Genomic DNA, 144,179 nt, shown 5'->3' with positions numbered 1-144,179 from the left:
AACCACTAAGTGAAAGTCAAAAACATCTCTAGAACCTATGGGGATTTTTGCAAAAATGGCACCCTTAAGTCAATGCAGAGCTTGGTACAAAAATGAAATTAGTACGTCATAATTTTATTTGCCTATTTTATGAAGACAGGGACAAGTAACAATCAATCTCCCCTGTTCTTTTCTTTCCTAAAGACTAAGTAAATGTGGAGTGTATCACATAATCTATGTAAAAGAAAATCCATCATTTTGAGATGTAGTAATTAGGACGCTGAGTTGTCGATCAGAAGGTCGGCAGTTTGGCGGGTCAAATCCCGAGTGTCGCGTAGCAGAGTGAGCACCTGTTACTCGTCCCAGCTTCTGCCAACCTAGCAGTTCGAAAGCACGTAAAAGTGCAAGTAGAAAAATAGGGACCACTACGGTGGGAAGGTAACAGCGTTCAGTGCGCCTCTGGCATCTAGTCATGCCGGCCACATGACCACGGAGACGTCCTCGGAGAAGCGCTGGCTCTTCGGCTTTGAAACGGAGATGAGCACTGGCCCCTAGAGTCGGAAATGACTAGCACGCATGTGCGGGGGAACCTTCACCTTCATCAGCTGCATTTATTCTTAGCCAAGAAAACCATAAAGCATCTTCTACAGTTTTCTAAGATCAATCAGTGTTAAAGTCAGTGAGTAAGAACAAGTTCTAACTTCCTTGAAAAACCTCTGAAGACGGTTACCTTCAGTGACTGATGTAAAGGAAGAACGGGTGATAAATTTTGCAAAACAGAGCTTGCTCCTTCTTTCCAATAGACACTTCCATGTTGCTGTTAAGTTAGGAAAAATAGAGAAAGAGGGTTTATTTTTTTTTATTTATTTTTTTTATTTTAATTCCATTTATATCCCGCCCTTCTCCGAAGACTCAGGGCGGCTTACAAACTTAGCAGTAGCCTTCATTCTATGTATATGCCTCCTTATTAGGGCTTTCACACACACACCCCAAGCGGCATTATTACAAAGTCAGCTTAATTGCCCCCAACAATCTGGGTCCTCATTTTACCTACCTCGGAAGGATGGAAGGCTGAGATTCCCATTAAATGTTAATAAATGTGCATACCACCAGCACTGAATAATGTGAGCAAAGATGAGATTAAAACAAATATTTACTGCTCAAAAAAAAAAGACTTTTTCTAAAATTTTCTTTATGGTTTCCTTCTATAATTGTATACCAGGATCAAAATATATTTTAGAAAATTATAAACCATTTCAATAGACAGACAGACAGACAATAGATAATAGATGGCAGAAAAATGATAGAAAGATACACATACTGGGGTGCACCTGGAATAGTGTGTATGTATGTAGTCACACACACACAAACACAAAAATATTATGTTACATCCACAAACAGAGACATATCAAATATCTCAATTAAAACGAAAACCAAAATTAAAAATAAATTTAAAAAAACAAGTTTTTATTACTTAGAAAACAGAAATAGTAATCATAATCCCAGATTCTAAAATGTACTTTACTCTTCAGAGGTGGGAATTAAATAAATTACAAATTGACTTTACACTTCAAAAGTAGACATGCAACATATTTTTAAAAATCTAATATGCAGAAAGGTCGTTATCGGTACTGGCCAATCAACCACACACGGAACCCTCAAAGCCCCAGGCCTCTGGAAGAAGAAGCAAGGGAAGAAGACATAGACCACCCATAGTGGAGAAGGGAGGGAGGGAGGGAGGGAGGGAGGGAGGGAGGGAGGAAGGAAGGAAGGAAGGAAGGAAGGAAGGAAGGAAGGAAGGAAGGAAGGAAGTCAATAGGAAGTTGATAGGAAGGAAGTTGATAAGAAAGAGGAAGGATTTAAACTGAAACATATAGAGCCCAAAGCATCTGTTTTCCATCATCACCCCCCTCCTTTTAACCAACCTGTCCAGCTCCAGACAAAGCTTTTACAGCGGAAAAATTAAAGCCTGCAGATTTCATCTTTTCCAAAATCAGATCCAGGGCCTAAAAAAAGAGGGGGGGGGGGAAATGGCAGAGTAATTTCAGTATTCTTGGAAATTTGGAAATCTCACATGGCTCAGGAATAAACAGAAAAGAGGTGCCAGGTGCATCCGTGCTTTTAGGGGGAAAAATCAATATGGTGGTCACAAGCCTGCCACTGAAACTCTGCCCCTTTTCCACATGCATATCCCACGTAAGAGCCTGGAAGGAGCATGGCGGTCGTGCAAACTCCTGGGTGACACCTCTGTTCTATGAGTTGTACCGGTTGCCAGCTGACTTCTGAGGACACTTCAAGATCGTCATCAATAATGCCTTTCATGGTTCAGAACCAGGATGCCTATGAAACGGTATCTCTTCCTTTTTGCCTCTTCATGTTATTAGCTCTAGCCGAGCAGATATCCTCCAGGTCCCATCACTGCAGTCACGTTATCATCTGGGACCTTGGACATATGCAGTGATGGTGATGTGCTCTCTGGGCGATAGCATCCACCCACAGTATTTTATTTTATTTTGTTATGTATATGCAGGGGTGTGAGTCTATACATAGGTTGTTTATAGTGTGTTTTAGGTCTGTGTCATGTATGTGTTTGACTTTGAGAGCAGGCAACTAAATTTCATTTTTGATGTGTGCCATTGTGCCCACAGTGAAAAAATGACAACCCTTTTTTCCTTTCCTTTCCTTTCCTTTCCTTCCCTTCCTTCCAAACCTGGCCACTTTAAGACTTGTGGCTTTCAAATGCCAAAGTTCCCCATCTTCCCATTCTTAGACTTAAAGCCTACGAGTCTTAAAGTGGCCAAGGTTTGACATCCCAGGACGACACAGTCCCAAATTTATGGTCAGGCCGAACAACACAGAAGTTCTATTAGCCCCAAGATAGGACACTTTGCAATCCACCCTGATATTGCAATATTGTTCTTAGCGTTGTCTTCCCTAATACAGCAATACATCTTGGGGGTTTTCTTGTTCTTGGACACATTTTGTCTCCTGTTGGCTCTATTAGTGCATAATCACTTGGCCTAAAACAGCTTGTAACTTTAACAAATAAACACTGAAATAAATCAGCCAGAGCTGGGGAGATAGAGAAGGAGCTTTATCCTCAAAGAGCCCCAGGATTATTCTAGGTCAGGAGTAGGCAACCTTGGCTCTTTTATGCAGGGCTTTTTTTCTCATAGAACGCTCAGAACGGAGTTCCGGCACCTTTTTTGGATGGAACCTTGTAGGGTAGGCAAGGCGGGTTGTATGACATGTGTGAGTTCCGGCACCTTTTTATTTTACAAAAAAAAAGCACTGCTTTTATGACTGGTGGACTTCAACTCCCAGAATTCCTGACCTAGCTATGCTAGGTCACCAGTCACCACTATGAAGTCCACCAGTCATAAAAGAACCAAGGTTGCCTACTCCTGTTCTAGGTCAGAGCTTTTCAACCAGTGGTACGCGGACCACCGGTGATACATTGACATCTGGCAGGCGGTACGCAACCATCCTAGAAAAGGTAGCGGGGGAAGGGAATGAGCTGAACCGGTGGCAGCACCGCACAAGTCTGAGCAAGAGACGGCTGGAGCTGCAGGGCTGTCAGGGCTCAACAGAAGCGCCAGGATCAGTGCCAGGCTCCAGCTGGAACTCGGCACTGATCTTGGCGCTTCTGCTGAGCCCAGAAGAAGTGCCAATCAGCTGGAATCTTGCAGCATCTCCAGGGTCTTGTGATTTACATTCAGATGCTTGGCAACTGATTCATATTTATGACGGTCACAGTGTCATGTGAAGCGACCAAAACCTGCTGCAACCACCCAGGAGGGGGGAAATAAAAACCAAACACCCCCCACCCCACCCCCGCTGCCAATCCTCAACAGAAACGCTCACAACAATGAAAAGCTCGGACAGGAGGAAGAGCGCCGCCGGGTGGGCAGGCAGGTGTCTTGCTCGGCTGTGGCTTGGGGGGGCACTTTTTTCAGTGCCATTGTAACTACAAACAGTCACTAAGTGAACTGTTGTAAGTCGAGGACTACCTGTACTTCATCACTTTTTTCCTTTTTTGGGGGTCATCAAGTTTTTGACCCCTTGCTAGGCGACTGGTGGTACTCGGATGTTGCCATATCCTAAAAGTGGTACAATGGGTGAAAAGGTTGAAAAGCCCTGGTCTAGGTTAAGCTAATCTCCTCAGTCAGGCATATTGTTTCACCCAGAAGGGAGAAGAGAAGAGCTTTGGAGGGTGACCCAACCCATTTGCTCTTCTCTTTCTATAAATACAAGTAATCCCTGATTTACAATTGAGCCCAAAGTTTATGTTACATTTATTAAGTGAATGTTGCCCCAATTTATGGCCTTTCTTGTCTCAGTTGTTAAATGAGTCACTGCAGTTGTTAAATGAGTAACATGGTTGTTAAGTGAATCTGGATTCCCCACTAACTGCTTGCCAGGTCACAAAAGGGGATTACATGACTCCGGGATAGAGCAACCCTCATAAATATGAGTCAGTTGTCAAGCATCTGAATCTTGGTCATGTGACCATAGGGATGCCGCAATTGCCATAAGTGTGAAAAATGATCATAAGTCACTTTTTTCAGTGCTGTTGTAACTTTGAATGGTCACTAAGGGAGCCATTGTAAGTTGAGAACTACCTGCATGGGGACCAACTCCAATCCCTCCTTTTCCTTCCCCAGCCTTTGCTCACCTGAAAGCAGAACCAGTTTTCTGGAAGTTTGGATTTGGCTGAGCGAACAGGATACAAACAAATGCAGCAAAATGGCAAAGCTGTGGTTAAATGCCCAGGTAAAACCCGTTCCCACAGCCACACTGTTACGTACTGGGCTCTTGAAGAATACCACATGGGTTGCTGGAGCAGCTAACGGCTCTCCAGCAACCCAGACTACAAGTCTCCTATGCTGCAATTGGCTATCTCCAGGCGGCAATGGTTGATTCAAACCTATTGGCTGCCGCCTAGGGGCTAGACTATATATTGTGGCTAGTTGCAGCCATTTCCCCAGTACAGTTTCTGCACGAAATAAACTATGAGTTACCTTGTAGTCAGCTTTGCATCTTCATTCCTGCGCCAAAGAACCCGCTATTTAACACACACAACCTTTGAAAGACAAGCACTTACAGAGAAAAGTAACCAAGCTGACATCTGCGCCCTCCAGCTGTACAGATTTATAAAGGCCTGTGGCCAGAACTGAACCATCTGCTGGACAACATGGAGTGCAGCCAACATCAAATCAGCAAGATGCATCTGCACCAGTGGAGCCCGTGAAACCAAGGGGTGAACTTACATTTTTATTTATTTTGGGGGGGAAGTGGGTAGAAAAAGGTGTATCTGAAAATGTTCCTCTACCCACCTCCTTTCGTTTCTTCCCCTTGCATTGTACAAATGCTCGCAGCAGTTTATCAATTGTGAGTTTTGCCTTTATTTGAAATATCTTTTTTTTTTTTCAAAGAAAGGGGATAGAAAGCTATTTTAACTTACAAAGGGAACCCAAACTCAGTTCAGGAAATACAGATAGTCCTCGATTTACAATAGTTCATTTACTGACAGAAGTTGCAAGGGTACTTAAATAAGTGACTTATGATCATTTTTCGCACTTATGACCATTGCAGCATCCCCAGGGTCACATGATTTACATTCGGATGCTTGATAACTGTTTCATATTTATGGCGGCTGCAGTGTCCTGGGATTATGTGACCTTCTGGCAAGCAAAGTAACGGGAAAACCAGATTCACTTAACAATGGCATTATTAATTTAACAACTGCAGTGATTCGCTTAACAAATGTGGCAAGAAAAGTCGTAAAATGGAGCAAAACTCACTTCACGAATTTCTCACTTAGCAACATGTTGGGTTCGTTTTTGGTGGTAAGTTACCTGTACAGATGGTCCTCATTTAATGACCACTTGTTCACTGACGGTTCAAACTTATCATGGTGCTGAGCGTAGCACTGGCAGTCATGTGATCACTGTTCAGGTGCAAGGCAACCAGTTTGCACTTTACAACAGTTTGCACTCTACAGTTGTAGAGTCTCACAGTCATTTAATCAACATCTGCAACCATGCCTGCTGGCTTCCCACAAACAAAGTCAATGGGGAATCTGGCAGAGATGGTCACATATTAGTCTACTCTAGCTAGTCCCCACTCCTTCTGTTACTAGTACAGATTGGGCGAAACCTGGCTCAAAAACAGTAACTGTGAGAGGGACCTTGGAGTTCTAGTGGACGATCCCTTTAGACGTGAGCCAGCAGCGTGCGGCAGCAGACAAAAAAGCTAACACAATTCTCAGTTGTATAAACAGAGGCATAGAAGCAAAATTACGTGAAGTATTAGTACCGCTTTATAAAGCCTTGTAGGAAGGCCACACCTGGAATCCTGCATCCAGTTTTGATCACCATATTACAAAAAAACGATGTTGGGACTTTGGGAAAAGTGCAAAGAAGAGCAATTAAGATGATTGAAGGCCTGGAGACTAAAACTTATGAAAAATGGTGGCAGGATTTGGCAAATGTCCAGTCTAGAGAAAAAAAAGGAATAGGGGGGACCTGATAGCAGTCTTCCAGTATTTGAGGGGCTGCCACAAAGAAAAGAGGGTAAATTTATTTTCTCAAGCACCAGAAGGCCGGACAAGAAACAATGGATGGAAACTAATCAAGGAGAGAAGCAACCTGGGATTAAGGAGAAACTTCCTAACAGTGAGGACAATCAACCAGTGGAACACCTTGCCTTCAGATGTTGTAGATCAGACATGTCAAACACAAGGCCCGGGGGCCGGATCCGGCCCGCGAAGTGGTTTCATGTGGCCCGCGAAGCCATCCTGGAAACAGGGAGGGAACGGCCCCCACTGCCTTGGCCCTGGCCCAGAGACCCTCCTTCTGCCAGAGACCCTCAGATCTGTCCCACTCCTGCCCAGGCCCCCATAGGCACCCTTGATGCGAACCATGTAGAGCTGGCCACGCCCACCCAGTAGGCCACACCCACTCTAGCCATGCCCATCCAGTAGGCCGCGCCCACCCAGGCCACACCCACCCGGCCCCCTGAGGGCAACCGCAATGCTGATGTGGCCCTCAATGAAATTGAGTTTGACACCCCTGTTGTAGATGCTCCATCACTGGAGGTTTTTAAGAAGAGACTGGACAGTCACTTGTCTAAAATGGTATAGGATCTCCTGCTTAAGCAGGGGGTTGGACTAGAAGACCTCCAAGGTCCCTTCCAGCTCTGTTCTGATTCTGGTTCTGTTGGCCTCCCTGTCCTCACACTACATTGTGCCAGCATCCTCCTTTCTGTACTGCCCCCCCAAGCCTCCATTCTCCCCCCAAGCACCCCGAGCTCCTTGCCTTGGGACTTCCAATGCAGGTAGTCTTTGATTTACGACCACAATTGAGCCCAAAATTTCTCTTGCTAAGAAGACAGTTGTTAAGTGAATTTTGCCCCACTTACTACATTTCTTGCCGCAGTTGTTAAGTGAATCACTGCAGCTGTTAAGTCAGTAACATGGTTGTTAAGTGAATCTGGCTTCCTCATTTGACTTTGTTTGCCAGTTCACAAAAGGGGATCACATAACCCCCAGGACACTGCAACCGTCATAAATATGAGCCAGTTGCCAAGCGTCCAAATTTTAATCCCCCAACCAGGGGGTGCTGCAATAGTTAAAAAAAAAAACATAATCCAGACAAAATGGAAACCAGAATGGTTTAACTTCCATTAAAAAAAGTGTTCATGATTAAAACTTGGAAAAGACCAATAAAGCTTTGATAAGAATTAAATGGGGAAGAGGATGTAATTATGTGAAAACTGCATTTCAATCAGGGCAAAATGTTCACATCATTTCTGAATGATCACATCTGCTAGGCTAAATAATGGTATAAAATGCAACTATTTAAAGAAGTAGGGAAAAACTGCATCACCAAAGGAAATCTCAAGAACATTGAGAGATAGTAAACAGAGAAATTATAGATTGTCTGGCAAACATACTAGTGCCTTGCATAGCCGTTTTAATAATGCTGAACGAAGTAGCTGAATCATCTAATGACACAGATAGTGCAAAGCAGCCAATTACAGAAATCTATGGCAGGTCTTATTAAGAAGAAAAATGCCATTCCTCTAGACACATGGTGTGTGTGTGTGTGTGTGTGTGTGTGTGTGTGTGTGTGTAAATATCTGCCTTCCCGTGAGCTTACAAGGAAAATTCCCATGGCAAGCAGGGGCCACCTCTGCATTCAGAGGTGGAGAATATCTCTATGCACTGGACTTCTCTTCTATTGGCAACAGTCTCTGGCCCAGGCCTATCAAAGTATTCACTCACCAGGACAAACAAAAAACCGTGTGTTTGTCCAGATCATCTGGTTAAGGTAGATCTCCAAAGGCAGGAAAACCAGAAGCTTCAGTTCACTAAGGGATGAGCTATCTTGTTTACACAAATACCATCTTACTACCAGTATCTCTAGTGCAGGAAGAAAAATGCAGATAGTCCTCGACTTAAAATTGAGACTAAAAGTTCTGTTGCTAAGTGAAATGGTTGTTAAGTTTGGCCCCATTTTACGACCTTTCTTGACACAGATGTTAAGTGAATCACTGCGGCTGTTAAGTTAGCAACACGGTTGTTAAGTGAATCTGGCTTCCCCCCAGTGACTTTGCTCGTCAGAAGGTCACAAAACATGCTCACACGACCCCGGGACACTGCAACCGTCATAAATATGAGTCAGTTGCCCAGGGTCTGAATTTTGATCACGTAACCATAGGGATGCTGCAAAGGTTGTAAGTGTGAAGTCCCTTTTTCAGTGCCATAGTAACTTCAAATGGTCACTAAGTGAACTTTGAGTTGACTATCTGTACTACAGTATCCCACACGTAGCGAGGTGTGGGAAGTCACCCCCCCCCAGAGAAGGAAATATTAAAAGGGCAGAAAAATATATTTCCTCAAAGGATCCTAAAGAGGCAGAAACGCATGCCCAGTTTTCTTAATAGCCCCAAGTTTCCCTCCCTCAAGCAGAAACCAGCTCTGTAGAAATGCAGATGTGATAATCCCTTCAGAAGGTTGGAGCCATCCAGCTAGAACAGGGGTCAGCAACCTGAAACAGTGAAAGAGCCACTCGGAACCGGTTCCCTCACAAAAGGAAAAACTGGGAGCCGCAAAAAATGTGTGCGCATGCACTTACATGCGCACATGCGCAGAACAGGGTTCGACTGAAGAGTGGAGACAAGGCAAGATATGCACCTACCCTGCATATTTGAACGTGGCTCAAGATCCAAAACAAAACAAACTCACTTGGAATTCCAGCAACAAAGTTTTTATTTCAAAAGAAGCGTTTGCAAAGGCTTGGTGGACTGAAACACACATAGGAGTTCAGCCACACCTTACAGAGCTGTTTGACACATTTTTATATCCTATCCCCGATGCAGATTCCCCCTCCCCTATCGCACTCAACGCCCCTTCCCTAATCATCCGATAAAACTTTCCAGACCGCCTAAAACCACTGTCCTTCCCATGTTCCAGGAAGCCCCTTTGTCCATATCCTATCTTTCACCATCTAATTTTCTGTTACCACAGTCTGTCTCCTATAGTTGTTTCGATATTTCCTCTTACAATTTGTAACTTCTGCTTTTCACATTTGTACCTGTCAATACTTAGATAAAATTTTATTTCTGATCTTCAGTTGGCTTCTGCTTCAATTTTTAGACTCATTAGAAATTTCTGAATAATACTTTTATTCCTTTCACACCTAAAATCTGCATATCCCACCCAAACTCTAAGACAGGTCATAATAGGATTAACCCACAGATGCCAAAAGGCACACTCAGACTCGGGTCAAAAGTACATGACATGGGAAATACAAAGCCTCAAACAGGAACAGGAAACAACCTCAAGAGCCTCAGAGGGTATAAAAACCCACTCCCTACTACATGTGCTCTCTCTTTTTTCTTCCAGAGCCATCTTTCTGTCTGGCTCTCCACTCCAATAAACTACAACCTTCTTTCTAAAGCAGTCGCCATGTTGTTTATTCCCGGCCTGGACTGAACCATGATGAAGACTTTTCCTTCAACAGAGGTTTACCCATGTTTGGATGAAGACATCAAAACAGCTGATCATGTGTTACTGCACTGTCCTTTTTACAACAGCTGGTACTCCAAGTCAACAACTAAGTCACTTGCTGAGTGTTTAGGTCAGACTGAAGAGGAAGTAGAACCTTTTCTATTACTGGTAATAACTTTACAACCAAAGCCCAAAATTTTCATTGCTAAACAAAACGGTGAGTTGTGCCCCATTTTTGGTCATGGTTGTCAAGAGAATCATTGCAGTTGATGATGATGATAACTTTATTGTCACTTTGAATGTACACCAATCGGCATACATCAAAATGAAATTTCGTTGCATACAGCTCTCAAAGGGTCACCACCCCTGATATATACTCCTTGTTTGGGGCCCGCTCAAATTTCACATTGTCCATTTAAGTCTCTAGGGAGTGAACGATGGCAAACAGGACAGATGGAAATGGGGCTCCATGTGGATAGTTAGCTTGTATTCTGACAACCTCGCCTTCTTTCCTTTTTCTGATCCTGACTCTTCCACCCTTTCCTTAAAGAGGCCTTGCTTCTTTTCGCCCCTGGAGCACGCTGCTGCCGCCGCCACCAACTCCTCCAAAAGCCTCTCTCTCTTCCTCCGGGCCTGCCGACAGCCTCATCCAGTTCCTTCGCTCCATAAGCTCCAGGTCCTCTCCTCCTCTGCCTCCTCTGGAAACAGCCCTGATTTGCAATACAATCCATCACTGGGCCAGCAGTCAGATCATGCTGCTGATAGAACAAATTCAAACAGTGCCAACGACTTTTAATGGTCTCACCAACAGTTCCAAAACAACTAGAAACTCGCCAGGCCAGCAAAGATTGTCGGTCGTATGTTGTATGTTACCTTAGTTCCACCATGTTGCTCAAACACATTAAAATCTTCCTGATCATGTGGCCTATAGCCCTTACTATCCCTCCCAAAACTATTCGCCTTCAAGAGCCAATGCAGCCGCAGCCATTCCAGGCGCCGCCATCTTAGTTGTTAAGTGAATCTGGCCTTCCTGAGACTTTGCTTCTCGGAAGCTGACTCAGAAGGTCACAACTGGCGATCACATGACCCCAGGACAGTCATGTGATCGGTCATAAATATGCACCAATTGTCAAGCACCCAAATTTGATGAGTTCCCCATCTATCCCCTCATCCAAATCGTTGATGAAGATGTTGAAGAGCACTGGGCCCAGAACAGAGCCCTGGGGCACCCCACTACACACTTCCTTCCATGTAGATGCAGTTCCATTGAGGACCACATGCTGAGTACGGCCTGTCAGCCAGCTACGAATCCATCTGGTGGTGATGCTATCTAACCCACATTTTTCTATCTTATCAAGTAGTAGGTTGTGATCTACTTTATCAAATGCCTTACTGAAGTCTAAGTAAATTATATCTACAGCATTCCTCTGGTCCACTAGTTTTGTCACTTGGTCAAAGAATGCAATAAGGTTTGTCTGGCATGATTTGTTTTTGACAAACCCATGTTGGCTTTTAGTGATAACTTTGTTCGCATCAAGGTGTTCGCTGATTTGTTGTTTGATTATCTTTTCCAGAATCTTCCCAGGTATTGAGGTCAGGCTGATAGGTCTGTAGTTTCCTGGATCTATTTTTTTCCCTTTTTTGAAGATGGGAACTACATCAGCTCTTTTCCAATCCTCTGGTAGTTCCCCAGTGCTCCAGGATCCTTGCAAAATATAGTTCAGTGGTTCTGAGATCACGTCTGCCAGTTCCTTGAGAACCTTGGGGTGTAATCCATCTGGTCCTGGTGATTTGAACTCATCTAGGCTGGACAGGTGCTCACACCATTTTCTTGCCTATCTTAACTTGCCTTTCTATTCTGTTTTTTATGGCACTGTTTTTGGTAGGTTGGACTGTTTTTTCCCTTTGTGTAAAGACAGATGCAAAAAATGAGTTACAATAGTTCTGCTTTCTCCCTGTTGCTTGTCACCTTCTTGCCACTTTCCCCCACTAATGGACCAATCATTTCCTTAACTTTTTTCTTGTTTTTTATATGTTGAAAGAAACTTTTTTTTTGTTATTTTTGACTCTGGTCGCAAGCCTTAGTTCATTTTGAGCCTTAGCTTTCCTCACTTCATCTTTGCAGGCACAGGCTGTTTGCTGATATTCTGCCTTAGTTATGTGCCCCTCTTTCCACTTCTTATACTTGTCCTTTTTATCTTTCAGCTTATCAGAGAGTTCTTTATGCAGCCATGCTGGTTTCTTTTGAGAGCTGTTATTTTTCTTCTTTGTTGGTATTGTGCTAGACTGGGCCTTTATTATCTCACTTTTCAAAATTTCCCAAGCTTCTTGAGTTGTTTTCCCCTTTAGGATTCTCATCCATGGAATTCTTCCCAAGGTCTCTCTAAAGTTTATTGAAATTAGCTCTTTTAAAGTCCAAGACTCTCATTTGGCTGTGTTTTATTGCTTGTGCTTCCAGAATGTTGAATTCCAATATTGCATGATCACTTCCCCTCAAGGTTCCTGTGGCTTTGACACTTTCTATCATTTCATCTCTGTTAGTGAGAATTAAATCTAATATGGCTAATCCCCTAGTTCCCTTCTCTACTTTTTGGGAGAGAAAGTTGTCTGCTAGGTTTGTCAGGAATCTGTTTGATCTTCCACTTGGTGCAGAGTTTGTCTCCCAGTTGATATCAGGGTAATTAAAGTCCCCCATTACTATTGTGATGCGCTTCCCACATAACTTAGTTAGCTGACTAGCAAAAAGTTCATCTATTTCCTCTGCTTGGTTGGGCAGCCTATAGTATACACCTATGGCAATGTCATTTTTTCTCCTTTTATATTGACCCAAATGCATTCAAGTTTACAGTTTACATCTTGCTGGAAAAATGTAGTATATGACCAAGTTTCACACTTACAACCGTTGCACTGTCCACACAATCTCATGATCACCATTTGCGACCTTCCCAGTGGGCTTCTGTTGTGCAAAATCAATGGGGAAGCTGACAGAGAAAGTCAAATTCATGGTCATGCCTCACTTAATATCCAGTGATTCACTTAATGGCCACAGCAAGTGTTATAAAATCGAGTGTGGTCATGTAATACTTCACTTAATGATTACACACAATTTAATAATACATTTGTCTGGTTCCTACTGTGGTTCAGGACTATCTATAAGTTGTATCAGAATGATTCAGACTGAAAGTGGGCGTTTAACCAATATCTGAATACAATAGCCATGCCTTCATTTCTACTTTTATAAATCCTGTCTCCAAACATAAAAGCAGGGCTAGGCATACAGTCTTTCTAATTTCTTTCTAATCTTTCTAATTTCTCATGGATTAAACTGTATTCCATAGGAACAATGCCAGGCTCTTTTCTTTAGAGAAAAAAAAATCCAAATTGAAAATCTGGAGTTACATGGGTTTCCCAAATAAAAAGAAATAGCTACATACCACAGTGGGTTTCTCTTCCTCGCCAGCAAAATAAGAGTCTGATAGATTTTTATTGCATAAATCTAAAGCAAATCCACAAAATGGCATGTACAAAAAGCACTGGCAATATGAACAAAAGATTAATTCTTACCTTGATCCACATTAAGACAGGAGAAGAGACTGATAATCTGTCATCATGTATGTAAACACCACCTTGAGTGCTATAGGAAATAAGAATATTAAAAATGAGTAGCATTACAGTAACCTGTTTTTCTGCTCTGGGTCCCCCCAAACACAATTGTCTAGTGATAAGACTTGTGCATAAGAGGGACACAGCTAAACTCATAACTTCCAATTACAGTATTGAAAAAATGTGTACTTTCTCTTCTTGTATTAAAATGCAGCTTTGAGCCGGTAAATAAAACCAAAGGGCTATATTTTTTTTTTGAACTAACACATCTTCCAGTCTCCAGAACGATCAAATAGGTATGCCATTATTTTAAAGCCTCCAAAAGAGGCTAATTAGAGCAACAGTCTTCCATATAATGATGTATGGATATAAGAGATGGACACTAACAATGGCTGATTAAAGAAAAATGGATCCTTTTGAACTAGGGTGCTGGTAGTAAATTATTGGGTGTACCATGGACAGCCAGAGCAAGGAACAGAGAAACGCTGGATTGTATAAAACCAGTCCCTTCAGTACAAGCCAAAATCACAAAACTACACCTGATTTACTTTGGCCATGTCATGCATGCAAATTCATTGGAGAAGTCAATGATGCTAGGAATGGTATAGGGCAGAGGTAGGCAACCTTGGCTCTTTTATGACTGGTGGACTTCAACTCCCAGAATTCCTGAGCCAGCATGGCTCAGCTTGGAAACCTCTCCTTTTCCCCTCAGGATGGCTTGGCTCAGGAATTCTGGGAGTTGAAGTCCACGAGGCATAAAGCAGCCTAGGCCTAGGCCAGGGGTAGGCAACCTTGGCTCTTTTATGACTCGTGGACTTCAACTCCCAGAATTCCTGAGCCAGCATGGCTCAGCTTGGAAACCTCTCCTTTTCCCCTCAGGATGGCTTGGCTCAGGAATTCTGGGAGTTGAAGTCCATGAGGCATAAAGCAGCCTAGGCCTAGGCCAGGGGTAGGCAACCTTGGCTCTTTTATGACTGGTGGACTTCAACTCCCAGAATTCCTGAGCCAGCATGGCTCAGCTTGGAAACCTCTCCCTTTCCCCTCAGCATGGCTGGCTCAGGAATTCTGGGAGTTGAAGTCCACCAGTCATAAAAGAGCCAAGGTTGCCTACCCCTGGGTTAGGGGAACAAGAAGAAAAGGCAAATAAAGAACTTGCTGGTTTGATACCCTGAAAGCTGATACAAAGATGAATATCCAGCAACCGACAGAAGCTGTGCTTGACAGGGTAACATATGCAGCATTTGCCTATAAAGTCATCAAGAGTCAGATACAACTGAACGATTAAAACAACAACAAAAGAGGGATGAAAAACATAGGGGTTTTTTTCACCTGCTCCTAGCACAGAAAAGTGCGAGAACTGAGGAGGACAAAACATTTTACTCAAACAGAGAAGGGTTGTTCCCAAGCACTGTGTGTTATTTCCAATGGACAACAGAAAGGAGTTGTTGATGTTCTTCTTAAGCACTGTACGTATTAGATGTAAGAACCACTTATTCTGTGCTCACTTAGTTCTTACAGTGTAGCTATCAATCAATAATTTGATGATGGTCCTGTCTGGCTTTATCAGAGTCTGGCAAAAGGGACAAGAGAACTTGGCTGGCCTAAGGCCACCCAGCAGGTTTCTAGACTTAAGCGGGGACTAGAACCCAGGTCTTTCTGGCCATTGACTAAGAGGAAGTTACTGGCTCAGAGATACTCAGCTGGCTTTTATGAATTAGACAGGACTAGAACCTAGATCATGAATTAGACTAGGACTAGATCATGGCATCCGGCCCTCTCAATTCCTGGCAAATAGATGGGAAAAAATGGAGGAAGTGACAGATTTTATTTTCCTGGGCTCCAAGATCACCGCTTGCTCCTGGGGAGGAAAGCCATGGCAAATCTAGACAGCACACTAAAAAGCAGAGACATCACCCTGCCAACAAACGTGCATATAGTCAAGGCTATGGTCTTCCCAGTTGCAATGTATGGCTGTAAAAGTTGGACTATAAGAAAGGCTGAGCGCCAAAGAATTGAGGCCTTTGAACTATGGTGCTGGAGAAGACTCCTGTGAGTCCCTTGGACTGCAAGGTGATCAAACCGGTCAGTCCTAGAGGAGATCAACCCTGACTGCTCTTTAGAAGGCCAGATCCTGAAGTTGAAACTCAAATACTTTGGCCACCTAATGAGAAGGAAGGACTCAATGGAGAAGAGCCTAATGCTGGGAAAGGTTGAGGGCAAGAGAAGAAGGGGACGACAGAGAATGAGGTAGCTGGATGGAGTCACTGAAGCAGGAGGCGTGAGCCTAAATGGACTCCAGAAGATGGTAGAGGACAGGAAGGCCTGGAGGAACGTTGTCCATGGAGTCGCGATGGGTCGGACACGACTTCACAACTAACAATAGAACCTTTAGGTATGGATACAGGTTATATGGGAAACTGTCTCGCCCATGCCACCTGCACCATCAGTCAAGGAATTCCAGCTGGGGGGAGGTCCAGAAGAAGAGACTTTTCTGCCATGGTTCCTGGTCTCTGGAACATAGCTCCCCACCCCCACCCCAGGTGAGATCCTCTCCTTCTGAAAGGGCCTGATTCTGTCCAGGCTCTGCCAACTGACCTGCAGCCTAAATAGGAGCATTGACATTCTGGACGTAGTGAATGGCTTGAAATAAGGCCTCCCTTCCTTATCATCTTTGTTAATTTTAAGTCATTTTTAATATTGTATTATTTTAATGCCTTATCTTGTTGCTTTTATTTGGTGGCAAGCCATCCTCAGTCACCTCTTGGTGAGAAGGGTGGCATATAAATTTAATAAGCGAATAAATAAATCCAGCAGCTTCCCCATTTTACCACACTGACTGCATCACTGGAGATTTTTAAGAAGACACTAAAGAGCCATTTGTCTGGAATCGTATAGGATTGGACTAGAAGACCTCCAAGGTCCCTTCCACCTCTGATAATTCTTAGTGAGAAGAACTAACTGGATCGAAGTCCCCCAACGGGCTTCCACGCCTATGGAAAAACTAGAAACTGGGTCTCCTGTTTTTGTTACAGCACACTCACAATGACACAATGCTCTGCAGATGGGCAGAATAAGAAAAAAAGTAATGCTGGGTCTTGAGCAATAGAGAAACATAATTATGCAAAAGGAGAGAGAATGATGAGAAAGATATATCCAATCTGGAAGTATATCCCCTAAGTAATCTCTCATTAAGAAGTAAGAATACAACATTAAGAAGTAAGAATACAACATTCAAATAACAGAAGGGACCTTGGAGGTCATCTAGTCCAACCCCCTGCTCAGGCAGGAAACCCTATACTATTTCAGACAAATGGTTGTCCAATCTCTTCTTGAAAACCTGGGTTGGAACATTCACAACTTCAGGAGGCAAGTTGTTCCGCTGATTAATTGTTTTCACTGTCAGGAAATTTCTCCTTAGTTCCAGGTTGCTTCTCTCCTTGATTAGTTTCCATCCGTTGCTTCTTGTCCTGCCTTCAGGTGCTTTGGAGAATAGGTTGACCCTCCTCTTCTTTGTGGCAGCCCCCTTAAGATATTGGAACACTGCTCTAAATATGAAGTGCATATTTAGGAAAAGGCAACATATAAATGTAGATACAATCCCAGAATTCCAGCCAGCTTAGCCCAATGTTTTTCAACTTTGGCACTTTTAAGTAGTATAGATTTCAACTCTCAAAATTCCCCAGCCAGCTTTCTTGATAATTTTTCTTACAGTTTCAGATGGTTGGTTTAAAAAAAAGGGAAGAAATATTATTCCAAGAAGCTGTAAAAATAATAGTTCTGGGAACCAGCATAGTTCTCTAGCATCACCTGGGAGTTAGTCAGCAGAAAATCTGGTTAATTACCCCAGACAGATGTCATCTTAAGTGCAATGTCATGCTGACCCAAGTTAAGGAAAACAACAGAGATTTGTTCCAGGGATAGGTCATTCATCAAGATTGTTTATGTTCCAAAATAGCATCTAAATCCATAAACAAGGAAATATGCCTAGGAAAACATTGTGTTCCTTCTCAAATTGAATATGAGTTGCCAAGGTTGAGAAACTTTTGAGCTCAATCTTCCAACTGGGAATTCTGGGAGTTGCAATCTTGACACATCTGGAAAATGCATTTTCCAGATGTGTTGGGAATGCAAATCCCAGGATTTTCTTTATCCAAAGAAAACCAACCTAGTTTGTATCAGTTATGTTGGATGAAATGCAAAAGGAAGAAAAACGTACCCAAATTCTGGCAGATCTTTGTCGAAATTAATACTGTCCTCATAGATGACTCTCAACTGTTCATCAACCGCAATTACTTTCAGCTGGAGAAAGAACAAGTTGTTAATTTTGAATTCAGAAGAAGCAATCATTTCTACATGATCAGTCGCTAGAAAGTGATACTTCATGCTGGCTTCCTCCCACGATCATAAAGCATGGATTGTTGATTAATGTCCTATTTCTCGGGTGCAAATTAGAGCCTCACCAAAAAGAGATTGAAATCCTCATGATTGGGTTGGAAAAATATTTCACCATTTCCAATCAGTGTCCCCAGGCTTTATTTCTGCATGATCAAGCTCTTCTTTTACAATTGCTTTTCACAAAACCCAAATTTTAAAACATGAATTTCTGGTAGACAGCTATCCATTTTTTCTTCTGCTCATGTCAAGAGAGGAATAGAAGATGACAATCTTGGATACTGCTGTGATGGAGTTTGGTTTTTTTTTTAACAAAGTAAAGTGAAAATAATTCAACACTTTTTATTTTACCTCTCCCTATCATTGCATACAGGTGGTCCTCGATTGTCCTCAATTTACAACCACAATGGACTCTGGAATTTCAATTTTTGCGATCATAAGTTGAAGCACGTGACTGGATTCAATTTTACAGCTGTATTTACAACAGTTGTAAAGTGAGTCATTAAGGCTGTAAAACGTATCACATGTTCTTTAAGCCAGGGTCTTCAAACTTGACCCTTTTATGACTTGTGGACTTCAACTCCCAGAATTCCTCAGTCAGGCATGCTGGCTGAGGAATTCTGGGAGTTGAAGTCCACAAGTCATAAAAGGGCCAAGTTTGAAGACTCCTGCTTTAAGCAACTCATTAGTGCAAGAAAACCTGGAGCCAGAAGAGATGCAAATTGGTGCTAGATAAAGAGTCAACGGACTTCAAGGGGGGGGCTGGACTTAGGTCACTTTTGGGGGGTGAGGATGTGTTTGACCCTGCCCTCGGGCTCAGCCTACTCATCTTCTACATCACGTTGAGCAAATCTATTCTTCTGAATGGGCAATTTTTGCTGGAAACCATCTCTGCAGACACGTGATTGCAATTCAGGCCTGTGGCAACCAGGTTGCATTTACAACAGGATGCAGCACACTGTGCCCATCCATGTGGTTATGATTTGCAACCTTCTGACAAAAAACATTCATTGGGGAAGCTGGGTTTGTTTAACAACTATGTGATTTGCTTAATAACTGCCATGATTTGCTTTCCAACCATGGTAAATATCGATGTAGAATTGGATCCAATGATGACTCAATTTATAACTGCACTGACGTATGACCAAAATTCCAACCGCAATTGTCAAATAAGTCAAGGACTACCTTAGGGAAATTGAGGCTACACAGAAGAAAATACTCTATTGACCTCATGGAAAGTCTTCCACACAGTGATATTCACCTATCCACACATAAAAAAATAAATCCACAAGACCCAGAAGCCACAAGGCTGATAAGAAAAAGCAATCCTACAATGAAGCAACTGGAGCCCCAACCTTTTTCATCAGGGGTCTTCAAACTTGGCCCTTTTATGACTTGTGGACTTCAACTCCCAGAATTCTTCAGCCAGGCATGCAGGCTGAGGAATTCTGGGAGTTGAAGTCCACAAGTCATAAAAGGGCCAAGTTTGAAGACCCCTGTTTTAGATCTAACCTATTACTCCTAAGGTATCCAGGTGTCACCTATCCCAAGTTTTAATCAGATCTAAACCTGCTTAGCTTTTTTCAAGATTAGTCCAAGAACTCATTCCATTTTCTATCAAAGTTAAACTAGCTGCTTGCAGTAAATATGGTCAGTTCCTAGCCATGAATTTAATATTTTCCCTTACTTTAAATTACAATTCTGGAGGGCTCCTGAGGCCACATATGGCTCAGCCTTCATTGTGTGAAAGTGAGTTAGTTGCTTTGCAGAAGTATTTTTAATTTTTTGTGGCCTTTGCCAGCTGGATATTTTCTTTGAATAAAATAATTGTAGATTCTTTTCACAAGATACAGTCTTTAAAGCATAGGATACACAGAGAGAAGGTAGTTTACATAACCTGCCCTTCAGAGAAGATCCAGAATGTACTGTATGTGCAAGAAGAATTTATAAAGTGACATGCACTTTCTGCCTAATTTTAGTTTGTTTTGGTCTAACGGATATTAACCTATTAAGAAATCTATAGCAGTTAACTGCATAGTTAACCTTTGGTTCCTCATCTGAGTATGTCACAGCTCAGCGAGTTCAAGTTGGGTTTGCTTGTAAACTTCAAGAAGTCTTAAAATGGCTCACTTTTCAGAGTTTGCCTTACTAGAGGATGAAAATTATTTTAAAAGTATGAAGTTCATCCTTTCTGAACAAACAGAGAGTACTTTAAAATACAGATATGAAGGCAAACAGAATCATGTCTTAAGAATTTTTCCAAGCAGTACTATAATGCTCCTTTGGAATTCTCTTTTTCTCTTTGAGAAAAAAAAATCTCCAGTCAAAACCAGAAATACACATTTGCAGATATAGATAGCAGCAGAATTGGCAGCAACGTCTTTTGAAATTTTGGCTGCAGTTTAACCTATCAAAAATAACAGTGGAGTACTAAAAAAGGTAAAGGTAAAGGTTCCCCTGCACATGCATGCTAGTCGTTTCCGACTCTAGGGGCCGGTGCTCATCTCCGTTTCAAAGCCGAAGAGCCAGCGCTTGTCCGAGGACGTCTCCGTGGTCATGTGGCCGGCATGACTAGACGCCAAAGGCGCACGGAACGCTGTTACCTTCCCACCGTAGTGGTCCCTATTTTTCTACTTGCATTTTTACGTGCTTTCGAACTGCTAGGTTGGCAGAAGCTGGGACGAGTAACAGGCGCTCACTCTGTTACGCGGCACTCGGGATTCGACCCGCCAAACTGCCGACCTTCTGATCGACAAGCTCAGCGTCCTAACCCACTGAGCCACCGCGTTAGATTAGTGCTTTTCAAACTTGGCAACTTTTAAGATGTGAGAACTTCAACTCCCAGAATTCCCTAGCCAGGATGCTTGTTGGGGAATTCTGGGAGTTGAAGTCCTCACATCTTAAAAGTTGCCACGTTTAAATAATATTGCTGTACACATGGAAACTGAAACAAAGGATTTTTATCATAAACAGATTCTTACTTGAATCTCACCTCTCAACAATGTTGCAATCCTATGTACTGCAGGGGTGAAACTGGAGCAGAAATCTCAGCAAAAACACCTACAAACTTTCCTCCATTATATTTTGACTCTCTAAACCAAGTTAATCATATATGTCAATTGCTAACTGTTTGGGTTTTTAACTGAAGGACATGGAGAAAATTTAAGATTCCCAGCTAAGTGTACTTATCTGACGGAGCCTGGAATCAGGACCTCAGTGCACTGAACATGTGCAGAGTGCTTGGGGGAAGTGAAGGTCTAGCAACCCAGGGACCCACCCCCCACCCCCGTTGAGGAAGAATGAGAGGGAAAGATTATATTTATTATTCAGTTAATAAATAACGATTATTTATTTAAATATCTTTAAAATTTATCTTTGCCTTTTAAATTTCACGTGCGGTACTATTTTTACGCTTTAATATCAGAGAAGAGGCAGAATGAGAGAGATCTTGCGTCTCATGGGGGGGAGCTTGGCTAAAAAAGTACATTTTCTACCAAAAACTAAAATGAGTTCACATTTTATTTTTAAACCAGCCTTCCCAAGTAAACACCGTCTGGGACGTCAGGCTATATCTCCCATCCCGTGTGCCGGGGAATGATGGGATCTGCACTGCGAGGCGCTGTAGGAGCCGCGCGGTTAGTCTCCCTGCTCCGCGCGCGCTTGGAGAGAAGACAGCTGAGCCCCGCGGCTGCTACCGGAGCAACGGCTCTTTGCAGCCTGCCCAGCTGCTGCCTCCACCGACGCCTCCTGCTCGGTACCTGCTGGGTGCTGAAGTCCCACCCCAAGAAGCAGAGCCCAGGAGACGAGGCCATGACGACTCCGCTTCCTCTTCTCGGTGAGCGCGGTGGGAGGCGCCGCGGGCGACGTGGAAGCAGCTCCGGACGACGACGACGCCTCCTTTGCAGCGCCAAACGCCGCGCTCCCTGCTGGCTGCCTTCTCCGGAGCAGTGGTGCAGGATCCGGATTGCACACCCCTCGGCCGCCCCGCCCACACATCGGTCCGGACTATGCGAGGCTTTCCACGTTCAATTCCCCGGCCACGATGAGAGCGCACGGGTGCCCGAGTGTAAAAGGGAACTGGCGCGCACAACCTGTCTATTTGGAACGATGCTAGAAGCAGAAGTTAAACAAAAATGAAAATTAAATCTGTCTGTCTGTCTATCATGGCCGCCCATTTCACTCTAAGTAGCTTTCAGGGGCATACAGTAGAACCAACAATTAAAACGTTATACAGCAGGGGTGTCCAACTCAATTTCACTGAGGGCCGCATCAGCATTGCGGTTGCCCTCAAGGGGCCGGGTGGGTATGGCCAGGGTGGGCGTGGCCTACTGGATGGGCGTGGCTAGAGTGTGTATGGCCTATTGGGTGGGCGTGGCCAGCTCTACATCCTTCGCATCAAGGGGGCCTATGGGGTCCCGGGCAGGAGTGGGACAGATCTGAGGGTCTCTGGCAGGAGGAGGGTCTCTGGGCCAGGGCCAAGGCGGTGGGGGCCGTTCCCTCACTCTTTCCAGGATGGCTTCGCGGGCCGCATGAAACCACTTCACGGGCTGGATCCGGCCCCGGGGCCTTGTGTTTGACATGTCTGTTATACAGAGACCAAATAAGAAACAAGATTGCAAGAGGGAATGGATCAGAATGTTATTTAGTATTTCTTACCTATGTCCTGACTTTAAAAACATTAGGCAGACATTTGGGATTGAAAAACTATTATTCTTCCTCTTCTTTCTTCCTCCTGTCACATTTTCCCCTGATCGATGTTTCTTTAGACAGCAACTACGCTACTGCTGGCAACAAGAAATAATTCCAACATACAGTAACTTTGAAACACATTTTGTAACTATTTACAGCCAGAATAATAGACCTTTGTTTTCCTTTTGTTGTATTTTTTTCACTTTTTTTTAACTTTATATGTGTGCTTTTCTTTTCTTTGGCAATGCATGCATTTTTATCTTTTGTGTTTCTTTCCATTTCTCAAAAAATTAAAAACATTTTAAAAGATATAAAAAACATTAAGAAAAATCATAGAAATGCATGACGTGGCACAAAACAGTCAAGATGGTGGATAATACTTGACTAAATCCAAAATGTATTTTTTCCAAAAAGGAACTGGATTTTCTTGGAGTTTTGTTTTTTTCTTTGAAAATGTTTTGCTTCTCACCTAAGAAATCTCTTCAGTTCTAACTGAACTGAAGAAACTTGGATTAGAAGCAAAACATTTTCGAGGAAAAAAACCAAGAAAGTCAAGTTGCCTTTTGGAAAAACACTGTGGGAGTACAGCATACACATCCCCCCCGAGAAAGAAATATTTTGGAGAATATTAAAAAGAATATTATATTTTCCCAGAGGAATAATGGAGAAGATCTTAAAAAGGCAGAAACTTCTCCTTCCGTAACCCAGCCAGAAACCCTGGCAGAGGTCAGCTTTGCAGAAATGAAAATTCAGTAATCCTTTCAGGGAGGTTGGAGCCAAGAAGCTAGAAGCTGATGAGATTAGAAAGACAAAGACCCCTAAAATCTACATACCCCACCCAAGCTCTAAAGGCATGACCTTTAGGACAATAGAATTAACCCACCAATACCAAAAAGGACACACTGAACCTCAGGTCAAAGTTCATGCCACAGGAACTCCAAAAACAAAAGCCCAGGAAGGTATAAAAACCCACCACTCACAGCAACATGTGGCCAGCTGTTTCAGAGCATCATGTCTTGTGGTTCTGCTCTTCAATAAACTACAACCTTTCTAAAGCAGTCTCCATTTTATTTATTCCCGGCTTGGACTGGACCTGATGAAGACTTTTCTTTCAACACCTTTGGGATAACCACAAGCTGGATGATTAAGCATCTCCATAGACACGTGATTTTAAGGTTATGCCTGCTGGCCGGAAGGCATGTGGATTAAAAGGAGATCATGTCCTTTGGCCATATATCTTGTAAGCCTACATACACCAGCTTACTACACTTGTGTGCACACACAGACATACACATAACCTTGAAATGGGACTGATTGTGCTATATCCCATCTTTCATCCAAGAGGTCAAGTGGGTGTGTGTAGCACTTTTCTGAATTTTCCCCCAGTTGAAGCTCATGAAAAGGCTTGGGCTGAGTCAAAATGATGGCATTGTTTCAGGCCTTTTATGGTGTTCCATACCAAACGTCTAATTTGGCTTCATTTCACAGTTTAATTTAGTTTGGAAAGTCAATTTTGCTGTTGCTTCAATTAAAGCAGTTGGGAATAATTATTCTACACCTACTTTTTTTTTCATTCAGCAAAGTTGCTGAGCTGTTATGTTTGCATGTGTACTTTAGCATGTAGGCCAGTGGTGGGATTCAAATAGGTGAACGACCGCTTCTCTGTGTGGATGTCACTTTGGGAAGTTCATTCTAGGCTTGGGCAACAAAAAAATTAGCTACCGGTTATGCCGAAGTGGTGCGAACCGGCTGAATCCCACCACTGATGTAGGCCTTCAATAAACTGGTGTTTCAGCCACCAAGATCTGATGATGAGAAAAACTTGCTGGTTGGCAGTCTGGATGAAAATCCTGTCCTGGGAAAACCCAACAGTTTTTGTATGAGGCTATCACAACCACCCTTTGCAGGAGAGCTCTTACACTTTAAGAACTATAAAGAAGTCTATGGAGATTCTCCATCATCCAGGTCTTGGTTGCCCCCAAGGTGCTTTTTCAAGAGGCACCTGGACTTTCTTCTTTGCGGTCTCTTTCTAGGGATGTCACTGTTGTCCTTTCTTTAATTGTGAGGTCAGAGGGGGGGGCTTGTTTTGGGACTGGTGGGGGCTGCTGGTACCTTCATCCTTCATTGTTCTGCCTCTGGTTCTGCCAATTTATTGTTCCGGGTGGCTGACTCTGTGGCTGGGAAAAGGTCTACAATTTGTAATTCTGGTGTTACTGCAAAACAAGAAAGTCCAGACGCCTCTTGAAAAAGCACCTGTGGGATGAGCTATAAGGAAGGGAGAAATTCAACAGGTCATTTTCCTTCACTGCAAAATCTCCAGTCTTTAGGCCCCGAACAATTAACTTTGTTATTCTCAGATGGGAAGAAAATAGCTTGGCAACATCTTTTATGTAATTTAGATAACAATACAGCTATTGCTGGCAATAAAATGACAGCAGACAAAGAGATCTTTTATTATGCAAATGAGCCTTATCAAAGTCCTCTTGAACATCAGCAGTGACACTGATTAGAAACCATCCAATTTAGGCATTTTTTGCTTTGTTTTTTAATTAAGCTGCTAAGCCAGCTGTTTTGTATATCTTTGATTCAAACATTTCAAGAAACCTTATAGAAATTATCATTCTTGGCTCCCTAGCAGCACATTGTATAAATTCCTTTTGTTTCCTTGGAAAGACCAGCAATTACTGCTGGAGAAGTGCATCATCCATTTCACACAGATAGTGTGCAAAATGTTCCAGCACTTAAATGTTCCAAGCTCTAATTGTGCCACGCTGAACTTGCACAGTTCTAGAGTTGGGATGAAAAATCACCACCTCCATCCCCACATTGTTATCATAGCATCTACCTGAACTAATAAGAATATTGTAAAATATACAATAAAATTGTCTAGGTCTGGGGTCCTGTGTGAAGGGCCCTATTTGTTGGGCTAGTAATTAATTTAATTTATTTTAATTCTATTTCTATTTTAACTTTTATATTGTTTTTTTAAACTTTGCCCTGTAAATTGCCCTGAGTCCTTCGGGAATAGGGCGGTATATAAAACTAAATAAATAAATAAATAAATTTCCTGGTTATGTTAACATCTATGGATTGTCATTCTTCTCGGCTGCTGAACATACTTCATTATCTTTCTTATTGTGATTGTCACTTGTTTGAGTCACTTGTTTGAGATGTAAATTGATGCAACATAAATTGAAATAATAATAATAATAATAATAATAATAATAATAATAATAATAATAATAATAATAATAATAATAATATATTTTTAAGAAGAGACTGGACAGCCATTTGCCTGAAATGGTATAGGGTTTCCTGCCTGAGCAGGGGGTTGGACTAGATGACCTCCAAGGTCCCTTCCAACTTATTATTATTGTTATTGTTGTTGTTGTTGTTGTTATTATTATTATTATTATTATTATTATTATTATTATTATTATTGCCATTAATACATGGACAGTCCCAGTGATACGCTACCCAGCTGGAATTATCAACTGGACTTCAGCTGAATTGGAACACCTAGACCGGAAAATGCGTAAACTTTTCAATATGCACCACGCTCTACATCTATGAAGTAACATCGACAGGTTGTACCTGCCAAGAAAAATAGGGGGCAGAGGGCTACTGCCAATCCACCAAACTGTAGAAGAAGCAAAACAAAGTTTGAAAGACTATGTGAATCAAAGTACAGAAAAATTGCTGCAGGCTGTGAAAACAGAGACCATTATAAAAATAACAGAAACAAAGGCAGAATATAAGGAAAAACGGCTGGATGACAGATTAAATAGATGGAAATCCAAAGCTTTGCATGGACAGCATTTGAAAAATATTGATGGAAAATGTGATAACAACTTGACATGGGCATGGCTTAAGATGGGAACCATCGAGAAAGAAACAGAAGGCTTAATACTGGCTGCTCAAGAACAAGCACTACAAACTAATGCCATGAAAGCGAAGATACAAAAATCTACTGACAATCCAAATTGCTGACTTTGCAACAACAAAGTTGAAACTGTTTCACATTTAATATGTGAGTGCAGCAAAATTGTGCAAACTGATTACAAAGCTAGACATGACCAAGTTGCTAAACTAATCCACCAGGCATTGTGTGCTAAACTAATCCACCAGGCATTGTGTAATAAATATGACTTGCCTGTGTCCAAAAACTCGTGGGAACATAGGGTGGAAAAAGTTGTCAAGAATGAGAGGGTGAGGATCTTATGGGACTTCCAAATACAGACAGAACACAACACACCGGATAGCACAGTCGTAGAGAACCGAAGCGTACAGTTGATTGATATCACTGTACCAGGAGATGCCAAAGTTGAAGAAAAAGAACTGGAAAAAAATATGAAATACTGTGACCTGGCCATCAAAACTGCACAATTATGGATGAAACGTGTAACAGTGATACCCCTTGTCATCGAGGCACTGGGAACTATGTCCAAAAACTTTGCAAAATACATCAAGAAATTGTAGATTCCTGCAATAACTCCAGCAAAGCTACAAAAAACTGTGCTACTCAGAACATCTTACATTTTAAGGAGATACCTGGTTGATACCTAGGATGCTGGCAGCAACCCGTATCAACCATTAGTTCCAGTCAATTTGAGTGTTCAGTTGACTGAGGTTCATGTTTAATGAATAAAAGTTTAATAATAATAATAACAACAACAACAACCACCCGTGTCTGGGCCTGGACAGCTATCGGGTGCAGTCCCTATGTTTATGGGATTATCAGTCTTCTGATTGGTAGTGGCTTAGCCACCGTGAACCAACCCAGGCACCTCCCATCACCAATGATGAGAAGAAATAAAAAAAAATCCATACTGGATCGGTCATCACCCAGGTCAACAAGGACCACGTCAGATGCTATGGCTCCTGGACATCTGTCAAAAAATGGGCCACAGGGCTCAGTTGTTACTGTGGGGAACCAGAGTGTACAATTGTAAAGCGAATGCAACAAAAGCGCAAAACCTGGACAACCGAAGAAAATCGAGAAATCATCCAATGCTACTACCAGGCAGAACCAACAGCCAGGGGATTTCAAAAAAGAATGATGCAACTGTGGAAGGAAAAGCATCCGGAAAGTGACGTAACCGAACAACGATTAATGGATCAAAGATGTTTCATCATCCGTAATAAAGTTTTTACAGATGTGGAAATTCAACATCTAGCAACATTGGCTAAAAAGAAAACAACAAGCAATGATGATGAACAGGCTGAAGAAATTGTTCCAATACCTGAACAAACTGACCAACAAACTGACCAACCAGCAGAAGAAGCCACCACACAGGATGAAGATTCCCCAGTGCAACAACTCGAAAGCGTAGAGCTAAGTAATCTAGCAAAAATGCTGAAAGAAAAGATTGAAAACCACATCAAAGAAAACACAGAAAGAAAAAGACTGCCTGCCATCTGTGAAGTGCATAGCAAAGGAGTGAAAGATCTACTAAATGCTGTGAACAACATTTTAACTTCCATCCCATCCACCACACTGTATGAAACAAACCAACTAATGTACAGTACAGCCGCCGTTATAACTGCAGAACTGGGTTATAAAATGACAAAAAAGAAACCCACTGGAACACCAAAGTGGAAAATTCAACTTGAAAATAAAACAAAAAAACTACGAGGAGATGCCAGCAAACTGAAATACTTGAAAGAAGTAAAACTAAAGAACGAAAAGCTGAAAAATAGTTTATACAAAAAATATAACCTGGAGGAAAAAACAATAAAAGAAACCATGGAAAACCTAAAACAGCATGTAATAGTAACAGCAAAGAAAATTGAAAGATATGAAGGACGAATAAAACAATATCGTGAAAACGTCCAGTTCAGAACAAACCAGCACCTCTTCTATCGGTCACTTGATGAAAATAAGTCCAAACTGCTGTTCTACCATGTAAAGAAAAAACCTTAAACTTTTGGAAAGTACTGTGGGAAAACCCAGTGGAACATAATAAAACTGCCTCCTGGATCAAAGATATCCAAAAACAAGCAACACAAAACAAAATGGAGAATATTGTAATAACCACTGATATGGTTTCAAAACAAGTAAAGAAGGTCAAGAACTGGAGTGCACCTGGCCTGGATGAGCTGCATGGATACTGGTTGAAACACCTCACCAGCCACCATCACCACATGGCCATTCAGTTTGTTGAAATGCTTCAAAATGCCACAAGTGAAGAATGGTTAACAGCTGGTCGAACATACTTGATAATGAAAGACCCTAAAAAGACCACAGAACCAAGCAACTACCGCCCAATTACTTGTCTGCCAACAACATTCAAACTTTTTACAAGAATACTGGTAAATTCAGTATTCAATCATCTGATGGAAAACAATTTGTATCCAGCAGAACAAAAAGGAAATTATAAAAAATCAAGAGGAACAAAAGATCAGCTGCTCATTGACAAAATGGTACTTATGTGAGTGCAGCAAAATCGCGCAAACTGATTACAAAGCTAGACATGACCGAGTTGCTAAACTAATCCACTGGGCATTGTGTAAAAAATACGACTTGCCTGTGTCCAAAAAGTCGTGGGAACATAGGGTGGAAAAAGTTGTGGAGAATGAGAGGATGAAGATCTTGTGGGATTTCCGAATACAGACAGATATCACAGTTGTAGAGAACCAAAGCATACAGCTGATTGATATCACTGTACCAGGAGATGCCAGAGTTGAAGAAAAGGAACTGGGAAAAATTATGAAATACCGTGACCTGGCCATCGAAACTGCGCAATTATGGATGAAACGCATAACAGTGATACCCATTGTCATCAGGACACTGGGAACTATGTCCAAAAACTTTGCAAAATACATCAAGAAATTGCAGCTTCCTGCAATAACTCCACCAAAGCTACAAAAAACTGTGCTACTCGGAACATCTTACATTTTAATGAGATACCTGGTTGATAACTAGGACGCTGGCAGAAACCCGTGTCAACCATTAGTGCCAGTCAATCTGAGTGTTCAGTTGACTGAGTTTCATGTTTTATGAATAAAAGTTTCATATAATAATAATAATACCATTTGCCTGCAAGCAAGAATTAATGGGGCTGCAAAAGGTCATGGACAATGAAGAAGCTAAAGTGCTCTGGGATTTTAGATTTAAAACAGATGGACCATCATAATACCCCAGATTTAACAATTGTTGATAAGACAAAAAAGTCTGGATAGTAGATATGACCATACTTGGAGACAGCAGAATAGAAGAAACTGGAGAAAACCCCAAAATATAAAGATCTGCAAATAGAAGATATTTCCAAAGAAAGCAAAAGTAGTACCAATAGTAATAGGCACTTTAAAGTGCCATCCCAAAACATCTGAAGCACTACTTGAACACCATTGGCATCGACAAAATTACCATCAGTTAATTGCAAAAGGCAGTTTTGCTTGGAACAGCTTACATCCTGTGACAAGACTTTTAATATTAGTATCTGGGAAGGACTCGAAAAGGTGACAAAAATGCCTGATCCAATTTAAACATCTGGGTCTCTGTGCAACCAGCCATACTAATACAAAATAGAAATAAATAATTTTAAAAGCCCCATCTATGCAGTCACTAGGAGCTGAAATCAAATTGAGGGCATATAATCAATCACTTAAAGAGATGAAAATGGAAGAAGAAGGAAGGCAGAAAGAATCTCTGTTAAGACTGGGTGTTATGTATGCAGGCACCTGCATAGCAACAGCCACCAGGGGGCGTTGGCCTGGACAGTTTCGGTGGGAAACCTAGGGCCAACCCCATTGGCTGTTAGCTTACCTGGCCAGGTATATAAGGAGGCCAGGTAGCCCTCATTCCCCAGTTCACTTCCCCCTTCCAATAAAGAGCTGAACTCACACACCGGCTGGCGTCTCTTCCTTGCGTCGGACCCACTACACAATACTGGATACTGCCTCTGCATAAACTGCAGTTGTAACGTCAACCAGCATCCCAGCTTTTTGTTCACCTGGCTACGTTAGATGAACTTTTGTGCTACAACCAGCATCCCAGCTTTTTGTTCACCTGGCTACGTTAGATGAACTTTTGTGCTACGTGTACAATTTTGGCACCGTGTCCTAGATTGTCTTAAATCAACAACAGTACAAGCCAAACTATTTTGTCTTTAAAGCTGCAGTCAGGTGCTCAGCAACTTGCTTTACCTGGAGCAAAGCACATACCGCTGCTGAATGAAATCAGTGGTCCTTCAGCCAGATCCCCAGGCACAACGTCTTTCCAATGGTGCCAGGATGAGGGACCTACATTGCTTGTGTCTGATTTTGTCTTTCTTATGGGAACAGATGGTGAAGGCTTATAAATATATGAGTGGTATTTTTCTAGTGAGTCATTCATCGAACCAGCAAGCTACGGACAGTTCCAGGCCACCCAGCCAGATGGATGTAAACCGGCTCCAGGAGCAATATCACTACTTAAAAGAGAAACAAAAGCTGCACACCCACGGCGTTGTGTTTAAAACAGGTACGTTTTAGAGCAACAGTGAGTATGACAACCGGGCATTCCTAAATTCCATGTTGTTCTTCAAGAGGAAGGCATTTACACTGCAAAAGGCAACTTTTCATTAAATTTTGTGGTGACATTTCTTATGCCACCATAAAAATTAGCAGGTGCAGTGGGCCATATCTTATGCATCTGTTAGTCTTTCAGGTGCCACAAGATTCACAATGGTGCCTTTGAGGACAGACAAGGGATCCCTAACTATGTGTGTTTATTCAGAAGCATGTCTTTCAATGTTACTTAGGACTTACTTCCTGCTGCGGGGAGAAGTTTAACATACACATCCCTCTATATTGCTGTCAGCAACAGTTAACAAATGTTTCTTCCCAGTGAGTCCTGTGACATACTTGTTCAATCATGCTTTAATTTACTGATTTGGAGGGGGGGGAGGTTTAAACTCTCCCAAATCCAAGCAGGATACTAAAGAACTCAGCAAAAAGAACAAAATCTGGCATGATGAGAAAAAATACCAAGATTTGCAATTCCAAAAGTGTTCAGTTAAATGGTTCCTAGGAACCCAACTCATTTTGCATAAGAGAAAAGGTGAAGGACAAATAGCTAGAACTTCTCCTCTATGTTTTTAAAATACTAAGTTGACAGAAGTAATCAGAATATACAGGTTGATTCAATTGTCTTATTGAATTACAGTAACGTTCTTTGGAGTAGACATTCAAGGTGATTTTTTTTTAGAAGTTGAGATACTTAAAAAAAATTAAGATCTTATGTTCATTGACTTTTGAACCTAGATAAAAAAAAATTCAAGGGGACGACAGAGAATGAGGTGGCTGGATGGAGTCACTGAAGCAGTAGGCGTGAGCTTAGATGGACTCCAGAAGATGGTAGAGGACAGGAAGGCCTGGAGGAACATTGTCCATGGGGTCGCGATGGGTTGGACACGACTTCGCAACTAACAACAACAAAAAAAAAACTTTGAAGAACAGTCCCAGAAAACCTGAAAAGTAGAAACCTCCGTATACTTAGGACATTAAAAGTTTCTTTTGAGGTAAATTCAGTTTTTGGTGACTTGAGGAATGCAGCCATGGGGTTTTCTAAATAACAGTACAGCTAGTCCTTGACATATAACCATAACTGGGAGCAGAATTTCTGTTGATAAACAAGATAGTTGTTAAGTGAGTTGCACCCAGTTTTGCAACCTTTTTGGCACTATTGTTAAGTGAATCACTGTAGTTGTTATGTTGATCCTGCAGTCATTAAGTGAATCCGGCTTCGCTTATTGAGTTTGCTTCTCAAAAGCTGGCTGCAAAGGCCGCAAATGGCGATCACGTGACCCGTGATCCTGTTACCATCATAAATTGCCAATTGCCAAGCATCCAAATTTTGATCACGGATGCTGTGAAGGTTGTAAATGCAAGGACAGGTCATAATTTTTTCAGTGCTGTTGTAGCTTCACATGGTTGCTAAATGAATGGTTGTACGTCAAGGACTATCTGTACAGAATGGCTTGACAATGCTTTCTCCGGAGGTGGTTTTCAACTTCTTTGACTTAGATTTCTATTCAGAAATCTTATCCTGTCTCCGTGCATCTGTTTATGAAGTGGATTGGGCTGAGGGAGAGAGAGGGGCAGGCCAAAGTTGCCAGCCTGGTTCCATTGCCTAAAGCAGGACTAAAACTCACTGTCTCCTGGACTGTGGTGCAACTCTTTCACCTCTATGCCAAACTGGTTTTCATCATTTCTAAACAATGCCATGGTATGTAAACCTTTGTTTGTTTCAGTTCTGAATTGTTCGTTCCATGGATATTTTCTCATTCACCCCACAGTTGCTTAATGTTCTTTTTTAAATCCTGCCAACAGTTTTGCTCTTGCAGGACCAGGAACACCTAATTTAATAAATAAAGACATTGGATCATTGCAGATTAACTTGTTTGCTCACGTTCCTTACAGCAGAACTCCGAGTTTCGTTTTTTTTAGCAGAACTCGCTAGAGGTAATCCTCAATTTACAACTGCAATTGAGCCCACATTTTTGTTGCTAAGCAAGGCAGTTTTTAAGTGAGTTGTATCTTTTTTGCCACAGCTGTACAGTGAATCACTGCAGTTGCGAATCATGCAGTGCTTAAGCAAAGCTTGCTTCCCCCATCGACTTTGCTTCCCATCTGGGAAGATTGCAGTAGGTGATCACATGACTCTGGGACTGTGTGGAACTTTCATAAATGCATGCCGGTTACCAAGCACGCAAATTCTGATCACGTGGCCATGGGGATGCTGCAACGGTCATAAGTTTGAAAATGGTCATAAGTCACATTTTTCAGTACTGTTGTAACTTTGAATGGTCACTAAACAAATGGCTATAAGACAAGGACTCTTTGTAGTGCTTGAGACATCTTTGCCAATTGAAGTGAACATTTGTAGAGGACAGCAAGGTAGACTAAACTAGGACAATCCAGAGAAATCAGTGTAGATTCCTTTTTTATTATTATTAATGGCAATATTAATGAAACTGGCCAGATTCTAAAATGAGAATCTGTGAAGGTAGCTGTCCATTACTGGGGATGTGGATTATTATAGTACAGAATTAAGTCCATCTTTCAATCATCTTTGGATGTCTTGTATCAATCCAGCTTCTTCCCAGGAAAAGTGAAGTCATGGTCTTTAGCCTGGAAACATTGTTAGGAGACTCAACTGTGCTCTGAGAAAACGAATAAAAAAGAGGGAAGACCAAATGTATTAATTTATTGATGTATTTATATGGGTCACTTGTTAGATTTACATCCTAAATTTTAAGATTCCACAGTTCTTAGTTTGTCATTCTTCAATGTACACCATAGGGCTACATATATGGAGGCTAAAACATATAAGGAATGGTTGCTGGAATTGGGAATGTCTAGAAGGACTCACTGGAGAAGAGCCTAATGCTGGGAAAGGTTGAGGGCAAGAGAAGAAGAAGGGGACGACAGAGAATGAGGTGGCTGGATGGAGTCACTGAAGCAGTAGGCGTGAGCTTAAATGGACTCCAGAAGATGGTAGAGGACAGGAAGGACAGGAAGGCCTGGAGGAACGTTGTCCATAGGGTCGCGATGGGTCGGACACGACTTCGCAACTAACAACAACAAAGTCTAATGAACAGAAGGAGAAGGAGGTGACATGATAGCAGTGTTCCAGTCTAATGAGGACTTCCGGTGGCGGCGCGGCGCCGAAGATAGCCGTTTCGGGCTGTCCGCTTCACAGCTGAGTTTTTCCACCTAAAACAGCGCCGATCAGCTGTTTAGGTCGATTTGAAGCCCCCTCCTCGGGAGAAGAGGAGGGGGTGAGGCCCCAGGTAGGGGTTGAGTTCTCCGGGGCCGCCTGAGCTGAAAGCTTGGGCGGCTGAAGGATTGAACTCCCCCGTAGCCTGGGTTGCTCCCAGCTGTTTAGCGTCTCTGTTCTGGGATTTTTGGAGCGGAGCCAGGCGTTTGCGATCACCCCTGCCAGAAGGAAAGACTTTGGAGTAAAAGGAGCAGGCAGAGCGGTACAGGAGGTTAAGGTGAAGAGGACTTTTATTCTTACTCTCTAGCTTAATGGACTTTATAAACTTAAAGTGAAAGTGCGCAACAAGTGAAAGTGAAGAAAGATGGCGGCTAAATCTTCCTCTAAAGTTCTTTGGAGTGCGGGAACTTCCCCGGTGCAACAGACATCGTTGCAAGCTCTGCTTCCTCCTGCACCTCCTGTGGCATTGACGCTTAAGGACTTACAAGATGCCTTTGCAAAGCAATCCCAGGTAATGTCAGAAATGCTGGATGATAAGATGGTAAAGTTGGAGGAGAAAATGGAGAAATTGGAGGAGAGGATGGAAGAGAAGCTTAACGAGAAGTTTAGTGCAATGAGGGTAGACATCTTGTCTACAGTGGAAAGCGTGGCTGAATGTGTGCAATGTTTGGAAGAAAAAATGGAGGATCTTAGTCAAAAGAACACTATATTAGAAGTAAAGGTACTGGAGAATGAAAATTTAAGGGATAAAATGGACGGAGAATTGAGTCTTGTCCAGTATCATCAGATGCAGTATGCTATTAGAATCAGGGGCTTAAAAGAGAATCCTAAAGAAGACCTAAAGCAGCTGATTTCTGAGGCTTTGGAAGCAGTATTGGGCCAGCCAGCATCTGAAATAGAGGGATGTATGGATAAAGTTTTTCGTGTAAATTCATGGATTGCAAGGCAGAGGAAGTTACCTAGAGATGTGGTGGTCTATTTTACAAAGAGAGCAACTAGAGATGAAGTTATTCAAGCTGCTTATGATACTAAAGTTGTGGTTGCTGAGCAAGAAGTGCTGGTTCTAAAAGAAATTCCTCCAAAGATTTTAAGGAGAAGGAAGGATTTTGCATTTCTCGTACAGGAACTTAAGCAACATGATATTACGTTTAGATGGGAGATTCCAGTTGGATTGGTGGTGATGCACGAAGGTAAAAGATATCGTCTGGTTACTGTGATTCAGGCGCGTGATATCTACAACAATGTTTTAAAAGCAACCCCTCTATCACTCCTGGAAGCTGCAAAGGGATCTGGAGAGGGAAAACCTCAAGAGGCTGAAGGTGGACAGACAGAGGAGAATGGTGCTGGAGGGGATCAAATTACAGCTTCATTGGCGGCTGCTGGAGAGCAGAGGTTGACGCGCGCCGCTGTAAAACGAGCAAGACAAGTACAAGAGCAAGACCAGCAGAAGTTTATGGAACTCTCAAAGCGTACTTATAGTGAAGCTGTGGGAGGAGCGCGGCCCAAAGAAAATATAGGGGCTATTAAAGATGTGCTCCAAAAGCTTCGGGATGCCACGCATGGTGACTAAATTCTTAACCTGGAATGTCAATGGATTAAACTCACCACAGAAGAGAAAGAAAGTTTTTCAATATTTAAAACAATTTAAGATTGATGTTATATGTTTGCAAGAAACGCATATTAGGGTTATGGACCAAAAGTATTTATCGAACTCAAGGTTGGGCACGCAATTTGTTGCTTCTGCGATGAATAAGAAAAATGGAGTGGTTGTCTACGTTAAAAGTACTCTAACAGCGGAATTAATTGAAGTAGATAAGCAAGGAAGATATGTCATGATAGATTTGTTGTTAGAAGGTAAAAAAACGCTTTTAGTTGGACTGTATGCTCCTAATCAACAACAAGCTGATTTTTTTAGTTCACTTCATACAAAGCTTACTCAATTGGATTACAAATTGTTTATTTTTATGGGGGACTGGAATGGTGTATTGGATGTACAGATGGACAAGGCTGGTTCTTTTAAGCGTGCTCCGAGTCATGCCAGATTGCCTAAATCTTTTTTTGAAATGAAGGACGACTTGGAATTGAGAGATATCTGGCGTGACATACACCTACGTGAAAAGGATTATACTTTTTTTTCTGACAGACATCAATCTTTTTCTAGGATTGATTTTATTTTGCTGACTAATGATTTTTTTTCTAGGATTAAGAAGGTAAAGATTTGTGAAAGGACTATTTCGGACCATAGTCCAGTTTGGTTAGAGATCAATAAGGACAATAGGGATAGGCGCTCGTGGCGCGTAAATGAGAATTTGTTTAGAAATCAGAGAAATGTGGAAGAATGTAAACAGCGGATGAAGGATTTTTTTGAAATTAATATGAATAAGGATACTTCTATGGACATGGTTTGGGATGCTAGCAAGGCCTACATGAGAGGGGTGTTGATATATATGAATAATAAATACAGACGTATTTTGGAAGCCAGAAGGAAAGAACTGGAGAATGAAATTAGGGAAAAAGAAAAGGTCTTAATTTTGAACCCATCGGATGTGAAGACTAAGGAGGTTATTAAGCTATTAAGAGGACAATTCGATAAATTGATGGCTGATCAAGTGGCAACCAAGTTGCGGTTTGCTAGGCATAATACTTTTTGCAATGCTAATAAGCCAGGTAGATGGCTAGCTTATAGACTAAGGAAAAAGCAAAGGGCTTCTAATATAGATAAAATTGAACATAAGGGAAAAGTTGTGTTTCAACAGGATCTTATTAAGGAAGCCTTTGTGGATTTTTATTCTAAATTATATGCTAAGGAAAAGATTAATGAAAAAGACATTGATGTATATTTGGAGAATGCTAGCATCCCGGTTCTTACGCAAGCACAAAAAGAGGAGATTAACCAGTTGATAACAGAAGAAGAAATTCTTATAGCAATTAAGGAATTGAAGTTGGATAAAGCGCCAGGTACGGATGGTTTGACTGCGGTTTACTATAAAAATTTACAAATGGAGTTGATAAAGCCGTTAAAGGAACTGTTTCAGACAATTCAGAGAGGGGGAAAGGTGCCTCCGTCTTGGAGAACTGCTTTTATCTCTTTGATTCCGAAGGAAGATCAAGATGCTACTCAAGTTAAAAACTATAGACCGATATCACTTTTAAATACAGATTATAAAATATTTGCTAAGGTGTTGGCTAACAGATTGATGAGGGTTCTGCAACAGGTGATTCATGGGGATCAAACTGGGTTTATTAGTGGTAGGCAAATGAAAAATAATGTGAGGCATATAGTTGATGTGTTAGAGTTTTTGGAAAGGAACAACCAGATCCCTGCGGCGCTAATTTTTTTAGATGCTGAAAAAGCTTTTGATCAATTGAATTGGCAATTTTTGATGAAAGTTTTAGATAAAATGAATTTTGGGGATAAATTTTTGCAACCAATTAGGGCATTATATCAAAAACAAACTGCCCGAATAATAGTTAACAATAGTTTGACTGAAGCATGTAATATTGAGAAGGGCACAAGGCAAGGGTGTCCGTTATCGCCTTTACTATTTGTGTTAACATTGGAGATATTACTAGTAAAAATACGGAGTTCGGAAAGAATTAAGGGTATACAAATTAGAGATCAGGATTATAGATTGAGGGCATTCGCAGACGATCTGGTTGTTACAGTGACCCAGCCAGAAAATTCTGTTGTGGACCTGATGGAGATAATAATGCAATATGGGAGGGTTTCTGGATTTAAAGTTAATGCACAAAAAACTAAAATTCTGGCCAAAAATATGACAGTATCGCAAAAGGCTCTTTTAGAAGGATTAACTGGATTTGAGATTGCTAAAAGGGTCAAATATTTGGGGGTGTTTTTGTCACCCTCTAATACAAAGTTATATAAAAATAACTATGAAAAACTATGGGGTAAAATTCAAAAAGAAATGGAGAGTTGGGAAAAATTGCAATTGTCTTTGTTGGGAAGAATCGCAGCAGTGAAAATGAATGTCCTGCCTAAATTTTTATTCTTATTTCAAATGATACCAGTTCTTAAGAAAGATTCTAATTTGGAAGAATGGCAACGGGGTATCAATAAATTTGTTTGGGCAGGGAAAAGGCCACGAGTTAAACTTAAGATTATGCAGGATACTCGTGAAAGAGGTGGTCTTAAAATGCCCAATCTTAAATTATATTATGAAGCTGCTGCGTTAGCAGGGATAAGTGATTGGATTAATTTGACACAAGAGAGATTATTAAATCTTGAGGGCCACGACTTGTTATTTGGCTGGCATGCATATTTGTTGTATGATAAGAAGGTAGATAATGTGTTTAAAGTGCATATTTTAAGACAGGCATTGTTGAGAGTTTGGAAGAAGTATAGATACAAGTTAGACTGTAAGATACCATTGTGGGCAATTCCAAAACACGCAATAGAAAACATAAATGTTGGTTTCAAACATGACGTGACCACGTATAAGGAGATTTTAAGCTTGGAAAGAAGTGTATGGTGTTTAAAATCGTATAATTTCTTGCGAGATGAGAAGATTGTTCAAACCTGGTTTCAATATACTCAATTACGGGCCAGGTGGAAAGAAGATCAGAAAACTGGTTTTGCAATGACTGATGAAAATTTGATAAAGCAAATTAGAAATCAGGGTCCAGCACATATCAAACGGATATATCTTGCATTGATAGAAATTGATTCAGAAACAGAACTGGTTAAAGACTGTATGATAAAATGTGCCCAGAACATCCAAGAAGTTATTACAATGGATACGTGGGAAAAGATCTGGGTGAGGAACGTAAAATTTACACAAACTCAAAACTTAAGAGAGAACTTTTATAAAATGTTTTATAGATGGCATTTAGATCCTAAAAAGCTTGCAAGTATGTATCCGAACTATCAGCCAAAATGCTGGAGGTGTGGTGGTGAAGATGCAACATATTTTCACATATGGTGGACTTGTAAAAAGGTCAAGGCTTTTTGGATAAAAATTTGGTGGAATATGCAGAAGATCTTCAAGCAAAAGATAAAGTTTTGTCCGCAATTCTTTTTGTTGGGTATAATTACAGATGCTACTGTTGTGGACACTAAGTTGATGTTAAATTTAGTTACAGCAGCAAGACTTTTAATAGGTCAGTATTGGAAGAAGGAGGAACTGCCGACTATAGAAGAATGGACTTTAAAGGTTTCTGACCTGGCAGAAATGGCAAAGATTTCGGCTTATTTGAAAGATCATTCGCAAGAACGTTATATTATGGAGTGGAAAAAATGGATTGAATATATCCAGAAGAAATACGGGACTAAAAAGTTTCACTTAGCATTTGAATAAGTCTTCCTTTCTATTTTCTTTGTTTTCTCTCTATATATGAAATATTAGTATTGTTTGTAGTTATCTTATATGAGCTAGAGAGTGATAGATTTAAGAATTTATTGTTGGTAGCATATGGATGTTTATGATTGTTCTTTGTTTTTATACCCTGTACTTAGCTCTGGGAAGTCGGGGGGGGGGGAGGGGGGAAAGGGGGGGAGGGGTAGGGAGGGATAGGTAGGGGAGGGGGAGGGGGGATTGTTAAAGATAAAATGTATTTTAAAACTTTTCAATAAAAAAAACAACAAAGTCTAATGAACAGAAGGAGAAGGGGGTGACATGATAGCAGTGTTCCAATATCTCAGGGGCTGCCCCAAAGGAGAGGGAGTCAAGCTATTCTCCAAAGCACCTAAAGGCAGGACAAGAAGCAACAGATGGAAACTAATCAAGGAGAGAAGCAACCTAGAACTAAGGAGAAACTTCCTGACAGTTAAAACAATTAACCAGTGGAACAACCTGCCTCCAGAAGTGGTAAATGGTCCAACACTGGAAGTTTTTAAGAAGAGACTGGACAGCCATTTGTCTGAAATGGTATAGGGTTTCCTGCCTGAGCAGGGGGTTGGACTAGATGACCTCCAAGGTCCTTTCCCACTTTATTATTATTATATATAGGTAGTTCTCAACTTACAGCCATTCATTTAGGTACCATTCGAAATTACAGTGGCACTAAGGAAAGTGAATTATCACCCATCCTCACACTGAAGATCATTGCAGCGTCCCTGCAAGTCAAGTGATCCCAAATTGAGCTCTGGCAAACTAGTACGTATTTACAATGGTTACAAAATCCCAGGTCCCTGCGATGGCCATTCCCAAGTTTTCCAGCCACTTTCTGACAAAGTCAATGGGGGAAGGTGGATTGACTTAACAACTGTGTGATTCACTTAACAACTGTGGCAAAGAAGTTCATAAAATCAGGTGCAAATCCCTTAATAACCAGCAACAGAAATTCTGGCCCTAACTGTGATTGAGGATCACCTATAAATGTTTTCAAAGGGTACTGAAGAAAATGGGAAATGCTTCAATGCAGATTCCTAACACTGTCCAGATGTGCCAGGACTCCAATTCCTACAACTCCTTGCCAGCATTATGGGAGATGGATTCCCAAGACATCTAGAGCAGAACAGGTTAGGAGAAGTTGTTGTAATGACTCTCTTTCAGGCTGAAATTCACCTTGAAATGTTCCTAAACGTTGCAGTGAAAAGCAGCCAGGTGGAAACTGAACAAAATAATGCGGATCCTGGATTTTAATATATTTTTATTTTTTTTATTTTTTTAATTCCATTTATATCCCGCCCTTCTCCGAAGACTCAGGGCGGCTTACAAGCTTAGCAGTAGCCTTCATTCTATGTATATGCCTGCTTATTAGGGCTTTCACACACACACACCCCAAGCGGCATTATTACAAAGTCAGCTTAATTGCCCCCAACAATCTGGGTCCTCATTTTACCTACCTCGGGAGGATGGAAGGCTGAGTCAACCTTGAGCCTGGTGGGACTCGAACCTGCGCTAATTGCAGGCAGCTGGTGTTACTTAAGGAGGCATTAGCCCACTGCTCCACCAAGGCTCAAATATTGGTAGAGTAAATTGAAAATGTAGATCTTGAAGGTGGAATATACAGTGTCCTCAGGCTTTGTAACCGCATCTGTGTTTTTACCTTTGAATATTATTAAGTAAATACCTGTAGATGAGCTTGCTTCAAACTTTGCAGTCTGAATTGCTTTTCCTGGTTCATCCAGAAATATCTGTCCTTAATTCAGAACATGCTTGTTAGGGCTTTCACACACACACCCCAAGCGGCATTATTACAAAGTCAGCTTAATTGCCCCCAACAATCTGGGTCCTCATTTTACCTACCTCGGAAGGATGGAAGGCTGAGTCAACCTTGAGCCTGGAAAGGATTGTGTTGCATTTGGATTACTGCTTATCAGCTTATGTCATCATGCACTTTCTCAACTTTCTATTTAGGAATCTGTTGTACTAATGGACAACTCCTATGCTAAAGGAAAAACTGTTGAAAGGAAAGGGAGAATTATCCCTTCCAATGGACACCTTCAAAAAAAAAAACTGTCTTAACTTTGGTTCCTCCCTTTCAGCCTGGCTCAGCATCCACGCATCTTCCACTGTGTTCCCCATTAATGGCCCTTTGTGTTTCTCTGTCTACCTGATTAATGGAAACAGCGTCTCCTTCCTGTCCCATTGTTAATGGGGTACACTGATTCCAAAGCAGGCTTGTTCCAATTTGGCACACTCTTCTGAAATGTTGGGATTGCAACTTTTGGACTTATAGCACATCTGGAGAATGCCAAGTGGGGAGCCCTACTTGTCCTCCTGTTTCTTTGGCCCAGTTTAGATGGGCGAGATCCGATGAAGAGAGTGAGGATAAGGGCCCTTCCACATGCTTAACTGCCCTTGGGTTCCTTCAAGATGGAGGGGAGCTTCCAGAAAACTTGAAAGGCTAATTTGAGTCATTTTGTAGGGACCTTGGTGCTCTCTGAGCTTTGTTGTTTTCTTGCAAACATTTTATTACCCAGCAAAGCAACATCATCAGTTTTAAAAGGGAGTGAGGTTTGCTTTAAAAAGGTAAAGGTTCCCCCCGCACATGTGTGCTAGTTGTTTCTGACTCTAGGGGCCGGTGTTCATCTCCGTTTCAAAGCCAAAGAGCCAGCGCTTGTCTGAGGATGTCTCCGTGGTCATGTGGCCAGCATGACTAAACGCCAAAGGCGCACGGAACGCTGTTACCTTCCCACCGTAGTGGTCCCTATTTTTCTACTTGCATTTTTACATGCTTTCGAACTGCTAGGTTGGCAGAAGCTGGGATGAGTAACAGGCGGTCACTCTGCTACGTGGCACTCGGGATTTGACCCGCCAAACTGCCGACCTTCTGATCGACAAGCTCAGCGTCCTAACCCACTGAGCCACCGCGTCCCTACTGAGGTTTGCTTTATGTACCCCAATTAAGGGGTACCCCAACAGGAACTACCAACTCAGACAAACAGGCTAACAGTAAACAACAACCTAATCAAGGAACATTCCCACCAATCCTGATGTGACAAGCTACTTCTACTGTATATAAACAGAGAGAAAACCTTACTCTCTTCTAGTACTGAAGATGTTACCTAGTTGGTTAATGAAACATCTGCAAAAAGCAGTCAACTTCAGAAAGCACTAAGGATCCTATAGCTCCTCAATCCTGAGCTACAAATATTCTCTTTAATTCATTTTATATAGTATTCCAACCACTCCAGGGGAAATATTGCAGCGCAAAATCTAACTTCAGTCTTCTTAAGGATGCGGGATACTTGACTGCTTTCCCATATTGCTTTGGGGGGGTTAATAAATGGCACTGGGCAGTCAAAAGGGGGCCAATAAATATCTGGGAATCAACAAGTAGTCAATAAATGATAGAAGACCTATCGGGGTGAATTAATCTTTTCAGGTCTCTGTGGAGCTCCCTAGTCCTGGAGTCAAGGTGGACAGTGGCAAGGCAATCCAAGGTTGGATGGTCAGCCTCCACAATTAGTTAAAGTAATAATTATTATACTATTTTTATGTAATATATGTTTGGTGGAGGTTGATGAACAATCTGGAACTTCATGACATGTCAATGAGCTTCAGTGTTTGGGGATCCCCGATTGATACTTCCCTTGCTTCAAAACAGAATGAAAGAAGAAGGCAGAATGCTGACTATGTTGCATTTCGATAGATGGTTCATCTAAATGGACAACTAGCCAAGTCAAGGAAGGAGAAGGAAAGGCTATTTATTTATTTGTAAAATTTATTCAATGCCCCTCTTATCACAGGGTATATATCTGGGCTGTTCTAATCCTATTCAGTGACATAAAATGCTCCTTATATTTGGGGAATGAGGCCAGCAGATAAGTAGAAAGGGGCTGAGTTTAGATTTGAACCCCTGTTCACAATCTACAGAATACAGGAGACAGAATAACAGAGTTGGAAGGGACCTTGGAGGTCTTTTAGTCCAACCTCCTGCTAAGGCAAGAAGCCCTACACCATTTCAGATAAATGGTTGTCCAGTCTCTTCTTAAAAACTTCCAGTGTTGGAGCACCCACAACTTCTGGAGGCAGGTTGTTCCACCCATTAATTGTTCTATCTGTCAGGAAGTTTCTCCTTAGTTCTAGGTTGCTTCTCTCCTTGATTAGTTTCATCCGTTGCTTCTTGTCTTGCCTTCAGGTGCTTTGGAGGATAGCTTGACTCCCTCTTCTTTGTGGCAGCCCCTGAGATGCTGGAACATTGCTATCCTGTTACCCCTTGCCCTTCTCTTCATTAAACTAGACGTACGCAATTCCAGCAACCGTTCCTCATATGTTTTAGCCTCCAGTCCGCCTGATCATCTTTGTTGGTCTTTTCTGCACTCTTTCTAGAGACTCAACATCTTTTTTACATGGCGGCAACTCAACTGAATGCAGTATTCCAGTGTGGTCTTACCAAGGCATTATAAAGTGGTACTAACTCTCCAAATGATCTTGATTCTTTCCCTTCTATTCTATTTAGTAAGTCTGTTGTGCAGACTTGATGCCAATCTTTCCTTGAGCCCCAAAATGCAGTGTGTGCATAATCCTGACTTGTACTGTTCAAACACCTGGGAATTACTTCAAGGCCAGGTGCATGGTAAATACCAACCTTCTAAGTAAATGCTCAGGGCTAAAGATCTTCAAAGTATCAATAACAAAAATTGCAGATGTGAGTTTCCCATGACACAGAGTGGCTTTTCCTAACAATTACCAGAATTCCAGATCTGGAGTGGCCTGGAACAATAAGAGTTGTGATTACAACACATCTAAAGTTTACCAGATTGGGGGAGATTCATATGTTAGATCCGTAAGTTTAAAAAGTAGTAGGAGAGTCATTCGTGAAGAAACAACTCTAGGACAGTTGCCAGTTGCTACAATAGCATAATAATTGGCCTCTAATTACCTATCTGGATGAAATAATTCTTTCTGTTCATTCATTTCAGCAAGGTTGCTGTATTCCATAATTGAGGCATGTCATGCTTCCTTCCATTAGATCAGGGGTCTTCAAACTTGGCCCTTTAAATGACTTGTGGACTTCAACTCCCAGAATTCTTCAGCCAAGCATGCTGTCTGAGGAATTCTGGGAGTTGAGGTCCACAAGTCATAAAAGGGCCAAGTTTGAAGAGCCCTGCATTAGATCATCTGAGGGTTGCTACAGGATCAAGAAGAAATCTGCTTTGTGATCCATCTTGCAGTAAATCCCCGATTACCAATGTTAAATGTTTATAGATAGTTGGGCTATGTCTGCTCAGTAAGCCACATGCACAGCCAATGGCAAGCCAAAAAAAGCCCTAGAAAGTAAACAGAAGTAAGGAGTTTGCAGGTGCTCCTTGATTTACGATCACAACTGGGACTGGAAAATTCATTGTTAAACGGTGCAGTCACTGAGGCATCATAGACCACACTCAATTTTAGTCTTTTTTGCCATGGTCCTTAAGCGAGACATCAGGTGACCCTGACCTGTGACCTCCTATTGGTTTCCGCATTGACTTTGCTTGTTGGAAGCTGGCTGAGATGGTTGCCAATGGTCATCATGTGACCTTGGAATGCTGGAGACATCATAAATACCCACCAGGATATCTGAGGGAACACCTGCTGCTGGCATCAAGTTCCCTTCGTCCAGTGCGCTCCCACAGGGAGGGTCTTCTCAGGGTGCCACCGGTAAGAGATTGCCGGCGGGTAACACCCAGGGATAGGGCCTTCTCAGTGGGGGCGCCTGCCCTTTGGAACCAGCTGCCCGTGGAGCTGAGGACTGCCCCCGACCTCCGTTCATTCCGCCGGGGCCTGAAGACCTGGCTCTTCGAGCTCTCTGGCCCAGGCTGAGGATTAATCTTATTTTAACTGGGGTTTTATTTAGACAGGGACACATATAATTTCTTTTAAAATTTGTTTTTAACTTTTGTATTTTGGTTTTTTTTAATTACCCTGTAAACCGCCCTGAGTCCTTCAGGAAAGGGCGGTATATAAATGTAATAAAATAAATAAATAAATAAATAAATAAATAAATAAATAAATAAATAAGTTGTCAAGTGCCCAAATCATGACCAAGTGACCGTAGTGATGCTACAATGGTCATAAGTCTAAGTCATTTTTTCAGTGCTGTTGAAATTTTGAACGGTTGCTAAATGAATGGTCATAAATTGAGGGCTAGCCTTAAGGTTTTGTTGTTGTTAGCTGCGAAGTCGTGTCCGACCCATCGCGACCCCATGGACGACATTCCTCCAGGCCTTCCTGTCCTCTACCATCTTCTGGAGTCCATTTAAGCTCACGCCTACTGCTTCAGTGACTCCATCCAGCCACCTCATTCTCTGTCGTCCCCTTCTTCTCTTGCCCAGCCTTAAGGTTTACTCAATGTAAAAGTAAGTTCAGAATTTTAGTGGCATGAACTATGTCTTTTACTCATTGAGTAAGCCTTGTTTACTCAATGAGTAAAAAACATAGTTCATGCCACTAAAATTCTGAACTTACAGGCATCATTAAAAAAAACACCAAGAAATCTGTTAAACTCTGCATAGAATGTTCTTATTGACAGCTATCATATATTCTTTATTATGAAGTTCTTTATTGCAGAATGTTATTCTAAATCTAAAGATTTAAGATCTAAAGTATTTTTGAAAAAAATACTTTTATTACTTATTTATTTATTTTGGTCATTTAACGTTTACCCTACAAAATGGTCCCACTTAATGCAGTGTTCCATATTCATGTGAAAAATCTGGATTATCAAATTGTCTTTTTAAAATAAATTTACAGATAGTAATTGATTTTAGAGATTTTTACTGGAATATGCATTTTTGTAAAGTTCTTGGTCTGATTCTTGAGCCTTTGTAAATCAAAGCTTTTATTTTATTTATTGATTTTTTCACATTTCTAAACATTTTTATCCTTATGAGTGTTTTTCAGATTTTCCTCCTTTTTAGGTTTCTCTTTTATTTCTTCCAAAAAAAAATATGGTCACTGTACTGTATTGTAGTACACAGAAATGGAACTGCCATTAAAAATGGGCATTTGTGTGGAGTTAAAAACATCAAGATGGCACCCCAACTTTTTTCTTTGCTAAAAGAGGGAAGTAAGCTTTGATCACAGCATCGAAACCACCATCTTGACTTTTCTGACACTTGCCTGCCTCCCCCCCGAGACACCTAGCAATAGCAATAGCACATGGACTTATATACCGCTTCACAATGCTTTATAGCCCTCTCATTAAAGAATCAGCATATTGCCCCCCCTCCAACAATCTGGGTCCTCATTTTACCCACCAAGGAAGGATGGAAGGTTGAGTCAACCTAGAACCAGTCAGGATCAAACTGCTGGCAGTGTACAGTGAGTCCAGCCCCTTGCTCAGGCAGGAAACCCTATACCATTTCAGGCAAATGGCTGGCCAGTCTCTTCTTAAAAACTTCCAGTGTTGTAGCATTCACCACTTCTGGAGGCAGGTTGTTCCAATGCTTAATTGTTCTAACTGTCAGGAAGTTTCTCCTTAGTTCTAGGTTGCTTCTCTCCTTGGCTAGTTTCCATCCGTTGCTTCTTGTCCTGCCTTCAGGTGCTTTGGAGAATAGCTTGACTCCCTCTTCTTTGTGGCAGCCCCTGAGATATTGGAACACTGCTATCATGTCCCCCCTCGTCCTTCTCTTCGTTAACCTAGACATATCCAATATTCTTCTTTACTCTAGTTGATTTGTTTGATGCAAGGAAGTCCTTCAAAAGGTCTATAGGCAAACTCTCTTGACCTTTAATGTCAAAAGTAATATTGATCATTGTCCTGTTAAGAACAGATCCTGCAGATCAAACAAACAGAACAAACAGTTTTTAACAGCAGCAACAGCAGCAGCAACGGACGTTTTAAACAAGTATTTTATTGTTCCTTTTCCTGGCAAAGGCCAGTTCTTTAAAATCAACCCAGGAACGAACTAGCTTGCCAAATTTGTAATAAAAGATTAAAATCACCTTTTTAAAGGAGACCAAAGGGGAACCACAACTTTTTTGGGAAAGCAAAAATCTAATAATGGCAGGTCAAGAGTGAAGGCGGTGTGCTTTACCAAGTATGACACCAAGTGGTTGATGGATAGTATGGGTTTCTACTAGCACTGGAAGGATATTCTAGAAAATCTGGGTGAATCCGTTTCGGAGATATTCACTGCTGCTGCTGTCTAGGTCTGGCAAAATTAAGGATAATTTTAGTTCATGACAAAAAAATAGTAACCACAAGACCAGAGAAAATAAATTAGTACAGGTAGTCCTGAACCTACAACCACAATTCAGCCCAAAATTTATGTTGTTAAGTGAGTTTTGCCCCATTTTATGACACATTTCTTGCCACGGTTGTTTAAATGAATCACTGCAGTTGATAACTTAGTAACATTGTCCTTAAGTGAACCTGGCTTCCCCGTTGACTTTTGCTTGTGAGAAAGTAACAAAAGGTGATCACATGACCTTGGGGAAGAAGCAACAGCCATAAGTATGAGCCAGTTGCCAAGCATCTGAATTTTGATCACATGATCATGGGGATGCTGCAAAGGTCGTAACTGTGAAAAATGGCCATAAGTCGCATTTTTCAGTGCCAGTGTAACTTTGAACCGTCACTAAACAAACTGTTGCAAGTCAAGGACTACCTGTAGTTCTTCTAAATCTTGTGGGAGCTGTGGGCAAGCGGGTGAGCAAGTGGTCATATGAATGAAGCTGAAAATACTCAATGTATTTTAGTAGCTTTGTTTTATGGGCTTGTGTTGAACTGGAGTTAAAGAGTTTTGTTCCAAAAGAGCCATCAAGGCAAGAAGATGCCCTAAGTATCAGGAACTAGCAAGGCATGGAGGATACCAGGAAACTACAGGTAGTTCTCAATCTACTATCAGTCACTTAGATCATTAAAAATTACAATTGCTTCCCCATGAAGCAGTTTCAAAGTTATGACAGCCAACACCACCACAGATGGTCGTATGACTGCATTTTGGGTGTTTTGCATCCACCCTGTATTTTACGTCTGTCTGCAGTGTCCCACAGTCAAATGAACACAACTTTTGTGGGGGAAACTGGCATTTACTTCCAATTTCCAGCAAAACGTCCTATTGGCTACAATGGGTTTGCTTAATGTTTGCCACATTGGCTTAACAATGTGGTGTTTGCTTAGTGACTGTGGCATTCACTTAATGACTGCCATAAAAAAGTTCATAAATGTGGGCACGCTTAGATGATGACCTACTTAACAACTGTCACGAATTACGACCGTAATTCCAGGATCAATTCTGTCGTAAGTTGAGAACTGCCTATTACCACACTGACTGGGAGTGTTGCCTTATTGAACTAAAACATGCTGCACTCCAGATACAAGATAAAAAAGGTAAAGCTTCCCCCGCAGGTGCGTGCTAGTCATTTCCGACTCTAGGGACCGATACTCATCTCCGTTTCAAAGCCAAAGAGCCAGTGCTTGTCTGAGGACGTCTCCGTGATCATGTGGCCGGCATTGACTAGACGCCAAAGGCGCACGGAACGCTGTTACCTTCCCACCGTAGTGGTCCCTGTTTTTCTACTTGCATTTTACGTGCTTTCGAACTGCTAGGTTGGCAGAAGCTGGGACGAGTAACAGGCGCTCACTCTGTTATGCGGCACTTGGGATTCGACCCGCCGACCATCTGATCGACAAGCTTAGCGTCCTAACCCACTGAGCCACCATGTCCCTAGATACAAGATAGGAAAGGTCTAAAGGATTCCTGGCTAGGCAACAGATTGGGTTTCTCACCCAAAGGCTAGTAGAAAACCTAAATGTTTGCACCCCAAGATACAACAGGAACCAACTGATTTGGAGGGAAATCATTCCTAATGCCTTTTCTCTACACATCTCTTACAGACGTGCAAGGGGGCTGACCTAGTGATTGAAAAGAAATAAATTATGGAATGTTGTCATCTTGGGGGGAAAAACAGAAGTAAATGAGAAAATGTGTGCAGATGGACAATAGGGCCACTTCAAGAGTACTTAAAGTAGAAAACCTAAAGGCATTCCTCTTTTTTAACAATTAAAGGATTAATTGTTGGACTGTCCATCTTACCGGATGAAACAGGGACAATAAAGAGACATCTAGGAAATAAGTTTCCCATAAAAAAGTGTCAACATCTTTTACCAGGTGTTGAACAAATATGACTTCAAAGTAAACAGGATTATGAAAAAGATGTATGAACTAAATCTGGTTGATTTGTTTGAGTCAATAAACTATATCTGGGCCTCCTTTCATTACTTCTAAATGAAAAATTGTGGTTTTTTTTTCCATTCAGAACTATAATAATAGCTACAACCAGTTCTTGTTTAGTGACTGTCTCATTTAGCGACTGTTCCTAACTATGATGGTGATGAAAGAGTAACTTTTCAACCAATCCTTGCATTCACAAACTTCACAGGTATGTAAAGCAAAGAGAAGCTGAAATAAGATCATAAGCCCAGATGTGGTTTCACTTAGTGACCACTTTGCTTAACAATGAAGTTGCCTGTCCCAATTAGGGTCACAACGAGAACTCTCTGTATTTGGGTACAAAAGACTATATTAGTTCTCCTGAGGAAGTGCTCAAAAAATAAAGTTTATCAAAAAGGATTGTACTGTGATGTACATGGTTAAGTCTCTAAGAAAGATGTATGTCTGTTTCTAACCGTCATCTAAAATTTACAACGGTGCACACGTGAGTCATGCCCAATTTTATGACCTATTTTGCCACAGTCATTAAGTGAATCTGGCTTTGCCCATTGACTTTGCTTTTCCAAAGCCAGCTATGGAGGTTCAGATGGTGATCAAATTTACCTCAGGATGCTGCAACCCCTGTAATCCATGCTGGTTGTCAAGCACATGAATCTTGATCTCATGGTCCTGCAGACATTGAAATGGTCCTAAGTGTGAGAACCGATTGCAACTTGTTTTTTTCAGCAGTGTCATAATTTTAAATGTTCATTAAAGGAATGGTTATAAGTCAAGGATTACCTGCACTTTGTTCTAAGCTTTTCAAAATATGGCATCATCACCTGTGGTATGTAGACACTGAGACACTTAATTTTGGAAGGTGTAGCATGTTTTCCTATGTTCACAAATTGGTCATATCAGATTTAGGGCTATAATGCAGCGTTCCTCAACCTCAATGAGTTTAAGATATGTGGACTTCAACTCCCAACTCCTATTCTGGCTGGGGAATTCTGGGAGTTGAAGTCCACACATCATAAACTCACTGAGGTTGAGAAATACTTTTATAACGCATTACCAGAAAGTAAGATTTTCATTTCTTTCCATCCTTTTAAAATTGAATTATCTTCTTCACAGGTGGGAAAGGGGCCATTCCCAGGAAATCCATGATCAGTGCTGTTTTAATTAATAAGAGCATGAGGAAAGCATTGAAAGGAAGAGAATTCAAAGTGGGTTTGCCCTGCCACGGAAATGGACAAGACAGTTCCCCGTGGCAGATACATCTTGGTATCCACCGCCTGGCACATCCCCAGGAACAGCCTTACGATAGCATCCAAAACCAGACGGGACGTAGCACATGGTCTTGCAAAGAAGAGTCATTAGACGATACTGAACCGGCCATTGCATTCTCCATCAAAGAGGAAAATGCACGCTCTCTTGAAGAGATGGTCAGTTCCAGCTCGGCTCGGACATCAGTAACTTCTATTTGGACTTACTCCAGCCTCAACATCTCAGCTTCAAAACCAGAATCTAGTAAGCTATCTTATTACCCTTTCCCTCGGAAGAAAAATCCCAAGGTTTCCGAAACTGCAGGTAGGTAGCATTTCTGTTCTTGTGAACATGAGAACTGAATGGACCCACATATACTGTTTTGAATTAATGTTTCTGTAAGACAGTGTTTCTCAACTTTGGCTACTTTAAGAGGGGTGGACTTCAACTCCCAGAATTCCTCCCCACCCATTCTGGGAACTGAAGTCCATCTCTCTTAAAGTGGCAAAGATTGGGAATCATTGCTCTAGAACAGGCATGTCAAACTGCCGGCCCACGGGTCGGACGCATCATCCCGAAACCGCACCCATGGGGAAAAAGTCACGATACGTCACGCGACATCATGTGATGTCGCGAATTTGACATACCTGCTCTAGGAGTATGTATGCCATTCCAAGGAAGGATTATGTAGAACAAGGGTGACCGATCTTGGCTGCCTGGGGAATTTTGGGAATTGAAGTCCACAAGTCTTAAACTTGCCTGATGCACAATTGCAGCTATTTCCACACTTCTGAAATTCTTTTTGCTTCTCAAGCAATTTTCTTTTTTTTTTTTTATTGAAAAGTTTTAACATACAATTTTCCTTTAAAACCCCCCCTCCCCCTCCCTTCTCCCTCCCCCCTACCTCTCCCCCCTCCCCCCCTCCCCCCCCCGACTTCCCAGAGCTAAATACAAGGTATATTAAAAAAAACAATCATAAACAACCATATACTAACAACTATAAACTCTAAAATCCATCACTCTCTAGCTTATATAGGATAAAACAAACCTTAGTAATATTAAATATATATATAAAAAAAAACTAAAAGAAAAAAAGAAAAAAAAGAAAGAAGACTCATTCAAATGCTACATAAAACTTCTTAACCCTATACTTGTTCTGGATAAACTCAATCCATTTTCTCCATTCCATAATATAGCGTTCTTGCGAGTGATCTTTCAAATAGGCCGAAATCTTCGCCATTTCTGCCAGGTCGGAAACCTTTAAAGTCCACTCTTCTATGGTCGGCAGTTCCTCTTTCTTCCAATACTGACCTATCAAAAGTCTTGCTGCCGTAATAAAATTCAACATCAACTTAATGTCCACAACTGTAGCATCTGTAATTATTCCCAACAAAAAAAGTTGCGGACAAAACTTTATCCTCTGTTTAAAAATCTTCTGCATGTTCCACCAGACTTTTATCCAAAAAGCCTTAACCTTTTTACAAGTCCACCATATGTGAAAATATGTTGCGTCCTCATCACCGCACCTCCAACATTTAGGCTGACAATTCGGATACATACTTGCAAGCTTTTTAGGATCTAGATGCCATCTATAAAACATTTTGTAAAAGTTCTCTCTTAGATTTTGAGCTTGTGTGAATTTTACGTTCCTCACCCAAATCTTTTCCCACGTGTCCATTGTGATAACTTCCTGGATGTTTTGGGCCCATTTTATCATACAATCCTTAACAAGTTCTGTTTCCGAATCAATCTCTATCAGCGCAAGATATATCCGTTTAATATGTGCGGGTCCCTGATTTCTAATTTGCTTTATCAAATTTTCATCAGTCATTGTAAAACCATTTTTCTGGTCTTCTTTCTACCTGGCCCGTAACTGAGTATATTGAAACCAGTTTTGAACAACCTTCTCTTCTCGCAAGAGGCTATATGATTTCAAACACCAGACATTTCTTTCCAAGCTTAGGATCTCCTTGTACGTAGTCACATCATGTTTGAAGCCAGCATGTATATTTTCTATTGCGTGTTTTGGAATTGCCCATAGTGGTATCTTGCAATCTAACTTATGTCTATACTTCTTCCAGACTCTCAACAATGCCTGTCTTAAAATATGCACTCTAAACACATTGTCTACCTTCTTATCATACAACAAATATGCATGCCAGCCAAACAACAAGTCATGGCCCTCAAGATTTAATAATCTCTCTTGTGTCAAATTAATCCAATCACTTATTCCCACTAATGCAGCAGCTTCATAATATAATTTAAAATTGGGCATTTTAAGCCCACCTCTCTCACGAGTATCCTGCATAATCTTAAGTTTAACTCGTGGCTTTTTCCCTGCCCACACAAATTTATTGATACCTCGCTGCCATTCCTCCAAATTAGAATCTTTCTTAAGAATCGGTATCATTTGAAATAAAAATAAAAATTTAGGCAGGACATTCATTTTCACTGCTGCAATCCGTCCCAACAAAGACAATTGCAATTTTCCCCAACTCTCCATTTCTTTTTGAATTTTACACCATAGTTTTTCATAGTTATTTTTATATAACTTTGTATTAGAGGGTGACAAAAACACCCCCAAGTATTTGACCCTTTTAGCAATCTCAAATCCAGTTAATCCTTCTAAAAGAGCCTTTTGCGATACTGTCATATTTCTGGCCAAAATTTTGGTTTTCTGTGTATTAACTTTAAATCCAGAAACCTTCCCATATTGTGTTATTATCTCCATCAGGTCCACAACAGAGTTCTCTGGCTGAGTCACTGTAACAACCAGATCATCTGCGAATGCTCTCAATCTATAATCCTGATCTCTAATTTGTATCCCCTTAATTTTTTCCGAATTCCGTATTTTAGTCAATAATATCTCTAATGTTAACACAAATAACAAGGGTGATAACGGACACCCTTGCCTTGTGCCCTTCTCAATATTACATGCTTCTGTCAAACTATTATTAACTATAATTCGGGCAGTTTGTTTTTGATATAATGCCCTAATCGGTTGCACAAAAATTTCCCCAAAATCCATTTTATCTAAAACTTTCAACAAAAATTGCCAATTCAATTGATCAAAAGCTTTTTCAGCATCTAAAAAAATTAGCGTCGCAGAGATCTGGTTGTTCCTTTCCAAAAACTCTAACACATCAACTATATGCCTCACATTATTTTTCATTTGCCTACCACTAATAAATCCTGTTTGGTCCCCATGAATCACCTGTTGCAGAACCCTCATCAGTCTATTAGCCAAAACCTTAGCAAATATCTTGTAATCTGTATTTAAAAGCGATATCGGTCTGTAATTTTTAACTTGAGTAGCATCTTGGTCTTCCTTCGGAATCAAGGAAATAAACACTTTTTCATCCAAATCTTCCACACATTCCGCCACTTTATGCACTTTGGACAAAATGTCTACCTTCATCACGCTGCACTTCTGTTCCATCCTCTCTTCTATTCTCTCCTCCAGTTTCTCCAATTTCTCCTCCATCTGTGCAAATTTATCACCCATTGATTGGTTAATTGATTCCAAAAGTACCTGGGCATGTTTATCCAGAGCATCTCGTAAATCCTTCGGTGTCAATACATCAGGAGGATGCAACGCCTGTAACGATGATTGTTGCACCGGAGAAGATCCACCACTCCGAAGAGTTTTAGGGGGAGGTTTAGTCGCCATCTTTAACTTTCAGTTGTGACGCACTTTCACTTAAAGTTTAAAAAGTCCATCAAGCTTGAGAGTAAAATAAAATAATCCTCTTCACCTTTTCCTCTTGTACCGCTCTGCCTGCTCCTTTTAATCCATAGTCCTTTCTTCAGGCAGGGGTGGTCGCAGACGCCTGGCTCTGCTCCAAGAAATCCGGAGCAGAGACGCTGGCCAGCTGGGAGCAACCCAGGCTTCGGGGGAGTTCAATCCTTCAGCCGCCCAAGCTCCAAGCTCAGGCGGCCCCGGAGAACTCAACCCCTACCTGGGGCCTCACCCCCTCCTCTTCTCCCGAGGAGGGGGCTTCAAATTCGCCCGAACAGCTGATCGGCGCTGTTTTGGGCGAAAAAACACTCAGCTGAGCCGCGGGCAGCCCGGGAAGGCTGTCTCCGTCGCCGCGGAGCCACCGGAAGTTCCAAGCAATTTTCTTTTTAAGGTCAGCCTGCCCAATATTCTTCATTAGAAGAAAAGGGAATCTTCTCCTATCAATTCTATGGAGCGAAAATGGGAGGGAAATGCAATAAGGAAATGACTGGTCACATTGTGGGAGATGTGCAGAGGTATCTACCATTAGAATTTCCCTCCCAGATTGAAAATGAATGAATTCTATTGCTCCAGCCTGAAACCCAAAGCTTGGATGCGCTCTGTGTATTTTAATGTCAATCTACTAGCTATATTTTCTTAAAAATGTATTTTATAATAATAATAATAAGTTGGAAGGGACCTTGGAGGTCATCTAGTCCAACCCCCTGCTAAGGCAGGAAACCCTATACCATTTCAGACAAATGGCTTTCCAGTCTCTTCTTAAAAACTTCCAGTGTTGGAGCATTCACCACTTCTGGAGGCAGGTTGTTCCACTGGTTAATTGTTCTAACAGTCAGGAAGTTTCTCCTTAGTTCTAGGTTGCTTCTCTCCTTGACTAGTTTCCATCCGTTGCTTCTTGTCCTGCTTTCAGGTGCTTTGGAGAATAGCTTGGCTCCCTCTTCTTTGTGGCAGCCCCTGAGATATTGGAACACTGCTATCATGTCACCCCTCACCCTTCTCCTCATTAAACTACACATACCCAATTCCAGCAACCGTTCCCTATATGTTTTAGCCTCCAGTCCCCCAATCATCTTTGTTGCTCTTCTCTGTACTCTTTCTAGAGTCTCGACATCTTTTTTACATCATGGTGACCAAAACTGGATGCAGTATTCCAGGTGTGGCCTTACCAAGGCATTGTAAAGTGGTATTAGTACTTCACGTGATCTTGATTCTATCCCTCTGTTAATGCAGCCTAGCACTGTGTTGGCTTTTTTGGCAGCTGCAGCACACTGCTGGCTCATATTGAAGTGATTGTCCACTAGGACTCCGAGATCTCTCTCACAGTTACTACTATCGAGCAAGGTACCACCTATGCTATACCTATGCATTTGATTTTTCCTGCCTAAATGTAGAACCTTACTTTTTGCACAATTGAATTTCATTTTGTTAGATAGTGCCCAGTGTTCGAGTCTGTCCAGATCCTCCTGTATTTTAAGCCTATCTTCTGGAGTATTGGCTATTCCTGCCAGCTTGGTGACATCTGCAAATTTGATGAGTTCCCCATCTATCCCCTCATCCAAATCGTTGATGAAGATGTTGAAGAGCACTGGGCCCAGAACAGAGCCCTGGGGCACCCCACTACACACTTCCTTCCATGTAGATGCAGTTCCATTGAGGACCACACGCTGAGTACGGCCTGTCAGCCAGCTACGAATCCATCTGGTGGTGATGCTATCTAACCCACATTTTTCTATCTTATCAAGTAGTAGGTTGTGATCTACTTTATCAAATGTCTTACTGAAGTCCAAGTAAATTATATCTACAGCATTCCTCTGGTCCACTAGTTTTGTCACTTGGTCAAAGAATGCAATAAGGTTTGTCTGGCATGATTTGTTTTTGACAAACCCATGTTGGCTTTTAGTGATAACTTTGTTCGCATCAAGGTGTTCGCTGATTTGTTGTTTGATTATCTTTTCCAGAATCTTCCCAGGTATTGAGGTCAGGCTGATAGGTCTGTAGTTTCCTGGATCTATTTTTTTCCCCTTTTTTGAATATGGGAACTACATCAGCTCTCTTCCAGTCCTCTGATAGTTCCCCAGTGCTCCAGGATCTTTGAAAAATATAGTTCAGTGGTTCTGAGATCACGTCTGCCAGTTCCTTGAGAACCTTGGGGTGTAATCCAACTGGTCCTGGTGATTTGAACTCGTCTCGGCTGGACAGATGCTCACTTACCATTTTCTTGCCTATCTTAACTTGCATTTCTATTCTGTTTTTTATGGCACTGGTTTTGGTAGGTTGGACTTTTTTTCCCCTTTGTGTAAAGACAGATGCAAAAAACGAGTTAAATAGTGAATAACACTCTAGACTAGCATAAACATGTGTTTTGAAGATTCACTGTGAAGAAGAAAAAATCGCCCCATGGATATTTATTTTATTTTCACTCTGTCCTATCAAAGGTTATTAACTGTACAGAGGCAGATAGTCCTTAACTTACAGCCACTCATTTAGCAACGGTTCAAAGTTACGATACCACAGTGGGGAAAAAAGTGACTCACAACCAGTCCTTGCACTTACAGCTGTCACAGCATCCCCTCCCAGTCACGTGATCAAAATTTAGGTGCTCGTCTGTATTTAGGATGGTTGCAGTGTCCCAAGGCTTATGTGAATGTCATCTGTGACCTTCCCAGCGAGCTTCAGACAACCAAAGTCCTCTGAGAAGCCAGATTCACTTAATAGCCATATGAATCACTTAACAACTGCAGTGATTCACTTAATGACTGTGGCAAAAAGGTCATAACATTGGATGCAAGTGCCTTAACTGCCTTGCTTAGCAAGGGAAATTGTGTTGGGTTGTGATTGTAAGTCAAGAACTACCTGTATTTGATCCAGTTCGATAGTTTATTTCTTCATTTAAAAAGAAGAGGGTTTGGAGGTTTATTCCAAATATTCCCTAAATACCCCTTCATTCCTTTCAAGAATAGATGAAATGCATTTTTAAAAAAGATTGAGTGAAATGACAGTTAGTCTTTCCTTTCAAAGAATTATCTTTAGGAAGCAGTATACTCTTCCCACTGGGCTATATAGCCACAAAAACATCTATGCCAAATATCAGCCTTTCCAAAATTATTAATTGTAGCTCAAATGATCTAAATATAGATCTGTAGGCAGGAAAGGCAATCATATGTATTCTTAGCTAAAAATGAGTCTAATTAACTTTAGTAGATCTTATTTCTCAACAAATGCAAAGCAAGAGGAATTTTAAATATCTGTCTGAATTGTCAATTTGTGATATCACCTCTAGAAATTAACAAAGAGAATTCTTGAATTCAGTGTATCCTTTTTTCAGGATATACACTCCAAAATCAACTGATAAACCTTGAAATGATCTTTCTGCTGTCATTAAACACAACAAATATTTTATATTCCAGATTTACTTTTTCCACATTAAATTCTCATTTGCAAGTCAGAAAAGAGTACCTTTTTGAATCCCTGAATAAGACTAACAACTATGATATATAACTTTTTATCTATGTATCATGATATGATTTCTTTCATTCATATATTATTTTGCAAATAAGATAAATTAGGAATAAAATTTTACATTGTATCCAGATCCTTTGTTGGGTTTGTTTGCATGCATAATCTATAGAAATCCCAGTTTATCATGATAGGGGTAAGATAGGTAGTCCTTACTTAATGATTGGTTGCTTAGCAAACAGCCACACAAAAGGAACTTATGATCCAATTCCAGAATTCCAATGATTGCCCATCCTTACCCCACAGTCACATGACTGCATCAGCAACCAACATCATTACTGGTAGCTGATTTACAACCATTCATTTAGTAACCATTCCAAGTTACAGTGGCACTGAAAAACTAACTTATGACTGTTTTCACACTTATGACCATTGCAGCATACCCCTGGCCATGTGATCAAAATTCAGGATGCGTGGCAACTGGCTTATATTTATAACAGTTGCAGTGTGCTCACTTTTTGAGATGTGGGGACATTCGATTCACTTTACAATCATGTTACTAACTTAACTGTAATAATTCACTTAACAACTGTATCAAGAAAGGTCGTAAAATGGGGCAAAACTCACTTAACAACTACGTTGCTTAGCAATTGAAATTTTGGATTCAATGTGTCGAAGATTATCTGTATAGTGAGTCGCAGCCTTCCGAATACATTGACTTTCTTAATCACATTGTTTGTTTTATTATGTGGCATTCACTTATCAACCTTGCAAAAAAGATTGTAAGATAGGTTGGTCACATGCCTGACTTAATCTATGACCATCTTGACTTACAACAGAAATTCCAGACCCCATTACAGTCGTAAGTCAAGGACTATCTGTATTGCAAGGAATACCAGCATCCAACTGATCTGAAAAGAAAAAAAAAGCAAAGCAACAGGTAGCATCTCTTTAGATGTCAGATTGCAGTGGAAGCTGGAAAAAAAAAGTCAGTGATAGAGCACTTCTCTATTCCTGCTAAGTTACTATATCTACTAAGGTACACATTGTTGCTTACCGCAAGACCCAGTCCGTTCTGGACCAACCGCAATGATGACTCCCTTGAGATGACAATTAGTGAGCATAGACTGATTTTAGGGAGGCAATGAAAGAGGAGGACGGACCTAAGCAAAAACTGGCTAGGTCGGGAAGCCTGGGGGAAGTATTAAGGCAGGGGTCTTCAGACTTGGCCCTTTTATGACTTGTGGACTTCAACTCCCAGAATTCCTCAGCCAGGAATTCTGGGAGTTGAAGTCCACAAGTCATAAAAGGGCCACATTTGGAGACCCGTGCATTAAGGGAACACAAAGACGATGGAAGAGGAAGAGGACCTAAGAGACTTCAAAGGGAAATCTGGAAGAGCTGCAAATTCTTGCCAGGATCAAATCGCAAGGAGAACCCCATATAATAATAATAATAATAATAATAATAATAATAATAATAATAATAATAATAATAATAATAATAATAATAATAATAATAATAATAATAAAATAATAATAATAATAATAATAATAATAATAATAATAATAATAATAGTAGTAGTAGTAGTAGTAGTTTATTTTTTAATAATTTTTAATATAATAGTTTAATATCCCCAGGAACAAGCCAGACTCCAAACAAACAAACAAACAGAAAGTTTTAATACCACTTTACAAGGCCTTGGTAAGGCCACACCTGGAATACTGCATCCAGTTTTGGTCACCATGATGTAAAAAAGATGTTGAGACTCTAGAAAGGGTACAGAGAAGAGCAACAAAGATGATTGGGGGACTGGAGGCTAAAACATATAAGGAACGGTTGCTGGAATTGGGTATGTGTAGTTTAATGAAGAGAAGGGTGAGGGGTGACATGATAGCAGTGTTCCAATATCTCAGGGGCTGCCACAAAGAAGAGGGAGTCAAGCTATTCTCCAAAGCACCTGAAAGCAGGACAAGAAGCAACGGATGGAAACTAGTCAAGGAGAGAAGCAACCTAGAACTAAGGAGAAACTTCCTGACAGTTAGAACAATTAACCAGTGGAACAACCTGCCTCCAGAGGTTTTTTAAGAAGAGACTGGACAGCCATTTGTCCAAAATGGTATAGGGTTTCCTGCCGTAGCAGGGGGTTAGACTAGATGACCTCCAAGGTCCCTTCCAACTTATTATTATTATTATGTTTGGTTTGGGGGGGGGCTTCGTTTTCTCCCTTCTTCCACTTTACTGGATGGGGCGGCTTCCTGCAGCCCAGGCTTGCTTTCGAGGAAGCCACGGATTGCTTTAAATTTAAAAGCAGCCGCCAAAGGAGTGATATCCCAAATTCAAGGACTGCACTGTCCAAAGGAGCCACTAGAGGGCCACAGCCGTCTGCAAATCGTCCGGCTTCTCTACTGGAGAAAGGAAGCTTTCGGCATCGTCAGCGGCGGGCGGGGGGGATGAAGAGAGGAGGAGTCAGAAGGCCAGGCCCGCCCCCCGCCCCCCCCCTCTCTCTCTCTCTCTCTCTCTCTCTCTCTCTCTCTCTCTCTCTCTCTCACTCGCGCATGCCCACTCCGACTTTTGGACGACGGACGCCAAAATGGCGGCGGGAGGTCGCCAAACCGCCGGTCACGTGTGCTCGCTCCTTGCTCCGCCCCTTTCGGCCGGGCGGAGTTCCCCCGTCAGCGCAGGAGCGTTCTCTCGCTTTCGTTTCTGACGTCCTGCGCGAGCCATTCCAAGTTCTCCCCTCGCCAGTCCAGGGCCGCGCGCGCCGGCGACGAAGAGGAGCACGCGAAGGTGAGAGGTGGGGGGTGACGCCCGCGGGCGACAGGCTGGGGCGGTTGGGGCCCCGTCTTCCTCCTCGCTCAGGACCGGGCAGCAGCCGCTGATGGGGATCGCCCAGGGCCGGCCTCTTATCGACGGGAGAGAGGGATCCTGGGGAGTGTAGTCCCGCTCATCTTCCTGGTCTTACCTCAGACGAGTCCTTCTTAGCCTCACCTGAGCCTCCAGGCGAGCTGGGCTTCAAGACCTGTCATCTTGCTCAGGTGTTGGGAGTTAGACGTAGGCATCTCTACATCCCGTCCCCCAAAGGTACCGCACTAAAATAAGGAAATGGGTGTTGTGACGTCACCACGAGAGCTTTGCGCTGTGACGTCACGACGCGAGCCTCGTTCCTTTGCGCTGTGACGTCGCAAATGCAAGCTCCGCCCTTGCGCCGTGATATCGTGAGGCAAGCTCCGCCCCCTTGGTACTTGCATTGCCCTCAGGACCAATTTCTGGTCAGCCTCCCTACGCAGGTGTAGGAGAGGTGGCTGCGTTGTGATGCCTTAATGACTTCATACTTGGTCCTTTTATGACTTGTGGACTTCAACTCCCAGAATTCCCCTGCCTTGATACAGTGCTTTGACGTGCGTGGACTTCAACTCCCAGCATCCCCCAGCCAGCTCATCCTGGCTGGGGCATGCTGGGAGTTGAAGTCCACGCACCTTAAAAGTTTCTGAGGTTGAGAAGCACTGCCTTAATACATTTTTTTGTCACTTGTTTCTCCCCCCCCCCTACATCCTCAACTTGCATAAACAAACCATACAATATAATTTTCAGTCGTTCTGCTACAAGCTCATGGCATAATTGTAGCAAACAAACTGTTGTTGTTGTTGTTAGCTGCGAAGTCGTGTCCGACCCATCGCGACCCTATGGACAACATTCCTCCAGGCCTTCCTGTCTTCTACCATCTTCTGGAGTCCATTTAAGCTCACGCCTACTGCTTCAGTGACTCCATCCAGCCACCTCATTCTCTGTCGTCCCCTTCTTCTATTGCCAGCAAACAAACTAAAACCTTCCAAAACATCTTAAGTAATCAAACCAAATAATATTTATGTATTAAATATATTTTAAACATTTATATAGTTGCCCATCATACAACAAACTCTTTTTTGCTTGGTCTTTTTTCCTGGCATTACCATGTATTAGAGCATTGAGGATATTGTAAAACAATGAAAAAAACAGAATCCCCAGCATAACCTTTGTTAAGTTGGAGAAAAAAACTAGTAAATAATATTGTGTTGTGTTGCAGTCCAGAGGGTTAAACACTCTACAGGTAGTCTTCAGCTTACAATAGTTCATTTAGTAATCATTGGAAGTTACAGAGGCACTGAAAAAAGTGACTTATGACCACATGATCAAAATTCAGACTTTTGTCAACTGACTCGTATTTATGACAATTGCGTTTTTAGGACAGTTGTGATCCCCTTTTGCAACTTTCTGACAAGTAAAGTCAATGGGGAAGCCAGATTCCCTTAACATCTGCGTTACCAACTTAGCAACTACAGTAATTCACTTATAACTGTGGCAAGGAATGCTGTAAAAAGGGGAAAAACTCGCTTAACAAATGTCTCACTTAACATCAGAAACTTTGGGCTCAATTGTGATCATAAGTCAAGGTCTACCTGTATTCATTTGTTGTCTGGAAATGATTAAGAAGATGCCAAAACAATAGTAAAATAACATAAGTTTCCTTGTGTAAGGGGGAAATAGGCCAGAGAGAGCATAAGTGTGGAAAAGGGGGGGGGGAACCTATTACCCTCTAAGCTCCAATATTCTGTCTTAAAATAATTGAAAAATCACTGGAACAAATAACTGTCTCCAATCATTAGAATTATTGATGACGATGGTGATGATGATAATTATGGTCTCCTAAGCCTCCTGCCTCTGCTTCTCCCTTCCAGTCACAAAGTCCAGAATAGAGCTGCTATTAAGAGTTGGAAAGAATTCCAAAAACCAGTCTCCATATTTTTTTCTTGTTCTCCTTCCATTAAGTTTGCCCTTTAAGATGTCTTCCTTCCTTTCCTCAGCCAGCTGCTTGCTTGGGATATCTTCCTAGTTTGAGGGAAGCTTTCCCATTTCCTGATCTGGCTGAAAGAATAATTGCAAAGCTGGGCACGAGGATCCTAGAGTTGGCGGAATGGGTAACACGAAGGGAAGCTAAGCTAAGACCTTCTGCTTTTCCATATGGTGATTGGGAGAGTCTCTGCAAAAGGACCAGTCACTGCTTTTCTCTGGCTTCCTTCTCGTGTCCCAACTCCAAAGCAACAGAAATGTTGGCTGGCTTTATTGGCTACATCTGTAAAACGTGGCGTCCGCTTGGATCACACTGGGATCATTGGCAGAGAGTAAAATAGAGAAGACCAGAAATGGCAGAGTCATAGTGACAGCTGCAGTCCTCAAACAGATTCTTTTCATGAGGACTGGATTTTTCTGGGGAGGGGAGGGAATGGCTTGAAGATTTGCTCATAAAATTTCTGTTGTGTTTGGCTTTTAACTGTTTTTGAATCTCCAGGCATTTGGGGGCTGCCATCCTGGACTTTGGCATTGCAAAGTGTCACCTGTTGATTCTGCAAATCAAAATACAATGAAACGTACAAAAGCATATTTGATAAATTTAGCATTATTCCAGTATTTCATTCTAGAGAATTTGGGGTAGTGCATGGTTTTACAACCTTGGCGGCTTTAAGATGCGTGAACTTCAACTCCCAGAATTCCTCAGCCATCAGTGCTTGAAGCCAGGAAGTGTGACTTTTAGTCCCACAAAGCCAGTTGGATGACCTTGGGCCAGTTCCTCTCTCTCAGCACTAGAAAGCAGTAAGGCAAACAACTTCCAAAAACATTTCCAAGAAAAAAAAACTGCAGGGACGTATCCGGGCAGTCACCAGGAGTCAAAAACGGACTCCAGGGCACTGTCCAGGACTCCAGGGCCAATGTCAACACCCCACCGTCCTGTGCGCTCCCACAGAGAGGGCCTCCTCAGGGTACCACCGCTCAAGGAATGTCGGCTGGTGGCCCCCAGGGGGAGGGCATTCTCAGTGGGTGCGCCAGCCCTCTGGAACTGCTTGCCAACCGAAATCCGGATGGCCCCCGACCTCCGCACCTTCCGGCGCGACTTAAAAACTTACCTGTTCCAGCAGTCCGGCCTGGCCTGATAGCTCTAATTGGGGTCCCAGTTTGTTTTTACTATTGTTTTTCACTATTGTTCAATCTGTATACCTACCTTACTCTGTACACCGCCCCGAGTCCCTCGGGAGAAGGGCGGTTTATAAAAACAAATAAAATAAATAAATAAATAAATAAATAAATAAATAAATAAATAAATAAATAAATAAAAAAAACTAATTGAAATTCCAGTTGAGTTACAAGCTTTATATATCTAAGCCAGCTTCATAAAATTTCACTAAGATTTTAGTTTGATTAAGCTAGAATAAAAATGTGTCACCTTATGGAAAGCCTGAATTCTTTACACTTGGATTGTGCACCAGTGGACACAAGTTAAAAGCACGTACATTAGCTTCTTTCAGTGGGTGAGGTTTTATTATTGTAGCCTGCCAGTTGCTACTTGGAAGAATTGCCTTGAGAAAGGAAGACAACTCCATGAGCAAATTAAAAAAAAACCATAATACATTATTCACCAACCTGTTTCAAATTGACAGGCTGCTTGTTACTCAACTTCCTCTATTTTATCTTCTGAGAGGAAAGTCTGTGGGTCAGGATGGCGAGATGCCAGGAGGATTTTTACAGTTCTCTGCAGTGTATGAACTTCCACGTAAAAGTAAACTTTTTTTGCTCAGCTTGAAGCAGAAGACACAAGATAGTGGTTTTGAATTATTCAGATTCCCCCAAGAGGTTTTTGGAAACTTTTATGTACATCTGTAAAAATAAATATAATGGAATGAATGTTCCCTTGATAGAAATGTTATAAAATAGTCCTCGTCTTACAACCACAATTGGGACCAGAATCTCTGTTGCTAAGCGAAGCAACAGAACCGCGCCTGACTTTCTGGGACTTTTGCCACAATTGTTAAGTGAATCACATGGTTGTTAAGCAAATCTGTTTTCCCTCATTGATTTTGCTGGTCGAAAGCTTTTTGGGAAGGTTGTAAATTATGCAAATGGATGCTACAGCTATTAGAAATGCAGGCCAATTTCCATGCACCAGAATTTTAATCACATAACCAGCGGGATGCTGCAACAGTCCTTTGTGCAAGGACCAGGTTGAGTCACTTTTTCTATACCATGGTATCTTCAAAAAATTGCTAGAGTGGTTGTAAGTGGAGGACTACCTATACATGTAGTAGGTCAGGGGTGTCAAACTCAATTTCATTGAGGGCCGTATCAGCATTGCGGTTGCCCTCAGGGGGGCGGGTAGGTGTGGCCTGGGTGGGCGTGGCCTACTGGGTGGGCGTGGCTAGTGCGTATGGCCTACTGGGTGGGCATGGCCAGCTCTACATCATTGGCATCAAGGGTGCCTATGGGGCCCTGGGCAGGAGTGGGACAGATCTGAGGGTCTCTGGCAGAAGGAGGGTCTCTGGGCCAGGGCCAAGGCAGTGGGGGCCGTTCCCTCACTGTTTCCAGGATGGCTTCGCGGGCCACATGAAACCACTTAGCGGGCCGGATCCGGCCCCCGGGCCTTGTGTTTGACATGTCTGTACTAGGTTCACACCAAGATTAATGTTTTCCTTTTGTTTGTTTTTTTTAATGCCAGGATGGCACAGAACAAATATCTTGCAGCAAAGCTGAAAAACTATTTGCGTGAAGACAAAATTCAGCTATGGAAGCCTCCATATACCAATAGCAACAAAGAAGCGGGAGAGGAGCTGAAGGTAAGGTAGCACGTTGTCGCTGCTGTTATGTCATGCGTTTTAATGACTTTTTGTATTCTTAACAGATTCATTTTTATTGTCCTAGGACCTCACTCGGCAGTATTCAGCCAGGCTAAATTACAATGACAATGAAATAGAAGCTCTTCTGGAAGAAATACGTTGCAAAGCTGTCGAGCGAGGAATGGGAAACGAAGCTTATAAGGCGACGGGTGTGGCGACACTCGAAGTAGCCTTACCTTCAAGGATGGGTAAAGTAAGCAGCTGTGTCATGTTATCTGAAGAAGCATCTGTCAAGTGTGCGTTTTTGTCAAATATTGAACGATAGTACAGGTAGTCTTCAACCTACGGCTGGTTTCTTAGCTACCATTCAAAGTTACGACCTGCAAACGTATGAGTTCTGATGGTCGTATCCTCACCCTTGGGTATATACCTATGTTTTACGACAGTTTTGCTCAAAATCAGCACTTGAAGTTTTTGGCAAACCACACCCATAACAAGCAATAGATTCACTCTCGGTCACTATGTTCATGTAACGACCACCGTAAAAAGTGTAAAATTGGGTAGGCTGCATTATCATCATAACTTGACTACCTATATTTCATTGGCATACAGACAAATAAGTGAGAAGGTTGACTGGTTACGTATCATTAGGCAACTGTTGATTCTTAGTAGTATCTGAGGGGCTGCCACAAAGAAGAGGGGGTCAGGGTGTTCACCAGGGGGAAGGATGAGAAACAACGGTTGGAAGCTGATCAAGGAGAGAAGCAACCTGGAATTAAGGAGAAAGTTCCTGACAGTGAGGACAATCAACCAGTGGAACAGCTTGCCTCTAGAAATCGTGGGGGCTCCATCACTGCAGGTTTTCAAGAAGAGACTAGACAATCACCAATCTGAGATGGTATAGGTTCCTCCTGCCTGAGCAGGCAGCTGGACTAGAAGACCTCCAAGGTCCCATCTAGCTCTATTCTATTCTTATTCTTCTCTTTGATGATCAGTCTTTCAGCTCTTCCAACGGAGTCCTTCCTGGTCCTTCAGCTCTTCCAACAGTATTTTAATTCCATTTATATCCCGCCCTTCTCCGAAGACTCAGGGTGGCTTACAAGCTTAGCAGTAGCCTTCATTCTATGTATATGCCTGCTTATTAGGGCTTTCACACACCCCCTAAGCGGCATTATTACAAAGTCAGCTTAATTGCCCCCAACAATCTGGGTCCTCATTTTACCTACCTCGGAAGGATGGAAGGCTGAGTCAACCTTGAGCCTGGTGGGATGCGAACCTGCACTAATTGCAGGCAGCTGGTGTTACTTAAGGAGGCATTAGCCCACTGCTCCACCAAGGCTCTAACCCCATCGCCACTCTAACTGAGTGCATCCACCTGGCTGTTGATCTTCTTTATCTTCTCTTTCCTTCCTTCTATCCCAGCATTATAGACTTTGCAAGAGAGGGGGAACTTTGCATTAATTGGTTGATATGCTATCAACTTAGTGTTGCCTAGCAGCAATATAACACTTCCCAGGAAGACCTCTTCTCAACCTGGTTCTTCAGCTCTTCCAACGTCACTCCCTTTGCTACGGTAACTTGACTCCAGTCATCTTTCTACTGGCCATCTCTTTCCTTCCACCACCAGAGCCTTCTCCAGAAAATGAGACTATTTAGGGGTTGTTTTTTTATGTAAAAGAGAGTAGGGTAGACTTTCTTTCATAACCCCAGAAGAGGCAAATTCCCAAGAGAAAATATTAGTGCTGTTCTCACTACACGTTGAGCCAGAAAACGCCTGTCTACATTTTAGCCTAATGTGTGTTATGCAAACCCAGCTGATGCGATTCTGTTTACTGTAAAACTTAGTCAACTGTCTCAGCGGTGATTAAGGTAATAATAGACAAACATGTTGTGGAAACAGTAATAAAACCTAGCTAATCCTCGTAGGGTTGTAAAAGGCAACTGATTAGGGGAAAATAGCTCCAGGTGAAATTATTGAATAAAAGCAATGAAATGTATTTTTCAACAATCTCTGGCTAGGACTGAAACCTTCACCATGAAAAAGAATGCTCATTTAGTGGGAATAAAGCATGCTGCTATCTTCACTGTTCTCTTGTGGCCTACATTTATTTCAGTGTTTCATTAAAAACTCTGTCTATAAAAAGATTCCGGTGCTTACGATGGCAGGAAAACAGTCCAAGTGCTTTTTTAGTCAGGGCAATATGATGGTGCACGTAGCAATAATTCGAATACTGTTCTCTGTTGCTACTGCTGTTACTGGTGGAAAACTGGAGCTGCTTTAGTACGCCCTGAAAGGGAAATACTGTCCTTAGATCCCTTTTTACTATTGCATCTCTTGATCAATAGATTCCTCACCTCTTCCATTCGATCCTAATACTGTTGCAGATAGAAAGATATATGAATGACACCACGTGAAAGGGGCCAGGCTTTGAACTACACACCAATAATGGACAATCCTGAATAGGATTTGCACCTGATACAGTGTCTGCCAGGACTCTCTCTATAAATGGGGCGTGGTATCCTCCCCTCAGTGGGACTATGGGATCCCACATCAAACTGTAGATCACATCATGATTGGCTATAAAATGAGGGCATATACCCATCCAGTATCTTATTTTCTTCTTTCCTATAAACAATGCTGCGCTTCAGTGTTTGATGGCCTAGACATTGGTATCTGAATATAGACCCTTTTACACTTTTTGTAAATAATTTATTGTGTTTTCTAATCTAGGTGAAACATTAATATGTACATTGTAAGTCCCTGTATAGCATGCCCTACACTAAAAAATATAATAATAATAGTAGTAGTAGTAGTAGTTGGAAGGGACCTTGGGGATCATCTAGTCCACAGGTCTGCAACCCGCGGCTCCGGAGTCGCATGCGGCTCTTTCAGCCGTCTCCTGCGGCTCCCAGTCTTCTGCCATGTGCAGTCCCCCCCAAAAAAAAAGTGGGACTAAAAAAGTTCAACCAATCAATTCAAATATGCAGGGTAGGTGCATATCTCGCCTTGGCTCCACTCTTCAGTCAAACCCTGTTCTGCGCATGCGTGCATGTACGCACATGCGTACACATTTTTTGCGGCTCCCAGTTTTTCCTTTTGTGAGGGAACCGGTTCCGAGTGGCTCTTTCACTGTTTCAGGTTGCTGACCCCTGATCTAGTCCAACCCTCTGCTGAGGTAGGAAACCCTATACCATTTTGGACAAATGGCTGTCCAGTCTCTTCTTAAAAACCTCCAGTGTTGGAGCATTCAGCGCTTCTGGAGGCAGGTTGTTCCACTGGTTAATTGTCCTCACTGTCAGGAAGTTTCTCCTTAGTTCTAGGTTGCTTCTCTCCTTGATTAGTTTTCATGTGTTGCTTCTTGTCCTGCCTTTGGGCACTTTGGAGAATAGCTTGACTCCCTCTTCTTTGTGACAGCCCCTGAGATATTGGAACACTGCTATCATGCCACCCCTCACCCTTCTCTTCGTTAAACTAGACATACCCAATTCCAGCAACTGTTCCTTATATGTTTTAGCCTCCAGCCCCCCAATCATCTTTGTTGCTCTTCTCTGCACTCTTTCTAGAGTCTTTCTAGAGTTTAAATAAATAAACTGATTCCTGTATCCAGCTGTACTATAGTTAATGTCTTCTTACCATCACTAGTTTAGTGACCATTTGAAGTTACACCAGCACTGCAAATAGTGACCTGGCTGGTCCTTGCACTTGAACAAATCATAGCATCCTCACAATCAGAGGATGGAAACTCTGCAACTGGCATGTATTTACAAACAGTTGTGGCATCTCAGAGTCAACTTGGTCGCCATTGGCAACCTTCCCAGCTGGCTTCCAACAAGCAAAGTCAATGGGGAACCGGATTAGCTTCACAACTGCAGCAATTCATTTAACAGTCCTGGCAAATAAGATTATAAAAATGGGTGTGCCTCACTTAACACCTTCCTTACTTAGCAACAGAAATTTTGGTCACAACTGTGGTCATAAGTCAAGGATTATCAGTATTGAAATCTTAAAGACAAAGGACCTACACTTACTTGAAACTGATGCTTCTTGTACTTTAGTGGAACCAATATTGGGAACAAACTGCAGGTGAACGTCTGTGTATAGATTTGTTTTGCCAAATTCTTTTTCTCCTCATTTTCTTTCAGGTTCCATAAAGATAATTGCTGTCATTAATTTTAAAATTGATGTTTGCATAGTTAACTGCAGTTTTTTTTCTTTCTCTTCACATTTTTTCCTCCTCTGCCATGGAGGAATATGTGTGTTTGTGTGTGTGTGTGTGTGTGTGTGTGTGTGTGTGTGTGTGTGTGTGTGTGTGAAATGTTAACTATTTAGATTACCTTGCTAGGCCCCAAACATGGGGCAAATCTTTATTTCCTGTTTTCAGCCTTATCTCAAAGGCCATCGAACAGGCTGTAGTCACACCGGACAGTTCATATATTTGTGTAAATTAATTCTTTGTTAGTAATTTACACACACACACATATATATATATATATATATATATATATATATATATATATATATATATATATATATATATATATATATTTGTGTAAATTACTAACAAATATATATAAATTACTAACAAATATATATAAATTACTAACAATATATATATATACACACACACACATACGTACATATAGGACTAGACCAGGGGTCGGCAACCTCGGCTCTTTTATGACTCGTGGACTTCAACTCCCAGAATTCCTGAGCCAGCATAGCTGGCTCAGGAATTCTGGGAGTTGAAGTCCACGAGTCACAAAAGAGCCGAGGTTGCCTGCCCCTGGACTAGACTGAATATTAAGTTTTCCATTTGCTCTGTTTACTAATGCATGTAAATTGGAAAGAAAAGAAATGAAAAAAGTTAGGAAGGAGTGGAATGAAAACAAATGTACATTAAAGAATGCTGCTGAGTTGCAATTCAAAATGAAAATACTGAATTTTTAATAGAGCACTGCTGCTCTGTAAATAAGGCCAACGTGCTTGAACATCGCAAATCTTTTATATCACCTTTAAATGAATCAATATTTTCTGTTTTTCCTAGATGCAAAAGAATATACTGGAAACCAAACTGGTAATCACAGGCAAAGAGCTGCGATCCCAGTAAGTATCTACCATTCACCTAAGTGCTTTGCTAAAAGGCTCTGCAGTTTATTTTATGTAACTGCATGCTACAATTATATCAGAGCATGCATGCCATAAGGGACGCGGTGGCTCAAAGGGACGTGGTGGCTCAGTGGGTTAGGACGCTGAGCTTGTCGATCAGAAGGTCGGCAGTTTGGCGGGTCGAATCCCGAGTGCCGCGTAACAGAGTGAGTGCCTGTTACTCGTCCCAGCTTCTGCCAACCTAGCAGTTCGAAAGCACGTAAAAAATGCAAGCAGAAAAATAGGGACCACTCCGGTGGGAAGGTAACAGCGTTCCGTGCGCCTTTGGCGTCTAGTCATGCCGGCCACATGACCACGGAGACGTCCTCGGACAAGCGCTGGCTCTTCGGCTTTGAAACAGAGATGAGCACCGGCCCCTAGAGTCGGAAACGACTAGCACGCATGTGCGGGGGAACCTTTACCTTTACCTTTATGCATGCCATACAGATCATTTGCATATATTCATTCTCAGAAAGGTCTAAACATAAAAGAAATACACTGCTTCAGACAGGAAGGCAGTGCAGAGAGTGGTGAGGAAGGCTGAAAAGATCATTGGCAGTTCCCTCCCTCCCATCCAGGACGTAGCACAGAAGCGTCGCTTGAGCAGGGTCCGCAAGATTATCTCGGACGCTACTCATCCTCTTCACAACCTGTTTTCCTTGTTACCATCTGGGAGGAGGAGGCCTTGTGGTATCCGAAGCAGAACATCCAGATTCAGTCACAGTTTTGTTCATTCAGTATCAACCTTGTGAACTCTAAAACTTCCTCCTTCCGTTATGTATTCGAGAGGGACGGTGCTTAATATTGAATATATGTTACTTATTTGTAAGGGTGTAGGTCTATATACATATGTTGTATTTAGTATGTTTTAAATGTGTTATGTATGTGTACACTTTGAGAGGAAGCAACTAAATTTCATTTTTAATGTGTGCCGTTGTGCCCACAGGAAAAAAATGACAATAAAGGTTATCTATTTTACCAGTTCCTCAGTTTGAACATAGAAGTAGATTTTCGGAGTATAGAGAGTCTTCATCTTACGAACACCACTGCGACTGGAATTTCCACTGTAGGTCACTGTGTTCTACAGCATCCCACGGCCAGAATGTCACAAATTGCAATCATGTGACCACAGGATGCTGCAACCGGTTATACATGTGAGGCAGTTGTTAAGTGCGTCACAATTGCATCGTTGGGGAGGGGGTTAGTGTGATGGCCATAAGTAAGAAGAGAGGTCAGAAATATCTTTTTCTGAAACTGCGGAAACTTTGAATTGTTGTTAAACAAATGGTCTTAATGGTCAAGGACTATCTGTCAATATAGTATTATGAAAAGATATACCACTAAAATATACTGTTTATTTTAAAAAATGTTTATCTCAAAGCAGTGAATTCCTTGGTGTGGACTTGGAGTGTGTCATTAAAGAGGAACAGTCTGGCTCATCTGTTGCTCTGCCTCATCCTTTATATCGTTATTTTATCCTTTCAGAAATAGAAAGGATTTCTACTTGATATTATCAAGATTGTAAAATGGTGCTCTTTGGTTGCTATCATGGTGTATTAAAATAATTTTGAAAAATTAGCTTTTTCAAAAAGCGCATAGCTGTATAATTACGAAGCTGAATTGCTTTTACTACCTGCATTAAAGTAATTATAAATGAGAAGCAACCGATATAATTTTGAAAAATTGGGGGGGTTGTTTTTTCCCCCCAAAAGTACATACCAGTATAATCATGAAGCTGAATTGCTTTGCCTAACTACTGTACTTCTTCCCAGAATAGCAGACATATAGATTTGAAGAAGACTGCATTAAAGTAATTATAAATGAGAAGCAATTGATGTAAGATAACTTTGCAAAATTAGTTTTTTCCCCCCCAAAAGGTACATAGTTGTATAATCTTGAAGCTGAATTGCTTTTACTAGCTATTGTTTTTCTTCCCAGAATAGCACAGGCATACGGATTTGAAGAAAACTGCATTAAAGTAATTATAAACAAGAAGCAACTGGAATTAGGTATGTATCTTGTGTTTAAACGCATTTGCGGAATAATAGTTTATTCGGCTCTATACTGAAGCTTCTACTTCAGAAGGATTTTGGCTGGCACATCCATCAGCTTCCGTTTTTCAGGCAGGACCTTGGAAGAGCAGGGAGTCACTCACAATGTCAAAGTGATGGTGCTTGAGCTGAAGTTGAGCGAAGAAGAAACCAGAAGAAAAATCCGGGAAGAAGAGATACAGTATGAAGAAGAGGCCTTGAAGAAGAAAGAGATCAAGCAAAGGAGGCAGAGGACGAAAAGGGGATTAGAAATACTTGCTGAAAGAGGTAAAGGAACTTTTTGCTTAAATCCCACACTACTAAGAGTAGAATGCACACTTGCGCGGAGAGAGAGAGCGAGAGCGCACCTATTATCAGGTCATAGTAAGCAACATTATTTGTTGTTGTTGTTGTTAGTTGCTAAGTCGTGTCCGACCCATCGCGACCCTATGGACAACGTTCCTCCAGGCTTTCCTGTCCTCTACCATCTTCTGGAGTCCATCTAAGCTCAGGCCTACTGCTTCAGTGGCTCCATCCAGCCACCTCATTCTCTGTCGTCCCCTTCTTCCCTTGCCTTCAACCTTTCCCAGCATTAGGCTCTTCTCCAGTGAGTCCTTCCTTCTCATTAGGTGGCCAAAGTATTTGAGTTTTAGCTTCAGGACCTGGCCTTCTAAAGAGCAGTCAGGGTTGATCTCCTCTAGGACTGACCGGTTTGATCGCCTTGCAGTCCAAGGGACTCGCAGGAGTCTTCTCCAGCACCAGAGTTCAAAGGCCTCAATTCTTTGGCGCTCAGCCTTTCTTATGGTCCAACTTTCACAGCCATACATTGCAACTGGAAAGACCATAGCCTTGACTATACGCACTTTTGTTGACAGGGTGATGTCTCTGCTTTTTAGTGTGCTGTCTAGATTTGCCATGGCTTTCCTCCCAAGGAGCAAGCGTCTTTTAATTTCTTGGCTACAGTCCCCATCTGCACATTATACAAAGTGCAAAAAGACAGTATGAAATAATAAGCCCAGGAAATTAAAAACACGAGATCAGAAAGGGAATTGCAAATAGTCCTTGACTTATGACCAGTCTCCTAGTAACCACTCAAAGTTCCAACGTACCTACCTGGGGGGTACTTATTGATGAGACTCAAAGTCCTAAGGGTTGCTTCCCACCCACTCACCCCCCACACGGTCAGTGGTTGCACTTTGGGTGCCTTTGCAGCATCCCGTTTTGCTGTCGCTTTTCAGCAGAACTGGCCCAGGGCGAACCATTGAATCATTTAACAGCTTGGTGTTCACCTAATGACTGCTACAAAAAAAAGGTCACTTAATGATGGTCACACATTGCAGTCATGATGGGCAGGCTCCATTACAGTTGTAACTTGAGGACAACCTGTATAGTGGAATTTAATTTATATCAACCTTGTCTGAATGCTCGGAAAGTAATGTGGCTTCCATCGCATCCTTAACTTTCTGTCCTTGCGAGCCATTCTTTCCTTCAGATCTTCCAACATTTTGCAGGCCCCCTTCTTTCCTTTTAAATTTCTCACCAGCCTGTTTTACGGATCTTGTCAACTCCACCCAGCCATGATTTTCTTGCTCTTCCCCTTGACCCAATCTTCTTATATTTATTTTGCAATTTAGTAGTAGCTAGCAGTGGTAGACATTTGACAGGCGCTTCTGTTTAAGGTCAGTGCCAGACCTATTTTTTTTCCTACAAGAAGCAACTCAGGCAGGCAGTTTAGGCTGAGAGAAAGTGACTGATCCAGAGTCAACATGTCAATCTGTATGGCTGAGAGTGGAGAGTTCAGCTGAAATGAAATGCCTGTGAATAGAGAGTGAGGAGATTTGATCGGTCATTGTGGTCCTAGTTTTATAGGCATATCAAGGAACTGTTGGTCCCCATTTACTTAATGACTGCCCATCTGTTATCAGGCTGATGGCCACTCTATCCCTTTGAGCAGCTTGCTGGCACAACCCTCCCAAGACAGAAGTTAAATAAGATTTTCATACCATTTTCAATAAAAATATGGTGCTTTTACAATCAATATCTTTTCTGTCACATTAAACATCGATGATAATGTTGATAGGGCTCGCAACTTGGGAGTCCTCCTGGATTCACGGCTCAGTTTGGAAGATCATATAGGAGCTGTGACCAGGGGGGCTTTTGCCCAGATTCGCCTGGTGCGCCAGTTGCGTCCCTATCTGGACCGAGATGCTCTACGTACAGTCACTCATGCGCTCGTGACCTCCCGGTTAGACTACTGCAATGCCCTCTACATGGGGCTGCCCTTGAGGACCACCCGAAGGCTTCAACTGATGCAGAATGCAGCTGCGCGAGTTTTGATGGGAGCTTCCCGATACTCCCATGTAACACCTCTTCTCCGTGAGCTGCATTGGCTTCCGGTTGCCCTCTGGGTGAGATTCAAGGTGCTGGTAATGACCTATAAAGCCCTAAATGGCTTGGGTCCGGAATATCTAAGGGAACACCTGCTGCCGGCATCATCTTCCCATCGTCCTGTGCGCTCCCACAGGGAGGGCCTTCTCAGGGTACCGCCGGTTAATGAATGCCGGCGGGTTATTCCCAGGGGAAGGGCATTCTCTGTGGGTGCGCCTGCCCTATGGAACCAACTACCCACAGAACTTAGGACTGCCCCCGACCTTCGCTCATTTCGCCGGGACCTGAAAACTTGGCTCTTCGATCTATTTGGTCCAGACTGTGGGGTTGTTAATTTAACTGGGTTTTAGATTTACTCTTGGGGCTTGAATTTGATTTGTTTTAATTGTTTTTATTTTTTGTATTCATGGTTTTAACTGCCCTGTAAACCGCCCTGAGTCCTATGGGAATAGGGCGGTATACAAATCCAATAAAATAAATAAAATAAATAAAATAATAATGGGGGATCTCCAGCACCCACATTCAAACCTTGGGTGAAGGGCTGTGCGGCCCTCAAAATAGGTTGTTCACCTTTTATTTATTTGAATATGTCAAGTGTATTGAAAGGTGTCGGATTTTTTACGTGCATGCTCTTGTTACAGAAGATTCTTTAGACTCAGACACCACACCTTACCTAGACATAGCAAACCAGACTGGAAGAACTATCCAGATTCCTCCACAGGCCAAAAAAGTAAGTATGAACTCTACAAAAGTTGTGTTCTCTTCTGCCTGTGCATCTCCCTCACCCTGCTTGATAGCCAAGTGTGTTTAATTTGAAAAGCAATTTCATTGTTAAGCTTTATTGTGAGTAAAAGTTTTCTTCACCTCTTTTTTTTTTGGCAGGCTCTTTTAATAGCTATGGGGTACCATGAAAAGGGCCGAGCTTTGCTGAAGAAAAAAGAATATGCTGTGGCATTGCCATACCTGTTGGATGCAGATAAACACTTTTGGTAAAAAAAAAAATATCTCACTTTCCTTTTGCATAGCATCTTTCAGCACTAATTATAGTGCTTCACCTAGCAATTTTGTGTACCTGTTAAAGTGGGCCAAAAACATTTCATTTCTGTTCCTGTCATTTCCAAATGTGCTTTGTCCACAACAGTAGAATGAAGCATGGCAGCTTTAAAAGCTAGCCTGGATCTCAGCTTTATTGGCAACATTGTCACTGATCAACAATCCCAGAATGTGGCAACACAGTACGAGTAGTCCTCAATTTACAGCCAGTTACCTAATGACCATTCCAGGTTACAAAAGCTACAGCTTCCCATGTCCCCTCTCCTCCACAGTGACGTGACACCTTATAATCACAGTTGGGATCCAAATTTATCTTGCTATGCAAGGCGGTTAAAATCGAGTCACACCCATTCTTACATTCTCTGCCACAGTTGTAAAGCAATTCATGGCAGTCGTTAAGTGAATCACGTGTTCATTAAGCAAAGCCGGGTTCCCCATTGACTTTGCTTGTCAGAAGCTGGCTTGGAAGGTCACAAATGGTGATCACGTGACCCTGTGGCACCGCAAGTTGTCATAAACATGCCGGTGGCCAAGCAGCTGCATTTTGATCATGTGACCATGGGGATGCTGTGATAGTTACAATTGGGATCACTGGTTGTAAATCGCATTTTTCTGGGCTGCTGTAAATTTGAACAGCCACTAAGTGGATGCTAAAGCAATGTCTGTAAGTCAAAGGACCACTGGTATTGCACACACCCCTAGGACCTCAAAATTCTGCCTGCATTTCAACAGCTCTGCAACCCCTGTGCCTGCTTTTGTGTTCTGCTTTTCAGTGAATGCGCTTCAGAACTCCTCACCACTGTGGATAATTATGCGGTGCTACAACTGGACATTGTCTGGTGCTATTTCCACCTGGGCCAACTGGAGTGCCTTGATGACGCTGAGAAAAAGCTCGTGGCCGCCCACGACTGTTTCAGAAAGTGTTACGGAGAGCACCACGAAAGGCTGGTCAACATAAAAGTAGGCTGGTCATCTGTGCTTCATGAGCCCCCACCCCCTCAGTTCCATTTGAATGAATATTAAGTGTATGAAAAAGGAATTTATATTTCTGTTTTTATCACATTGTTAGCCGGCCCAGGGTTGCTTTGGATAGTGACATGGGCAGCATATGTACGTTTACTAGTAAATAAAATAAATAATCCTCGTTTACATTGAATGAACATTAGGCAAGATATGCTGGAAAGACTATTGGCTCCTAAAGCTTCCAAGGATTTAAACGTTTAAAAGTCTGAATGTTTAAATCCAGAATATCAGAAGCATTTGATGGTTGTGCCCGTTAAAAATTTTTTAATTAAATTCTGCAAAGTTTCCCAAGAACCAAATTGGTTGGCAGACGACCCTTGCATAGATCTTGTTACTTTAGGACTCAGCCTCTATTTCTTGTCCTTCATCTAACTCAAATAACGGGGATTTTTAATATGTAAACTTGGGTCTGTTATGCTGTGAGTTGTGAAACCTCCCTTGCATGTTGACCCATTTGCAAGTGTGTCTTTTTCTTCAGGGGAGCTCTGGCCGAGAAAAAGCTTTATTTTTAAGGCTCTACCTGCTTGAAGGCATAAGCCATTATCACAATGGCAGGGAAAAAGAAGCTGCTGAATGTCTTCAAAGAGTGAGTTCTTGTCTTCCTACCAAGGTTTAAAATCCTTCCCTAAAATTGTAAATCTACAAGTGTAATTAACGGATTAAGCCTCCTCGAACGCGGTGGCATTTGTAGCAGATTGATACTACAATGCGTGATGCTTTCCCCACTGATCCTCTAAACACCAGCCGGTTTCTTCCTTATTTCAATCTTCTTGTTCATTTCTCTCTCTCTCTCCTTTTTTTCTTTGCAGGCACACGGCTTATTTCAAGAGCTGGTCATAGACCCAGAAAAGATCAGTAGCTTGTTACTTCTGGGTTTCTCTGCGCAGGAGGCTCGCCTAGGTCTCCGAGCTTGTGAGGGCAATTTGGAGCACGCTGCCAATCACATTTCCAACCGGAGAGAGGTATTTCGGGGCAGCAGTTTTCGTAGCAGGCCAGGATGGAGTAGGAGAACGTTTTTTGCATTCTGCAGGAAGTACTGCAGTGCCAGTAAAATTTCACATTAGAGCATCTAGCGTACGTGTTTCTCTGCCTCAGCGGCTTTAAGATGTGTGGACTTCAACTCTCAGAATTCTGGGAGTTGAAGTCCACACCTCTTAAAACCGCTGAGGCTGAGAAACACTGATCTTGTCCCTCTGTTTCATGCAAGTATTATTGCCTTACATCAGAATTCTGCTGCCTTAAAATCTGAAATAGCCAATTTCTCTTCTATTTGCACTGAAATGCCAAGGAAGCCCAGTATTTTCTCACCAAATAAGTGGTTTCTAACTGTTGCAACATTTATTCCTTACCAAGTTTGGTTCTGAGCTGGGATTAAAAAAAAAACAACCAACCAGTTGCATGAAATCAAGTTCTTTATTCTTTACCTAAGAGCAGTGACAGAAATCTGTTAGGTGAGTGCCCGGCCACCATGCCCCCTCCATCCAGCACAGGTAATATACATTAAAATCAGATACAGCCCCTTACTGAGTCTCCCACTTCTCTACTCAGCATCGTTCCGTATAAGGAACTTCCTCTTTCTCCCTTACCAAGGCCTCTTAACTTTTCTGACAATACATTTATCTAAGTATAAACTATCTTTGGAAAGTACACCTTATCTCCCTTCAGGATCCTTGGTGCTCTCTGATCTTGGTTGCTTTCTTGCAGACATCTGGCGCTTTCTGATCTTGATGTTGGTTTTTTTTTTGCAAACATCCGCAAGAAAACAAACAAACAGGAGAACACCAAGGACATCACAATTCAACCCTGAGCTACAGATATTCATTCTATTGGTTATCTCACTTCCCCGGATAAGCTTCTTTCAAGGCCTGTGAATAGGGAAGAGTAAGAAAGCCAGCCAATCTTAAAACGAGATATGGTTCCTGAGTCTTAATAAAAGCATAAATGCTCAAACAAAACTTTATAATATTATATTCTATAAAATATTTCAACGTATCTTCTGAAATGAGATAGTTGTTTTGACAGAGGGGGTCCAGATTCTTAAGAGAAGGAGCTCTTAGATGATTTAACAATTGCCCAGTGTGGCATGAATATCAGTATTTAGTGATGAGTACACTGTTGAAAGACCTGGCTAGGGACAAAGGGAGGGGGAAAAAATCTTATCTGTGTGGTCACTTGAAGATGACAGTGACACTAAGATTACGACTTTTATGACGTGGCACATAAGCAAAAAGAGGGAAAGAATGTATTCAGAGTTAAGAACTGATCTATAGATCAGAAGATGTGTGGAAATGCAGTATTGCTGACTGGTGAAAAGATATTTTACTGTTGTTCTCATGCAGGAGAAATCTCTTATACGGAGGGAGGAGAGGGCAAAAAGGAGAAAGCAACTGGAAGGCATAAACTCCTTGAAAAGTATGGGCTATTCTGAGCGAGCAGCCAGAGAGGCACTTCACAAGTCAAAAGGCAACATTGAAGAAGCAGTGAAGGTAATTGTTACCCCTGGTGCTCACCTCTGTCCTCATTAGGTCAAAACATGGCTTGCTTTGGGCAGGTCCTCCTCAACTTACCACCATTGGTTTAGTGACCATTTGAAGTTATGACAGCACTCAAAAAGGTGACTTAAAACCAATCCTTGCACTTACTATTGTTGCATCAGCCCCACAGTCACATGATAAAAAAATTGATTGCTTGGCAACTAACACGTATTTACAATGTTTGCAGTGTCCCGAATCACATGATGCCATTTGTGACTTTTTCCCAGGGGGTTTCCAATAAGCAAAGTCAATGGGGGGGAAACAGGATTCATTTAACAGCCGTGGCAAAAAAAAAAAAGTTATAAAGACTGGGCACTAATGACTGCAACGCTTATCGATGGATGCTCTGGCTCAGTTGTCATAACCTGAGGACTACCTATAAACTGAAGACGATATGTACTATCTTGGGATAGCCCTCCTTGGTTTAATTTCTTACATTACTCATTTTCTGCTCTAGATTATACTTGATAACCCCCAATTGCTGTTACCAAATGATGATGCTCTCACTCCAGGGGATGACTTTCAGGTTACCCAGCAAAGTATTGAACAGGTAAGTTGGGAATGTAGTCTGCGTTCTTTTGCGCATTTCCTGTTCTCTTCATCTCTTGAGCTCTTACCTATTTCCAGTTTCCAGCTTGCTGCAAGCTACTCATCCCGTTTTCAGAGCATCTTGGTAAGGATATGTGGGACCATTGGCAATTCAAAAAAATCCCAGTGTAATCCAGGAAGAGCTTCTATTGTAAGAAATGCTTCAAAGAGTCCTAGTTTTAGTCAGAGTTTCTTGTTTGGAGAAACCAAGTTTTGCTTTACCTACTTTGACTATTTCAATCTTCTCTGCAACTTAGTCAGATACCAGTGATTTTTTGTTGTTGTTGTTCAGTCTGCTATGGGTTGTTTTTTTTTTGCAGTTATTGCAGTTGCTCATGTGCTTTAAAGCATCCTTTAATAGCTGAACATTCTTGGATTTTGCTCTGTTGGCTCCTCTTTTCAGCTCCCAGGTTCAGCTGATTGGTTCACTTTGACCAACTGTTTTCGTGCCCAGGCACCCTCTGAAATCATTCCCTGTTCCATTTGGGGCACATGAAACTAACCAGGACCCTGCATCTAGTTTGGACTTAGAATGTCAGCATTGGAAAATTCTATCTAAAGCAGATCATTTGCAGAGCGTGGCTCTTATCTATAAGCACAGCTCTCCTGTTTTAAGTAGCAGATAAGGCCACATAGAATCTTTCACCCATTGCTTTATATTTACAGAATGGAGTGTAAGTTCAAATCTTAACTGGATGGATGCATGATGAAGGGAAGGAGGAAAGGGTTGAGAAGACTGCAAACAGTGATCACATGAACATGGGGCACTGTGATGGACATAAAAACAAGAATTGGTTGCAAAGCTGAGGTGTTTTTTTTTACACCATTGTAACTTCAAACAGTTATTAAACGAGGCAGTCCATAAGCAAGGACTACCTATGGATTCCTCAGATTGTCTCTAGCATAGTGCAAGAGTCAGACTGGGCGGTGGTTAGAATGCAGTCCTGCAGGCTGACTCTGCCCATAGCCAGGGGTTTGATCCTGACCAGCTCAATGTTGAGGCAGCCTTCCATCCTTCCAAGGTCAGTAAAACGAGGACCCAGATTTTTATTTTTATTTTGGGGGGGGGGGGTAATATACTGATTTAGGAGCCTTGGTGGAGCAGTGGGCTAATGCCTCCTTAAGTAACACCAGCTGCCTGCAATTAGTGCAGGTTCGCATCCCACCAGGCTCAAGGTTGACTCAGCCTTCCATCCTTCCGAGGTAGGTAAAATGAGGACCCAGATTGTTGGGGGCAATTAAGCTGACTTTGTAAAAATGCCGCGGGGGGGGGGGGGGGCGAAAGCCCTAATAAGCAGGCTTATACATAGAATGAAGGCTGTTGCTAAGCACATTTGATTTGTGCTTAGATTGTAAGCCGCCCTGAGTCTTCAGAGAAGGGCGGGATATAAATGGGATTAAAATAAAAATAAATAAAAAATTCTATAAATCACTTAGAGCTGTAAAGCACTGTGAAGTGGATATAAGTGTAAGTGCTATTGCTATAGGTCTGAGAGCTGGGTTTCCTAATATGGGCATCCCTTGCACTGTATGTATTTCAATTCCCCAGTCAGGGTGGGAATTGCTGAGAATCTGGGATTCTACCTATTGGGAAGTGCTTGAGAAAAGTGTTAAGCGTGTTGGAATCTGTTGCATTCATGTTCAGCTTTAAAACTTCCATCACTGTCTAAAGTTCTGAACTGCTTTCTATTGAAGGAGAATATTTGTAGCTCAGGGTTGAAATGAGGAGTCCTTGGTACTCTCTGAGCTTGCTTGTTTTCTTGCAGATGTTTCATGACCCTAACTAGGTAACATCGTCAGTGCTAGTCAAACATCAGCACTGATGATGTTACCTAGTTAAGATAATGCAACGTCTGCAAGAAGACAAGCAAGGTCAGAGAGCGCCAAGGGCCCCTCAAGTTGCTTTCTTGATCTTTCATCTCATATTAGGAAGTAGGTCTCTTCTGAGATAAAGATACTAACTCTAAATTTCTTAGAAGAAGATTAAAATGTGACTCAATGTATGTTCTCACCTAGCTGGTATACATGGGCTTTAACCCTGGCATTGCGGAGCAAGCTCTGAAAATATTCCGAGGCAACATTCAGCTGGCTATACAGACACTTCTTCATTATGGGGGATCCCTCCCTGCTGATTTACAGACCCCTTCAGACAGCACCTCTACTTCCAATGAATCAAGCTCATCCAAAGATTCCCCTACCGATTCTGCAGGTAAGAGGCCCCTGTTCAGGGTGACAGCAGCTCACAGGACACCTTGAGGCAGGGCATCGGGAGAGGTGACAAGGATCTTAATGTTATGCAGCAGATGAAGATGGGCTTGATGGAAGAACTATGGAGTTTCTATGGTCACGTGTTGTTGATGACTTGGACTTTAACATGAAGGGAGTATGGTCTAGTCGCAGGGGTTGGCAACCTCGGCTCTTTTATGACTGGTGGACTTCAACTCCCAGAATTCCTGAGCCAGCATGGCTCAGCTTGGAAACCTCTCCCTTTCCCCTCAGGATGGCTGGCTCAGGAATTCTGGGAGTTGAAGTCCACCAGTCATAAAGCGGCCTAGGCCTAGGCCAGGGGTAGGCAACCTTGGCTTTTTTATGACTGGTGGACTTCAACTCCCAGAATTCCTGAGCCAGCATGGTTCAGCTTGGAAACCTCTCCCTTTCCCCTCAGGATGACTGGCTCAGGAATTCTGGGAGTTGAAGTCCACCAGCCATAAAGCGGCCTAGGCCTAGGCCAGGGGTAGGCAACCTCAGCTCTTTTATGACTGGTGGACTTCAACTCCCAGAATTCCTGAGCCAGCATGGCTCAGCTTGGAAACCTCTCCCTTTCCCCTCAGGATGGCTGGCTCAGGAATTCTGGGAGTTGAAGTCCACCAGTCATAAAAGAGCCAAGATTGCCTACCCCTGTATCTAGTGGTTAAGGCACCATACTAGAAACTGGACTGTATTGTCACCTTAGACAGAAAAAGTCCGCTGGGTGACTTTGGGCCAGCAAGTCTCAGCCCAGTCCAGCAGTGGGTTAACTTTAATTCTCATGTTCACTTAACGACTGCCACGTAAAAGGTTGCAAAATTGGGTCCAGTCACCTGGTGATTCTTTTTACAGCCATCACGGCTACAACCATAATTGCAGGGCTCTTGTTAGAGTTGTAAGTTGAGGATCAGCTGTACAGGCAGTTCTCAACTTAGGACCACAATTGAGCTCAACCTTTCTCTTGCTAAGTGAGACGGTTAAGTGAGTTTTACCTTGTTTTACGAACTTTCTTGCCACTTTTGTTAAGTGAATCGCTGCAGTTGTTGAATTAGTAACACGGCTTTTAAGTGAATCTGGCTTCCCCCATTGACTTTGCTGGTCAGAACGTCACAAAAGGGGATCACGTGACCCCGGGACACTGCAAGAGTCATAAATACATGTCAGTTGCCAAGTGTCTTGAATTTTGATCGCATGACTTTGGGGTGCAAAAAGGGGCATAACACTTTTCCCAGTGCCGTTGTAACTTTGAACAGTCACTAAACTGTTGTAAGTCGAGGACTACCAGTATTTTCATTTCCCACTGATCTTCATCAAAACCAGGAACAGTCTTAAATCTTGAGCAAATGTTTTCTAGTTTAATTAACCACACTATTTCACAGATGAGGCAAGAAATTATGCCAGAATCTCTCACCAACCAATTCCCTCTAGTGGTAGCAGCTATTCCTGGAAGAGGCTGGATTAAAGGCCCAGGAACGGAAATTTTGCTTTCCATGAACGTTTTATTTCTCATTTATTTGTAGGCACATCTGGGGCTTCCACGGATGAAGACATGGAAGTTGATGCTGTCAGCGAAATTTTAGAGGATATTCCAGAGCATGAAGAAGATTACTTGGACTTAACTTTGGAAGAAGAGGAAGTTGTCATTAATGAGTACCTGTCCTATATAAGACACCTGCAAATACCTTCCAAGTAGACAGACTTTGGAGGCTGCATCTCAAGTTATGTATTTCAGGGCCTCTGGGGCTAGATCAGACAGTTAGTTGCTTTTAAGTCTCATGGAACTCAAGGACTCGGCTAACTTAACTGGAATTAATTTAGTCCCGATCCAGAGCTTAAGACTAGGTCGCTTTCTTATATTTTGCCTGATGCCTTAATTAGCTGCATAGTTTTGGAACATTGGCATGCAAAATAAATCTATTTAACTACGATCTAAAGCCACTACTGGACAGTATTGTCAGTTGTAGAACGGAAATATTTACAGAAATATTTTTGTAGAACACCAGCCTATATATGTTGATGTAAAATTGATTTATTTAAATCATAGCTTGAATAAAATCCATTTTGCATCCCTTCACAGCAATAGAATTTTTTTAAAAAAAAACAGCAAATGATCTGAGTAGGACAGCCCTTGAGCATAATCCTACGAGTTTTAGCCTTGATATTTTCTCATTAGAAATAAGGACTCGTGCATAGAGCAGTTTTTATGAAGATTATCTTTCTTTCCTTTTTAATACTGTTATAAATCTATTGTGGGTGTGGAATTGGAATACCACCACTACCCCTTTTCTAAGCAGTCTTGCTAATGCACTACTAACCAATAAAAAAAACATTCATCACAGCTGCAGTGTTTTGAAAAGCTGAAAATATTAGCAGGAACAAAAGAGTGTCTTGAAAAATGCAGAAAAGAATGAGTGTGTGTGTACATGTGTGTGTGAGAGAGTCTGTGTGCATGTGTCTCAGAGAGAATGTCTGAAATTTCTCCACTGAATCTTATATTTATATGGCCACCCATTTCACAAGAGCATGACTCTGACTGGTGATTTGTCTCAACTATAAAACCCTGGGTTTACTAGTGCCTGTGATCTTTACAGAAAGTGACATTTATTTATTTATTTCCTTTTATCCCACCTTTGTTTTTCATAAATAAGGCAGCAAGCATATTGCCTGCTCCTATTTTCCCCACAATAACAACCCTATGAGGGCTGAGAGAGAAGGACTGGCCCCAAATTACTCAGCTGGCTTTCATGCCTAAGGCAGAACTAAAATTGGTTGTTTTCCAGTTTCCAGCCCAATGCTTTAATCACTAGACAAAACTGGTCCTCTGTGCCAGCATCCTTTATTATCCTAAGCATCCACAGGAGGGCAAAGAACATAATACTATTACTAATGCAAACTTTGCCAATTACATAGAATAGAACAGAATAGAATAGAATAACAGAGATAGAAGGGACTTTGGAGGTCATCTAGTCCAACCTCAGGCAGGAAACCCTATACCATTTCAGACAAATGGTTGTCCAGTCTCTTCTTAAAGGTTTCCAGTGTTGGAGCATTCACAGCTTCTGGAAGCAGGTTGTTCCACCGATTAATTGTTCTAACTGTCAGAAAAATTCTCCATAGCTCTAGGTTGCTTCTCTCCTTGACTAGTTTCCATCCGTTGCTTCTTGTCCTGCCTTCAGGGGCTTTGGAGAATAGCTTGGCTCCCTCTGCTTTGTGGCAGCCCCTGAGATATTGGATCATTGCTATCATGTCACCCCTCACCCTTCTCTTCGTTAAACTACACATACCCAATTCCAGCAACCGTTCCCTATATGTTTTAGCCTCCAGTCCCCCGATCATCTTTTTTGCTCTTCTTTGTTGCATGTGTGCAACATCAGAATTGGACTAGAATTTCCATTGTAAGTAAGGCAGTTGTTAAATGAATTACACCCAATTTTACGAACATTATACCATGGTTGTTAAGCAGATTAGTTTTTAAATGAATTAAGTAATTCCAGCTCCCCTCACTGAGTTTACTTAGCAGGGGTCATAAGTGTAAGGCCTGGTCATAAGTCACCTTTTCCAGTGCTATAACTTCAAATGGTTGCTAAACAAATATTTGTAAGTTGAGGACTATTTGTAATTTAGGAAATAGAATATGATGTGCATTCTTTGTCGTCTACAAGTTGATAAATAAAAATATGAGATTTCTGCATGTCCCAGAAAAAGGATGTTGGCAAGATAAAACTCCCTTTTTGGATAAGGATGCCCCAGATGCCACCATTTGGATACCAATTTTCATACATGTTGATCGGGTGTGCAAAGATGTGGAAAAAAGGCCTTTCTCTGCATAAATAAATAAATTTGCGTTAAGTTTCCTGCACAGCATGGCAATTGCTAAGGATTTCAGACATCTTTGTGACTAAACCGCAAACAGCCAATTTTCAGAACTGAGGTGGCACCTTTTAAGGGGGATAAAACCTTGGATGAGATTTACCGACCTTAAAATGGTTTTAAGTGGGGATGTGATTCGTTTGATCAACTTGGGAGGAGATGAACACACACTTTATTTTGAACAGATGTTTGCGCGCATCCTAGTTATGGGGCCAGTTTGGAAATTTGCTGGATAAAGATTTTTGTGACTGCAGCTGTAACAATGTAAGGCACCCCATTGTCTGAAAAAAACAACACTAGGATCATTAAGAATTTCATCTCGTTATTCCAGCCTATCTCTTTACATTTAATAAATCACTTTGTTGCAGGAAAACAGTGAAATGCAGTGAATTAATTTAGATTATCCCGTTTCAATTTTATAGTGTTCAGTGGATATAGTCTTTCGCAGTTATAAGAAAATGAAGATTTACAAGCAGTGACTCTAATACGGCAAAGAACCATTCTATGGGAAAAAAATGAAAACCAGGATTCTTTGAAATTAAATCCAATAAAGCAATGAAACCACTAGAGGGCAATCATGGCTCTTCTACATCTTCTACATCTTCAGATCTTCCAAAGCATTTTTCCTAATTCTTTCTTGCTTTATCGAATATACCATCCTTAGAATAGCTAGTTTCTGGAGAGGAAATGACTGGAGCATCCGTCATGCATAGGCATCCAAGCAGCAGTCAAATTTGCTCCCTGATTTCCACTCAAAAGACTTTTGAAGCACACATAAGACATCCATGCGGCAACTTGGTTTTGCTTTTTCAAGAGATAGCATTAGCAAAGCCAGTCCCAGTTTGGTTCTGTACTTCCTGTTTACAAGTACAAACCAACATCTGGGTGATGAGGAACACCAAACATCACCACAATGGAGGGCTACAGTTGTTCCCTGTTAATGTCATTGTTCTTTCTGCCTTGCAGCTGGCAGCTTACAGTGGCTTTTTATTTTAACAGCCTGGGGCCAGCAGTCCTGTAGGAATTCATGCCAGGGAGAAACAAACATTGAGATACAGCGGGAAATGGAATAACTTACTAGTCCTGTGAGGATAAAGTGGTAGGTCAGGAGTCTTCAAACTTGGCCTTTTTATGACTTGTGGACTTCAACTCCCAGAATTCCTCAGCCAGTGTGCCTGGCTGAGGAGTTCTGGGAGTTGAAGTCCACAAGTCATAAAAGGGCTAAGTTTGAAGACCCCTGTGGTAGGTCATTCTCGAAGAGATTCCTGCAGACAGATCTCTAGATTTTTATGGACTTTGGATTGCAGGGTCTAGAAGAGGTGGAGATGAGTTCAGCCTTATATGGAATTGAGCACTGCTATACTGCCAAATTGCAATGTATGGTAGTGAAAGCTGGACCATAAGAAAGGCTGAACGCCAAAGAATTGAAGCCTTTGAACTCTGGTGCTGGAGAAGACTCCTGCGAGTCCCTTGGACTGCAAGGCGATCAAACCGGTCAGTCCTAGAGGAGATCAACCCTGACTGCTCTTTAGAAGGCCAGATCCTGAAGCTAAAACTCAAATACTTTGGCCACCTAATGAGAAGGAAGGACTCACTGGAGAAGAGCCTAATGCTGGGAAAGATTGAGGGCAAGAGAAGAAGGGGACGACAGAGGATGAGGTGGCTGGATGGAGTCACTGAAGCAGTAGGCGTGAGCCTAGATGGACTCCAGAAGATGGTAGAGGACAGGAAGGCCTGGAGGAACATTGTCCATAGGGTCGCAATGGGTCGGACACGACTTCGCAACTAACAACAACAAATACTGCCAAAAAGACAGAAAAGTCAGCAATAATGGATGGATGCTGCAATGAACTTCTAAAATGTGTGACTGAATAAGGGTAGATGTAGGATAAACCCTTATTTGTGTACCCACCTAATTTGGGGGGGGATTTTACTAGCGGTCCAGACATTTGCATTTGTAAACTTAGTATTTCTCAGTTGTTTGGCCTTAGGATAGAAAGAGAAAACTTGCACAATGCAGCTAGAAGCCTGTCTTCCAATGTGCACACAATTGATGATAAATTTTAGGGGATGGGAAGTGTTTGGGGTCAGGTGTGCATCCCTAGTAGAGTCAACTTTGACAAGCTGGCAAATTCTTCATTTTTCAATTTCAGTCTCTCCCATGTTTCTCCATTTCAGCAATTTTCAGAAGTACGGATTTCAATTTCCAGATTTTCACAGTCAGCTCCATAGAGCCAGTTTGGTCTAATAGCTGAGGCATCAAATTGGAAAAAAGGGGGGGTGTCTTGAGGCATCAAATTGGAAAAAAGGGGGGGTGTCTTGAGTTATAGTCCTGCCTTAGGCATGAAAGCTGGTTGGGTGACTTTGGGCCAATCACCAGGAGACTATGAGTTCTAGTCCTGCCTTAGGCCTGAAAACCTGTTTGGTGACTTTGAGCCAGTCCTTCTCGCTCAGCCTAACCCACCTCACAGGGCTGTTATGAGGAAAACAGGAGGAAGGAATATTAGGACTGTTCATCATGTACATTTATTTATAGTAATGGCGTAATAATAAATAAAAATAAACATCAGAATGATTACATTGATCTGATGCTTCCTTTTCAATGAGGAGGAATTATAGTGATAAGGAGGTGATAACCATTAGGCTCAAATGCAAGCCAATACAAGAGAGGCTGCATCCCCCATCACCCAAAGTGATGTATTTGTGTCTGCACAGATTCACATTTGAAGGCAAAGGTATTGTTTGGAATTCCTGTGCTGCCACCTTCACCTTTTTATAGTAATTTTATATAAACTGGACATTAATTTCCTTGCTCCCAGTTCAGGATGTTGCTACAATGTCCTGTATATTTTTTTTTCGTACTATCATTATGGTGAGTTCTGAGTTTGAGTTTTGATGACTGCTAATTACTACAGAAGCCATGCATTTCTTCCTTGAAAGTTGACGCCATCGAAACCAAGGAAAATTTTTCTCAAGCGTTTGGAATTAGCAAAGAAAAAGGAATTGGCAGAAACATTAATCATGCACTCGGCTCAGAAATAGAAAAACACATTAAAAATGCATCCATCCACCTCACTCGAGCAGGCAGGAGAATTGGATGGGAGTCACTTCAACTCTGCTTTTCATTGAGGCAAAGGAAAGGAACCAAACGATGTCACTGTCACTTTTGTTTTGCCGATCTTCGTCTTAACTATAATTTGTCAAAGCAAACCAAGAGCTTCAGGCTGAACTGAAATTCTTTTAAGTCAGAACTAGGCTCAGAAGTGAAAAGGACGGATGAGATCTACTGTGATGGAAATTCACCATTTTAACAATTGTGCCTATCTTCAGGATTACATGCCTTTGAGAATACGGGTAGAATATACTTACATCCACAACTGGGACCAGAATTTCCATTGTTAAGCAAAGTATTTATTAAGTGCCCAATTTTACAACTTTTTTTTTGCCAGATTGTTAAGTGAATCACTGCAGCTGTTAAGTGAATCACATTTTCATTAAGCGAATCTGGCTTTCTCCATTGACTTTGCTGGTCAGACACCAATTGGGAAGGTCTATGACAATTCAGAGAAGAGCAACTAAGATGATCCAAGGCCTGGAGACTAAAACATATGAAGAACGCCTGCAGGACTTGGGTTTGGCTAGTCTAAAGAAAAGAAGAAACAGGGGTGACATGATAGCAGTATTCCAGTATTTGAGGAGCTGCCTCAAAGAAGGGGGGGGGGTTCCACCTATTCTCTAAGCAACCTTAGAAATGAAGACTAATAGAATAGTTAAGTGCAGATATGCTAGTTGTTATGACAAAGCTATTGAAAAATATTTCTCAGTTTCCTTTCATCAGCTAGCAAGCGAGTTTCATTAGTTTCCAAGTTTTGAAGAAGGTCAAGCATGTAATACTGTAGTTTGGTTCCTATCAAAGATTTGTAGTTCATACTGGAAGACGGAAATAGATGACCCTCCTAAAATTGCTGAACTTTCTAGTATTCCATATCAAGGTCTCCACCCTTGTCATAGACACAACTATATGGAATGCTAATCTTATTATAGCAATTGGGAGACAAGTTGGCTAGCTATTCATTGATGGTCATTGAGATTCTCCTCCTCCTCTTCCTCCTCCTCCTCCTCCTCCTCCTCCTCCTCCTCTTATGAAATATTGGAAAAAAATGTCATTTGTCTTCTCCCAACCTTGGCCTACCAACACCATCCACTTGAACTGTCCTTCTGAGAAGATACTTTTCTGGCTGGAGATACAAGTTTATCAATTAGCAACAACTATACTTTTTCCAGTTTCAGTAAAGTAATTGGGATGCCAAAGATGCTTCTTCTTCCGCATTCACTGTGACTAAAATCAGTCCAAACCAAACAACACCATGTTCTCTTTAGAAGAATATTTATTTCCCAATTTCTTTTACTCCTTCCCCCCCCCCATGGACAGTGATAGGATTACAGCATGTAACAAAGACCCCACCCACAAAGTACACAAATGATTAAAAGTATTTGTTTCAGCTAAAACAAAATCCACAATGACTATTATATATTTATGGCTCAGTGGTTATCTAAACAAATACTAGGAAGAGAGAAAAACTAGGATGAGTTTCATTCCCAGAAAGAAAAACTCAATCAACCAGGACATTTGAAGTATTCCAAAATTCTTTTTCTCTCTTTTGAGGAATTAAATGTGTTCTTCAGGGATGTTGCTCAACTTCCATTCTTTACCTCAAAACCAAGAGAGAACCATATATTTTGAATTCTGCAAGGATTTATATCTCAAGAAACGGTCTCCTTGGATGATCCAACCCATGTCACCTTCCCTACTGAAAGAATTCATCTCATTTCTGCTTTCAGTCCTGTGGAAATTCGTTAAAATGTTCCTTCTCCCCAAAAAATGCATCTTTACATCTTCTAATCTAACCAATGGAATCTAGATCAATGTTTCTCAGCCTTGTCAACTTTAAGAGGAGTGAATCTCAATTCCCAGAATTCCCCAGCCAAGAATTCTTCTGTAGCACCCAAGCACATCCCCCTCAGAAGAAGAGCTTGCATCAGAACTGAAAGTTCCTCTGCATCCAGTTTCTGTAAAAATCAAAGTTGAAAACTACAAGAAAGGGTCAATGAATGTCATCCACAGAAAGTCCTTAATCTACAGTATATGACAGGGGTCTTCAAACTTGGCCCTTTTATGACTTGTGGACTTCAGCTCCCAGAATTCCTCAGCCAGGCATGCCTGGCTGAGGAATTCTGGGAGTTGAAGTCCACAAGTCATAAAAGGGCCAAGTTTGAAGACCCCTGGTATATGACATAACGGGCTGTTGCTTTGATGTCCCTTGATGCCTTCAAACTATTCTGCTCTGCTGCTGGATAGGTGCACTTGAGCTAAGCAGTCAACAGAGGGAATGAGTGGATTTGCTTTTAGAAACATCTCAAGATCTTATTTCACATTTGGAACTATACTGAAATATGTTCCCACATTGAACTGTAAATTCAGTCTTTTGTTTTTAAAGAAAAAGAATGCTTTGTAGGGTTTTTTACAGTGGAAATTGATTCTTTCTTGATGATTCAAGTATCAGAATGGTATTATTATTATTATTATTTTGTATAATCCCACAGAATGCTTTAAAGACATCTTGGGTATTCAAGCCAATTCAAAGGGAGAGAAGATTACAGGAAATTCTCGACTTACAACCATTCAGTGACTTACAATAGCACTGAAAAAAGGAATTTAAGATCAGTCCTCAGGACTCTCACTGCATCCCCAAAGTTTACAGTATGATCAGAATTTGGGTGCTTGGCAATCGGTATGTATTTATGATAATTGCAGTGTCCTGGGTCATATGCTATCCATTTTTGATCTTCTCAGCCAGCTTCTGACAAGCAAAATTGGGGAGCAGAAAGCCAGATTCACTTAATAACTTACATCGCTCATTTAACAACTGAAGTGATTTGTTTAACAACCAGGGCCAAAATGGTTGTGAAAATGGTTGCAACAATTATCTTGCTTAGCAATGGAAATTGTCATCTCATTTGCGTTCATAGGTTGAACATTTAAGTCTAGCCTGCAAGTTGCCAGCTTGAAAGCTGCTTTTGTTGGGCAGTTTCTCCTGAGAATAAGAGCCAATTTATTTCTTTATCAAATGTAATTTAGTCTGGCCAATAATGTTCAGAAACACATTTATGCACTTTTCATGACCAGCGTTTGAAAGTGTTGCCGAGCAATTCCAGGGCAATGAAAATATAAATTTAAGCAGCAGTCACACTAGTGTTGTCCTGCACGATTGTTTAAAGCTTCCTTCAGCCTTCTGTGGAATTCTCAGCAGAGAATTATATCTTTAAAAAATATGCAAAAACGATATACATACAGTACTTGGGGAAGCAATGTAGAAAAAAGTATGTTGGGGAACGTATGGTACGTGGTTATGATGTTTTTAAATTATTGGTGAAAGCTGGACAGAGAGCACTGTTTCTCAACCTTGGCGACGTTAAAATATCTGGACTTCAACTCCCAAAATTCCCCAGCCAACTGAGTTGAGCTGGCTGGAGCATTCTAGGAGTTGAAATCCAGACATCTTAACATTGCCAACGTTGAGGAACAATGGTATAGAGCACTGACAGAAGGCCCTGTCAATCCAAAATAGATTTATACTGACTACTGATCAATCAAATTCAGGGTGCACCAGAGCTGTTTTGAAGTGAGAGAGGAAGATAATTTTTTCAACTATAAAACATGCTCAACTGGATTCAAACTTGGCCTCAACTATCTGTAAAAATGGCACAGATATCAACTCCCATGTAAAGCATCTGTTCTTTTCTTTCGTGTTTTTAGATGTATCTTTAGATGTTTCCCCCCTCCAATTTGATAAATTTTGTATAAAGGTAAAGGTTCCCCCGCACATGTGTGCTAGTTTTTCCAACTCTAGGGGCCAGTGCTCATCTCCGTTTCAAAGCCGAAGAGCCAGCGCTTGTCCGAGGACATCTCCGTGGTCATGTGGCCGGCATGACTAGAAGCCAAAGGCGCACGGAACGCTGTTACCTTCCCACTGTAGTGGTCCCTATTTTTTTATTTGCATTTTTATGTGCTTTTAAACTGCTAGGTTGGCAGAAGCTGGGACGAGTAACAGGCGCTCACTCTGTTACTCACTTTGTATACCTGTTCCTTAAAAATCTATTTCTCTGCCTCTTCCAATAGCATTGGTTGTTTGGAATTCAGTTCCCAAGCACTGGACCACCCAATGTGAACAATGTCTGGGCATCATCCTATGATCCACCAATCAAGAAGCAGCACCACAGTTCAATAAACTGGCAATGTAGGCCTCCTTCATAATATTGTGTATGTATTGGATTCAAGAATGTGAGCAAGCATTGTTTTCCATTGGCATCAAGATAGAAATTTGTCCCATATCTGAGGAGGGGGGTGCCACACTCCAGTCTGTCATATTTTAGTCTGTCATACTCTAGTCTGTTTCTTCATGTGAAGCACAACCCCCAGGTAGGTGCTGGGCAGTGCCAGCCAGGCACAAAGCAAAATGAGGTTTGGTAAGGTTGAGCTCCAGATGGTCTAGACTCTAGCCAGTAGCTGGGAAGAAGATCATAAGTTCTCCTGGTTTGCTACTCATGTTAATCATCTCCTCCAGTTTTCACTCAAGTTCCATAGTTTCCCGTGGTCCTCCATTTTCCTGATGAAGCACACAACCCACTTTGTTGTTGAAAAGGCGAGGTAGGCTTCCCTTGTGGAAATGTCTACCCTGGATAGACCGTTCCTTCAAACGACGCTTGTTCCGTTTACAAATCTGCCGGATGTCCCAGATCCTCAGTGTGCCATCGTGGGAAGCTGTGTACAATAATTCATTGTGAATCTGGAACAACAGGGCCATACTTAGACTGCTTAGCATTGACACTCACAACACAAGACAGATGCAAATACAAGAGCTTTCTGGCTTTGGCATATTTACAAAGCAGAGCGATTACGTGGAAATGTGGGTTGATCCAGTTTCAATCTATACATATAACTCAAGAAAAATCTAAAGTCATCCAACAACTCACACAAAAGGAGGAGCTAAGAGGAGCTAGGAAAGTATGGGCAGTCGTATTTCCTTAGCATTTTTGTTTATAAGTGTAGAAGTTGTTTAACAAAATTTAAAAAAAAGCAGAGGAAGAATTTAAGAAGGATACTGTGGGGTCCTTGGTGCTCTGTGAGCCTGACGGTTTTATTGCAGAAGTATTATAACCCAACTAGGTAACATCACCTGTGCTAGAAGAGAGAAGAGTTTGCTCTCTGTTTATATACAGGTAGTTTACCCCACCAGCGAGCAAACCCTTCTTTCTTTTAGCACTGATGATGATATTAATCAGATAGTGAAAGATCTGCAAGAAAACAACCAAGGTCAGAGAACATCAGGGGCTCCACAGTTCAGCCCTAAGCTATAAATATTATCTTCTATTGGTACATTTTTTGTAATAAACATTATTGATGAAAGGGCAGTCTTCTGTGAGTATCTAAAATGAAATGGCCTCATAAATATTTTGGACAGAAGTGGTATCAACTCATTCATCTACAGCAAAATCAAAGAATCTGTAATGTTGACAACTTACCTGGATGCAGTTAATAACCAACTTATGACCACGAAACACTCTTTGCAGAATGCCAGTCTTTGTGTTAAACGCTCTAGCGCAAGCATCACCACTTCCAGTAAACACTGATGAGAAAAAACAAGGATGGGAGGTGTATTCAGATTTTTTTTACATTATGCATTTCTTAGAATATTTGTATCCCATTACATTACAGTCCCAAAGGATCAGAGAATAGCAGTGGGAATGCAGTCTTGCAGGCTAACTCTGCCGACTGCCAGTAGTTTGATCCTGACTGGCTGAAGATTCCATCCTTCCAAGGTGGGTAAAATGAAAACCCAGATTGTTGGGGGCCACATGTTGACTCTGTAAACCGCTTAGAGGGGGCTGTAAAGGATTATGAAGCGGCGCATATAAGTATATAAGTCTAAGTGCTATTGCTATTATCGCTATCAGCCTACTAAAATAAAATGGAAAATAAATAAGGGTAATAATGTTGTAAATATAATGTATAACTCTACCAAAGATTAAGATTAGGGGCAAATCAAAATAAGAAGCAAATGAGCTGGTCAAATAAAAAGTAGAGAACAAAATGGATGAAATATTAAGTCTTTTGCATTACCTAAACTCAAATCTGTATGGTGAATAGGGCAAAATATAACTCTCTATAAACAATAGATATCAGAATATAGAGAGTTCTTTTGCTGTTGAAGTAATCCTCTGAAATAGGCTATGAGGGACACATTTTTATGCATCAATGAAATTCAGGAGAAGGGAATTCTAAATCCATTTTTTTAGGAATGATTTCTGTGTTCATTTTAGTTGATTTTCATCCTTTATAAAGCTTATACTTGGCTGACTATATTTTTACTCCTGGAAGTTGTAGTACTTACAGGTTGTCCTAAACCTGTACTTTTACTCATACGATGTGACAGTTGTAAAGCAGGTAACCATGTGACAGTGCCTGATTTTACCACCTTTTTGTAGTAGTCTTTAAGCAAATGGGGCCAATGTCGAATATGGGTGAAAAGTAGCTTTTTCAGGGTCCGTTGTAATTTGAATGGTTGCTAAGCAACTACTTGTAGGTCGAGGACTACCAGTATTAGAAATGTTTTTTCAGATAACCATGCTTAGTTATACTGATTTACCATACTGTACTATGAACTGAAACTATAATCAAGGGAGTTGTTATTAATTGTAATTACAGTAAGTCAATGTGATATGCAAAACTAATTAACCATATCAGATTATGCTGGAATTAGTATTTAAAGTGCTTTTCATTTTATTGCTAACGTGAAAAGTCCCATAATGATGGTGTTAAATGTCTAATAAATCCATTATATAGAAGCAGTTTAATAAGAAGAAAACAGGAATTAGTACTTTTTGCCACAGACAACAGAATTTCCTTGATATAAATACACTGATGGATTTTGACTTCAAGGCAAATGTTCTGTTGCACTTAGCTTATGAATAGCAAACCAAAGCATTCATTCAGTGAAGCTAATTTAACTGAATATCCATTTGGAAAATCAAGCTATTGCAATCAATTGCAATTTATTGGGAACATCAATAGAACAGAATATCTTTATTGTCACTGTGTAACTCACAACAAAATTAAGTGCTGTCCACAGTGCACACTACACACAAGTAAAAACCACAAATAGGAACATACATTATACACACACACACACACACACACACACACACACACACACACACACAAACATCCTTCACATTCTATTCACCATTGCACTGCCCCTAATGTTGTTGTTAGCTGCGAAGTCGTGTCCGACCCATCGCGACCCTATGGACAACATTCCTCCAGGCCTTCCTGTCTTCTACCATCTTCTGGAGTCCATTTAAGCTCACGCCTACTGCTTCAGTGACTCCATCCAGCCACCTCATTCTCTGTCGTCCCCTTCTTCTATTGCCCTCGATCTTTCCCAGCATTAGGCTCTTCTCCAGTGAGTCCTTCCTTCTCATTAGGTGGCCAAAGTATTTGAGTTTTAGCTTCAGGATCTGGCCTTCTAAAGAGCAGTCAGGATTGATCTCCTCTAGGACTGACCGGTTTGATCGCCTTGCAGTCCAAGGGACTCGCAGGAGTCTTCTCCAGCACCATAGTTCAAAGGCCTCAATTCTTTGGCGCTCAGCCTTTCTTATGGTCCAACTTTCACTGCCATACATTGCAACTGGGAAGACCATAGCCTTGACTATACGCACTTTTGTTGACAGGGTGATGTCTCTGCTTTTTAGTGTGCTATCTAGATTTGCCATGGCTTTCCTGCCCCTAATATTGCGCTTCAATGTTGCACTATATTGTGATATTTAATATGGTTACAGCTCTGGGATAAAAACTATTTTTCAGCCTACTTGTCTTTGTTTTTATTATCCTGTACTGTCTGCCAGATGGTAATAGTTCAAAAAAAGAATGTCCGGGCTGAGATGAGTCTTTAAGAATATTTTGAGCTTTCCTAAGACAAGGGGAACTGTACAGTTCGTCTGGCTGGGGTGGGGGGAGAGAGAGCAGCCAATAATCCTCTGGGTGATGGTAATGACCCTCTGGAGTGTTTTCCTATCTGTTACTGTGAACTAAGCAAACCACACACAAATCAAGTTATCCTTGAAATGTTTTATCATAGTAATAGAACCTCATTAACAATATCAGGTGGGCTATTTTACCAGGTGAATCATGCAGTTTAATTTTTGCTGCTTATTGATGAGGAATTAACAATTAAAGGACTTTTTAATAATAAAGAACATATCTCTGTCAAGTATTTATGCCCTGCACTACTCAAAATTTTATTTCTTAACATTAAAATGTCCAAATAACTCCTCCCTGTTCCAAAATAATATGGGCAGGCAAATTGTCAGCCTTACCAGGTAGGCCTGACAGGAAAAACAACCAGCTGAGTTAATCCTAATGTAAGGCTACGCGGGCAGAATCTTGCAAGTCTGAAAGAATCTTTTACAGCATGAGAAGTTAAGAATAGTGCTTTGAGTCTCTTTCTCTGCCGTTATGGAGCTGTGGGCTATGCCTTCTGATCATTCCTTTGTTGTTGTTAGTTGTGAAGTTGTGTCCGACCCATCGCGACCCCATTGACAACGTTCCTCCAGGCCTTCCTGTCCTCTACCATCTTCTGGAGTCTATTTAAGCTCACGCCTCCTGCTTCAGTGACTCCATCCAGCCACCTCATTCTCTGTCGCCCCCTTCTTCTATTGCCCTCAATCTTTCCCAGCATTAGGCTCTTCTCCAGTGAGTCCTTCCTTCTCATTAGGTGGCCAAAGTATTTGAGTTTTAGCTTCAGGATGTGGCCTTCTAAAGAGCAGTCAGGGTTGATCTCCTCTAGGACTGACCGGTTTGATCGCCTTGCAGTCCAAGGGACTCGCAGGAGTCTTCTCCAGCACCAGAGTTCAAAGGCCTCAATTCTTTGGCGCTCAGCCTTTCTTATGGTCCAAATTTCACTGCCATACATTAGCAGCATTTATTTCCCTATCCCTTCTCTCAATGTCTTTCTACTGTAAGAGTTATAATTTAGGAAACAAGTTGTAAAATAGATTAAAAAATAAATAAAGATTGCATATATTCGGTTAGTTCCTTTTTCTACCACTTAGAGATCATTTATGGATCCTTAGAGCAATCCTGTGTGTCATAACGAATCATATTCGCCAATTAAGTCTGGTATTTCCTGATTACAAAGTTAATTGTTTTAAAAAAATAGAACAACTCATTTTCCAGCATAATGTCTTTCCAAAAAAAAAAAGGCATTTTTGCATGGAATGTGATAGCTTCTCTCCCTCCCCCAATTCCATCTGAAAGTTATCGTACTATTGAAAATTAATCCAGGTTTGTTTGTCAACTCCAACAGACCAGCTGTTATCCTTACAGGCCAGGCATCCCTAAAGCCAAAAAACAACTTTGCAACTTACAAGATTGGAAACAAAATTTTACTGCTACTACACTGTTCCAACACTGATATCAATAAACCTTGAATTTATTTCCATCTTCTAATCTGGGTGGGGTAACTGAGTCACCCTTTCCAAAGGCGATTTATACATTGCTGTAACGAAGCCACTCAAAGTTTGGCGCATGTTTTATTTCTTTCACCAGGGAGATGGCTAAAGATTTCTTTTTAAGATGTACTTCATCATCGTTATATTATGCATGTAGTTCTTGAATTACAATCATTCATTTAATGATTATTTGAAGCCACAGGGGCACTGCAGAAAGTGACTTACAACCGGTCCTCATACTTAAGACGGTCACACCATCCCCATGATGGCAATCAGTGTGTATCTTTGATGGCTGCAGCATCCAGGAGTCATGTGACCTTCCCAGCTGGCTTCCAACAGATGACATCAATACGGGAAGCCAGCTTCACTTAATGACTGCATGATTCATAACAACTGCTTACTTAGCAACAGACATTCTGGTTCCAATTGTGGTTGTAAGTTGAAGACTATCTGTAACTGCACGTGTGACTTTATTGGGAACCCCTAGAGTTAATTATATAAAGTGGGTAGTTATATAAATGTTTTAAATCAATGAAATAAAGGTACAGACAATTTATTTATTTTTTATTTATTTTATTATATTTGTATGCCGCCCTTCTCCCGAAGGACTCAGGGCGGTGAACAGGGCATATATAAAAATACAGAATACAAAAATTAAAAAGAATTAAATAGTAGCCCAGCTAAAACAATCAATAATAATATAAAAATCCCCATTAAAACCCCAACACATCCCCCATCAGGCCAGGCCGGCTTGTTCAAATAGATGGGTCTTCAGACTGCGTCGGAAGGAGCGAAGGTCAGGTGCCATCCGGAGCTCGACCGGCAGCTGATTCCATAAAGCCGGAGCGCCCACAGAGAAGGCCCTCCCCCTGGGGGCCACCAGCCGACATTCTCTGACCGGAGGCACCCTGAGGAGGCCCTCTCTGTGGGAACGCACAGGGCGGAGGGAAGTTGACGCCGGCAGCAGGTGATCCCCGAGGTACTCCGGACCCATGCCATGTAGGGCCTTAAAGACCATTACCAGAACCTTGAATCTCACCCACAATGCATTCTCATAAACACTGGCTCTCCAAGTACGATTTTTGAACCCTTTGAAGTAGATCTAAGAAGCTCCAAATTGCAAGTTTTTGAATTCTTGCAATTTGACAGGAACCGAATCCTGGTCGGTTTTTTGGCCTTAGTTCCGCATCGTATTGAATCTGGTTAATGAGAAATTGGTGTGTTGTAAGAATCCTAAAGGAGGTAATTGTCCATCAGGCTCACTTTATCCCCCAAAATGATCCGATACTCTATAGCAGCGGCCCGCACCCTTTCGGGCAACAGGGACCAGTTCCATGGAGAAGGTTTTTCCGCAGACCAGTGGGGGCATGGTTTCGTATGCTCCCTGCACTGCGCGGATGGGCTTCGCTTGTTTGCACAGCCCAGTTTCTGACATGCTGCGGAATGATGCTGATCCACGGACTGGGGTTCAGGACCCCTGTTCTATAGGGTTAAACCAATGTTTTCTGAACAGGGTGACTTCAAGATATGTGGACTTCAACTCTCAGAATTCCCCAGCCGGCTGAAGTCCATACATCTTAAAATTTGTTAAGGGTGAAAAATGCTGGGTTTGTACTGACGTCACTGAGGCATGTTGTGAAAACACCAAATCTGTCCCAACTGTTTCTCCCAGGACCATCAAAAAGAGCTGCACAGAAATAGGCAGTTGAAAAAACTGACTCATGAGAAAGAGGGAGATGGGGAGCAACATTCTGACAGGCACTTCCTGGAGAAGGTGTACTGTAGGGAATCGATATTCCCCAAATGGCAAATTTTGATCTTGGTAGTACGATGATAAAAGGTTAAAGGTAAAGGTTCCCCCGCACTTGCGTGCTAGTCGTTTCTGACTCTAGGGGCCGGTGCTCATCTCCGTTTCAAAGCCGAAGAGCCAGCGCTTGTCTGAGGACGTCTCCGTGGTCACGTGGCCGGCATGACTAGACGCGAAAGGCGCACGGAACACTGTTACCTTCCCACCGTAGTGGTGCCTACTTTTCTACTTACAGTTGTTACGTGCTTTCGAACTGCTAGGTGGGCAGAAGCTGGGACGAGTAACAGGCGCTCACTCTGCTACGCGGCACTCGGGATTCGACCCGCCAAACTGCCAACCATCTGGTTGACAAGCTCAGTGTCCTAACCCACTGAGCCACCGCGTCCCTAGTACGATGATGCTCACCACCAAAAAGATCTGATAGGGCTAATTAACAGAATAACAGAGTTGGAAAGGGCCATGGGAGTCTTCTAGTCCAACTGTCTGCTCAAGCAGGAGACCCTATGCCAGCGATCCCCAAAATTTCTGGCTTTGTGGACCAGTGGCGAAGCCAGCAGCAGCAGAGAGGGGATGGTTCCACGCAAGCAGCAAGCATGTGGATGAGTGTGCACGCCTTCTACTTGCGCAAAAGGAGTTTTGCCCACTCACCTGCCACTTGCACCGTCCATTTCCCGACAGGCCACAGCCCGGTGCCAGGCCACAGCTCAGGGCTTGGGGACCCTTGCCCTACACCATTTTAGACCAATGGTTGTCCAATCTCTTCTTAATAGTTGAAATGCATAATGGTTGAAATGCATTCTGCAAATTATTTAGAGGCAGGAACTGGGTATATGTAGCCTAACGAAAAGAAGGATTGGGGTGTCATGATAGCAGTCTTCCAATATTTGAGGGGCTGCCACAAAGAAAAGGGGGCTGACCTATTATTCTCCAAAGCACTTGAAGATAGGGCAAGAAGCAATGGGTGGAAACCAGTTAAGAAGAGAAGTACAGATGGAAACTGATCAAACAGAGATGCAACCTGGAATTAAGGAGAAATTTCCTGACAGTGAGAACAATTAATCAGTGGGATGGCTTGCCTACAGAGGTTTTGAGTATTCCATAGCTGGGGTTTTTAAAGAAGAGTTTGGATAGTTATTTGTCTGAAATGTCCTACTCAAGCAGGGAGATGGATTAGAAGACTTTAAAGTTCCCTTCCAAAACTGTTATTTTGCATTCTGTATTCTATTCTGCACAAAAAAATAATAATAAAAAAATAGGAGGATAGAGGTGAGAAGTAAGCTGAAAGCCACCATCAAAAGTAAGCTACAAGTAACTTACTCATGAGGAAGATCTCTATTTTCCCACTTAAAAACTCTATTTACAAATATTTGCAGATGACATCTAACTATGCCTTATGCCCCTATAAGGTAAAGGTAAAGGTTCCCCCGCACATGCGTGCTAGTCATTTCCGACTCTAGGGGCCGGTGCTCATCTCCGTTTCAAAGCCGAAGAGCCAGCGCTTGTCCGAGGACGTCTCCGTGGTCATGTGGCCGGCATGACTAGACGCCAAAGGAGCACAGAACGCTGTTACCTTCCCACCGTAGTGGTCCCTATTTTTCTACTTGCATTTTTACGTGCTTTCAAACTGCTAGGCTGGCAGAGGCTGGGACGAGTAACAGGCGCTCACTCTGCTACGCGGCACTCGGGATTCGACCTGCCAAACTGCCAACCTTCTGATTGACAAGCTCAGCATCCCTTATGCCCCTATACATGTAGTTAAAAAGAACAATTAAAACAAGACAGATATTTGAGAATCTAGTACAGCAGTGGGGTCCAACCTTGGCAACTATTACGATTTGTGGATTTTAGCTTTCAGAATTCCCCAGCCAGCAAAGCTGAATTCTGCAAGTGAAGTCCACAAATCTTAAAGTTGCCAAGGCTGGACACCCCTGCCGTAGAGTTTCCTAGACACTCCTCAAACATGATCTTAATACTTTCAAATACATCTGCTGACCACAAGGAGAATGCAGAACAGGCCAAATATCAACCAGGTTGTAGTAAGGCTTCAAATCCACAATAAAAATAGGTTGCTAGTGTCAACACAGCCTGAAAGGATATGAAATTGGTTATAAAGAAAAGACATACAAAGGATTTAGAAAGTCCTTTTCCTCACTGAGAAAGCAAGAAATCAGGCCAGCTTTGCCAACTGCTGGGATGATTTTGTACCATCTGGAAGCATTTATTTTTTAAATGAACAAGACTTGGTCTGCTGTTCAAGAAAGGGAGAGAGTGACTGAATCCTGCTTCCTTCTGAATATTTATCCAGGGACTACCAGAAACTACTGCTTTCATTTTCCACAGGGAAGGGTGGGATGCAGCTAACCAAGCTTTAAGATAGTGGAAGGTCTTTAAAAAAATCAGAATTGAGGATGGACTTTCAATGTGGTGAGATGGTGAAGATATGGGATCTGGGTGGAGAGATCCAGGTTTAATCCCCACAAACTATTATAGGAGCTCTATGACTCTGGACTGGTCCCTCTCTCAAGCCCATGGGCCAGTGTGATGTAGTGGAGAAGATACTGGACAAAGAATGGGAGGTCTGAACTACGTTTTTCCTCCTTTAGAAAGCCAAGGAGATAACCACAGAAACATGCCTTAAGGCCAGAACAGAAAATGGGGAAAGAGGAGGAGGAGGAGATTCGCCTACTATCACCTACATGTTCTGTACCAGCCTACTACCGGCCCTGCAGAAAAGGCAGGGACAACCCCTTTTACAAGAAGGCAAGAGGCTGGAATTAAGCCTGCCAAATTTATTGATACAAAAACAAATGGAACAAGACACGAACCAAGAAACAGGAACTAATCAAGCGGTTGCCTTCAGCAAACCAGCCCTCCCACGCATTCCCCTTTTATACAGTTCAGGGCGTGGCTTCTCTCTGCCTCCTTCCGAGGTGCCCCATTGCCTTCCTCTGTTTACTCCTGATTGACTGCCTCCTGCGTCAGGCGTCCTTGAACAGGGCCAGCTGTGGGTCATCTTCATCCACGCTGTCAGGCTCACACAGCTGGGTCTCCGTCATGACCAGGTGGGAGGGGCCTGGCTGAGGGCTCTCATCAGCAAGATCTTCAACCCCCTCAGCAAGCTCTTCAACACCCCCCTCCTCCTCCTCTGAGTCGTCCGACCCAACTGCCGAACCCACAGGCTGACCCTGAATCACAACACTACATCCATACAGTGTAGTTTTAGCTAGACTTGTGGAGTCTCTTTCCTGTTCTCCTGTACCTGAAAAAGCTGACAACCTGTCCAGCAATGGAAACTCCCCTAGGTGTGATGAAAGATAAACCTGGCCCTGGAATAGGTGAACAAACCATTAGGATAGGTCAGGGGTAGGCAACCTCGGCTCTTTTATGACTCATGGACTTCAACACCCAGAATTCCTGAGTCAGCTGACTCAGGAATTCTGGGAGTTGAAGTCCATGAGTCATAAAAGAGCCGAGGTTGCCTACCCCTGAGATAGGTGAAGATTCGGAAAAGACTACTCAGAATCAAAAGGCACCAGAAAGAAACTCAAAATAGCCCTGCCTTGAGTTTGCTTGGTATAAGATGTAATAAAGAGAAACTCTGACAGGTTTTCAACATTCTGCTATGATGTCTATAACAATAACAACAGCAACAGCACTTAGACTTATATACCGCTTGTCAACATATTGCCCCCAGTAATCTAGGTCCTCATTTTACTTACCTCTAAAGGACAGAAGGCTGAGTCAACCTTAAGCAGGTCAAAATCAAACTTCTGGCTGTGAGCAGCGTTTGCCCACAATGCTGCATTCTAACCACCACAGCTCTTAAAAATAAAAGGCATTTTTTTAAGCTCAAGCCGCTGCCATTTCCCACAGAAACAGTGTGGTGTGATGGTGAAGATATGAAGATACTGAACTAGACTATAATTAGATTGTTTTTTGTCCTGCTGTTATTACCTTGTAAGTAACTCAAGGCAATGAACATTCATAATATTCCTTCCTCCTCCTCTTTTTCTGTACAACAACAATCCTGTGAGGTAGGTTGAGATGAGAGAGAGGGGGATTGGACCAAAGATACTTGTCTGGCTTACATGCCTAAGGCAGGACTAGAATCCACAGCCTCTTGCTGATTGGCCAAAGTCACACAGTCAGCTTTCATGTCTAAGGTGGGACTAGAATTCAACATAGCATAGCTGACTCAGGAATTCTGGGAGTTGAAGTCCTTGAGCCATAAAAGAGTCGAGGCTAAAGTGTGGCCCTTCTCCCTCACCATAATCTATTTCAGAAGGTTGTTATGGTGAGAATAAGATGAGGATGTGCCTGTCAAAATATAAACCCAACACTTAACCAAACAAACGTAGGATGGAGTTGGTTGGAACTTACATATTCCAGCGTGATATTTCAAAGCACTGACACTGTGTTTATGAGCCTTATAGGTCCGTATCCTCTCTCCACTGTCAGCCAACCAGCACTTTACTGTTTTGTCCGTGCTGCCTGAATACAAGCATCGATTCACAAGCTGAGAGACAGAAAGAAGGAACAGAAAGTTAACGAAGAAAGATCACTGGAAGTCACAGTTACCCTTCAATCTGGCTTTTCTCTTCATAACGGAAGGAGGTACAAACAGTAACATCAATGCTGAAAGTGTAATGTAGACCTTTGAAATAACGTTCTGCGTGGAACCAAGTCCTAGTGGCCTTCAAAAGAGGTAAAAAAATTAGGTAGGGGAGACGTTTACTCACTACTTGTGGAAGATGAAGCTAGTCTTGAAAGCTAGTGAAGTAGTACTTCGTAGGACCCATGGATTTATTTATTTATTTATTTATTTATTTATTTATTTATTTATTTATTTATTTAGATTTATATACCGCCCTTTCCCGAAGGACTCAGAGCGGTTTACAGGGTATTTAAAAGAAAATCAATACAAACGTTAAAACAAATTTAAAAAGATTAAATAAAACCCTGAGAAAAATAAAAAACCCAGTTAAAATTAAAAATTAAAAAATTCTCAGCCTGGGCCAGAGAGCTCGAAGAGCCAGGTCTTCAGGTCCCGGTGGAATGAACGGAGGTTGAGGGCAGTCCTAAGCTCCGCAGGCAGCTGGTTCCACAGGGCAGGCGCACCCACTGAGAAGGCCCTACCCCTGGGTGTTACCCGCCGGCAATCTTTAACCGGCGGCACCCTGAGAAGACCCTCCCTGTGGGAGCGCACTGGACGAAGGGAGCTTGATGCTGGCAGCAGGTGTTCCCTCAAATATCCCGGACCCTCACCATTTAGGGCTTTATAGGTCATCACCAGCACCTTGAATCTCACCCGAAGGGCAACTGGAAGCCAATGCAGCTCGCGGAGTAGAGGTGTTACATAGGAGTATCGGAAGACCCCCATCACGACTCGTGCGGCTGCATTCTGCACCAGCTGAAGCCTCCGGGTGGTCCTCAAGGGCAGCCCCATGTAGAGAGCGTTGCAGTAGTCTAAACGGGAGGTCACGAGCGCATGAGTGACTGTGCGTAGGGCATCTCAGTCCAGATAGGGTCGCAACTGGCGCACCAGGTGAACCTGGGCAAAAGCCCCCCTGGTCACGGCTCCTATATGATCTTCAAAAGTGAGCCGCGAATCCAGGAGGACGCCCAAGTTGCGAGCCCTATCAACGGGGGGTAACACCTCACCCCCCATCGTTAGAGATGGAATAGTCTGGCTGACCCGAGATGCCGATATGCACAGCCACTCAGTCTTGGCAGGATTGAGACGGAGCCTGTTTCTCCCCATCCAGACCCGGACCGCTTCCAGGCAACGGGACATCACGGCGAGGGCATCGCTGGGTTGGTTTGGGGTGGAGAAAAAAAGTTGGGTATCATTTATTTATTGGTCCAAACAATATTTTTTATTAATTGCATTTGATTAAATTTACAGTGTACAGTTATGTGGGGACAACAGACATCATCTGAAAAGTTCTTCAGTCCACAATCCACGTGAGCTATGAATTCAATAATATGTGCATAAAGTCCTTCTTTCTATCATTAAATTGAAATCGCACTGCTTAGCTTCAGCAGGCACTCTGCGTTATGTGCCATCAAAAAGAGGAAACTTTATTCAGATGTTAAGAAAAACTGGGATAAAGCAAATTCAGTTTGTTTTTTTTTTTAGATTCTCCCAGTCAGCTATCTATATCAATTTATGTACATTGCTTGGAACACTTCCAAATAGAACAGAATAACAGAGTTGGAAGGGACTTTGGAGGTCATCTAGTCCAACCCCCTGCTCAGGCAGGAAACCTGACAAATGGGTGTCCAGTCTCTTCTTAAAAACTTCCAGTGTTGGAGCACTCACAACTTCTAGAGGCAGGTTTTTCCACTGGTTAATTGTTCTAACTGTCAGAAAATTTCTCCTCAGTTCTAGGTTGCTTCTCTCTCCTTGACTAGTTTCCATCTGTTGCTTCTTGTCCTGCCTTTGGGCGCTCTGGAGAATATCTTGACTCCCTCTTCTTTGTGGCAGCCCTTGAGATATTGGAACACTGCTATCATGTTACCCTTCATCCTTCTCTTCATTAAATTAGACATAAACCAATTCCTGCAACCGTTTCTTATATGTTTTAGCTTCCAGTCCCCTAATCATCTTTGTTGCTCTTCTCTGTACTCTCTCTAGAGTCTCAATATCTTTTTTACATTGTGGCAACCAAACTGGATGTACTATTCCAGGTGTAGCCTTAACAAGTGTGGCCTTACCAAGGCCTTTTAAAGTGGTATTAACACTTCACATGATCTTGATTCTATCCCTCTGTTAATGCAGCCTAGCACTGTGTTGCCTTTTTTGGAAGCTGCAGCACACGGCTGGCTCATATTTAAGTGACGGTCCACTAGGACTCCGAGATCCCTTTCACAGTTACTACTGTTGAGCAAGGTACCACCTATACTGTACCTGTGCCCCACTGAATGCCTATTGATTATTATTATTATTACTATTGTGATCATTACGATTGCCTGTCATTACTGAAAGGTGCAAATGTGAAGATATCAGACCCCTGGTGGCGCAGTGGTTAGAATGCAGTATTGCAGGCTACTTCTGCTGACTCTTGGCTGCCAGCAGTTCGGCAGTTCGATTCTCACCACTCAAGGTAGACTCAACCTTCAATCCTTCCGAGGTCAGTAAAATGAGGTCCCAGATTGTTGGGGGCAATATGCTAACTCTGTAAACCACTTAGAGAGGGCTGTAAAGCACTGTGAAACAGTATATTGCTACAAAGATATGCTATACAGTACAATATTCAATAAGACACCAAAGCTGATACTGATACATGTAAAATAAGAGCCATGGTGGTGCAGTGGTTAGAATGCAGTATTGCAGGCTAATTCTGTCAACTGCCAGGAGTTTGATCCTGACAGGTTCAAGGTTGACTCAGCCTTCCAAGGTCAGTAAAATGAGGACCCAGACTGTTGGGGGCTGACTTTGTAAACTGCATAAGAGGGCTGTAAAGCACTATGAAGCGGTATATAAGTGCTATTGCTAGTGCTAAAACAATCTCACTTGTTTGCATTTCTAATATAAAATGTTCTGAATTAAGGACAGATATTTCTGGATGAACCAGGAAAAGCAATTCAGACTGCAAAGTTTGAAGCAAGCTCATCTACAGGTATTTACTTAATAACATTCAAAGGTAAAAACACAGATGCGGTTACAAAGCCTGAGGACACTGTATATTCCACCTTCAAGATCTACATTTTCAATTTACTCTACCAATATTTGAGCCTTGGTGGAGCAGTGGGCTAATGCCTCCTTAAGTAACACCAGCTGCCTGCAATTAGTGCAGGTTCGCATCCCACCAGGCTCAAGGTTGACTCAGCCTTCCATCCTTCCCAGGTAGGTAAAATGAGGACCCATTGTTGGGGACAATAAGCTGACTTTGTAATAATGCCGCTTGGGGTGTGTGTGAAAGCCCTAATAAGCAGGCATATACATAGAATGAAGGCTACTGCTAAGCTTGTAAGCCGCCCTGAGTCTTCGGAGAAGGGCGGGATATAAATGGAATTAAAATAAAATAAATAAATAAACAAACAAACAAACAAATAAATACTGAAAACCTTTCCTCTTAGGCAAATGTTTCTCGATTTTGGTAGCTTAAAAACATGTGGACTTCAACTCCCAGAATTCCCCAATCAAAATGCTAGTTGAGGAATTCTGAGAGTTGCAGTTCATACTTCTTAAAGCTGCCAAGATTGAAAAGCACTGCTCTACAGAAAACATGCCTGGATAGATACTCGATTAATATTCACAAAGCTTCTCTGTGTTGCAAATCCATCAGTCCATTCCCAAAAATCTCTTGAAGGAATGAATGCTTCTAAAAGTGATCCATTATTTTAAATTTTTAAAAAATGTCCATGTAATCTCCCACAACATTCATGTGGCTAATGGAATGGAAAAACAACAGAGCCTCAGGCTCAAAGTATCCTATATCACCAGACACATACCAAGTTTATTATAAGAAAACCTATGCAGGTTTTTTGCTGGTTTTATGTCAAAATAAAATAAAGTGGTCAATCAAGAAGAAACATACTTTTTTTTCCTTTTTCATTAAAAAGACAGATGTACCTTTCATCAATAAAAGCAAGGATTGATTTTCTAAGATTTGGAAGGGACAGGAAAAGTGGTAGTCAGAAAAAGAATCTTTTTAACAATAGACAGTCCTCGACTTACAATAGTTCTTTTAGTGAGAGTTTGAAGTTTCAACAGCTCTGAGAAAAGTGACTTATGACTGTTTTTCACATTTAACAACCGTTGCAGCATCCCCATGGTCACATGATTAAAATCCAGACCTTGTCAATTGACTCATATTTATGACGGTTGCAGTGTCCTGGGGACATATAATCAATCACCTTTTGCCACCTTCTGAAAAAGCAAGGTCAATGGGGAGCCAGATTTACTTAACAATCATGTTACTAACAACTGCAGTGATTCACTTAACAACTGTAGCAAGAACATGGGGATAAAGTGGGGCAAAACTTGGTTAACAAATGTCTCACTTCGCGGGCTTCCGGTTTGCCCTCGCGACGCTGGCGGACGTGTGCCAAGAGTTCTCCTCCCCGCCACCCGGTTTTCCTTTGTTGGAAGACCCTGAAAAGGGTCGAAAGTCGCCCTGGAGGGGCGACGACCGTGAGGAGGCCCTCCGACTGATCGCAGAGGGGCAGGAGTCCCTCTATTTGATCCGGAGCAGTTCATCTGGACCGACGAAGAAAAAATTGGCCATCAACATGGCCAATCATCAAGCCATACCAGCCAAAAGCACTAACAAGCATGAGGAACGCGGACGAACTGGGTGAGACCCTACCTTTCTTATTCCCCCAACTATTTTCCTGTGGGAGAGTTTTGAAAATTTCTTCTCCCACTTTGGAATAGCGGTGTCTGCCTACTTGGGGATTTAAAGCTTTGAAAAGAAAAGAAAAATATAACTAAATTAAACAACTAAAATTTGGACTTTCATCTTTTGGATATTTAGGGGTCCCAAAAAGTTCCTATTTCTACAGAGACCTATTACCCTATCTACTTGTTAAGCTGGAAAAAAAGAGGAAAACAACTCCTAGGAATAGTGGAGGTGGACATTCAATGACTTCTATTAAAAATAGCCTCCACTGAAGAACTATCTCTAAGATCCATAGTATTTAACTTTCGGGTAACCCAAATTTCCCCTATTTCATTACATAATAGTTGTCATGTCTAAAATACACATATTGCTTAGTTAAATACATTCTTATTTTATTTCAGAAAAATATTTCACAGAAATGGAGGAACACTATCTTAAAGGCTAAATGAGCACTGTAATTGAAAATTGGTAAAATCTTAAAAACAGGATATAACTATAAGTAAAAATAGATTGATAAATATCTTAACTGATTGTGTTATAACTAGAAATATATTAACTTGATTGTGACATAGTAATTATGGGAAACAGAGAGGGAATTTTTAGATGATTTCACCTGAGATAGGTACAAATGATTTTGTTACTGGACTATTGATTACCCAATCACCACGTTGCTTTCTAAACATTTTGATATTTTGATGGAAAATTGGAAAATTAATAAAACTTGTTTAAAAAAACAAAACAAATGTCTCACTTAGCAATATAAATTTTGTGTTCAATTGTGATCATAAGTCAAGGACTACCTATATATTCAGTTTTAACAATGACTATTCTAGGTGGCTTCTGATAAGCAAAGCCAATGGGGGAACCTGAATTTCTTTAATGACCATTAATCACTTAATGATTACCTTGCTTAGCAATGGAAATTGTAGCCCCAGTTGGGATTGTAAGTTGAAAACTGCTTGTACCAAAGCATTACAATTTCTTAATTACCCTACATAGATATTAAACATTTTCCATGGAATCTATGATTTGGCTTCAATGCAGATATTATTGTTCAACCAGGAAATAATAAAAACAACACAAAGAAACAAAAGAACACACTAACATCTGTTGCTCTGACATCTGCTCCCCAGAAATTCTCCAAGTTTTGCTACTCATGAATATCCATCTCCTCTACTACTTCCTCATACAGGGATAGTTTCAAACATCTTTCTATAGCATGGTTTTCTTAAACCATGGTTTCTTGAATATACTGTAGTATTTGGGTCCATAGATTACAGTCATAAACCATGGGGTTCGGAAACCACAATAGCTGAGTTTTTCTAATGTGGTCATCCAAAACCCACCTTATGGATTAGTTAGTTAGTTAGTTAGTTAGTTAGTTAGTTAGTTAGCCAATTAGTTTTCTCCTAGCCACAACGGATATGCTGGATTGTGAATCAAGTCAGCCCAGAGATCTTATGGCTTACAACTATTTTCTTGTATCAAGAATATTTTATATTTTTATTGTTTTAGAAGTGTTTATCTTTCATGATTTTAATGCTTTCGATACTGTAGGTCACCCAGAATTGCTTTGAAAAGAGAAATGAATCTAATAAATCAGATAGATAGATGAGAGTCAGAGAGAGGGAGGGGAAATAGATAGATAGATAGATAGATAGATAGATAGATAGATAGATAGATAGATAGATAGATAGATAGATAGATAGATAGACAGACAAACAGACAGACAGACAAGTGGATGGATGGATGGATGGATGAATGGAGAGAGAGAGAGAGAGAGAGAGATGATAGGATAGATAATAGATAGATGACAGACAGATAATAGAGATAGAAACAGATAGACAGACAGATAGAGATAGATGTGTTAGGATGATGCTGTTTTGTTGAGGATCCATTTCCAACTCTGTACGCCCAGCTCTTCTGTTGGTCTTTCTTCAAATCTGCTTCCTCTCTCCTGTATGTTTTTTCCTCCCAAAAAATACCAGTTGTACAAATGCTGCAAACCTCAACACCACCTTTGGAAGAAATGCAACCTCTCTTACCTCTAGGCAAATGATGGATCCTTGGTGCTCTTTGAAGACCCTCAACTGTTCCCCTGTCACAATGTTCCAAGTCCGAATGGTATAATCAGTGCTTCCCGAAAAGAGCTCCCTGTTCGGAGCGTCAAGTATAAGGCACAGGACCGCCCCAGTGTGTCCAAGCAGGGTCTGGTGGCAACGCCCAGTGGACACCCACCAGACCTTGACAGTGCAGTCCGTGCTCCCCGTCACCAGGAAGTCTTGGCTTAGCTCTTCCACCTCTTCTATCTTCTCCTCCGCCTCTTCCTCTTCAAGGACATCCTTCGAAGAGTAGAGCGCCAGGGCCAGAACGCAGTTGCGATGGCCCCTAAACTCCTGGATCGGTTTTTCCTTATCCACACTCCAGCAGCGTGCAGTCCTGTCATAGGATCCACTGAAGAGGTAATCCTTGAAAACTAGGATCCTGTTGGGAGAAAATGGTCACTGACTAACCTTCTCATCTCGGCTTAACAAAGTAACGTAGAAGCCATACGTTCCACTTGTGTAGAAAGTTCATTTTGAAGATTAAGCTTTTCCACTTTAGTCACCCCTCGACTTACGATCACAGCTGGGACCAGAATTTCCATTGCTAAGCAAGTCAATTATTAAATGAATTGCACCCAATTCTATGGCCATTTTTGCCAGGGTGGTTAAGTTAATCACATGGTTGTTAGACCAACCCAGCTTCCACTATTGAGTTTGTTCGTTGACAGCTGCCTAAAGAGTTTGTAAATGATTATCACATGATCCCGGGATGCTGTAACCATCATAAATGCGTGCCCACAGAGAGGGCCTCCTCAGGGTGCCTCCGGTCAGGGAATGTCGACTGGTGGCCCCCAGGGGGAGGGCCTTCTCTGTGGGCACTCCGGCGTTATGGAACCAACTGCCGGTTGAGCTCCAGATGGCATCGGACCTTCGCTCCTTCCGGCGCGGGCTGAAGACCCACTTATTTGAACTAGCTGGCCTGGCCTGATGGGGAACATTAGGGTTTTTTAATGGATTTTTACTATTTTATTGTTATTGTATTTTAATCGGGCATTTGTTTAATTTCTTTTTAATTTTTGTATTGTTATTTATATATGCCCTGTTAACCGCCCTGAGTCCTTCGGGAGAAGGGCGGTATAGAAATTGAATAAATAATAAAATAATAATAAATAATAAATAAATGCCAAGCAGCCTAATTTTGATCATGTGACTCTGGGGAATGCTGTGATGGTTGTCAGCGCGAGTACTGATGATGAGTCGCTTTTTTGGTGTGGTTGTAACTTTGAATGGTTGCTAAACAAATGGCTGCAAATCAAGGACTCCCTGTACTATAAATTTCTGCCTTGCCAAGAATTCCACAAACGTTGACTGCAGGCTTTTTGTTCAACTTCTGTAGAATCTGTTCACAGTGGATTCCTATAGATGACTATTCAAGGAAGCATGTTTAGGCTGAGCAGTTTTAGGCATGTATGTTTTTTCCTCCCTCACTTTGGAATGAACTGTGGGATGCAGAATTAATAATTCCTCCACAGAAATATAGCTCTTTTGTATTTCCAAAATTAATTTCCGAAATTGGGTTGCTGGAATTGGGTATATCTAGTCTAATGAAGAGAAGGACGAGGGGTGACATGATAGCAGTCTTCCAATATCTCAGGGGCTGCCCCAAAGAAGAGGAAGCCAAGCTATTCTCCAAAGTGCCCGAAGGCAGGACAAGAAGCAACGGATGGAAACTAATCAAGGAGAGAGAAGCAATCTAGAACTAAGAAGGAATTTTCTGACGGTGAGAACAATTAATCTGCGGAACAACCTGCCCCCAGAAGTTGTGGGTGCTCCATCATTGGAAGTTTTTAAGAGGAGTTTGGACAACCATTTATCTGAAATGGTACAGGGCTACCTGCCTGAGCAGGGGGTTGGACTAGAAGACCTCCAAGGTCCCTTCCAACTCTGTCATTCTGTTATGCTAATTGAACAAAATATGCCTGTCTCAAATTCTCAAAACAACCAACCACGAGGCCTATTGTAAACTGATGTCTGTACAATCCTTTGGGAATCTATTAGAGCATATGATATTTCAAAGCAAATTCATTAAGGTTAAATGTGCTGGATATTATTATCTGCGCCATCTGCTTATGCCTTTCCAAAACAAGGAAGCAAACATAGTGGTGCTGCAGCAGCTGTAGCTTTGGTTATAGGTCATAAGTAATCCTTTGCTCAGCATCGTCATGATTTCAAATGTCCACTGAACCAATAGTCATAAGTTGAGGACTACCCTGTAATTTTCTGGGGTACAAAATGGGGTGCTTCAATCGTTTTAGGAGCATTCCGAGCTCAAGCATGGAAGTTTCAAACTGTTTCTTACATTTTCAGAACTGAACCACAAAATGGGAATGTTTCAAATCTAATGCGCGCTGAATTCAAAATGTTTTATGCACCTCTTTGGGTGAACATCCAGAAAACCACTGACGAGGGGTAGAAATTAGGCAGGGGCTGGCCCTGATGCAGCCGTTACTTCTTCAACTCTTATTGTTCTGTACCAGCCTGCTACCAGCCCTGCAGAAAAGGCAGGGACAACCCCTTTACAAACGGCAAGAGGCTGGAATTAAGCCTGCCAAATTTATTAAGATAAAACAGAGCAAAACAAGACACCAACCATGAAACAGGAGCTATGAAACAGGAACTAATCAAGCGGCTGCCTTCAGCAAACCAGCCCTCCCACGCATTCCCCTTTTATACAGTTCAGGGCATGGCTTCTCTCTGCCTCCTTCCGAGGTGCCCCATTGCCTTCCTCTGTTTACTCCTGATTGACTGCCTCCTGCGTCGGGCGTCCTTGAACAGGGCCTGCTGTGGGTCATCTTCATCCACGCTGTCAGGCTCACACAGCTGGGTCTCCGTCGTGACCAAGTGGGAGGGGCCTGGCTGAGGGCTCTCATCAGCAAGCTCTCCAACCCCCTCAGCAAGCTCTTCAACACCCCCCTCCTCCTCTGAGTCGTCCGACCCAACTGCCGAACCCACAGGCTGACCCTGAATCACAACACTTATGACATAGAGACTGGAGGAGAGAGAGAGCAAGTCTAGGTAATATAAAATAATCGCCCTAATACGTACCTATTCACGATGGATGTGTGTCCACGATAAATAGCAAGGCATCTTCCACTCATCACATCCCATTTTCTGATAGTGTGATCTGCGCTGCAGGTGAAAGCAACTTCATTTTCTAAGTGACAAAATGTGATGTAGCTCTCATGACCTAGAACGAATGAATAAACATACAGATCAATCCTATCGCTATTGTTTCAGTGGTGGACAATGTATTTAGGGCTGAACTCCTTTAAATTTCTGGGAGTCTACCTCTGTGAAGATCTGACCTGGAAAGTTAACACAACCCAGGTGGCCAGAAAGGCCCAACAGAGGCTTCACTTTCTTAGGGTCTTGCGGAAGAACAGGGTAGAACAACAGCTAATGACCCTCTTTTACCGGTCTACTACAGAGAGTGTCCTCTCGTATGGTATTGTGGTTTGGTATGTTGGTCTGACAGCTGCGGACAGGAGAGTATTACAGGGGGTGGTGAGCACAGCACAAGACATTGTGGGCTGTCCCCTGACACCACTGGATGACCTCGCCAGGGCTCGTTGCCTTGGAAGAGTGAGGAAGATTCTCAGGGATGACTCACACCCTGGACGGTATCTCTTTACTCTCCTACCATCCGGTAGGAGATATAGGAATATAGCCAGCCATACCAACAGGCTGAAAAATAGCTTTTATCCGTGGGCTATTAGGCTTTTAAATGGGACATAATCTTATGCAGAATTGACTTGGGAGGCCGGTGTGTGGTGTAGTTGGTTCACATAGTGTGGTGGGATGGAGGGTTTGTTGTCACTGTGTGTTGGGAGGAGAGAGCACAGGGGGAGGCTCAGCTAATCTCAATGTACACATGTTGTACTTTGACAATAAAGGTTTATTATTATTTATTATTATAACTGTTGGGCTTTTTTATTGAAAAGTTTTACAGTACATTTTATCTTTAACAATCCCCCCCTCCCTCCACCCACCCCTACCTAACCCTCCCTATCCCTCCCCCCCATTCCCCCTCCCCCCCCCCGACTTCCCAGAGCTAAGTACAAGGTATAAAAACAAAGAACAATCATAAACATCCATATGCTAACAACAATAAACTATTAATTCTATCGCACTCTAGCTCATATGAAATGACTACAAGCAATACTAATGTTACCTAGAAAAAAAAGAAAAAGAAAAAAGAAAAGAAAACTTATTCAAATGCTAAGTGAAACTTTTTAGTCCCATATTTGTTCTGGATATATTCAATCCACTTTTTCCACTCCATAATATAACGTTCTTGCGAATGATCTTTCACGTAAGCCGAAATCTTTGCCATTTCCGCCAGGTCAGAAACTTTTAGTGTCCATTCTTCTATAGTCGGCAGTTCCTCCTTTTTCCAATATTGACCTACTAAGAGTCTTGCTGCTGTGATTAAGTTCAACATCAACTTAATGTCCACAACAGTAGCATCTGTAATTATGCCCAATAAAAACAATTGCGGACAAAACTTTATCCTTTGCTTAAAGATCTTCTGCATATTCCACCAAATTTTTATCCAAAAAGCCTTAACCTTTTTGCGATATAACTGTTGGGCTTTGCAACATGCTTATAAACACAGTAATGAAACATCTGCAGGAAAACAAGCACTATAAAATATCTTTACATTTTTAAAAATTATAGAGGATTTCCAGCGAATGCAGTGTTTCTTAACTTCGGCCATTTTAAGAGGGGTGAACTTCAACTCCCAGAATTACCCAGCCAACCATCCCAGCTATGGAATTCTGGGAGTTGAAGTCCTCCTATCCTAAAGTGCCCAAGGTTGAGAAACACTGACTATAAAGGGAAAAATTGGGGTGGGACAATAGATTCCTCCTCTGCAACCTCACCCCAATTTAAATTCTACATCAGGATTTGAGTCAGAAAAAGCTTCAGATTATTTGCCATCATAGCCTAATGTGGCTCTCTGCCTATAATGTCTATTTTAAAAGCAGGACAGCCAAGGACTAGCTCACTTCTGGGCTGAAGATCATCACCACAGGGCAGTCAAGAGATATAGCAGGAAAAACGAGCATGCTTGTGCATGCGATTAAGTGCAAGGGCACATGAACAAAAGCCTAAAGCAGCCACACTGCACTGCTTAATGCTTCTATGAGGTCACTGACCCAGCTATATGGCATCCATATTTATTTGTTGGAATTTTTATCCCCCCTTTATTACTTTATAAATAACTAAAAAGCAGCAAACATTCATAATATTCTATCATCTTCCTCTTTTTCCCACAATAACAACCCTGTGAGGTGGGTTGGGGTGAGAAAAAGGGTCTGGCCTGAAGTCACCAAGCAGCCTTTCATGACTAAGGCAGGACTAGAACTCACAGTCTCCTGGTGATTGTCCCAAAGTCATTTAGCTGGCTTTCATGACTAAGGCAGGACTAGAACTCACAGTCTCCTGGTGACAAGCCCAAAATCATTAGCTCGCTTTCATGACTAAGGCAGGACTAGAACTCACAGTCTCCTGGTGATTGGCCCAAAGTCATTTAGCTGGCTTTCATGACTAAGGCGGGACTAGAACTCACAGTCTCCTGGTGACTGGCCCAAAGTCATTAGCTTGCTTTCATGACTAAGGCAGGACTAGAATTCACAGTCTCCTGGTGATTGGCCCAAAGTCACCCAGCTGGCTTTCATGCCAGAGGCGAGACTAGAATTCACAATTTTCTGGTTTCTAGGCCAAAATCTTAATCCCCACACCATATCCATATCTATCTTTTCCATACAACTGGACAATTTGGAAGAGTTTATGTCCCAGAGGTAGATGGATTTTATTACAAATAGTTCTCAATTTACAACCACAATTGATCCCAAAATTTCTTTTGCTGAGCAAGACAGTTCTGAAATTGGGTTTTGACCCATTTTGCGACCTTTCTTGCCACAGTTGTTAAGTGAATCACTGCAGTTGTTAAGTTACTAACACAATTGTTAAGTGAATCTGGCTTCCCATTGACTTTGCTTGTCAGAAGATCATAGAAGGTGGTCACGTGACCCTATATATCACAACTGTCATCAATACCTGCCAGTTACTAAATACCTGAATTTTAATCATGTGAGCATGGGGATGTTACAACGGCCCTAAGTGTGAAAAATAGTCAAGCCACTTTTTCCAGTTCCATTGTAACTTTGAACAGTCACTAAATGTATGGTTGTAAGTTGAGGACTACCTGTATACAGCAATGGGTGCACTTTTGGAAGACCTGAACAGCCAGGCTGGGGACAGATCATTCTGGAGAAGATCATCAAGAGTCAACATCAACTTCATGGCTCATCAGTCAGTCAACCAACTGCAAAGGCAAAGCTTCCTTATATAGATTTATATAGCGAAATCTATAATATTGGGCAAGGTGGAAAGAGAAGAGAAGAGGATGGTCAGCAGCAACATGGATGGACTAAATTCCAACAGAAGTGGGTGCATCATATAGGAAGTTCTGAAGGACCAGACTGGAGATAGCTCACCCTGGAGAATGTCCATCTATGCGGTTGCTGAGGGTCAGTATTGACTAGAATGGTCCATAATCAATTTATATTCTGGAACCAAAGGACAAATTTTGGATCAGAAGACCTCTAAGGTCCCTTCCAACTCTGTTATTCTGTAATTCTGTAATTTTTCCTACCTTGAAAGTGGGCTTGACACTCGTTGCTGGCAGTGCTCCAGAGCCGTGCTGTGCCATCTTCACTGCCTGTTAACAGCCACTGCCCGTCTGGACTCAGGCTGATCCAGTTGATGCCCCCTTGGTGATCAGTGCAAATTCTGAGGGCTGAAGAACTGCTCCCCATTCTGCCACAAGGCAGAGGCTGGGATGGGGACACCCATCAAGTCCAGATCATCTTAAGATCAGGAAAAGGCCTTGTGAAAACAAACAACATCAAATCTGATTGTGCCGTCCTTTGGTGTAAAGCAGTGATGGCAAACCTTTTAGAGTACCCAAACTGCAACCCAAAACCCACTTATTTATCACCAGGTGGGCGTGGCCCACTGGGTGGGTGTGTCTGTGGTGGTCATGGCAGATTGAGTGGGTGTGGCCAGGGTGGGTGTGGTCACCTCAATGTTGCTCCTGGGGAGGGACGCCTGTGGGGGTTGGGCAGGGTTGGGGGAGATCCAGGGGGTCTCTGGTAGGTGTGGCGGTAGGCAGGAGACTCATCCTGTGGGGTGAGGTGAGGCAGGGTGGGGGTGCCATTGCCATGGGGCAAGGCAAAGGCTGGGGCAGCTGCTGCCTGACACCATCGGCTCCTGCACACAGGAGCCAGTGAGTGCATGGGGGCCAACGGTGTCCATCAGTAGCCACAGCCTGCCGGCCCCTCAAGCGGTGCACTCTGGGGCTCCGCAGCCCGTTGCCAACAGTTCAAAGAAGCCGCCTCTGAGATGGATGGATGGCCGACAGCTGAGGATGCGATGCAGTGGGTCATGCTTGGGAAAAGGAGAGCATGCAAGGCCAGGAGGGATGGGATGGGGGGGGGGAGGGAAACCTGCCGTGCCAAGATGCATTCAGCCACATGGGATCTCAGCGAGTTAGCAGGAGGCTGGTTGAAGAGGGACAGTTGCCATCTCCAGGGCATGGCACGCGTGTCCACAGAGAGGGCTCTGAGTGCCGCCTCTGGCACCCATGCCATAGGTCTGCCACCACTGGTGTAAAGAATTAGCCGAGAGCCGTTGCTTTCTGTTACGAACACATAACCTTCAAAGGATACATTTTCCTAAACTATTCAGGTGCACAACTATATTTCCTTAGCCAGAAGTCCACATTCATCAAACAAAGCACATATTACTCCATTGTTCAGCATGAAGCTGACCTTGAAAATGTCAGGAGACTTCCGCTGATTCAAAGCATGGCAGGGAAGAATATTGACCAAAACCTACTGAAATGCTGACATCGTTCTCAATTTTTTTAACAGAAAATGAGGGGTTTTGTTCATTCGTTTTGTGTTTTGTTTTAATAGAGTTCTAGTTGTTGGTTACCTTTACAATTCAAAATAACACTGGACCAGGACACTGTTTCTCCTAAATGAATCTATCCATGATTTAAAATCTACCAATAAGGACATTCTCCGGGTTCATACAGATAGACCTTGGCTTATGATTGTTTGCTTGATGACTGTTCCAAGTTATGACGGGACCCCCAAAGGCTACTTAGGACACATTTCCAAAGTTCTGATGTCCAAACCCCCCACGGTCACATGACTAGATTTTGGGTGCTTAGTAATGGCCTGCATTTGCAACCATTTGCAGTGTCTTGCAGTCACATGACTGTGATTTAAACCAGTGTTTACTTCTGGTTTCTGGCAAAACATTCTTCACAGCAAACAAATGGATTCACTTACTAATTGCATCATTCACTTAACAATCACAGCCTTCATTTTACGATCATTATGTTCACTTGATAACCATCACAAAAAAAAATGTAAAAGCAGATCTGGTCATGTGATGAACTGCTTTATGACAGTAATGATTTACAACTATGACTGCGGAACTTAAATACAGTTGTAACTCAAAGGTTACCTGTATACCTTTTAAAAAATAAATGTTTGTTTAGCAGGGAAAATGTTTTCCTTACTTTAGGAATTTCATTCCTTGCATGTTCTTCCATCATCAACAAGCATACATCAGGGCAACAATATCTTATTTCAGATTGCAGATTAATTCTGGTAATCGAAAGGAAAACACAACTGTGGCTTTGGAGATATATAAAATATCGCCCTGCTAAATTTAAGCAATCCAATATTGTGTGACGCATCCTGATCTCAAGCTAACATCTGAAGTAGGGAAAAGAATGGTAGGATTTCGATTAAAAGTTTATATAGATAGTCCTTGAGTTATGACAGTAATTGAACCTGGCAATTAAAGTCATAAATGGTGACAGTCGTAAAACGAGTCACCACTTGACTGGATCTAATTTTACCACCTTTTTCACAGCAGTCATTAAGCAAACCCACTGTTCCCTATTGGGAGTTTCATGCTGGAAACCAGAAGTAAATGTTAGTTCCCAACAAAATCATCATAAATCGTGTTCATGTGTTGTGGGGTGCTGCAAAAGGCCCTAAATGTGGGTCAGTTGCCAAGCAACCGGAATGTGATCATTTGATTGCTCTCTCTCTCTCTCTCTCTCTCTCTCTCTCTCTCTCTCTCTCTCTCTCTCTCTGTGTGTGTGTGTGTGTGTGCGTGTGTGTGTGTGTGATGTTGGAACTTTGAAACCGGAATGCATGTAGCCTTTGGGTGGGGTCCACTGTAGCTTCAAATGTTCATTAAGCAATTGGTCATAAGCTGAGGAATATCTTTAGTTTTACCTACCGCTTCTCTGCTATTTTTCATAAACACTCATAAACATACGGGGCTGTTATTATTCATAAATGTCTAAAAGCATCTTGCTATTAAGGGCTGAAAGGTCAACCATGACTTGATGGAACATAATCAGTCTATGGCTTTGACTCTAGATAGCATTATTCTAGTGAAAAAAGAACCAAGAAGAGCAAATTCTGAAAGCAGAAGAGGAACTGCCAGTCTTAAACTTATCATTCTGGTACAAACATCCAGGCATTCAAAACATGTGGAATTCTTTTTAAAAAAGGAGAGAAGCAAACAATAGTGATAGTCCTCAATTTATGACCACAATTGGGACTGGAACTCCTGTAACCAAGCGAGGCAGTTGTTGAGCTGCACTCAGTTTTCTTATATTTTTTTTGTTGGGGTCACTATGGTCATTAAATGAATCACGTGGTTGTTAAGCAAATTCAGCTTCCCCCATTGACTTTCCTTGTCAGAAGGTGGCTGGAAAAGTGGCGATCATGTGACCCCAGGTCACTGCGACGGTCATAAATACACGCCAGTTGCCAAACCACCGAAATTGTCATATGTGACCGTGGATATCCTATGACAGTCGTAAGTGCGAGAACTAGTCATAAATATCTCTTTTCAGTGCAGTTGTAACTTCAAGTGGTCACTAAATGAATGCTTGTTAAGCTGAGGACTATCTGTAATGCTACCAAGTGAATGCAGGATATGTGGAAATAGAGCTATTCCATATTAGAAATGCAATAGCAATAGCCCTTAGATTTATATACCACTTTACTGCCCTCTCTAAGCATACAGAGTCAGCATATTGCTCCCCAACAACCTGGATCCTCATTTTACCCACCTTGGAAGGATGGAAGGCTGAGTCAACTTTTAACCGGTCAGGACTGAACTGAGGCTGTGGGCAGAGTAAGCCTGCAATGCTGCATTCTAACCACCATACTGTACAAATCACACAACCACATTTGCAATAAATCTCACAGCAGTGACAGCAGGTATTTGTGCTGTTAGTGGAGAAAGCTGTTCAGATGTGCTAGTCTCGTTCCCTGCATTAAGCTACTTGAAGCATTAATATACAGTTACTTTGTTTTTATAAGGTTTTAAAATGTTTTTAATATAATTTTTCAGATATTTATTAATTTGTTTTAGCTTTGTTGTAGATCGTCCAGAGTCCCTTGATTTGTCTGTTAGGCAGCTAAAGGAATTTGGCAAATAAATAAATAAATAAATAAATAAAATAAGTAAACTAAAACTCCAGAATTGCGAAACATCTGGGGCAATTCCCATACCACTTATTGCAAGTGAAAGGTGATACATCATTCACCTCTGGATCAACTCATCAGTTGCGTAAACATGTCTTCCTGAGACAGCAAAAAATATTCAAATAAAATAACGTGACTTATTGGGGATTTATGTAGCACCTACAATTCACAGGAAGTCAGAAAGCAGTCAATCTGGGTTTTTAGAGGACTTTCACATATGAATGAGATGACCCGTTACAAGACCTGGACACATCTGCTTTTTGAATCACAAAAGCTTACAGAGATCTTGCACTGAGCAGTTTTATACTGCTCCATTGAAACAGCTTAAAAAAAATCTCCAAGACAAATCCCCCTATACAAGAATCATCAAAAATAACTATACAATCTGCTGAATACGGGTAGTCCACAACTTAGGCCACAATAGAGAACAGAATCTCCATTGCTAAGCAAGGCAGTTGTTAAGTGAATCATCATCACCGATTTTATGACCTTTTTTGCCATGGTTGTTAAGCAAATCACTGCAGTTGTTAAGTGAATCATGCAGTTAAGTAAAACTGGTTTCCCAGTTGGTTGGAAGCCAGCTGGGAAGGTTGCAAATAGAGGTCATGTGACCCTGGAACACTGCAACCATTGTGAATGCATGCCGGTTGCCAAGGGCTCAAATTTTGGTCACCATGGAGATGCTGCGTCCATCCTACATGCAAGGACCAGCTGTAAGTCACTTTTTTCAGTGTCACTAAATGAATGGTTATAAGTCAAGGGTTACTTACATCCAGGGTAAGTACTTTCATAATGTTGCGGTCATCACCAAGAAGGGCTGTCTTATACGCCAGGATTTTCAACCTGGGTTCCACAGAATATGGGTTCCTCGAGAACATGATGGGGTTCCAAGAAACAAAAGAGATGCATGCAACCAATTTTCTGTCTTTTGAGCTCTGCCTCCTTTTTCCAGAGATTCTGGGATCTCTGTTTTTTTTAACTAACAATTTCCATGGCCTGGAAAAGTTTGGAAACTCCTGTAGCAGTCCACATTGCTCTCACCTCTTGTCAGGTCAGGACCTAAAGCAAGAGGGGAGGGATTACTACCCTGATCCTATCCATATAGGCTTTTGCAGATGGCAATCAGCATTCTGAATTGAGGTCCTGTTGGCAACCGAAATTAGATGGTTTTTTTTCAACAGCAGTATCTAAGAACCCACAAGTTGGCCCTTGCATTCTGTACAGCTCTGGCAGCTTCTAAAGAAGGGGCCCTTGGCGCTCTCTGAGCTTGCTTGTTTTCTTGCAGATGTTTCATGACCCTAACTGGGTAACATTGTCAGTGCTAGTCAAACATCAGCACTGATGATGTCACCTAGTTAAGATAATGCAACGTCTGCAAGAAGACAAGCAAGGTCAGAGACACACCAAGGGCCCCTCAAGCTGCTTTCTTGATCTTTCATCTCATATTAGGAAGTAGGTCTCTTCTGAGATAAAGGTACTAACTCTAAATTTCTTAGAAGAAGATTAAAATGTGACTCAATGTATGTTCTCACCTAGCTGGTATACATGGGCTTTAATCCTGGCATGGCTCTTTGAGCTTGCTTGTCTTCTTGCAGACGTTTCAGTCAAGAGTCGCTAAAGACCACTCCCCACCCACACAAGACAGGCAAGACACCAGAACATAAACCGACCGCAAACAGCACTCCTTACCAGCACTGATGATGTTACCTAGTTGGGTCATGAAACGTCTGAAAGAAAACAAGCAGGCTCAGAGATCACCAAGGGCCCCTCATTTCAACCCTGAGCTACAAATATTCTCCTTCGTTGGTGACTTCTAAGTAGTCTTATATGGCTTAAGCAGGTAGTCCTTGATTTACAGCCGTTCGTGACCATTTGAAATTACAAAGGCATCCCAAAAAGAGCCTTGTTGGAGCAGTGGGCTAATGCTTCCTTAAGTAACACCAGCTGCCTGCAATTAGTGCAGGTTCGCATCCCACCAGGCTCAAGGTTGACTCAGCCTTCCATCCTTCTGAGGTAGGTAAAATGAGGACCCAGATTGTTGGGGGCAATTAAGCTGACTTTGTAATAATGCCGCTGGGGGGGGGGGTGAAAGCCCTAATAAGCAGGCATATACATAGAATGAAGGCTACTGCTAAGCTTGTAAGCCGCCCTGAGTCTTCGGAGAAGGGCGGGATATAAATGGAATTTTTAAAAAAAGACTTACAGCCGTTTTTCACACTTACGTCCATTGCAGCATCACCAAGGTCATGTCATCAAATTAGCATACTTGGCACCTGGCATGTGTTTATGACAGTTGCAGCGTCCCGGGGTCATTTGAAGTTACAGGGATGAAATATATCCTTTAAATCTCTGCATTTTGCTGCTAATCTCTCCCCCTTTTGCAAATAATGCAGTGAGGAGGGGGAGGGGGTTTTTGATCCCGCTCACTTTAGGGCTGCCACATGGAGCCTTGTAAGTTACGCTTTTTGCATCCTTAGATTAATGCATTATGTGAATATTCATAATTTGCTTTGTTCCAGGAGGCTGGAGACATATCAGGAAAGCATAAGGCCCAACTCATTTTAATTTATGTTATGTTGTGATCTCATATTGGAATGTAATGCATTACTATACCAGACTTTGGTGTTGCATTTCATTGTTTTGTATGGCACTTAGCTACAGGCACATGAAAAATAAATCAATAAATTTTGTCCCCTTTATCACCAGATACTGTAAAGCACCATTTCTCAACCATAGAAACTTTTAAATGTTTGGGTTCCCTCGGCAGCAATTCTGGGAACTGAAATCCAGACATCTTAAATTTGCTGAGACTGAAAAACACTAAAGCACTAATTATATTTCTTTTATCACAGCAACTCAACACCATCCACTCACAAGCCAAGGCAATCTCATGCATGACATCATTGCAGAAATGACACCAATTGTGGCATTTGCATCAACTGCATGAATACCAATGAACTACAAATAGTCCTCCACTTATGGCCATTTCCTTAGCAACTGTTTGAATTAATGACAGTGCTGAAAAAAGTGATGGTCCTCATACTTATTACCATCGCAGCATGATCTTGTGATTGCGATTCTAGTGTTTGGTCATCTATATGTATTTATAACAACTGCATGATCCCAGAGTCCACATGATCCATCTCTTCTGGCAACCGAATCCATGGAGGGAAAACTGGATTTGTTTAATGATTGCAGCAGAAAAGGTTGTAAAATTGGGCAAGGTCATATGATGACTCACTTACAGCAATAACTGCAATACTTAGTGATGGAATTCTTGTCCCAATTCTGGTTGTAAGTTGAGGAATACTTATAGCTTATTAGTCCTTGGCTTACAACAGCAGGTAGTCCTCGGCTTACAACAGCTTGCTTAGTTACTGTTCGAAGTTACGACAGCGCTGAAAAAGTGATGTGCCCATTTTCCACACTTGCAACTACTGCAGCATCTCAGGGTCATGTGATCAGAATTCGGATGCTTGAGCAGCTCATTCACATTTATGATGGTTGCAGTGTCTCGGGGCCATGTGATCTCCTTTTGGGACCTTCTGGCAAGCAATGGTGGAAGCCCGATTCACTTAACGACCGTGTTACTAACTGAACAACTGCAGTTATTTACTTAGCAACAGTGGCAAGAAGTGTTGTAAAATGGGGCAAAATCCATTTAACAAATGTCTCACTTGCCTCCATTGTGATAGAAAGTTGAGGACTGCTTGTACTTCCTTGAAATGGGTGGGATGCATTGCTTAATACAATCTAGGTCAGTATGGAAAAAAAGAAATAGAGCTTTTCCATTCATGGTTACATTGAAACGATAAGCAAGGATATCCATTAGAAACTATAATTATGTTTGCATGAGCCACAGTGACTGTATCCATACAGCAGGTTACTCCATGCAAATTCCTTTATGGGTGAATTCATAACCACACTGACATGTGATTTGTTTACTTTTGGCTTAGTCATGGCACTTGTAAATCATGGTTTATGATTTATCATATTAAGCCAAGACAGCCATTAAGAGTTCTCAAGAGATCTGTTAAGAAATCCCAGAAGGTCAGCATGACCTGGTCTAGTTTTGCTGAAAGGCAATATATGCTGCGAACAATACAACAATTCTTGGAAGGAAAAGAATTGATTGTAGGAATGCAAATGGAATCAGACAGATTATTCTGCTCTTCTTAATTTGCATTAGACTGATCTTGGCTGACCACAAGAAGCTCACTGCAGGTAGTCTTCAGCTTGTTACAACTGGGGCTAGAATTTCCTTGCTGTACACGGCAATTGTTTAGTCAGTCATGCCCAATTCTACCTTTTTTTGCAACAGTTGTTAAACAAATCACTGCAGCGAGTAAATGAATTTTCTTTCTCCCATTGACTTTGCTTACCAGAAGCCAGCTGGGAAGGTCATAAATGACGATCAAGTGACTGTGGATACTGGAACCATTGTAAATACATACCAAGTGCCCAAGTTTTGATCACACAATCCTATAGGTTGCTTTAAAGGTCGTAAGTTGAAAGACAATTGTAAAGCATTTTTTAATTGCCATTGTGATTTTGAACTGTCACTAAACGAATGGTTGTAAGTCGAAGACTATCCACTCTATAGGATCAGGCTAGGTTATTAATTGGATGGGAGACCATGAGGAGATCTCAAAGTTGCAGGCTATTTTTTATTTCATTTCATTTATTTAAAACATTTATATAGCCACCCATCTTATATCTAACGCTGGGCTGGGAAGCTAAAGAAATATCCTAAAAAAGAACAGTGACACATTTGGGGATTGTTCCTAAGAAAATTTCACTTTATAAAATCACCACAAGTGGAAGTGAATTCAGAGCAGATGTTAAAGGTAAAAAGGTAAAGGTTCCCCTGCACATTCATGCTAGTCGTTTCCGACTCTAGGGGCCGGTGCTCATCTCCGTTTCAAAGCCAAAGAGCCAGCGCTTGTCCGAGGACATCTCCGTGGTCATGTGGCCGGCATGACTAGACGCCAAAGGTGCACGGAACGCTGTTACCTTCCCACAGAAGTGGTCCCTATTTTTCTACTTGCATTTTTTACGTGCTTTCGAACTGCTAGGTTGGCAGATGTTACCTGAGAATAAAAAGTCACCTATTGTTGAGCAGAGGTTTTCTAACCTTAGCAACTTTTAAGACTGATGAGCTTCAATTCCCAGAATGTCCAAGCAACTTTAAGACTTGTGGGGAATTTGAGGAGTTGAAAATCACAAGTCTTAAAGCTGCCATGACTGGACACTCCTAGAGTACAGTTTCCCCAATAGTTTTATTTTAAAAGGAAAACACCTTTCTCAGGATGAGGTTTTTAATGGGGTGGCAGGGAAGAGTTCCTAGCAACCCGTGTTAACACCCAACCCAATTTCTCCCAAGCTCAGTGTGACTTCCTCTTACAAAGCGGGCATCGAGTTAAACCAACCCACCCACCCGGTTCGGGTGCATGGAGCCTTCATTCCATGAACCTCGCCAAATAGATACGAGTGGGAATCAAGATCCTCACATCTGGACGGCACCAGATCTGGGAAAGCGAAACTCAACCTCAGCTTGGGGCAGAGAAAGTCGTCGCATTAGGGTAAAAGGAAGGGGGAGAGGCATGGAGAGTAGGGAACAGTCCTCACGGGATCGCCCCCTGCCCACATCTGGACGAGGCAGCCGAGCGCATGCCGAGGCCGGAGCAGGCTGTCCTCTCCGGCTCTGCACCCCGGCTTCCCCAACTTCCACCCGCGACCGGCTGGGCTGTAGTTTATCTCGCTTCCTCTCGAGCCCCCACCCCATCCCCGGGCAGCCACAGCTCGCGGCTACCCCTATCCTGGAGGCGCCCTCCGCCCCCTCCCCTCGCCTCCCCGCGGCGGAGCAACGCCCCCAGCCCAGCCCAACCCCCGGCGACCTCGCCCGCTTCCTCGCCAGACGCGCAGCGCGCATTCCCAAAGACGCCCCCTCGCTTTGTTTCTTTCTTTCCTCCCCCCGCCAGGAGGAGACCCGGACGTCCACCCACTCCTTGGTTTCTATCTTCCAGGCTCGCCACCCGCTTAAGGACTCTCTCCACATCTGAGATTCCCCCTCCCCGCTCTTTCTTCCGCCACCTTCTCTGCTCACTTTCGCTAAGCGAGACGCGCCGCCGCCGCCGCCGCCTGGCACTCCCCTGGCACGCAACCGTTTCCACACGCGCGTACATTCCCCCCCCCCACTTCCCCAGCCGCGGTATCTCCACGCGTGTATAACATCCCCACGCCGTTGTGGGACTGCACGTGAGTACTCGAGTAAGGAAACCGCAGCCGTACACGCACAATTTTTCTTAACTTACCAGCGTTGGTGAGAGTACACTGCAGGAGGAAGCTTCGTCTATACATTTTGAATGCACGTCCACATTTTCCCTGTTTCAGGTTTAAATAAAGTGCCAGCGTTCTCCATCTCCCTACACACACACACACACACACACATCCATATCTCTCAACAGCCATTTCTCCTACTTTTGAATCCCTTTGATTTTCCAATGTTTATATAGTTTGTAAGGATACCCACCATTGATTGCGGGCGTCAGATCAACCCCACCTCCCAAAAGATATTCCTGTTTTGCTCCCAACTGCTCCAGAGCTTTAACTTCCTGGGGGGGGGGATGGCAGGAGCCACTATACATATGAGCCCCTCTCCTTCAGCCTTCAAATCTACAAGATTTGTCCTTTTAAACACAAACTTTGTCCAGGCACATCCTAAAATATAAAATATTAGAAGGTACAGCAATTTATGTTGCAAAATTATTAATATTTAGGGAAGGGGGGGAGGGAGGAGAGAAACTTGGAAAACTCAAATTCCAGAAAAGAAGTCAGTCTAATAGAGATGAGACTCACTTCCTGACTGGTTATGATAAGCAAGAAAAAAAAAACAGCGTGAAATTAGGGAAAGAAGAACGGAGGGTACCTTTTCAGGACGGTTTTTGTCCCCAGCTTCTGAAATTCTCCAACCCTAACTCTCTAGAAGTTTGTTTCCATTCTCCAAAAGAAGATGCTGAGAGTGGTCTTAAGCCGGAATACAGTTTTAATTTGTTTGGCTGGCTGCTACTGCAACCCCAGATGGGGAAAATCCTGGATTTTTACGCTTTCTTGTTTAAAAAGTCTTCCTGCCTTTGTCTCCAGCTCTTACCCACTCTGGTTGTGTTTGAAAGAGTTCCATCTGAATTCCCCACCCACCCCCATCTCCTTCGCTCTCCTGATCCAGCTCTTCTCCCCCCCCAAACCTTTTTCCGCTGTTTCTCACATTCATACCATTAGTTGTGCAAAGCATAACTTCTCCGTTTATTCACGCTCTGCAGGGGATCAAATACCACCCCTCCGATTTTCTACACGGTCCTAAAGAAAGCAGAATTACAGTGGAGGAACTCCAGAAAACGGAGAAGGGCCCAAACAATGTGGCTTTCGGGAAGGGCCAAAATAACAGACCTGCCACCTGCCCTAGGACCACTGAAGGACAAGATGGGACAGTAAAAGTGGGAGAATGAGGGACTGGCAGAAATCGTGATGTCTGGCATAATAAATGATGCAACACTTCTGCATTTATGAATAAGGTTTACATGCCACTGAACTCCAGATCTCAAAGTAAATTATAAGTAGCCCTTGGCCTGCAAACACAACTGAGCCCACAATTTCTACTGTTAAGGGAAGGCCATTGTTAAGTGAGTTGTGCCCCCACTTTACCACTCTTTTTGCCACTGTTGTTAAGCAAATCAATGCAGTTGTTAAATGAATGGTTTTTAAGCAAACCCCCCATTGTCTTTGTTTATCGGAAATGCTGGAAATGCTGCAAATATCGATCCCATGAGACACTGCAATAGTCATGAATATGTGCCAGTTGCCAATTTCCTGAATTTTGATCACATGACCGTGGGATGCTGCAACAGTCATAAGTGTGAAAACAGTCATAAGTCACTTTCTTCAGGGCTGATGCAACTTGGAATTGTCACTAAATGAATGGCTGTATGTCGAGGAGTGCCTGTACAGAGATCCCCACAGGAAGGGCCAAAAAATCAAGGTGACCTCCATAATCAAACAACCAAAGCCCCATCCTTTTCTGCAAAGGTTGTGATGCATGTAGGAAGGGAGAGGGACTTTATTTTTTGATTGATTGATTTTATATACCGCCCTATTCCCAAAGGACTCAGGGCGGTTTACAGGGCGAATTAAACAATACAAGTAAATACAATTAAAATAGAATTAAATTAAGACTAGCCCATGATTAAAACAAATTTAAATTTAAAATTTAAAGTTAAATTAAAACCCACTCAGTCCAGGCCAGAAAAATCAAATAACCAAGTTTTCAGGTCCCGGCAAAACGAGCAAAGGTCTGGGGCAGTCCGAAGTTCTACCGGCAGTTCGTTCCAAAGGGCAGACGCGCCCACAGAGAATGCCCTCCCCCTTGGAATCACCCGCCGGCATTCCCTAACCGGCGGAACCCTAAGGAGGCCCTCCCTGTGGGAGCACACAGGACAATGAGAGGCTGATGCCGGCAGCAGGTGTTCCCTGAGATAATCCGGACCCATGCCATTTAGGGCTTTATAGGTAATCACCAGCACCTTGAATCTCACCCGGAGGGGAACTGGAAGCCAATGCAGCTCGCGGAGAAGAGGTGTTACATGAGAGTATCGGGAAACTCCCATTACTACTCGCGCGGCTGCATTCTGCACCAGCTGAAGCCTCTGAGTGGTCCTCAAGGGCAGCCCCATGAAGAGAGCGTTGCAGTAGTCTAACCGGGAGGTCACAAGCGCATGATTGACTGTGTGTAGGGCATCTCGGTCCAAATAGGGTCGCAACTGGTGCACCAGGAGAACCTGGGCAAAAGCCCCCCTGGTCACGGCTCCTATATGATCTTCCAAACTGAGCCGTGAATCCAGGAGGATGCCCAAGTTATGAGCCCTATCAGCGGGGGGTAACACCTCACCCCCCCATCGTTAACGATGGACAAAAATGGTTCACCCGAGATGCCGGTATGCACAGCCACTCAGTCTTGGCAGGATTGAGTCGAAGTCTGTTTCTCCCCATCCAAACCCGAACCGCCTCCAGGCAACGGGACATCACGACAAGGGCATCACTGGGTTGGTTCGGAGTGGAAAGAAAAAGCTGGGCATCATCAGCTGCAGGGATGCATGGAAGCTGCTGTTGCTGGGATGCTGCTGCTGATGCTGGGCAGAGGCTGCTCCTGCCCAGGGTTAGCGCCCATGAAAGAAAGACACAGAGATCTCTCGGGGAAAGGGCCCCGCTGCTCCTGGGATGCACCCTGGATGCTGGACACTCAACCACGAGGAGCAGTGGACCTTGTTTATTTATAGCAAAAGCAACCAATCACATTTTATTGTTATTCAAATAGACCAATCATGGTTACACATGTGTTCTTCTAAACTATCCTAAAGGGACATAGGTGTTAGAGGTAGATTCAAATACAGTAATGACCAATCATTTGCAGGAGACGTCAGAATTTACCTTAAATTGAATAGCCAATGGTGTGGAGGAATACTGTGACCATGCCCTTATCTGGCTGCAGCCAAATGGCCTCTCCTAGGTTCCTTTGTTTTCTGGGTTTATGGCTTACTTCCTTGCACATGGTTCACTGACCTTATCTGGCTGTAGCCAAATGGCCTCTCTTGGTTTATGGCTTACTTCCTTGCACATGGTTCACTGAAGACTTTCCATGGTAGAAAAGTACTAGCCAGAAAAGTACTAGCCAGCTACATGTATAGGAACAGAGATCATAGTTATTCCAACATCTCCTCCGTTTTTGTTTTAAATGCAGAATCTGTATGTTCCGCCTCAAAGTTGAGGAGGGATGGGTTCTTAGAGACGCACCTTCGGGAGGGTCAAGAGGCAAGCGAGCCCAAAAGGCATTTTTATTTTCCTCTTTTAGGAGACAAAGGAGTCTCTAGTTCAAATTGAGCATTAGGCTCTTCTGAATCCTCCTGGGGAAGGGATTGATACTTACTGTACCATAAAGAATTAATTTGTTTAACAGCTCTCTGTTCAGCTATCAAAGAAATAGTGTTAGTAATACTTTGATAAAGATAGGATACTGTTAGTAATACTTTCGACAAAGATAGGCAAGACACAAGGTAAAATAGTACATCCTAATACAATCATACTAATAAAAGCTACAATAGCTTGTAAACCAGGTAGTTTGGGAAACCAGGAGCCAAATAATTCCTGAAAGTTGAAACCATTTCAAGTTTGGACAGGAACATGAGCTACAGAGTTCACATTGTCCCTCTGTCTGAGTATTTGTGGCGACATGGATGATGATGGTAGACTCGTTGTTAACAACAGGTTGTTCCTTCTGGGTCCATGCGATGGGGCAAAAACAGTGTGAAAAGAGTCATTTTTGACTGGAAGCAATGTCAAAGGTGTAAAGAACAGGATGGGATAGCTGGTGAAGTGGAGTTGACGTCTGGGGTAAGCTTTCAGATGGAATTGTGTTTTACTGGCATCAGTCAGTGGTGTAAGAACAAAGCTGAAAAAAGTCACAAACCATGCTGTCATCTTTAATGGGTTCTGCAGTTGTGTTTGTGGAGGCATGATATGGACGAACGTGGCGACCTGGGATCCACAGCACTTTGTCTGGCAGCTGGACTGCAGCGTAGCCTCTGCCCCAGGTGAGAAGGTCTGCAGGGCCTTTCCAAGTTAGCTCTGGAAGTTGGCGATACCACACTTTGGGTTTAGGCTGATCTGCAACTAGAGATGAAAAATGCCGCTCTGCGGCTGTGGTTAGGGGATGGCCAGTCAAGTTTGAAAAGTTCAGAGTGTAGAGGCAAAGGTTAAGAGTTTCTTGCAATGCTGGGAGGTTGGGGCTACGTTTTCCCCCGTTCTGATTTTTATAACGATCTAATGCATGTTTCAAGGTTTGGTTAGCCCTTTCCACCAAGGCTTGGCCTTGGCTATTATATGGAATTCCAAACTTGTGTTTTATTTGCCAATGATGACAAAATTCTGCCATGGCTTGACTGCTGTAGGCAGGGCCATTGTCTGTTTTGAGTTCTTTTGGACATCCCAGCACTGCAAAGGTCCGAATACAATGATTAATTACATGTTTAGTGGCTTCACCCCTTTGGGGGGTGGCCATGATGAATCCTGAGAAGGTGTCAATTGAAACATGCAAATACTTCCATGGGGCAAATGGTGCATATTGTGTGACATCCATTTGCCAAATTTGGCAAGGCTCCAATCCCCTTGGATTAACACCCATAGGGATTGCAGTTGCTTGTTTGCTGCATGTAGGGCACTGCTGGCGAATTGCAATTGCTTCTGCAGCGGTGATGCCAAACTGCTTCTGCAAAGCTTTGGAATTTTGATGGAAATATGAATGACTTTCCCAGGGGGTGAGGGGTTGCAAGGAACAGGCCGAGGGTCCGGAGGCAGCCTGATCTGCAACGTTGTTTCCCTCTTGCAAAAAACCTGGGAAAGGCTGGTGACTGCGGATGTGAGCAACAAAAATAGGATGTGGGCGTGAAAAGAGCAACTCTTGCAGCGTGGAAAAAAGTTGCAATAACTCTGGTTGAATAGAGGGTGACAAGTAGGATCCAAAAATTACTGTGATAGTGTGATAGACATAAAGACTATCCACAATTAGGTTCAAGGGGCGAGCTGAAAAAAGTTGACAGGCCAAAATTGAAGCAGCCAGTTCGGCTTTCTGTGCAGACTTCTGGGGGGTGGTTAATTCTGTTTTCCAAGAACCATTTTCCAACCAGGCACAAGCACCTCCTCCCTTACTACCATCTGCAAAAACCGTAACAGCATTTCTGAGAGGACTGGGGGAGAGAGGTGAATGCCATCTGATTGGAATAGTTCGGACTAATTGCAAACGATAATCTGGAGGTGGATGGCAAGAGATGTTCCCATACCAATCCGCCAAGGAATATTGAAGGTCACTGGAGTGCTGGAATAATTGTTCCCAGATCTGCAGTGACATTGGAATGAAAAGAGTGTGAATCTCTTGGCCTGCAAGGGCCTTCGATCTGTGCCGAATTTTAAAGATGATTTGTGCCAATTGAGCTTCTTGTGTGAGAATGGAAACCTTTGGAGTGTGAGACAAATGAATCCATTCAATGATTTTCAGTTTGTCAGTATGTTGAACAATAGCAGCTGTGAAAAGTGATTTAGTGTTTAAAATAATAGCAGCAAAAGGAACATCTGGGATGCTGCGGTCCACCCATACCTTTTGTAGGGCATTACTCACCAATTTCAAGGATTCCAAATGAGACGATGTGAGTACAATTCTGTCTGCAGGATGTTTAGCAGAGGACAAGGCATGAAACAAGGGAGACAAATCAGCAGTAGACAAGGACAAATAAGGCCTGGCCCAGTTTATTGTGCCCAGATACTGTTGAAGTTGCACCAAGGTTGGTTCTGGAGGCAGACGTAATGCTGGGATGTGTGGATGAGCAGTCGTGCTCAACAATTTGTGGCCCAGATAGGAAAATGGCGCCATCTGCTGGATCTTTTGAGGACTGATAAAAAAGCCAAACTGATTTAAAATCCTAGTTAAAAAATCAAAAGTGGCCACAACAGTTCCTTTGGGGCCTGGTGCTGCAATTAAAATATCATCCATATAATGATAAACCAAAAAATGTGGATGTTTATCACGATATGGTTGTAATACTTTTGCCACGTACCATTGGCACATGGTGGGGCTGTTAAGCATGCCTTGAGGTAAAACCTTCCATTGGTATCTTTGGGCAGGTTCAGAGTTATTGAGAACAGGCAAAGTAAAAGCAAACAGTTGTCTATCTTCCTCACATAAAGGAATAGAAAAGAAGGCATCTTTCAAGTCAATGATCATGAGGTCGTAATTTTGAGGAATCAAATTCGGATTTGGCAGGCCAAGTTGTAGCGCCCCCATCGGTTTAATTATGGAATTTATCCCTCGGAGGTCGTGTAAGAATCTCCATTTACCAGATTTCTTTTTAATGACAAAGACAGGCGTATTGTAAGGACTGTTGGATGGCTCGATATGAGCACTTTCCAATTGCTCCTTAACCAATTGCTTTAAAGCGTGTAATTTTTCTAAGGTGAGGGGCCATTGGTTTATCCAAACAGGAGTATCAGTTATCAATTGGAGCTTTAAGGGTGAAATAGACATAGTGAATCTATTCAAGTGTCAATTTAGCTTGAAATTGTTGCATCAAATCACGACCCCACAGATTTGTGTGAATAGGCAATATGACAGGTTGAAAGTAAGCGACTGAAGAGACAAAGGAAGAAGTTACCGGGAGCCACCTCTTGCTGCGCACGGCGTGTTGAATTCCCCCTACTCCTCTGACAGCAGGGGCGCTCTCAGTCTCCCAGCCCTGTGGCCATTCCGAAGATCGGATGACACTTACGTCCGCCCCTGTATCCAATAAACCAGAAAAACTCCGGTCATTGATAGTAAACATCATCATGGGGCGACCATCTTGGACTGGCTGCTCAACTGCAAGCGCATCCATGACCTCAGAGGAGGGTGGAGCCGTGGCTGGGACCAATAAAATGGCTGATGCCACAAGATCCCCTTTGTGAAAGATCGTGGGTGAGTTTCCGGTAACCGCCATAGCAACAGAGGAAAAGTCACGAGAGTCTCGCAAGAATGGGGAAGCTAGAATTCCCCTGGCAGTAAGGTCGCGCACTGGAAAAACCAGGAGTGGACCTTTAGGAGGTAAGGGGCATTTAGGATCGGGTTCAGTAGGCAGAAAATAGACTAAGCCAGGAACATTAATTTCAACCTCTTCTGAGGCGACTATGCGAATAGGGGGAGAATGAAAAAGAGAATCAGTGAAAGGTTCAGAGGGGTTAGAAGCGTTAGGAGGAATAGAAATGTCAGCCTTGGGTGTCGGGCTGGCTGACTGCCCCCCCTCTAGTTTCCCTGCTGGGGGCCAGAAGAGGCGTGGCATTGATTGGCCCAATGGAACCCCTTTTTACAGCGGGGGCACACCGTTTTTGGTTTAGCCAATTGGTTGTCAGGTTTGGAGGCACCTCCACCAGGGGCTCTACATTGAGATTTGAAATGGCCTGGCTTGCCACAGTTAAAGCAATTTCCGCCCAGGCGGGACCCCTTTTGGAATCCCCCCTGGGTAGAAAAGCCAGTGACCATGGCTGATGCCAGCGCTTCCATGGAGTAGGCGGTGGTGCCGACGATGCGGCAATGCTCCAACATTTCCGCCACAGTAACCCCAGGCTTGTTTGCGATAGCCTGAAGTACTTTCTGACAATCTTTGTTTGCATTTTCAAAAGCCAATTTAAGCAGAATTTCGTTTTGAGCCTGAACATTGTCAATTTGTCTTTCTATAGCAGTCGTTAAGCGACTGATGAAGTCTTGATAACTTTCATTTGATCCTTGCTGGATCTTAGAAAATGTCTGGGTGGGTGTTCTGCCAGACTCATCAACTTTCCTGAGCGCAGCCATAGCAGCTTGTGCAATTAAAGGAAAGCCAGCTTGGTCCATTTGAAGTTGATTGTTCAAATTTTGGAATTGGCCTGCCCCCAATAGTTGTTCTTTGGTTACGTTTTGGGGAAGACCTCTCCCTTCTAAAATTTGGATTTGTTTGGCATACTCAGCTGACCAAATAACGTTTTGAGCTGGGGTTAAAATCATATCAAACAGCATGCGATAATCAGCAACGGTCATATGAGTGCCAAGGTAATTTAAACCCGTGATCAGTCCAATAGTGTATTTAGAATGAAGGCCATATTGAGTCACAGCAGCTTTAATGTCCTTAATAGTTTTTGGAGTCAGAGGAGTATAAACAGGTTGTGCGGGTGGAGGTGGTGGGGGGGCAGCGCCTCCAGCAGCAGCAGCGGCAGCGGCAGCGGCAGCAGCCGGAGGAATTACAAAAGAAACAGGATAAGCGGCGCAAGCTTCGAAATCCTCTGGATCTAATATCCCGAGGGCACGAGCTGCAAGCATAGAGTGAACAATAGGTGCTCCTTGAGGGGGGAGATCTGAATAAGGAGGAGGGGCAGAGGGAGGAGGAGGTTTAACAAACTCAGAGGCTTTTGGAGCAGAGGCAGAAGGAAGTTTTTCCTTCGGAGAGGGAGGAGGAGAGGGGGGAGGAGAAGGCTTAGAAATAGAGGCTTTGGCATTATCAATTAATTCTCTCAACTCCTGCAGATGCGCTGTCTGCTGTTGAGAGAAATTTCCACCCATACTCACGAAAATTCCTGCGTCTAGCAACGGACGAGGATGAGTCGCGGCCACCGTCGGGCGAATGAGTATGGATGGCTGAAGACGTATTCCGCAGAATCACGTCGGGGTCACCATTTGCAGGGATGCATGGAAGCTGCTGTTGCTGGGATGCTGCTGCTGATGCTGGGCAGAGGCTGCTCCTGCCCAGGGTTAGCGCCCATGAAAGAAAGACACAGAGATCTCTCGGGGAAAGGGCCCCGCTGCTCCTGGGATGCACCCTGGATGCTGGACACTCAACCACGAGGAGCAGTGGACCTTGTTTATTTATAGCAAAAGCAACCAATCACATTTTATTGTTATTCAAATAGACCAATCATGGTTACACATGTGTTCTTCTAAACTATCCTAAAGGGACATAGGTGTTAGAGGTAGATTCAAATACAGTAATGACCAATCATTTGCAGGAGACGTCAGAATTTACCTTAAATTGAATAGCCAATGGTGTGGAGGAATACTGTGACCATGCCCTTATCTGGCTGCAGCCAAATGGCCTCTCCTAGGTTCCTTTGTTTTCTGGGTTTATGGCTTACTTCCTTGCACATGGTTCACTGACCTTATCTGGCTGTAGCCAAATGGCCTCTCTTGGTTTATGGCTTACTTCCTTGCACATGGTTCACTGAAGACTTTCCATGGTAGAAAAGTACTAGCCAGAAAAGTACTAGCCAGCTACATGTATAGGAACAGAGATCATAGTTATTCCAACAATCAGCATACAGATGATACCCCACCCTGAAACCACGAATGATCTCACCCAGCGGCCTCATATAGATGTTGAACAGGAGGGGCGAGAGGACCGACCCCTGAGGAACTCCGCAAATGAGAGGCCTCGGGGCAGATCTCTGCCCTCCCATCAACACCGACTGCGAACGGCCCAGGAGGTAGGAGAATCACTGTAGAACAGTGCCCCCCACTCCCAGTCCCCTGAGACGTCGCAGTAAGATACCATGGTCGATGGTATCAAAAGCCACTGAGAGGTCTAATAGGACTAGGACAGAGGAACCCGAGCCCGCCAGAGATCATTCACCAGCACGACCAATGCCGTCTCCATGCTGTACCCGGGCCTGAAGCCCGATTGGTACGGGTCAAGATAATCGGTTTCCTCCAGGAACAGGGGGAGCTGATGCGCTACCACACTCTCAACAACCTTCGCCAAAAAGCGAAGGTTGGAGACCGGATGATAGTTATTCAAAATCGCTGAATCCAGGGCAAGCTTCTTGAGAAGGGGTCTCACCACCGCCTCCTTCAAGGCGGCGGGGAAAACACCCTCCCTCAAAGAAGCAGATATTACTGCCTGGAACCAGCCTCGTGTCTCCTCCCGAGCTGAATAAACCAGCCAGGAGGGGCACGGGTACAATAAACAGGTGGTAGAGCTTAGCCTCCTCGTAATCCTGTCCACCTCATCGGGGGTCACAGGATTGAACTCAGTCCAGATAACACTCTCAAGACCGCTCGATTCTTCCACGTCAGACTCTGCCCAGTCAGAGTCCAAACCGGCCCGAATCTGAGCGATTTTGTCCACCAGATGATGACTAAACCCCTCGGCCCACCCCTGTAAGGGCTCCTCCCTCGCCTCCTGATTAAGGAGGGAGTGAGTCACCCTAAACAGGGCGGCCGGGCAATTATCTGCGGACGCGATGAGGGCAGCGAAGTAATTAGACTTCGCCGTCCTCATTGCCACGAGATAAGACCTTATAAAGGATCTTTGTTGCAATCGGTCAGATTCAAACCGGCTGGATCTCCAACAGCTTTCTAGACCCCGTCTCCGATGCTTCATCTTCTGGAGCTCCACAGAAAACCATGGGGCCCAGTGGGATCTGCACCGGGACAGGGGTTGCAAGGGTACAACACGGTCGAGCGCCTCAGTAGCAGCCCTTTCCCAGGCATCCACCAATGTGAGGATTGGTCGTAAGTCACTTTTTTCAGCACCATTGTAACTTCGAATGGTTTTAAGTCAAGAAGTACCTGTGGAAACCCTACATTAAGGCATTACTTGCTTTACTGTGGGTTTTTTTTCAATCAAACTACCTTTCTCATATATCTGTAGCGGCCTGAGTTTAAAGCTTTGCTTGGTGCAATAAGCATATACACATGGACATGGCTGCAGGAATCAACTGAAAGATGTCAAGCTAAGTTACTGTGCAAGACTAGTTAAAGGCACATGTCCTTGGTTATCTCAGGGATTTTCAACTAGTGGTACATGTACCACCTGTGGTACTTTGGCACCTGGCAGGCGGTACACAACCGTCCTAGACAAGTGTAGTGGGGAAGGGGAATGAGCTGAAGGAAGACAGCTGCAGGGCTGTTGGGGCTCAGCAGAAGCCCCAGGATCGGTGCACGCGGCTACATGCTAATGGGCACTTCCAGTGCACCCGGAACAGAAAAGGAAGAGGACGGTGGAGAGATGAAAGGATATAAAAGGAGGAGAATGAGAAAGGACAAAGAAAGAGAAGAGGAGAAGAGAGGCTTCTGTGAGAGAAGCAGAGGGATCAACGAAGGAGTAGGGTATGAATGAGAGAGAGAGATGAGAGGGAGAAAGGAAGAAGGGCTGACCAGCCACCTGACCATCAAGGTAATAGTGCATATTAACAAATATGGATACATTCATCATACATGAAAGGATTCAGCAAAGGAACCGCCACCAAAGAAATTAAAACTGGTACTTTTTCCCCTTTTGGGGGGGAGGGGTTATCAAGTTTTTGACACCTCGCTAAGCACTGGTGGTCCTCGAATATTGCCATGTCCCCAAAGTGGTAAAATCTGAAAAGGTTGAAAAGCCCTGGGTTAGCCTTCCCTGGAGACCCTGCTGTAGTTCTAACAAAATCTGCTGAACGAGCTACCAGTGATGTCCTTAGAGTAGGTCAACAAGTCAAGACAACAGCCTGGATGGTAGAATCAAACCTTTCCCTACTTTTTATCTGCATCCTGGCCATAAACCAGGCAAAGCTTCAACTGCACCATCTTGGCAACCCCCGCCCCATTTTCTCTGCAAAAAAAACAACAACAGGGCCAGGAGAATAGGGCAGTGAAGTTAGATCCATCTCTCTTATTTCAGATCAGGAATGCATCCAGTCAGTGAGTCAGGAAAAGTGTGTCATAGATTCGTGCATCCTGCCAGTTATGTGTTATAATATGTTTCACAAGAAGGAGAAACTTTGGGGGCAGGCCATTTTTTTTCAGCCTTCCTGAAATCTGATGGTTTCTTATGATAGCTCCTATTGGCAACGTCCCGTCAAGTTTTCCAACAGGGTGTCCTCCAAATGTCTTGAGACTACAACTCCCAGGATAGCCAGTTTGGGACAGTGGTTAATGTACTGGCCTAGAAACTAGGAGACAGTGAGTTCTAATCCAGCTTTAGGCGTGAAAGCCAGCTGTTGACTTTGGGCCAATCACCCGAAGATGATGAATTCTAATTCCACCTTAGACATCACAGCTGGGTAACTTTGGGCCATTCACCAGGAGACCGTGAGTTCTAGTTCCACCTTAGACGTGAAAGAGACTGGGTGACTTTGGGCCAATCGCTGTTCCCCAACATAACCCATCTCACAGGGTTGTTGTTATGGGGAAAAGAGGAGGAGAAAGTAGTACTGTACTATGTACGATTACCATCTTGAGTTACTTATACATTAATGAAGCTAGGATAAAAATGTAATAAAATAAATAAATAAATATCTGAGAATTATTATCTCTGAACAACATCTGGAAGGCACTAGGATGCAGAAGGGAGATCAATAGCATAAGTACAGCAGATGGAAGTTCTTGGCTGACTTCAGAGTTCAAAAGCCAAGCACATCTGGGCAAACATAGTCACATAAGCTGGTTCATTTACAGAGCCAAAGGTTGCTGTGTTGAATAACCTATAATTGACAGAGTTAAAATTTAAATATACCAAATTAAGGCCTTTTCTGTGGCATTGCCTATCCCAGGGGTAGGCAACCTTGGCTCTTTTATGACTCGTGGACTTCAACTCCCAGAATTCCCGAGCCAGCATGGCTCAGCTTGGAAACCTCTCCCTTTCCCCTCAGTATGGCTGGCTCAGGAATTCTGGGAGTTGAAGTCCACGAGTCATAAAAGAACCAAGCTGCGCAAGTTGTGTTGGGGGTCTCCCGATACTCCCATGTTACACCTCTGCTCTGTGAGCTGCATTGGCTTCCAGTTGCCCTCCGGGTGAGATTCAAGGTGCTGGTGATGACCTATAAAGCCCTACATGGCATGGGTCCGGATTACCTACGGCAACACCTGCTGCCGGTGTCAACCTCCCTCCGTCCAGTGCGCTCCCACAGAGAGGGCCTTCTCAGGGTGCCACCGATCAGAGAATGTCGACTGGTGACCCCCAGGGGGAGGGTGTTCTCTGTGGGCGCGCCAGACCTGTGGAACCGCTTACCGGTTGAGCTCCGGATGGCCCCCAACCTTCGCTCCTTCTGACGTGATCTAAAAACTTATTTATTTGAACAAGCCGGCCTGGTCTGATGGGTCTGGGGTCTGGGGTTTTAACATGGATTTTAACCAATGTACTACATCGGGCATAATTATTTAATGTTTTTAACTTTTGTATTTCATATTTTGATATTTATTGCCCTGTACACCGCCCTGAGTCCTTCAGGAGAAGGGCGGTATAAAAATCTAATAAATATAAATAAATATAAATATAAGAAAACAGTTTGAGAAGTATTGCTGCAAGCTGTTATTTTATTCATCAACTGGTTCATACAAAGCACTAACTCAAACTGCTCTACTGTTTAGTATGATATGGGAGTTAGATCTCATGCAAGCAATTTATTTTTTACCAGTAGCTACATAGTTTTGTTCACGTCGAATACTGTGTTCATAGCTTGCAATCAGCAGATATCAAAAGCTATTGATCATATCAATCAACCATAGTGCTCCAATATTTCTTTAGTTATTGAGATACCAATATTATTGATGATAACATCATCCCCAGTGCTTTTTTTGTAAAAGAAAAAGGTGCCAGAACTCACACATGTCATACAACCCATCTTGCCTACCCTACAAGATTCCATCCAAAAAAGGTGCCGGAACTCCGTTCTCAGCGTTCTATGAGGAAAAAAAGCCCTGATCATCCCACTCTCTGGACAGTCAACAGTATTAAAAGTGACTTTATATTTGAATTTCATAATGAACCAAGAGCACCCCTGTCAGACTTGGCTTCTTTCTACTTGTTTGTATTCAGACTCCTAAAACAAGTTTCAGTTGTACTTGGAATAAAATCAAAGAAAAACTAGAAATGCCATTTGATCTTTTCAAAATGCAAATAGTTTTGGCTAAAAAAATGATTTATGTTTTATAAGCAAACATCTGTATTATTTTTTGTAAAGAGAAGAGAAAAGCTAATGCTGATTCTGTTGGAATACTCATAAACACAAACACACATATACATAAAGTACATACAATATGTTTGTTTGTGTGTGTGTGTGTGTGTGTATAGATAGATAGATAGATAGATAGATAGATAGATAGATAGATAGATAGAGAGATAGATAGATGATAGATAGATAGATAGATAGATAGATAGATAGATAGATAGATAGATGATAGATAGATATAAAGATATACATAGATATAGATACATTTTCATTTTCTTGTATGAAATCAAGGCTTTAAAACTCTTAAGCAGATCAAACCA

General features: G+C 42.5%; 4 protein-coding genes and 1 long non-coding RNA gene across 9 annotated transcripts in view; 3 read left to right on the top strand and 2 right to left on the bottom strand.

Moving 5' to 3' along the window:
• Window positions 1-21,899, bottom strand: part of XYLB (xylulokinase) — a 153,537-nt gene extending 131,638 nt beyond the window's left edge. Inside the window, exons 1-5 of one of the 2 annotated variants that reach the window (XM_081346545.1) lie at window positions 21,748-21,899; window positions 17,814-17,896; window positions 13,559-13,628; window positions 1,905-1,985; window positions 710-796 (exon numbers count right to left, since the gene is read on the bottom strand). In XM_081346545.1, the coding sequence (XP_081202671.1) occupies window positions 710-796; window positions 1,905-1,985; window positions 13,559-13,628; window positions 17,814-17,896; window positions 21,748-21,801 (375 nt within the window). In that variant the 5' untranslated portion in view covers window positions 21,802-21,899. Of the gene's footprint in view, window positions 1-709; window positions 797-1,904; window positions 1,986-12,891; window positions 12,976-13,558; window positions 13,629-17,813; window positions 17,897-21,747 lie in introns of those variants that run through there. The other variant, XM_081346546.1, reaches the window with a different exon arrangement.
• An 8,728-nt stretch (window positions 21,900-30,627) lies between these two features.
• Window positions 30,628-51,527, top strand: LOC308677805 (uncharacterized protein C9orf152; the record flags this gene model as incomplete). Its single annotated transcript, XM_081344500.1, has 2 exons — window positions 30,628-31,142; window positions 51,064-51,527. The coding sequence occupies exons 1-2, from the start codon at window positions 30,854-30,856 to the stop codon at window positions 51,525-51,527; spliced, it is 753 nt and encodes a 250-aa protein (XP_081200626.1). The 5' UTR covers window positions 30,628-30,853.
• Window positions 51,528-61,082: 9,555 nt separating this feature from the next.
• On the top strand, window positions 61,083-87,464 carry NUB1 (negative regulator of ubiquitin like proteins 1). 4 transcript variants are annotated; one of them, XM_081346541.1, is made up of 15 exons: window positions 61,083-61,180; window positions 65,916-66,033; window positions 66,119-66,286; window positions 71,079-71,137; window positions 73,118-73,188; window positions 73,303-73,497; window positions 76,239-76,327; window positions 76,480-76,586; window positions 77,424-77,610; window positions 78,152-78,259; window positions 78,483-78,635; window positions 80,013-80,159; window positions 80,665-80,757; window positions 82,812-83,004; window positions 84,563-87,463. In XM_081346541.1, the coding sequence occupies exons 2-15, from the start codon at window positions 65,917-65,919 to the stop codon at window positions 84,733-84,735; spliced, it is 1,860 nt and encodes a 619-aa protein (XP_081202667.1). In that variant the 5' UTR covers window positions 61,083-61,180; window position 65,916; the 3' UTR covers window positions 84,736-87,463. The 4 variants fall into 4 exon arrangements, with proteins under 4 accessions (XP_081202667.1, XP_081202670.1, XP_081202668.1 ...); XM_081346544.1 differs by lacking the exons at window positions 82,812-83,004; window positions 84,563-87,463 and adding an exon at window positions 81,462-81,811; XM_081346542.1 differs by lacking the exon at window positions 61,083-61,180 and having other exon boundaries at window positions 65,722-66,033; window positions 84,563-87,464.
• Window positions 87,465-92,503: 5,039 nt separating this feature from the next.
• LOC308678055 lies at window positions 92,504-95,715 on the top strand. The gene is made up of 3 exons (XR_014028585.1): window positions 92,504-92,704; window positions 94,093-94,210; window positions 95,689-95,715. It is a non-coding gene; the product is annotated as an uncharacterized lncRNA (long non-coding RNA).
• On the bottom strand, window positions 94,513-119,736 carry WDR86 (WD repeat domain 86). Its single transcript, XM_081344876.1, has 6 exons — window positions 119,403-119,736; window positions 115,787-115,928; window positions 112,682-113,120; window positions 105,670-105,805; window positions 95,496-95,599; window positions 94,513-94,759 (listed from the first exon to the last, which is right to left on the bottom strand). The coding sequence occupies exons 1-6, from the start codon at window positions 119,563-119,565 to the stop codon at window positions 94,541-94,543; spliced, it is 1,203 nt and encodes a 400-aa protein (XP_081201002.1). The 5' UTR covers window positions 119,566-119,736; the 3' UTR covers window positions 94,513-94,540.
• Window positions 119,737-144,179: the final 24,443 nt, after the last annotated feature.

Source organism: Vipera berus (assembly GCF_964194415.1).
Source record: "Vipera berus genome assembly, chromosome: Z".
Classification (NCBI taxonomy): domain Eukaryota; kingdom Metazoa; phylum Chordata; class Lepidosauria; order Squamata; family Viperidae; genus Vipera; species Vipera berus.
Note: the sequence above shows the minus strand (reverse complement) of the source record. Positions and strands in the feature narration are given on the sequence as shown.

Coding starts and splice junctions, on each gene's coding strand:
- NUB1 (XM_081346542.1), top strand. CDS start 65,917: ATGGCACAGAACAAATATCTTGCAGCAAAGCTGAAAAACTATTTGCGT. Junction 78,260..78,482: donor CTGCTGAATGTCTTCAAAGA/GTGAGTTCTTGT, acceptor TTTTCTTTGCAG/GCACACGGCTTATTTCAAGA. Junction 80,160..80,664: donor ACATTGAAGAAGCAGTGAAG/GTAATTGTTACC, acceptor TTTCTGCTCTAG/ATTATACTTGATAACCCCCA.
- WDR86 (XM_081344876.1), bottom strand. CDS start 119,565: ATGGGGAGCAGTTCTTCAGCCCTCAGAATTTGCACTGATCACCAAGGG. Junction 113,121..115,786: donor CACACATCCATCGTGAATAG/GTACGTATTAGG, acceptor TTCTCCCAACAG/GATCCTAGTTTTCAAGGATT. Junction 95,600..105,669: donor GAAATATCACGCTGGAATAT/GTAAGTTCCAAC, acceptor TTTTCTCATCAG/TGTTTACTGGAAGTGGTGAT.